This window comes from Equus asinus, unplaced genomic scaffold (genome assembly GCF_041296235.1).
Source record: "Equus asinus isolate D_3611 breed Donkey unplaced genomic scaffold, EquAss-T2T_v2 contig_176, whole genome shotgun sequence".
Classification (NCBI taxonomy): domain Eukaryota; kingdom Metazoa; phylum Chordata; class Mammalia; order Perissodactyla; family Equidae; genus Equus; species Equus asinus.
The window spans coordinates 232,897-357,016 of NW_027224823.1; the positions used below are offsets into that span (position 1 = coordinate 232,897).

Sequence of the window (124,120 nt, forward strand, 5' to 3'; positions counted from 1 at the left end):
GGCTATTGAGCACGCATTGCATATCTGCTTAGACATTTCCTGTGGCAAGAACAAAGGCCCTCGAGATAAAGGTGCAACTTCCCCCCACATTGGCATTTCCTTAGGGATAAGCATCTTTCCTTAGGCTAGGAACTGATTGCTGCACTCACCTTTGACCACCCAGCTCACCTGTGACCACTCAGCTGGAGACAACAGACTGCCACCCTGCTGCGTTCACTGAGACAGAAGACCTACCTGCTGTTTCCATCAATCGCTGTGCGGACAGAGCAGTCTCGCGACTACGGTAAAAGGGACATTTCAATCCTATGTGAAACATCCTCTCTGGGGGTATATAACCACTCTGTGCACCCCACTTCTTTGGTGCCCTTTCTTCCTTTGGGAAGAAAGGCCCTGGGTTATAATCCTCAGATTTAAGCTCAGAATAAACTCACCCAAATTTTCATTTATAGATTGATTATGGATTATTTTCCTTGACAATGTCAACCACTTAACATATTTATTGGCATTTAATGTGTTTTCAGTCATTTGCTACTGTCAACAATGCTGCAACTGATAGCCTGATATACATGTCCTTGCACAGTCATTCAAATATATGTATACATTCTTAAAAGCAGAATTGCTCGCATAAAGGGTACATGCGCCTTCCAATTTTTGATATTGCCGAATTACCTTCCAAAATAGTTTTATTAAATCAATAGTGTTTTCTACTCCTAAACAACGAACAATTATTAGCAACTGCAGGTCATGTTTTTGGTGAGAGAAAGGAGATAATTCTTGATGCTTCTTAAATCAACTAAGAAAAGGACTGAAAGGAAATGAAATTGCCTAAAGAAAATGTTAATACTTTACTGGGATACATATTTAAAACAAAGGAAAACCAAGCACTATTTCTGGGAAAGAATTCAGAATCACATTTCCACTTTCGCTAATAAAAGTTTGAGCTCATTACTAAGTGAGTTTTTCCACTCTTCAATAATTCTTTTCCTAAGTCAACCTTTTAGGAACTTACAGCCAATGGGAACAGGAGTTCAAACAAAAAGAAAGAGGAAAAACCTAAAACTCACAGTTTCTAAGGAGCACAAGATTCTTTTGTTTCTGGGCTGGGTAGTAACTTTCAACTCTTGTCGTTTTAAGGGTTTTAGATTAAAACAGGAAAAAGTATGACTGCTTAAAGGTGGTAATTCTCTTTTGATTGTGGAAAAAATTTCTCTGCCGTGTTTTCCCACCGATTGCGAAGTCTTCAAGGATGGGCGACGGACGGCGTTCGTACCGGCTGCCCGCCCTCCAGAGGCTTCCAGCAGACGGCCGTCGTCTCCGCTGCCGCCAGGACAGCCGCCCTCCGCGCCCCGTGGCCGCCTCTGCTCCAGACGCTGGAAACGCGCCTCCCCCGCGGCGAGCGTCCGGGGACGCAGGGGACGACGCGTGACGCCACGGGGCCGCCGCCCAATCAGACGCGGCGTCGCGGAAATTTTGACCTTTAAGGCTGCGCCGGCGTCGAGCCGGCCGGCGCTCGGCGGGATGGAGGAGGAGGCGGCGGTGGCCGTGTGCGTGCGCCTGCGGCCGCTCAACATCAGGTAGGCCGTCGGCAGCTCGGCCGCTCGCCCTTGGTGCGCGGTCCCGGCCCGGGCGAGAGACGGGCCGGCCGGGGCTTCTCTCGACGCTGCGCAGCCGGCTCCCTGCGCGCTGGCCGCTGGCCCGGCCGCCCGGTGTCCCGGGGCGCGAGGCCCAGGCTGCTCGCTGCGCCCAGGCTTCGCTCCGGCGGCGGCTGGCTCAGCGTTCAGGACGCTGCGAGCCTGATATTCGCCCATTTGGAATTCTTTCCTTTTGGTACAGTGTAGACACTACCGTCGTTGCCCCGTGGATCTTACATTCTAGAGGAGGAGACACAGAGGTCATGAACCCTATAGAGAGAGCAGGAAGGGCAAGAAATGATGTCTGTTTGCTTCTCTAGTCTCTGCCCCTCCCTCAGAATACTAACACATTTTTGCATTTGAGAAATATGTGTTAAATGTTACTGTGTTAAATAAAGGGGAATATCAAGACGAGGACTTCCCTCTTGTCTAGGAGCTCATTATCTAATGCGTTAGAAGACAGCTCCGGAACAAAACCATCACGACACTGTGACAGGTGCTGTGACGGGCAGGTGGGGAGTGTGCCGGAGGGGTCATTAGCCCCACAGCGAGATGACGGCGTGGGAGACGGGCAGGGCTGGTGTCAGGAAAGTCCTGACACTTTTCAGGGAGAAAGAATAGTTACGTTACTTGATGGAAACGGAAGTCGGGGTATTCCAGGCACAGAGGGATTAAATCTCTTCTCTTGGGGGAACCTTCAGATAGTTGATTTGTCTTGAGTTAGGGTGTATATAGGAAGTCAGAGGAAGCAAAGGTTGAAGAGAGAAATAAACATGATCGAAGTCTCACGTGCCGTGTGTTGAGGATTTCGGATGGTTTTGAAAGATGTTAAGCAAGAAGGATAATCGGAGTTGCGTTTGAATGTATCTTTTCAGCATACAGTGCTGGGTGGGGGAAGGGCGTGAAGACCTTCCCAGGGACGCTCCGGTGAGAGGGCAGGAGGTCAGGGAAGCCCCATTGAAGAGTGGTGACCCCTTAAAGGTGGACTTTCCACATTTCTCCCAATTATAGTATAGGTCATTACCATCCTTTAAAATATTCTTCAGAAGACGAAATCTTTTAAATTATCTTTCATATAACAGACTTCAAAACTAGTTATAAAATGCACTGTTTTTATTCTTTTAGAGAAGAAGCTCTTGGAGAAGATACGCAAGTTTACTGGAAAACTGACAATAATGCTATTTATCAAGTTGATGGAAGTAAATCCTTCAATTTTGGTAAGCTTATAATAGCATCAAAAGTAAACATATTATCCTTTTCCTTTTAAGAGTACAAAAGGCTTATCCAGAATACTGGATTTGACATTAAAGATAAGACTAAGCCGTCTGTAAACTGCTTCAGTGGAAGATTTGAAAAATTGCTCATCCATCCTTTATGATAAGTAAGATAATGAATTGATGTTTAAAACACAGTTATAGTCATAATGCCTTATGACTGAAACTAACATTTTTCCTCTTATTCATTAGTGTATTTGTGGCCTAAGACTCCGTAAGCCCAAAATATGTTGCTTAATGTCAAGTCATCTTTAAGATCTTTCAGTTAGGTATATTCTTTCCACAATTATTTTCAAGAAAACTCTTTAAAGAATAAATAGTGAAGATATTCCTTCTTGGCTAGAATACAGCGGGTACCTACTGCCCCTTTTGTGGAGCTTGTCATATGGTGGGAAGAAAGACTTTAGACTACTAATTACACTTATGATGACATGGCTTTGTGGGAGTTTCTAGCAGGGGATCTAACTAGCTTAGGTACCCGGCACCTGTAGGATGAGCGAGAGCTAGCTAGGGCAAAAGGACTTGGAGGCCCTCAAGGTTGGCCAGGCTGATTTGTGTATTGATTTAGCACATTCTGTATAGTGCTGACCATGTGCCGGACACTGTTCTAAGCACCTCATATATATTAACTCATTTAATCCTCCTAACAAGCCCATGTGATAGGTACCTTCCCATTTTAATGAGGAACTGAAACGCAAATCACACAGCCAGCAAATGGAGGAGTCAGATCTGTGTTCCAGCCACACTGCCATGCTGCCACGTAGGCACCACAAAGCACAGTAAGGTCCCCTCAACAACCTTAGGAGTGAGAGTGATTAGGTTGTTGACTTAGTGTTATGCTAGAAAGCCAATATCTAAGCCTTTAGAGTAAAGATGTATAGAATAGAAAATGATTCCTGGTAAAGGACTATTTGATAGTATCAACATAAATTTTTAAAAGGTAGAACAGTATGTTCCAGAGATGATAAAACCAAGAACAAGGGATACACAGGCATTCTGACTCAAGTGCTGCAGGTTCTCAGTAGCTGTGTATGCTCACAAGGGGTTTGGACTCACCTACCTGTCTGAAGCAGCTGGTATTAAGATTTGAATCATCCTGCCATCTCTCCTTGCCCTGAACTCCTGACCCCTGGCAGCATTCAGATGGCACTTTGGTTTCCCATAGGGTTCTACCTGCAAGTGCAGATGTTGGTCATGGTGCAAGCCGTGTGAGCACTGAATTTCTCAAGACAGTTGATACATTTCCCTCCTGACTGACAAATCCATTTCTTGGGGGCTTTCTAATGTGAGCCCATCACTGAGAGAGTGGTCCATTTTTGATGCACCAACAAAGGAGAGACCACATCCTGGACTGGTGGATTCATCATGGCAAGTGCTACCTAACCCCAGCCCTCAGCAGCCAGCCAACAAGCTGTTCTCTGTAACACTTCAGCTTGGCTCGGTGCTTTTCTTCCAATTGTCTGTGTTTCTTGGTTTAGTTTGAGCCAGGCCTTCTTGCTAGATATGTTATAAACACTAAAATTTCTCAAAGAATAGTAATAGTTTGCATTTCCTAAGTATTAACCATATGTTCACAGTAATTCTCTAAGGAAGATAATATATATTCACTTTACAGGTTAGGGAAGTGAGGCACAGAGACATCATCCACGTTGCCCGAGGTCACATAGCTTGTAAGTGACAGAACCAGGATTTGCAGGCAGTCTGATTCCAGATCCCCAGGTTCAGCCACTATGCCTCACTGCCTCTTGAAAGCACATAAGATAGCTGACTTGTGTTTTTTTGTGTGAGAACCAGCACATTTTACTTTATAGAGAAGTGTATTTTCAGAGGACCAATAAGTTGAAGAAAATATTGTGAGTTAAATATTTTATCATACCATATCCTGACAATTTTATTTCTTTGGGCAGCTACTAATTCAAAGTGAAAACACAGTTGATTTGTTTAGTTTAACTTGTGTGGTTTTTTTTTTAGATCGTGTCTTTGACAGTGATGAATCTACTAAAAATGTGTATGAGGAAATCGCAGTACCAATCATAGATTCTGCCATACAAGGCTACAATGGTTTGTATCCACTGCAGAAACGTTTTATTTAGTCTTGGGTGTGTGTTCAACAGTATTGATAGTTTTACATACTCTCGATGCTTTTTCAATCTTTGTGTGTGTGTGTTTTTGTGTCCCCAGGTACTGTATTTGCCTATGGGCAGACTGCTTCAGGAAAAACATATACCATGATGGGTTCAAAAGATTATTTGGGAGTAATACCCAGGGCAATTCATGACATTTTCCAAAAAATTAAGAAGGTAAATAGCCAAATTTCCGGTACATACGGGTAAAAGCAGTCACCTCTTGTCATGGTGGAAGGAAGCAGGTTTACAGTTCTCTTTCGATTATCCACGGGGAAGGAAGAAAGGCATAGCGTACATTTGCTTTCCCCACAGCCTTGCTTTAGAGCTTAGAGTCCTTTCATTCTTTCCCTTGAATCCTGAAGCAGTGCTGCTCCTGTCACAAAGCAGGCATTGAGGAACAAGAAATCTTAACCCTGCCTTTGAGGAGCTGTCCGTGATCGTTCAGGAGCAGGAGAGGGTAGATGTGGTGAGAAGACCAGGATAGGCAACCTAATCAGTTAAGGCGGGTTTTCAATTTGTTTTTTCCTTACTGTTTTAATGATTTTTAATGTTCTTATTTGAACATCTGTTTGTAGGGTTTTATTTTAAGCTTAGAGAGTTGGACTGGGCACCCTCTTCTTCGAATTTTATGATGCCATACTTTTCATTATTTCTGAAACAATGCTTTTATATTTCTTTTTTTTTTTTTAAAGATTTTATTTTTTCCTTTTTCTCCCCAAAGCCCCCCGGTACATAGTTGTGTATTCTTCGTTGTGGGTTCTTCTAGTTGTGGCATGTGGGATGCTGCCTCAGCGTGGTCTGATGAGCAGTGCCATGTCCGCGCCCAGGATTCGAACTAACGAAACACTGGGCCGCCTGCAGCGGAGCACGCGAACTTAACCACTCAGCCACGGGGCCAGCCCCAATGCTTTTATATTTTTGTGTTTACTTTTGTCAATATAGAACCATAGGATTTTTTTTGTTTGTTTTACAAAGATAACTTCTCAAAGAATATTTTAATGTTTATTATGAGCACATCAACATTCAGTATTAGGTTTTCATAACTGGGTGATCTCTGATGTTTTTACATATGTTTTCCCCTAGTTTCCTGATAGGGAATTTCTCTTACGTGTGTCCTACATGGAGATATACAATGAAACCATTACAGACTTACTCTGTGACACTCAAAAAATGAAGCCTTTGATAATTCGGGAAGACTTCAATGTGAGTAACAGTGGCTCAAACAATACAGTTACTTATTGGGATTATAGTTCATGAACATTAACCTTTACTTTCCATTATTTTTTAAAATGTCTCCTGTTTCTGTGATTTGTTTTTTGTTTTCTTTCTTAAATGTTTATGAGATCATCTTTTAAGTGATGTGTATCATTTTGAAATGTTGACAGTTGTAATATTTTTGTGTAAGGGCCTCAAAAGAACAAGATGGAAGTATCAGGTTAGAATTTGGTGTGCTTTGGTATAGGATATAAATTGTAAATATCATAGATTTACTTCTTATTTTTATACAGAGTAATATTCTCCATTTTCTACTTTTAACTTCTACAAATTAATTCTGTAATAGTTTGCACCTTCTCTTGAGATGCACACTTTTAAGTGACTTCTATTTCTCTACTCTTCCCATCATTAACCTTGTTTCAGAGGAATGTATATGTGGCTGATCTCACAGAAGAAGTTGTTTATACACCAGAAATGGCTTTGAAGTGGATCACAAAGGGAGAAAGTAAGACTTTATGCTGTATTTCCTCAAAACACTTGTAGAATAGTAAAAACTATTCACTTGAATGTATTTAGGCTTCAAATCACACTTTTCACTTTTAAGCTACAGTAAAAGTTAATGTTTTTCTTTGGATTTTAATATATGCCGCTGAAATATGACTCATTTTTACAGAGAACAGACACTATGGAATCACAAAGATGAATCAAAGGAGCAGTCGTTCTCATACCATTTTTAGGATGGTGGGTAATTCTCTCTCTACTTGGTCTTTCCAATTAAGAAGACACTAATTTTTCTACAAGTTGCCTTTTCTGTCTAGATTTTGGAAAGTAGAGAGAAAGGTGAACCCTCTAATTGTGAAGGATCTGTCAAGGTGTCCCATTTGGTGAGTATTGGTAAACCCTGCTAATGTACTCTATGGGCCAAAGCAAAATTTAATTCAGCTGCTGGATGTTTGGTTTCATAAGAACTGTTAACTAAATAGGGAAAAACATCTATAAATTGGTAGTTTATTCTTATCGGTAGCATGAGATAACTAGTTAAAATATAGGAAAAATTCGGGGGTCTTTCTTCCTGTTATGTTATGGCTGCCATCTCCTAAAATTTAGATGTAATGGTTGTAGGAGTTGAGGCCTTTCCTAACCAGTAACAAAAGAGGATTTGGGTTTTTTTTTCCAATCTACATTTAAAACTTAAAGTAATCTTGGAATTTGGTGATTTTTTTTTAACTTAGTCTCAGCCAGTAGAATTGAGACTTGTGAGATCAACAGAAACCTAGATGGGATGGTTAAAAAATAAATCACATATTCAAGTTCGTTCTTAAGTACAATAAAAAAATACGTTTTATATTATGAGCACAATGTTTTATGGTTTTTATTTTTTTAATGAAAAAAAATTACATTTATTTAACCGATGGAAATGTTGCCACTGTTGACGATGTATTCAAAGTATGCATTCTGTAGATGGCACTCTCTTTGGTTTACAGCACAGGCCTTCCCATGCATCCTCCAAGTTGTGTTGGATCATATGCTGATTCACCCAGAGTTTCTTTTTGTTTTCAAATGGAGTGTTTCTTCCAATAAACTTTATTTTTCCCCCAAGGTAGTTTCTTTCTTTCTTTTTCTTTTTTCTTACTGTTCTGTTGGACATGCGTGTCAGTGAAAGCAAATTAAAATGAATTGAGGGGGTTTGCGGCATTCTACAGATCTGAAGAATTTATTGCAACAGGAGAAACCATTGTGGTCTTTCTTATCATTTAATTTTAACAGTCCGTAGATACTGGGACTTTTTGTTCCCCCTTAATTGCAATTTTTCTCCCAAATGGTGGGTTGAATTTATTTATTTATTTATTTATTTTTTATTGAGTTAATGATAGGTTACAATCTTGTGAAATTTCAGTTGTACATTACTGTTTGTCATTCGTGTTGTAGGTGCACCACTTCACCCTTTGTGCCCACCCCCCACCCCACCTTTCCCCTGGTGGCCACTAATCTGGTCTCTTTGTCTACATTTTTAAATTCCTCATGTGAGTGGAGTGAATCAGAGATTATCCTTCTCTAACTGGCTTATTTCACTTAACATAATTCCCTCAAGGTCCATCCATGTTGTTGCAAATGGGATGATTTTGTTCTGTTTTGCATCTGAGTAGTATTCCATTGTATATATATATACCACATCTTCTTTATCCATTCATCTGTTGATGGGCACTTAGGTTGCTTCCATATCTTGGCTATTGTAAATAATGCTGCAGTGAACATTGGGGTGCATAGGACTTTTGGAATTGCTGACTTCAAGCTCTTTGGATAGATATCCAGTAGTGGAATGGCTGGATCGTATGGTAGTTCTATTTTTAATTTTTTGAGGAATCTCCATACTGTTTTCCATAGTGGCTGCACTAGTTTGCATTCCCACCAGCAGTGTATGAGGGTTCCATTCTCTCCACAACCTCTCCAACATTTGTTAATATTAGATTTAGATATTTTTGTCATTCTAATGGGTGTAAGGTGATATCTTAGTGTAGTTTTGATTTGCATTTCCCTGATGATCAGTGATGATGAGCATCTTTTCATGTGCCTATTGGCCATCCGTATATCTTCTTTGGAGAAATGTCTGTTCATGTCTCCAGCCCATTTTTTGATCGGGTTGTTTGATTTTTTGTTGTTGAGTTGTGAGAGTTCTTTATATATTATGGATATTAAGCCTTTGTCAGGTATATGACTTGCAAATATTTTTTCCCAGTTAGTGGGTTGTTTTTTTGTTTCAATCCTGTTTTCATTTGCCTTGAAGAAGCTCTTTAGTCTAATGAAGTCCCATTTGTTTATTCTTTCTATTGTTTCCCTTCTCTGAGTAGACATGGTGTCCGAAAAGATCCTTTTAATACTGATGTCAAAGAGCGTACTGCCTACGTTTTCTTCCAGAAGCCTTCTGGTTTCAGGTGTCACCTTTAGGTCTTTGATCCATTTTGAGTTTATTTTGGTGAATGGTGAAAAAGAATGGTCAATTTTCATTCTTTTACATATGGCTTTCCAGTTTTCCCAGCACCATTTGTTGAAAAGACTTTCTTTTCTCCATTGTATGCACTCTGCTCCTTTGTCGAAGATAAGCTGTCCATAGGTGTATGGTTTTATTTCTGGGCTTTCAATTCTGTTCCATTGATCTGTGCACCTGTTTTTGTACCAGTACCATGCTGTTTTGATTACTGTAGCTTTGTGGTAAGTTTTGAAGTCAGGGATTGTAATGCCTCCCGTTTTGTTCTTTTTTCTCAGGATTGCTTGAGCAATTTGGGGTCTTTTGTTGCCCCATATAAATTTTAGGATTCTTTGTTCTAATTCTGTAAAGAATGTCATTGGGATTCTGATTGGGATGGTGTTGAATCTGTAGATTGCTTTAGGTAGAACGGACATTCTAACGATGTTTATTCTTCCAATCCATGTACATGGAATGTCTTTCCATCTCCTTATGTCGTCATCCAATTCTCTCAAAAAGGCCTTGTAATTTTCATTATATAGGTCCTTCACTTCCTTAGTTAAATTTACCCTAAGGTATTTTATTCTTTTTGTTGCTTTTGTGAATGGTATTGTGTTCTTGAGTTCTTTTTCTGTTAGTTCGTTGTTAGAATATGGAAATGCTACTGATTTATGCAAATTGGTTTTATACCCTGCAACTTTGCTGTAGTTGTTGATTACTTCTAAGAGTTTTCCAATGGATTCTTTGGGGTTTTCTATATATAAGATCATGTCATCTGCAAACAGCGAGAGTTTCACTTCTTCCCTCCCTATTTGGATTCCTTTTATTCCTTTGTCTTGCCTGATTGCTCTGGCCAGGACTTCCAGTACTGTGTTAAATAAGTGTGTACAGTACTGTGTTAAATAAGTGATGATACATGTCTTGTCCTGTTTTCATGGGGATGGTGCTCAGTTTTTGCCCATTGAGTATGATGTTGGCTGTGGGTTTGTCATATATGGCCTTTATTATGTTGAGATAGTTCCCTTCTATGCCCATTTTGTTCAGAGTTTTTATCATAAATGGCTGTTGGATCTTGTCAAATGCCTTCTCTGCATCTATTGAGATGATCATGTGGTTTTTATTCCTCAGTTTGTTGATGTGGTGTATCACGTTGATTGATTTGCGGATGTTGAACCATCCCTGTGTCCCTGGTATGAATCCCACCTGATCATGATGTATGATCCTTTTGATGAATTGCTGAATTCGGGTTGCCAAAATTTTGTTTAGAATTTTTGCATCTATGTTCATCAGTGATATTGGCCTGCAGTTCTCTTTTTTCGTGGTGTCCTTGTCAGGCTTTGGTATCAGCGTGATATTGGCCTCATAGAATGTGTTAGGAAGTGTTCCATCCTCCCTAATTTTTTGGAATAGCTTGAAAAGGATAGGTATTAAATCCTCTCTGAAAGTTTGGTAGAATTCCCCAGGAAAGCCATCTGGTCCTGGGGTTTTATTCTTTGGGATGTTTTTGATTGCTGTTTCAATCTCTTGCTTTGTGATTGGTCTGTTCAAATTGTCTGCTTCTTCTTGAGTGAGCTTTGGGAGATTGTAGGAGTCTAAGAATTTATCCATTTCCTCTAGGTTATCCATTCTGTTAGCATAGAGTTTTTCATAGTATTCTCTTATAATCCGTTGTATTTCTGCAGAGTCTGTTGTTATTTCTCCTCTTTCATTTCTGCTTTTGTTTATTTGAGCTTTCTCCCGTTTTTTATTTGTAAGTCTGGCTAGGGGTTTGTCAATTTTATTTATCTTCTCAAAGAACCAACTCTTTGTTTCGTTGATCCTTTCTACTGCCTTTTTTGTTTCAATAGTATTTATTTCTGCTCTGATTTTTATTATTTCTCTCCTTCTGCTGACTTTGGGCTTTGTTTGTTCTTCTTTCTCTAGTTCAGTTAGGTGTAGTTTAAGATTGCTTATTTGGGATTTTTCTTGTTTGTTAAGATGTGCCTGTATTGCAGTGAATTTTCCTCTTAACACAGCTTTTGCTGTATCCCATATGAGTTTGTATGGCATGTTATCATTTTCATTTGTTTCTAGGTATTTTTTCTTCTTTAATTTCTTCAACGATCCATTGCTTGTTCAGTAGTGTATTGTTTAGGCTCCACATCTTTGTGCCTTTCTCAGCTTTTTTCTTCTAATTAATTTCTAGCCTTATAGCATTATGATCGGAGAAGATGCTTGTTATTATTTCAATTTTTTTTAAATTTGTAGAGGCTTGCCTTGTTTGGCAACATATGGTCTATCCTTGAGAATATTCCATTTGCACTTGAGAAGAATGTGTATTCTGCTGTTTTAGGATGAAGTGATCTATATATGTCTATTAAGCCCAATTGTTTTTTCATTTAGCTCCACTATTTCCTTGTTGATTTTCTGTCTGGATGATCTGTCCATTGATGTGAGTGGGGTGTTGAGGTCCCCTACTATTATTGTGTTGTTTTTAACATCTTCCTTTAGGTCTGTTAATAGTTGCTTTATGAATCTTGGTGCTCCTGTGTTGGGTGCATAGATATTTATAAGTGTTATTTCTTCTTCATGAAGTGTCCCTTTGATCATTATATATTGTCCCTCTGTGTCTCTCTTTACCTGTCTTATTTTGAAATCTGCTTTGTCTGATATAGGAATTGCAACACCTGGTTTTTTTTTGCTTGCTATTAGCTTGAAGTATTGTCCTCCACCCTTTCACTCTGAACCTGTGTTTGTCCTTGAGGCTGAGGTGTGTTTCCTGGAGGCAACAAATTGTTGGATCTTGTTCTTTAATTCATTTTGCCACTCTGTGTCTTTTTATTGGAGAGTTCAGTCCATTTACATTGAGAGTGATTATTGATTCATGTGGACTTAATGCTGTCAATCTGTTGCTCGTTATCTGGTTTTCCTGTGTTTGTCTTCCTGTGTGCTTTAGCCTACCCATTTAATACTGCACTTTCTTATGCTGGGTTTCTTAGCTTTTTCCTTATTTATGTTTTGTGGCTTTGTTGTGTTTTTTAGTTTAGTGTCTACCCTGAAGTTTGTATTTTGAATCTCGTGTATAATATAGTCTATTCTCTGGTGGTCTCTTACTTACTTGGCCTAGACTAATTTAGTCCCTTTGCTCTTCCCCTCCTAAATTATTATTTTCATTTCTTTTTTTTTTAAGATTTTATTTTTTTCCTTTTTCTCCCCAAAGCCCCCCAGTACATAGTTGTATATTCTTCGTTGTGGGTCCTTCTAGTTGTGGCATGTGGGACGCTGCCTCAGCGTGATTTGATGAGCAGTGCCATGTCTGCGCCCAGAATTTGAACCAACAAAACACTGGGCCGCCTGCAGCAGAGCGCGCGAACTTAACCACTTGGCCATAGGGCCAGCCCCGTTATTTTCATTTCTTATTCCAACTCGTGTTATGAGTTTGTAGTTAGAGTGATAAGATCCACTTTGCTTTGGTAGTTTCCTTACCTTTGTCCTAATGCTATAGGTGAATATTTGCTATCCTATTCTGGTTCTATTTATCTGTCTCCCTACTCTGTGGATTGTGTCCCCTTTCTCCCTTTTTTCTTTTTTCAGGTATGAGAGCCTTCTTGAGGATTTCTTGTAGTGGAGGACTTTTGGTTACAAATTCCCTTAACTTTTGTTTGTCTGGAAAAGATTTAATTTCTCCCTCACATCTGAAGGATATTCTTGCTGGATAGAGTATTCTTGGCTAAAGATTTTTATCTTTTAAAGTTTTGAATATGTCACTCCATTCTCTCCTAGCTTGTAAAGTTTCTGCAGAGAAATCTGCTGAAAGTCTGATAGGAGTTCCTTTGGAGGTTATTTACTTCTGTCTTGCTGCCCTGAGTATTCTTTCTTTGTCTTTCATTTTTGCCATTTGTACTACTATATGCCTTGCAGTAGGTCTTTTCACATTGACAAATCTAGGAGATCTGAAAGCTTCCTCTACACACATTTCTCCCTCAATCCCTAGATTTGGGTAGTTCTCTTCTATAATTTCATTAAGAACACTTTCTGCTCCATTTTCCTTTTCCACGTTCTTGGGAATTCCTATTATCCATAAATTCTTTCTTCTCATTGAATCCGCTATCTCTCAGAGATTTTCCTCATTTTTTTTAACTCTTAGTTCTCTTTCTTCCTCTGTCTGGAGCCATTCGGCCTGTATATCTTCAATTATGCTAATTTGCTCCTCTCTGGTGTCTACACAGGCATTCAGGGAGTCCGTATTCTGTTTTATCTGGTCCATTGTGTTTTTCATCTCTAGTTATTCTGTTTGATTCTTCTTTATAATTTCAATCTCTTTTGTGAAGTAACTCCAGAACTCGTTGGCTTGTTTCTCTATCTTTCTCTCTATCTCATTGGGTTTTTTGATTATAGCTGCTCTGAACTCATTTTCACTTAGTTTACCTATTTCTAAGTTCTCAGGACTTAATTCTGTGTTTTTATTGTTTTCCTTCTGGTCTGGAGCTTTTATAAATTGCTGGATGGTAGAGGAGCGGTTTTTTCACATGGTGGTAGAATTGAGTTGCAGTTACAGCCTGTTGCCACTATATGGGGGTTGAGAGCCACGTGTTTTGAGCTCTCCGCCTTCGGACAAGATGGCAGCACCCAGCATTGTTTGCCAGGGGGAGGGGCTGTTTTTCTGGCTCGCCGATCTGGATTTGGATCAGTTCTGTTTTCTGGTCTCCTGAGGCCCTGGGTTTATGGGGTCCCCACACACGGAAGCTTTCCCCCATCAGCGGGTTTCCACTATACCGGCGGCAGGAGTCCTGGGCAATCCCCCGGTCACGTGGCCCCTCCCCGACTCCTTCCCTCACCTGCGGCAGTGATCCCAGACTCTAGGGGAGGGAGCGAAGTTCTCTCCTACCCTGTTCCAGCTCCTCTGAGGCCAGCAGCAGGGTCTCTGTCCTCCGTCTTTTTGATACTCTAGGTCTCTGATCTCCTGGCATTAGGTTTATTAGCTGAAATTCAGTTTTTTTTCAGTCCTTTGTTGTAGTTTGGAGGGGAGAGAGTCCCAGGTCACCTCACCCCGCCATTTTGCTCTACCCACCCCGTCCATGAGCACAATGTTTTAGACTGTAAATCACTTGAAGGGAAGAGTAATGTCTAATTCATCTTTATAGCCCCAACACATCGTATGTAGTTTATATTCAATACCTGTTTGTTGAATGAGTGAACATAAGCATTATGCAAACACTCCTTACCACATAAGTAAACCTCCCATTTCCTTCTTGCTGCGCTGTATCAATTCTCTCTGTTTTTGTGCTTCCTTCCTATTCCTTACCATTATTACTTTATTCTCTGTCTTCAGGACCTAAATTCTTTAGCTTGATGTGGGATACGATTTAAGATTATTCTGTTTGGGAGCTGGCCCCGTGGCCAAGAGGTTGAGTTCTCATGCTGCTTTGGAGGCCTGGGGTTTCGCCACTTTGGATCCTGGGTGCGGACCCAGCACCGCTCATCAGGCCACGCTGAGGTGGTGTCCCACATAGCACAGCCAGAAGGACCTACTACAACTAGAATATACAACTGTGTGCTGGGGGGCTTTGGGGAAAAGAAGAAGTGGGGGGGAAGATTGGTAACAGATGTTAGCTCAGATGCCAATCTTTAAAAAATAAAGATTATTTTATTTGAAAACTTCAGGGAAAAAACGAGTAAATCTATAATATGTTTATTCACTTTGAGATTTTGAAAAATCACTCAAGTATCTAATTCTAGTTCACCCCAGTTATTTTACTACACAGTATAATGTCTATTATAATAGCCTATTCTTTCTTCAGTTTAACAATAAAAAACCCCACAAAACCTAACTTCTGTTTTGTTTTCCAAACCTGGCCTGTGATATTTCACTGCAATTTTTAACTTTTCTCTTAATAATGTAGCTTTAATACTCTTGACATATTCAGTGATCCATTTGGTGACTTTTCTTGTGTTCTTTGATGTTCTATTATCTGGCGACCTTAGATATCATCAAGTCCAGCCCTCCAGCCTCCCGCTCACTCTAAGTATCTTCTTGGAAAGAAGTCTTCCCCAGAGTCATTTTCTGGCTCTTTGGAGGGAGTCTCTGAGTGTCTCCTGGCCTTTCTGGGAGAATAATATCCAGGTTCTCTTAGCTCTGCTCCGTCTCTGTTCCCTTCTGTGGCTTCTTTTCCCTACCTTTCTAACAAAAACTCAGGCGTGTTCTGTGGCCTTTCTTACTTCCCCGTTGCCCTCTGACATTTGGTTCACATTTGTCTTTTGATGACAGCCATATATTTATTTTGTCTAGAGCTCTGAGTTCTAATTCATATCTTCCTAAAGATTGTTATAATGGTGTGTCTCACTGATATCTCAAATTTTAGTGTGTCTAAAACCAAGTTATTTCTTCCTACCATGGTGAATATTCCTTTTTTCCAGTATTATCAGTGTTATCCTGGTCACCTAGGCTGGAAACCCAAGTCAGTTTCACCTCATCTTTTTCTGCCTTCTCTTTTGTCCCGTCATCCCCGTTTTTTATTGATGCTACCCTTTAGCATTCCATGGGTGTCATACTCAAGTCCTCATCTCTTGAATTACTGTATCATTCCCCTGGACCTGGCCCCCATGACCTGGTTTTGCTTCTTCAGTCTGTTATGCAGATTTCTGATGTCACTAAGCTTGTGTCGTGTCACTTCCTTGGACAAGATCTGGCCACTCTTAACCAGTCTAACTTGACGTCCTTCTGCTCCATGTGCACTCCTCTCTTAAGGATAGGTTGGGCCACTTGGTATCTTTGAACACTAATGCTTATTCCCATCTTTATACCTAAGTTCATGCTGCCTTCACCACCACTTCACCCCTTTATTATGTATCTAGGCCATCTGTGGTAGATACTACACAGGAAAGGTGAGACTTCTTTGAATGTTTTAAAGAAAGAAGTATCTGAGACAGGACTCCAAAGCAGAAGTGTGTAATCACCTGCTCATCACTGGAGGTCTCCACAGAGACAAATAATTTAAATCTTTGACTTTCTTTTAATGCATTAAGAATATTTGCGGAGGCTTTACAGTGTTCTGAGCCCAGGACTGGGCTCTGAGATTACAAGAGTAAAGAAGACATCCCTCCATACTTACTGTCTCCATGGCAACCTCCCTAGTCCAGGCCGCCTTGTCTCCATTCACATTCCTGCCCCAGCCTCCTAACTGGGCTCCTGGCTACGGTCTTGCCCCTCTCCAATCTGTTTGCCCCCCAGGGGCCCAGGTGACCCTTGAGGAAGTTCAGTCAAGCATGTCACTCTTGTCAAAGCCGTCCAATGGCTTCCCATTGCATCCCAAAAACCCGCTTCTGTACCCTATCTTGTCCCATCTCTCCTTCACCAACTCTGCCACACTGCCCTTTCCATTTCTTGAACACACCAAGCTCATTTCTGCTTTGTGACTGGTGTGCTGGTTGTTCTTTAATCTGGAGTATGGTTCCCTTGGTCTTTGCAGGGCTGGCTCCCTCTTCTCCGTCCTTCCAGATCTTAGCTGAATTGGGGGACTTCCCCTGCCATCCTGCCCAAAGAGCCTGTCCTGTCCTTTCCTCTTCCCACTTCTAACACTCTGTTTAAATTGTCTGTATTACGCTTAACATGCTATGTTTCTTATTTGTTTGTCTTTTTCTCTCCTCTCACTAACTTCCTCCTCCCCGAGTCCCACCCTGTGCAGAACATAAGCTGAGAGCAGGGTCCTCATTTGCCTGTTGCGCTGCCATATCCCTAGCACCTAACGTGCTGCCTGCAGCACGACAGGCAGTCAGTTCTTTCCAACAATATTTGTGAAATGGAAGAGAGGCCCATGGTTTTAAAGATGCTACAGTGTGGTCAGAGACGCAAATAACTAGCTCAACACAGTAAGTGCTATAATAACCAGTCATATCTATAAAGACCTCTGGGTACACCGTTGAAAGGTCAATTCATTCACGGTATAGGGAAGGAAGGATCAAGTTGACAAAGCTACACTGGGAAGGTGGCAGTTGCCTTTGGTCGTGAAGGAAGAGTAGGGGCAGACTAGAACATCAGAATCAGCGAAACACAGGGAATGGCAAAGGGTAGCTGTGCATGGTGTGGAGGGCATAGTCCGTAGTTCAGCCAGAGTTAAGAGTAACTGATGGACAGAAATGAGGCTAGAGCAACACAAGTGCCGGATTATAAAGAATCGTATTCACCATGGTAAGATTTCGAACTTTGTGTAGGAAAGTGAACCTATTCTGGCAGCATTATGGAGGAGGTATTATAAAGAAGGAACAAGATGTTGAGCTCAGTTTGACTCAGACAAGGGAAGGCTTAAATAGTGAGGTGAGAAACAAGGAAACAGATGGGGTGTTCAGATAAACCATGGGTTAAAAATGTTCTTCCAGTACTTTGGATTTTATTATTTCAAGTTACACTTCCTAAAGGTTTATTTTCATCTCCTGCAGAATTTGGTTGATCTTGCAGGCAGTGAAAGAGCTGCTCAAACAGGTGCTGAAGGTAATGAAAACTCATGAAATATTTTGGTCTGAAAGTCCTCCTGTTCTTTAACAGAGTAAAAGTGCCACCATGCATTTTAGAGACTAATAAAGTAATGATAATTTTGTGATAAAAGTCTTTAACAGAAAAAGCAGCTTCCTTATCTGGCTTATTATCTGCTTTGTGCTGCTGTAGCGTTAGTTAAAAAGATGAAACTCTGTCGTTGACAGGATTTATAGTTGGAAAGCTCCTGAGAGTCCCATGAACACCATAATCAGTAAGGAAATTCAGAAAAGTGGCAGGATACAAAATTAATCTATAGACATGAGCACCTCCTAACACAACAGCCGGTTGGAATATTTAATGTACGAAAAGACCCCCTTTGCAATAATGACTTAAAAGGAATAATACCTAGGAAGAAACTCAACAAAAATTGTATAAGACCAAAATAAGGAAAACATTAAAACAGACCTGAAAGAGGTAACCAAACACTGAGACAAATGAAAACGCATACTTAGATGGGAAGTTTCAGAACCATAAAGATGTCAGGCCTCTCTCTGTGTTAGTTTCCTGCAGCCTGACATAGAGACACTCAGCTGAGTGTGGCCTGTACCCACCACACCAGTGGATCCTCAGACCTGTGAACAAGAAATAAATGCCTGTTGCTTTAAGCTGGCTTGTTAAACAGCAGTATTCCAGCAATAGCTGAATAACGCACCTGTGCAATAACTGCTGTTCAGAAGGATTTGTTGCAGTATTTTTTGTGTACATGGCAGATTGAACACCTGCATGTCCCTCAGCAGGGTGCTAGGTAAATAAATTCTGATACATCCATACAATGGAATTCTATGCTGTAAAAAAGAGTGAAAAAGACCAATGTTTACCAATAAGATAGATGATATATTGCCAAGTGAAAAAAGCAAAGTGCAAAATAGTGTGTATAGTATGTTACTATTTATGTAAAGAAGAAAGGGGAAAAATTAATACGTATGAACTTGTATTTCTAAAAATCTCTAGAAGAATAAACTAATAATAGTTCTTGGTTAGAGCGATAGGAACTGGTTGAAAGGAGAATAAAGTGAGAGAAACCTTTTTCAGTAGACTTCCGTTTAAGACATGTGAGCATATTAACAGTTTAAAAATAAGGACTTTTGGTTGTGAACCTCTAGGAACTAACTTGGTTGCACGTCATTAGTTGCCTGTATTGGAGGTTTGGAAAAATAGATTTGAATTGAGGAGTTCGAGGAGCTCTTTTAGGACGTGGTGCAGACATGGGCTTTCCTGCATTCTTATTCTTTTCTTAGTCGTCTTTTTCGAGCTGTTTCTCTTGGGTGAGAGCCTTTCTGCTTCACGTGATGGGTGGGAGGAAGGGAAGGGCGCCTGTCAGCAGTGGGAGGAAAGGTGGGCGCAGATCTAATTTGAAGCACAGACTGTAGCATCTGACCCTGCAATTTCTAATTTCTCCCATAAATTACTGATAAATAAGTTCATCATCTAGTACAGGGGCCAATTTGTTTTCTTATTTATTTAATAAATGCAGGTGTGCGACTCAAGGAAGGCTGTAATATAAATCGTAGCTTATTTATTTTGGGACAAGTGATCAAGAAACTTAGTGATGGACAAGTTGGGTAAGTTTGTCCCATTGTACATTTACCTATTAATGCTTACGTTTTTCATTAGGTTGAAAATTATGATATTTCAGTGACACTCAAATAAATGTACTGATACCCCTGTATGTTCAAAAGCTTCTGTGATTCTATGAGCATGCGTTGCTTCTTATATGTATGACCGTGACCTACTAAATTTACTTTATATTTTAAATATTTTCTAGTTAGTAGTTTTGCTCTGCCTCAAGTAACCAGTAAAGAATGAATTTTTTAAACTGTAGCAAATTTAAGGTTCTGCGTTAAAAATAAACCACTTTTGTTATATAAAAAGTTTTACTCTTTTTCTCCCCAAACTCATCTCTCACTAAGTGGTTTCATAAATTATCGAGATAGCAAATTAACACGAATTCTCCAGAATTCCTTGGGAGGAAATGCAAAAACACGCATTATCTGCACAATTACTCCAGTGTCTTTGGATGAAACCCTGACTACTCTCCAGGTGAGTTTGATTTTTATCTCGAATCAATATGGGGGAAATCATCTTTCAGAAGGAAAAATTAGCTACTAAAATTAGGTGTAATTTTTTGTAATTGACATAACATACCTGTTAAAATAAAATTGGTGTGTCTACTAAATAGCATTCCTTAATCTTCCCAAACTTCAATCATTCATATCCTGCCTCCCCAATTTTTGCCACATCCAACAATATTTTATTGAAATTGACTTGATTTTTTCTTAAATAACTCACTTTTTAAATTTAACTTATTATAAAAGGAAACTTTCTATCAGTCCCATAAATGAAAAACTGGTTATCACTTGGAACAAACAGAAGGTGACCCAAAAAATGGGTGTGCGTGTTTATAACAAAATAATTCTTAAGTTCCTGCTAACAAATTGTTGCCTGCCTTTGCTCTGAGCCTAAGGCCTGTATTTTCTGTTTTCAAAAGAAAAGAAGAATGAGAACTGTCAGTAGAATAGCTGTCTCAATGAAGGGTTCAGTGTTATTTAATGGGCACCCTCACGTACCCAGTTAAAGTTACTTTTGACACTCATGCTCTAAGAAACATCACTTTAAGTAGCTATTGAGCGCTGGATCAAGGTTCTGTCAGAGAAACAAAGGTAGGAGATAGCGTTCCTGGCTTCACAGAATTTATAGTCTTATAGTGAAGATAAGACCTGTCTTCCAGCGTGATTTCCTTGGATTAAAAGTTAAGTGGCTAATAAGTAGGACAGAGTTCAAAGGAAGGAGAGGTGCTTTTGACTGGAAGTGAAGCTTCAGCGCAGAGGGAGCATTTGCCCTGGACTTTGAGGAGTAGATGGATTCCAGTGAGCCAGGGTGTGTAGGCTCTCTGTTGGCATCTGTCTTCAAGATATTTCTCTGACCCTCCTGAAGACTAGTGGCAAAGGTAAGTTATGGACATTGTTACAGGGACGTAGAATGCTGTGTGTTCAGAAGCTGTAAGCCACCTGGGAAGCTTTTACTGATGTTTCTTTACAAAAGAAAATTACAAGAAACCTAAATATTAATTAAACTAATCTTTTGGTGTCAACGTTTAACACTCTTGTATTTTTTCCCAGTTTGCCAGCACTGCTAAATATATGAAGAATACTCCTTATGTCAATGAGGTGTCTAGTGATGAAGCTCTCCTGAAAAGATATAGAAAAGAAATAATGGATCTTAAAAAACAATTAGAGGAGGTATGTATGAACTGTGTATTTCAGTAAAGAATAGAGATGGATTTAGAATTGAGATCTGCCTACATGCCCAGAGACTCTTAAATCCTCAATATCTGAGTTCTACAATCTAAATTTAAAACAAATAGTTTTTAACTAAGGAGAAATCAACCCGTAAAAACTTTACTATAAACTGCAAGATTTGGTTTCTTGAAATTATTTTAGATTTTGTTTTTCATTTCCAAAGGGCAAAATTTGAGATTTTCAAATGGGCCAAGTAGAGATACGTTTTTTTAAGAGATAAAAACTGTCACAAATACAGAGAATTAGGTTAAAAAGAGAGACCATGAATAGTGTTTAAAACTACTTTGTTTCATTTTACATTATCTTGAATTCCTCTTCTAGCCCTAAGATAGCAATCTAATAAGATAGCATAATTGCTTGTCATTACCATTTGTTTGTTTAAACCATCATGGTCCCCAGTCTGTAAAAAACTTACATTTTACTGATCTTTTTAAAAATGACCTAAAATGTCAAATGGCGGTCTTAGAAGGATCTCTCTTCCTTTGCTATAGGTATTCAAGTCTCTGCTTTATGATTTCTCTGCCTATTTATATATTTTTAGTCAATTAATAGAATTGCTTTAACAGCATTGATATAATCTTATACATGGCATATAGAATAGTGACAGGAGAAATGTATATTTTACCCTATTATAAGTTTGAGAAATTATTGATTATGGTAACTGCATATTGGTGTTCTGCAGGTAGGGCATATTTTATTTCAATAAAATTAAAATTCTCAGGCCAGCCCTGTGGCCTAGTGGTTAAGTTTGTTGCACTCCACTTTGGCAGCCCGGGTTCAGTTGCCATCCGCAGACCTACACCACTTGGCGGCCATGCTGTCCTGTTGTCCCATGTACAAAATGGAGGAAGATAGGCACAGATGTTAGCTCAGGGCAAATCCCTTTCAAGCAGAAAGAGAAAGATAGGTACAGATGTTAGCTCAAGGTGAATCTTCCTCAGCAAAAAAAAAAAGAAAAGAAAAATTCTCAAAACTCACATACAAATTTATATTTTTTTAAACTATACTTTCAAGGTTTTAAAACCTACCTCATTTATTAACGTAACCCAATATTACATTCTTTAGGTTTCTTTAGAGACTCGGGCCCAGGCAATGGAAAAAGACCAATTGGCCCAACTTTTGGAAGAAAAAGATTTGCTTCAAAAAGTGCAGATTGAGAAAATTCAAAACTTAACACGAATGCTAGTGACCTCTTCTTCCCTCACATCACAACAGGAATTAAAAGTAAAATTTAAAAGACAACAGCTTCTTTTCTTCTTCTTTTTTATTATTTTTTTTTTAATTGCAGTAACTTTGGTTTATAACAGTATATAAATTTCAGGTGTATATCGTTATATTTCAATTCCTATGTAGATTATATCATGCTGACCACCAAAAGACTAATTACCATCACCACACATGTGCCTAATCATGCCTTTCAACCTCTTCTCTCCCCCTTTCCCCTCTGGTAACCACCAATCCAATCTCTGTTGCTATGGGATTGTCTTTTGTTGTTTTTATCTTCTATTTGTGAGTGAGATCATACAATGTTTGACTTTCTCCCTCTGACTTTTTACTCTCAGCAGCAATACCCTCAAGGTCCATCCTTGTTGTCACAATTAGCCAGATTTCATCCTTTTTTATGGCTGAGTAGTATTCCCTTGTGTATATATACCACATCTTCTTCATCCATTCATCCCTTGACGGGCACCTAAGTTGCTTCCAAGTCTTGGCTATTGTGAATAAGCCTACAGTGAACATAGGAGTGCATGTATCTTTACGCATTCACGTTTTGACGTTCTTTGGATAAATACCCAAGAGTGGAATAGCTGGATCATATGGTAGGTCTAGTCTTAATTTTTTGAGCCATCTCCATACTGTTTTCCATAGTGACTGCACCAGTTTGCACTCCCACCAGCAGTGTATGAGGGTTCCCTTCTCTCTACATCCTCTCCAACACTTATTGTTTCCAGTCTTGTTAATTATAGCCATTCTGACAAGAGTGAGGTGATATCTCATTATAGCTTTGATTTGCATTTCTCTGATAGTGATGTTGAACATCTTTTCATGTGCCTGTTGGCCATCCGTATATCTTCTTTGGAGAAATCTCCATTCAGATCTTTTGCACATTTTTGAACTGGGTTTTTGGTTTTTTTGTTGTTGAGATGTATGAGTTCTTTGTATATTTTGGATATTCACCCCTTTTTTGATATATGGTTTACAAACATCTTCTCCCAATTGTTAGGCTGTCTTTTCCTTTTCTTGATGGCTTCCTTTGCTGTGCAGAAGCTTTTTAGTTTGATGTAGTCCCATTTGTTTATTTTTTATATTGTTTCTCTTGCCCAGTCAGGCATGGTATTTGAAAATATGCTGCTAAGACCGATGTCAAAGAGTGTACTGCCTATGTTTTCTACTAGAAGTTTCGTGGTTTCAGGTCTTAGATTCAAGTCTTAAATCCATTTTGAGTTGATTTTTGTGCATGGTGTAAGGTAATGGTCTACTTTCATTCTTGGGCATGTGGCTGTCCAGGTTTCCCAACACCATTTATTGAAGAGACTCTACTTTCTCCATTGTATGCTCTTGGCTCCCCTGTCAAAAATTAGCTGTCCATAGATGTGTGGGTTGATTTCTGGACTCCTGGACTCTGGATTCTGTTCCATTGATCTGTGTGTCTGTTTTTATGCCATACCATGCTGTTTTGGTTACTATAGCTTTGTAGTATATTTTGAAATCAGGGAGTGTGACGCCTCCAGCTTTGTTCTTTTTTCTCAGGGTTCCTTTGGCTATTCTGCGTCTTTTGTTGTTCCATATAAATTGTAGGATTCTTTGTTCTATTTCTGTGAAAAATGTTGTTGGAAATTTGATTGGGATTGCACTGAATCTGTAGATTACTTTAGGAAGTATGGACATTTTAACTATGTTTATTCTTCCAATCCAAGAGCATGGAATAGCCTTCCATTTCTTTACATCTTCTTCAATTTCTTTCAACAATGTTTTATAGTTTTCAGTGTACAAACCTTTCACCTCCTTGGTTAAGTTTATTCCTAGATATTTTATTCTTTTTTGTTGCAACTGTAAATGGGATTATATTCTTAATTTCTCTTTCTGCCACTTCCTTGTTAGTGTATAGAAACGCAACTGATTTTTGTATGTTGATTTTGCATCCTGAAACTTTGCCGTATTTGTTTATTAGTTCGAGAAGTTTTTGGTGGGTTCTTAAGGGTCTTCTATATATAAAATCATGTCATCTGCAGCTAGTGACAGTTTCACTTCTTCCTTTCCAATCTGACCGCTGTTTATTTCGTTTTCTTTCCTGATTGCTCTGGCTAGGACTTCCAATACTATGTTAAATAAGAGTGGTGACAGTGGGCATCCTTGTCTGGTTTCTGTTCTTAGAGGGATAGCTTTCAGTTTTTCTCCATTGAGAATGATATTAGCTGTGGGTTTGTCATATATCAGCTTTATTATGTTGAGGTACTTTCCTTCTATACCCAATTTATTTAGAGTTTTTATCATAAATGGATGCTATATCTTGTCAAACGCTGTCTCTGCATCTATTGAGATGATCATGGGATTTTTATTTTTCATTTTTGTTAATGTGGTGTATCACGTTAATAGATTTGCATATGTTGAACCATCCCTGCATCCCTGGAATAAATCCCACTTGATCATGGTGTATGAAATTTTTAATGTATTGTTGTAGTTGATTTGCTAGTATTTTGTTGAGGATTTTTGCATCGATGTTCATCAGTGATATGAGCCTGTAATTTTCTTCTTTTGTGTTGTCCTTGTCTGCTTTTGGTATCAGGATGATGTTGACTTCGTAAAATGAATTTGGAAGCTTCCTCTCTTCTTCAATTTTTTGGAAGAGTTTGAGAAGGATAGGATTAAGTCTTTGAATGTTTGGTATAATTCACCAGGGAAGCCGTCTGGTCCTGGACTTTTATCTTTTGGGAGGTTTTTGATAACTGTTTCAATCTCCTTACTGGTGATCGGTCTATTCACATTCTCTACTTCTTCTTGATTCAGTTTTGGAAGGTTGTATTAGTCTAAGAATTTATCCATTTCTTCTAGATTATCCAGTTTGTTAGCGTATAGCTTTTCATAGTATTCTTTTATAATCTTTTGTATTTCTGAGGTATCTGTTGTAATTTCTCCTCTTTGATTTCTGATTTTATTTATCTGAGCCTTCTCTTTTTTTCTTGGTGAGTCTAGCTAAAGGTTCGTCGATGTTGTTTATCTTTTCAAAGAATCAGCGCTGAGTTTCATTGATTTTTTTCCTGGTTTTTTTTAGTCTCTATTTCATTTATTTCTGCTCTGATTTTTATTACTTCCTTCCTTCTACTGATTTTGGGCTTTGTTCTTCTTTTTCCAGTTCCTTTAGGTGCACTGTTAGACTGTTTATTTGGGATTTTTCTTCTTTGTTGAGGTAGGCCTGTATTGATATAAACTTCCCTCTTAAAACCGCTTTTGCTGTATCACATAGACTTTGGCCTGTCGTAGTTTCATTTTCATTTGTCTCCAGATATTCTTGATTTCTCATTTGATTTCTTCTTTGACTCAATTGTTGTTCAATAGCATTTTGTTTAAGCTCCATCCATTTGTGGCTTTTCTGATTTTCTTCCTGTAGTTGATTTCTAGTTTCATACCATTGTGGTCAGAAAAGATGCTGGGTATTTTTTCAGTCTTCTTAAATTTATTGAGACTTGTTTTGTGGTCTAATATGTGATCTGTCCTGGAGAATGTTCCATGTCCGTTTGAAAAGAATGTGTATTCTGCAGGTTTGGGATGGAATGTTCTATACATGTGTACTAAGTCCATCTGGTCTAATATGTCATTTAAGGCCAACGTTTCCTTATTGATCTTTTGTTTTGATGATCTCTCCTTTGGTGTAAGTGGATTGTTAAAGTCCTCTACTATTATTGTGTTGCTATTTCTCCTTTTATGTCTGTTAATAATTGCTTTATATGTCGAGGTGCTGTTATGTTGGGTGCATAGATATTTGTAAATGTTAAATATTCTTGTTGGATCATTCCCTTTATCATTATGTAGTGCGCTTTGTCTGTTGTTACAGTTTTTATTTTAAAGTCTATGTTTTCTGATATGAATATTGCTACCTCAGCTTTCTTTTCATTGCCATTTTCATGGAGTATCTTTTTCCATTCCTTCTCTTTCAGTTTGTGAGTGTCTTTAAGTCTGAAATGCATCTCTTGTATGCAGCACATATATGGGTCTTATTTTTTTTATGAAAGATGACAGCTTAAACTTGATATATAGGGAATAGAATTGGTATTCTTATATGCTTATTATATAGCTATGTGTTTCTTATCCTTTGATACAGTATATTTTAGGAAAGAACCTTTTGTGTATTTGCCTATACCTCAACAACACCTAGAACGTTCATTAAAAATACTTAACCCTGATTCCCATATGAAGAGATCCTAATTCAGAAAGTCTGGGATGTAGTCAAGGAATCTATTTGCACTATACTTCTTATGAAATTCTAATGAAATTGATTAGGTGATTGGAAACCACAGGTGTCTAGAGTATGTGGTAATATTTTCTATTTAATGAAACAGAAATAGTAATCTCAGGAAAATTTATCTAGACTATAAATCAACATAGTAATCAAAATTCTGGCTTCCAGTCTGTGTGCTTTTGTTTTTACCAGAGTAGGGGTTTATTTATCCAGCAGATGTTTTGGGGAGTGATAGTGTCATGGTTAAGAGAATGGCCTCTGGAGCTGGACTTTCTGGATTTGAATCCCAGTTCTGTCAATTCCTAACTCTCGACCTTGGGCCCTTTCTTAAATACTTTTTGCTGCAGTTTCCTTATCTGTGAGAAAGCTTGATCCTCACCTCATAGGACTGATGTGACAATTAAGTGAAGTGATATATAGAATGTGCTTAACACTATACTCTCCATACAGCAAATCCTCAATAAGTGTATGCTGTTAAGATTATTATTAATAGACGCTACCTTTAAGTCCACCATACCAGGTAAATGGAAGGCATCAAAACCATCTGTTGGCTCAGCCATGAGTAGGAAACAGCCCAAGGAAAGGGGTAGGGAAAAGTATGCCGGTTAGACATCTACATGTACAAAAGCTTGGAGTCGTGAGAAAACATATTTCTTGGACTTAAAATATTCTGGTGGCAGGGGCATTTAAACCACATTGTAGGATTCGAACATTGCATTATGCTAAGGATATGGGAAAGCCTTGTAGGTAACATGATTGGAATTGCTGTTTAGAAAGATGTGGCTACTGTGTACCTACAATTGATTGGGCCTCCACAAGGCTTGTGGCTCTGGAGATGGAAAAAAAATGGGTAAATTGGAGAGCTATTTGGGAGACAGACTCGACAGAACTTTGTGATTGTTTCAACATGGGGACATGGAAAGGGAGAAGGAAGCATCTAGAATGACATGCACACATTACTGGGCTTGCTGGATAGCTGGTAGCAGTATTTGTTGAGTTAAGGAACATTGAGTGAAGAGCAGTGGAGCTGTCCAGTGTTTTATTTGGGTCAGCTCTAGTTTAAGGTGTCAGGCAGTTGAAAATGCAAATATATGAAAATCAAGTGAAAGATCTGGGATGGAGATATCAATTTGGGCATTAACTACTGCAAATCCAAATTAAAGTCGTGAGAATGGATGAGCTTGCTCTGGGAGCATGTTGAGAATGAAAAGAACAGAGGGCCAAAGATAAGATCCTCCCAAACAACTTTTTAGGTAAAAGCAAAAAAGAGGAATGCCTAAAGGAGCCCAGGTTTAGCTCTAGAGTTAAGAAAGAAACCAGGTGAACGTGGTAAACTAAAAGAAGAGAATGTTGCATAGAGAGGTCACATTCTATGTCAGTGATGTCACGTTCTGCTGAGAAGTTAAATAAGACAAATATAGACTAAAACTTTTTGGATTTAGAAACAAGAAGCTCCTTTGCAAAAACAATTTGAGTTATGTATTGGGAATGAAAGCCACCTTGCAGTAGGCTGAGATGGCCCAAAGGCGTAGGATCTTGAATACAGTAGAAGGGTCTGGCCTTAGATAGAAGGAGAAACACTCCTTCATTATAACAAGGACAGAGGAAAAGGGTAGGAATCAATGCAAGTAATGCTTTTGTAAGTTTAGGCTTGTATTTTCTTTGTGAAATAGGAGGTTTAATTTTTCTTCTGTGGTGGCTGGAGATGGTAGAGACACAGTTTGTAGACCTGCTAAGGGTTTGAAATAGTCTCGCCTTTGTAGGGAATGGAAAAGAAAGCCAACGAGGGGGCAAGGAGTCTTGCCAGGCAGCCTTAAGGGCCCAGGTGATGTTGGTAGCCAGTCTTCTGGCTGTCCACACAGTGTTCAGGAGGCTAATAAAAGCTCAGATGGCAGTGTAATTCATCTGAGTGTACATTGTGATAGGATAGGTGTGGGGAACACAGAATGGGTCTAATAGTTTGAGACCATTGACCCCAAAATGTGATTGAACTGGTGATCTATAGAATCTAAGATGATGGGATGAGAGCCCAAAGGTAGCTGGCAGAAAGAAAACAGTGGATCAAGAGACTAGATGTCCCTCTTAAGCTAACTAGCTATAATGGGATTAACTGAATCACTGGGGTGGAAGGAGTTCTAGGTTTATGAGTTTCAGATGACAGGGTCCAGTGGCTTTGGGAGCGAATGGAGTTGAGCTGAAGGTCATGGGAATCAAGGATTTATATATGAATGTGCTTTTGCAGAGCAGGCTGTGGAAAGGGCTGGCCATTTCAAGCAGAAGCCATATATTCTGGGGACAACAGATAATCTTGACAGGCAACGCAGTGGAATGGGTGGTGGATAAGGTCTGAAGTTACAAGCATGGGCTCAGCCACCAATTGGCTGTATGACTGTACACAACTCATGTAAACTTTTTGGACACTCAGGCATCTATAAAGTGGATGTAGTAAGAGAGGATTGTTGAGAGGATCAAAAAAGATGAGATAATGCTTGTTCTAGTAAAGGGACAAGAGAGGAATATACCTGTAAAATATGGAAAAACACTTAGGCGGTGGTCAGAGAAAGAGAAAGCAGTAAAGCCAAGTGAGTGATGAGGACAGCTAGCTGGGTGGGACAAGAACCAGGAGACAGAGGTATCCCAGGAGGGATGAGGAAGAAGTAGAGAGACGAGGAAGAAGAGAACATAGAAACTAAAAGAAAATGTTGGCTAGAGAGAAGGAAGGAGTGAAGGGTTTGTTTTTGAAAAAATCAAAAGCAGAAAACAGAGGCTTGAGCATTCTTAAAGCCCAGTGGAAGAAGGTAGTGAAGACGACAGATGAACAGATACCTGAGGGAACAGAGTCCCAAGGGAGAACGGAAGGAACAAGATTAGGAGCGCTGGTTGGATCGTGAGCTTTATAAACTGGCAAAGAATTGGCATGGGAATGGCCCTGTGGAAGATTTACTTGCTGAGGGAAGTTCAAATGGGCTGCCTGTCTGTTCCTTCCCAGTTAAGGCTGGGTTCCCAGAAGTGCTTTTGGTCACTATGTTGGTGGCTGTGCTGTCTTCTGTAACACCAGATTACTTGAAGGATTGATACTTAACTAATTCCTTTCAGTAAATTTGCAGAAATTCTTGTAAGTAAGCCTTCAAATACAAAATGAAATTTAAATAATAGTTTCATCAAATTTATTATGAAGTTAACACTAATTTGAAAAGTTTGAATATGTTTTCTTATCTCAGGATGTCCTTAGACTGATAAGATATTAAACTAGGCTGAATAAGAATTCTACCAAGTCAATGGTTGTTAAAAATGGAAACTAGTTCCCTTGTTTTATGATGTTTGAGCCAGATGTGTGTGAGGTAATTTTGATTTCTTCTTCTTTAGGCTAAAAAAAAACGAAGAGTCACTTGGTGTGTTGGCAAAATTAACAAAATGAAGGATTCAAACTATGTAAATGAGTTTAATGTACCAGAGAATGTAACAACAAAGACACATAAGTCTGCTCTAACTTTAGGAGGAGAAATTGATGAATGTGAGTTCTTCTTCAACTACTTTTAATTATAAAAGTATCCCCATAAAGAGAGACTTTATTTATAACTCAGTTAATGTGATAAACACAGTTAAATAAAATGTATGTATTTTAGATGTGATTACGATGATAAAAATAAGTAATTTTAAGAAAGTGAACATTGATGAAGTTCTCTATTTTTTCCAGATCTCTTAAGAATGATGTGCTGTAGTTGAAACATTTGAGACAGATATTTTTATTTTTTGTTTTTGTTTTAATCACTGCTCATTAAGTTAGTACCCATATAATGTCTGGCTTAAACTTTGCTAATCTTGAAAGGGTAGCATTTACACAGGAATCTGTTGCAAAGTTTGTCTCTAACATTATAAGTATTTTTTAGGGGCATTTAAAAATCTGCTTACAATGATTAAATCTCAAATTTAGAATTTGTCCTTTTAACCTATACAGTCGCACGTTGATTAATGATGGGACGTGTTCTGAGAAGTGCATCTTTAGGCAATTTTGTTGTTGTGTGAACATCACAGAGTGCACTTACACAAACCTAGGTGGTACAGCCTGCTACACACCTGGGCTCTGTGGTACTAATCTTGTGGGACGCCTGTTGTATATGCAGTCCGTCCTTGACTGAAACGTCCTTATGCCGTGCATGAATGTGTTGTACTAAGGATCCTACATTTTATCACTAATTCTAACCAGTGATCTTAATTCGCACGAGTATATAAATGATCACATCTGTTTATATATTCTTGGCATTCATACTGTGAGCACATATTAACTAATTTGAGCTTATTACCTCAGATCAGAATTTTTTTAATCTTTAATTTGAGTTTTAGGAAACTTAATAACATGTTTATGGATAAATTTCTTTTCCCCCTAATTATAGCTCTCTATTCAGAGTCTGATATTTTCAGTAACACTCTTGATACATTAACTGAGACAGAGTGGAATCCAGCAACAAAACTACTAAGTCAGGTAACTTAAATGTATTTTACAGAACATTATCCTTTTACTCTTCTTTAAATTCATTTGTTATTGATGTTTGCTGTTGTGGCACATTTCTAGCTCTGACTGTTTCAGTAGTAGTTGAGGTTCTTATTAAGGCTTCCCCAACTTGTTACACTCCTCGTTGGTAACTGTGGCATACAGAGAGAGGCTAAACATTTCCTAAAGTATGGTAATAGGTAAACCTTTGCTTCTAGTTTTTACCAGCAGATCTTGGTATCTATGATTTTTTGGTAAGTTTCTGTTTTGCCTTGGGCCATCCCTTGAAGGTAAAAAGGGCTGATTTTAAAAGTATCAAAATTCTCAGGCATAAAGTAGAATGGTGTATCAGGGAAGGGTAATATTGCCAAATAATGCTGAAAAATGAAAGTAAATAAAATTATATAGTCTTATGAAAACTTTAAGAAATAAGGAATACTGTAGTGAATACTTTAGTATGTTTAGATTCCATGTTTGCTTTCTAGGCTGCTAATATTCAAAGAAATATAACATAGTCATATAAATGTATTTGTTAAAGAAAATTTCATTTTAATTTTGAAATAAAATTGCAGTGATTCTTGGGAATTGTTATTATCATTAGCTAACCATTATAATTAGTTGTAATGGTTCTTATAATTAATTATTATGGGGAATTATATGCTTTTGTGTCCCTAAAACACTCTGGAAGGTTTGTTGTTTTTTTCAAATCCCTAGTGTTGGTTTAGTTTCTTTTAACTCATGGCTTACTCTTCCTCATGATGGAACAGAAAGCAGAAACAGGCCTCTGCTCAGCACGGTGAGGCCTGGCAGCCGTTGGAGTTTTAGAAGTCAATAAATAATGGCTCCATGTCACTTCCTAAATTCAGAGCTGTCTGAGAAATTAAACAGGAGTCAAGCAGGTGGAGAATTACATTATTAGCTTTATTACCAAGGAGCTTAAGGATCTGTGGTCAGATGACTTCCCATTATGTGCCCTACTCCTACTCCCGACTGAATTTTAAGTCAGGCACAGGCAGAGCATTTGTTTATATGATCTTTCTTTCTTTCTTTCTTTCTTTCTTTCTTTCTTTTTTAATTCTATCTCTTTGAAAATAGTCTTCCTCTATTCTATGTTAGCTAGTTTACCAAAAGGCAGACCTTCTGTTATGCTGTGGATCAAGCTAGACCATTGGGAAGATATTGGAGAATGGCCCAAACTACCAAATGATTCAAGGTTAAATGAATTATTTGACTAATCCAGATTTTAGTTAACAAAACAAAGAACTTGAATCCTCTCTGACTTGAAAATCTGGTTTTGTTTATAATAGGAAAACTTAGAAAGTGAGTTGAATTCACTTCGTGCTAACTATGATAGTCTGGTACTAGACTATGAACAACTAAGAAGAGAAAATGAAGAAATGGAATCGAAATTAAAAGAAAAGAATGGTTTGCATGAATTTGAGGCTCTAGAAAGAAAAGCAGAAAAAGATCAAGAGGTAAAAGATGAAAAGATGTGGAAACACAAAACTAAACTAAAACTACACTTTGTGTGTGTGTGAGGAAGATTGGCCCTGAGCTAACATCTGCTGCTAATCTTCCTCTTTTTTTTGCTTGAGGAAGATTGTCCCTGAGCTAACATCTGTGCTGGTCTCCCTCTATTTTGTATGTGGGACACCATCACAGCATGGCTTGATGAGTGCTATGTAGGTCTGCACCTGGCATCCAAACCCATGGAGTGCACAAACTTAACCACTACACCACCAGGCTGGACCCTAAAACCACACTTTTAAAAGTATCATTTTCTTAAAGATGTTTATTTCTAAGGTTGATATATTGAAAACCCAACCATTTTCCATTTGTACACACAATTTAGAGAATTTAAGAAATAATCAGTTCATTTATATTGCTTTAAAAATAGTTAAATCATAATTGTTTCACTTGTGCTTGTGTGCAAGAAGAGGAAGGAATCAAAAACATCTTTGAGCAGGTTTGGTGAATCTGCCTATTGATGAATTAATCTTGAAGAAATTATTTCCTGATAATTTGTATGTTATCAATAATTTATTGAGTATACCAGAATTGCTGCCTAGAGCATAGCTGTTTCCTTCTGAGACCAATATGAATTTTAATATCTAGTGAATGTTTTATGTATGGATACTACATATTAATGGACTTCATTTTCTTTAGAAAGTATGTACCTAAGTAGTTAGAACATTATTAGAATAGCTGGGAAAGCTGATTTTGCATGTTTCTTTTTCCATAAGAGAGTTATTGTAAAAATTAGTATAACTAATATGAAGTAGTTTTAATGGAATTTTTAGAAATGAAACAGATTAGTTAAATTTTCTCAGTGTATAATGTTAGGCTACATGTTAAGAGAACCTAATCCCCAAATCATCAGACTTTGGAGACAGAAATTGTCCAAAAGATTCAAGAGATTTCTTAGTGCAGAGAGTCGTTAACTTAGAGTTTATAGACACGATGAAATTATTTTGCAGAAGTTTTGAACTCACTCATTTTTTGGGAACGAGAATCCATAGCTGTTATCATACTTGTGAAGTGATCTGTGATTCCCTCCAAAATTAAGAGCCAGTGTTTGGTGTGGTTAAAGTATGAGTTAATTTGCAGCTGCTTCTCAGATTTCTGTATGAATAGCCCAAAGGGACACAATCATTTTTCCTCTGTGTCATTGTTTAGTTTCTCACCCTCTTTTCCTTTTTAAAAGGAAAAAAAGAATCCTGTGCCAAATATGTTATTTCCATTCTACCTACAAATTAGTTAATCCTACATTTCATAGGTATTATATCCTAAGACGCAAAAGTTTGTAAGTTCTCCAGAGTTTCATTTACCTTTTTTAATATTCTCATATTGACAAAATGCAAAATGTCATGAAAAAAACAGTGGACTTCAGTCAGTAAAACTGGATTTTATTGAGAGGAGGTGGTCTGGCGTCGTGGTTAAGAACAGGTTCTCTGGGGCCAGACTCCATGGATTTAAGCCCCAGTTTTGCTGCTCCCGACCTCACTGCGGATTCAAGCCTGGCACGCATTATTGACAAGGCCTTGAGCAAGCACCGAATTTCATAGGGCTTCCTTCCTGCGTGTCTCCACCCCTGAGGTTAGATCAGGTGCTTGCCAAGGCCCCTTCGAACTCCAAAATTTCATCTAAGTTTTTGTGTATTTCTTATTATAAATAATATGATGTAAAATTAACTTCGGGCATAAGTGTAGCAGTAATTTCTCTAATTTTTTATTACGTCATTTATATGTTCAATTAGTAAAAACTGAAGCTCACTGAATTGTCACACTCAAAAAGATTACAAAATAACAGAATGTATGACTTGAATCTCACATCTGGATTTTTTTTTCTTTTTTAACCACAGTCAAAGGGGAAAATAATCCTATTCTCTTCAGTTTTTCTTGGACATAAATTGAAATTCTAGGTTCTGTAAGGTAACATAAAAGATTAAGTAATAAAAACTTATTCTTTTCAAAGACAGTTTTACAATATCCATTCCATTTTAAACTGAAAATATTGTAAGTTTATGTGTATGCAGTAAAATATGTTCCAAAACATATATTTTGGGGAAAAGTTTAACCAAAAAAGAGTAAAAGTCAAATTATGGCTTTAGGACCTATGTCATTGCTCTGGTTTGCCAAAGGGTTTCACCAAAAATCACCAAAGCTGTGGATAATTCTCAAGTGGGAATATCATAATATAGGATGTTTAAATAGTGATTTTAGAGGGAGAAATAAGGTCAGTATCATCAAGCTCAGGGAACAAGAGAAATTACAGTCCTGCTGCTTAAGAAAACAATGCAGATTTCAGCTCTAAGTTTCAGCAGGTGAAATGAAATACTTAAGTTCTTAAGACAAAAACTTGATTTATTTAATTTTATAATTTTCACAACTTGGAGATTTTTGTCTTAAGAACTTAAGTATTTCATTTCACCTGCGGAAAATTACAGCTGAAATCTACATTGTTTTCTTAAGCAGCAACAGATTAACTTTTGATCGTATTGTACACTTTATGCTCAGCATCTTAAACAATATGTTATTGGAAGGTTACACTCAGATCTTTACAAAAGTTGCTTCATCTTTTTCTGTTTATGAGAACCAATACTTCAAATGAAGTGCTATTTCAAATGAGAAGTGGGAGAATTTTTCCTTCTAAATCTTTATTTTCTAAATATTTTCCAAAATTAAGAATGATCATTTAGTTCTTTCTTTTTGGTAAATGTGCTTTTCTTGCACAAAAATTAGAAATAGGCAGCTTTCTTGCACGAAAGTTAGAAACAGAGAAGAAGAGGTAAAAGATGAAGCCAGTTTAAATTACAACCTATACAAATGTCTAAAACTTTGCCAAACAATTGGGCAGCCACTCACCACATGTGGCAGCTGGGCACTTGAATTGGGGCCAGTCTGAATTGACTTCAGTATGAAAAAAGAATGTAAAATATTTCATTTTTTTTATATTGATTACATGAAGAAATGACAATATTTTGGATATATTAGGTTAAATAAAATGTATTATTAAAATTAATTCTACCTGTTTTATTTTTTAATGTGGCTACTAGTAAATTTTAAATTACAAATTTGGCTCACATTATATTTCTGTTGGATGATACTGCCCTAAAATAAGAACGTCAACACTAGTCTGAAATCTGAAACTAGTTTAGGATGGAAACAGCCAGTCGCTTGCATTCTACTAGAATTTGCTTTTACTCTTTAAGGACTCATCTGATTATTAAGATTAAATAATTCTAAGGAAAAATATGTTTATCTTAGGAAATTGTAGTTTACTTGTTTTGAACACAAAAGTTTATGGTACTGAGATAGTTAATGCTATAGCTATTTTGATAGAAAGGAAACTTTAATAGAAATACTTATATCTTTAAGTATTCCTTATACTTTTAGACAGTTGGACAATGTAAAGCGATAACATCATCTTTCCAATATTCCCTGTGGAATAAACCAACAGGGTAGATAGTTGGTAATGCTGTGCATACCTCTGTAGCTTTGGTGAGCACCACATGGAACCAGCCTAATCCAAACCTGCATTCCAGATCACAACGCATTAACAAGCACGCCAGTGTAAAGCTAAATGGCTAATTCATGGGAAGAAAAAATCTTACGGGGTAAATACATTTATGCATTTAACTTACCCAAAACAAAAATCTATTCAGAGAATGTTTTTTAAAAGTTTGATTACAGTTCATCTCCTCCAAGTGATGCCTACTAATGTACTTTTGATGTTATTGTAACTTTATTAACAGATGATGTAACTGTTATTTGGGTTATGCTGAGGTTTTCTTCTTTGTTTTGTGGGGTTTTGGGATTTTTCGTTTGGTTAGTTGGGTTTGGTCTTTTGGGAGAGTTTTTGTATTTTTAAATAATGAGGTGCTCTGCTGCAGTAGCTTGAACAGTTATCTCTCAGCCCTTCTTACTGTGTTAGGTGATTCTGAAGCAGTGAATGAATGCTGTCTTTTTTTTTTTTTTTGCTCTGTTTAACTATTGGTTTGCTCTGTTGCCTGTTCACATGCTCTTACAGATGCAACTAATTCATGAAATTTCCAACTTAAATAAAGAATTTAGTTAAGCATGCAGAAGTGTATAATCAAGATCTTGAGGTGAGCTTTTAGGTTGATATTTCTGTTGATAAGGGACTAGAGCTATAAAATATACATCATATGTAATTGAACATGATTTCAGAAAAGAGAAGGAATTATATTTAAGTATCAACTTTTAAATTTTACTGTCTAAACTATTAAATGTAAATTCTTTTTAATCCCTTAGAATTTAGATCCAATTAAATTGTGTTTCACTCTCCTTTGATTCTTTTAGAATGAACTAAGTTCAAAAGTAGAGCTGCTTAGAGAAAAGGAAGACCAGATTAAAAAGCTACAGAAATACATAGACACTCAAAAATCAGAAAATGTGAACATGGACTTGTCATACTCATCGGTAAAAATCAGGTTTATTTTGTTGTGTAATCATGTTGGCATTTATAGTGTACCATCACCATCATCATAGCAAATGCTTACGTTGAGCCTACTGTGTGCCGAGCATTGTTGTAGTTGTTTTACATTTAGTATTTTATTTAATCCTATCACTAACCCTATGGGAAAGGGACTGTTGGTATCATTGCCATTCTACAGATAAAGAATCGCTCAGAGAGTTGAGGACATCATTCTTTGAGTGCATGTAAGTAAGTTAGGAGTGAGCTTCCATTAAAAACCAGTAATTCAAAAAACATTTTAATTTTTTTCAATTGTTTTATACAAATGCATGAAGAAGTATGTAGTTGATCTCAGCCAAGATATCAGATCTTGGCATTAAGTAACATTTGAATCTCATGGTGAAATTGTTAAATTTTTTTATTTGCTTTCAATCCACCTGATTACTTCAAGAAAGTATCTGTTTGATTCTAGTTTTTAACACCCTTTTTTAAAAGGCAACAGTTTCTAGCTAGAATTTTTTTATTTTTTTAAAGATTGGCACTTGAGCTCACATCTGTTGCCACTCGTCGTCATCATTTTTTTTTTCTTCTTCTTCTCCCCAAAGCCCCCTAGTACATAGTTGTATGTTCTAGTTGTGGGTCCTTCTGTCTGTGGCATGTGTGATGCTGCCTCAGCATGGCCTGATGAGTGATGCCATGTCCGCACCCAGGGTCCGAACCAGCAAAACCCCGGGCCACTGAAGTGGAGCTCGTGAACTTAACCACTCGGCCACAGGGCTGTCCACTAGCTAGAATTTTTTTAATCTTAGTTTCTGTTGTTCTTTTGTTTTCATTTGAACTTGTCAGAGTACTTTTTGTTACCTTCTATTAATCACAAATGATTCTTTTTAAAAGTGTTGTTACTGTTTGGAGGCCCTGGGAAGAAAGGTACTTTCATATAATCTTCGAGTGTCTACTGACAGAGTGGCAAGCAGAATTGCCCACTTTTTAAAAGTTGTTCTTTATTTCTTTCTCTTTATTCATTCATTCATTCATTCATGCATTAATGTTTTCCCAAGGACATATGGTTGAATTCATGTCAGCTAAAGTCATGTTAAAATGCTACTTCTCTTTAAAAATGACACAGTGGATCTTTTTATGTATTTATCAGTTATATTTTCTCTTCTGTGAGTTGCCTGTTCGTATCTTTTCTCTCTTTTTCTTTTGGATTGTTTGTCTTTTTTTTTTCAGTTTGTGATTTAATATTCTTAATTTTAACTATTAATTGCTCACCTGTCATGTTTTGGAGAGAATAATTTAAAAATACGTAGGAAACTTTAACAGGCTAGCTGAGCAACAATTGTGTTAATCTTTTTTAAACAATAACAGATTTCTTAAATTACAGTACTTCTATATATATAGTGCTTTTATAATTTGGAAAAAGATAACCAGAATTTTTAAAAATATTTTTATTTTCGAAAATGTCATTTCTTTTCATCTATCCTAAAAAAAATTTGGTGATTAACGTATTTTCACCATTTTTGATTTGTTAGGAATGACATCTGTGTGTGTGTTCTCTAAAGTCTTTTCCAACTCTAAGAAAGTTAGCTTTCAGGAAATCCTTTTTGTTGTGTGTATAGGAAAACATTCAAGACCTCAAACAGATGAAACAGACTCTGTTCGATGCTGAGGCTGTAGCCCTCGATGCCAAGAGAGAAGCAGCCTGTCTCAGGAGTGAAAATCTGGAGCTGAAAGAGAAAATGGTAAGTGATTTTTGTTATATTTATAATAAAGCAGTTGTAATGATCACTACATTTTTGTGAATTTGTATTGTTTCTCTCATAGAAAGAACTTGCAAGTGCATGCAAGCAAATGGAAAATGATATTCAGTTATATCAAAGGCAGTTGGAGGCAAAGAAGAAAATGCAAGTTGATCTGGAGAAAGAATTACAATCTTCTTTTAATGAAATAGCAAAACTCACCTGCCTTATAGATGGAAAAGTTCCAAAAGGTATTTTATAATTTCAGACTTACCTCTTTGCAAATCCAACTGCCTAAAGGATTTTGCACCTCCATTCCAATGATTAAAAGTCCATTGTTCTCTGATGTTTGTAAGTAGCCTAATATTAAATTTCAATATCATTTGGTGTCAGTATTTATAAGTGTTTCCATGGACTTCAAATTATAAAGGTTTAAGAATTATTTTTCAAATGAATTGGACCCGATCTTGAAAAAGGCGATTCAAGAACTTTTAACAATTGGATTACCTGTTGACCAACACTGGTTCTTTCTTTAATAAATTTTATATAATCTGATTAAGTAATCTAAGTTTGTATGTAATTTAAATTGTCCCAATAACTGCAAACTGTTTAATTTACCAAAAATATCCTAGATTTGCTCTGTAATTTGGAATCAGGAAGAAAGATTACTGATCTCCAGAAAGAACTGAATAAAGAAGTTGAAGAAAATGAAGCTTTGCATAAAGAAGTTAATTTGCTCTCAGAGTTGAAATCTTTACCCTCAGAAGTAGAAATGCTAAGGAAAGAGGTAAATATGTTTTTAAGCAAATAACTCTTACTTTGAAATAAAAACCCTTGCAATATTGCCTTAAATATTTTGCCATAGTTTGTTTTAAAGTAACAGTGAAGAGACTGTAAACATTTGACCCTGCTTGTTAGGAACATTTTCAAAGAATATGTAACAGTATACTTAGTAATGAGATCCATGTAGGGGCCATTTCTATAGTCCTCAGATGTAGTGCTTTTCAACAGAGATTGATGGCCCACCCTTAGTCTTTATCTTTTTTGGTGCTGTTGCTGTGGTCATATCACTATGTTGAATAAAGGAGAGTAAGGAGGTAAAGAGGGTGGCATTGATGAAGTTTTAGAGGTTGACGTAAATATTGCAGCCTAGTGAGCAATTCCGGAAACCTTCTGCCAGCCTTTCCTTTTTCTGCCTTTCTGAAAGAAATAAAAAGGACAAGAATTTGAGTACTTACTACATGGTGAGCATCATGCTAAACAACTTTAGCAACGTTATTTAGTCATCCTAAAAACTCTTTAAAGTACATGCTGTTTTTTAGCCCAACACATAGTTATGGATCTAAAAGCTGAGTTACACAGACCTGCCTCCTACCCTGAGCCTGTGGTTACAAGAGCTCTACTGTCTCGCTCCCTCTCCTTTGTCTCAACTTTGGCTCTCCTCTCTTTTTCCCACTTCCTTCTCCTTTATCTTTCACAATGATTAAACTATTTATAAGCTGGATATTGTTGGTTTAAATTAATTACTTAAATAATAGTTTCAATTTAAGTTATTTAAAATTTAAATTATTCATGGATTAAGTTTTTGGAAATCTGAGCTGCATTCAAAGCCTTTAGAAAGAAAATAATAAGTCAAATTCTAAGAAAAACCATAAGATGCCTGAAACACCATAAAGTTAGAAAACACTTTAGAATGATAGATAAGGAAATAAAGACATCCTAATTAAGTGTTTCTTCTCCACTCAATCCTTACTAGAACCCAAACAAAACTTTGATGGTAAAGTTAAGCAGGATAATATATTGTTATAAAGATGTGACAATAAAAATATTACCTTTCCTCAGTCAAATCTGTGCTTAATTTCAATGTCTTTTTTCTTTTTTGCAGATAAAGCTTTTCTTTTCCTGATAACTGCTGTAGTGGATCTTATATTGCTAACATAGCTAAATTTTATTTCTTTTCCGTAGATAAATGACAAATCTGAAGAGCTCTGTAAAATAACATCAGAAAAAGACAAATTGTTTTCTGAAGTAGTTCATAAAGAGAGTAGAATTCAAGATTTACTTGAAGAAGTTGGGAAAACTAAAAGTGACCTAGCAGCTAGCCAGTTGAATTATAAAAGAACTGATCAAGAATTCCAAGATTTTAAAAATCAACATGTTGAAACTGAGCAAAAGTATAAGATGGTCCTTGAGGAGAATGCAAGAATGAGTCAGAACATAGGAAATCTCTCTAAAGAAGCTCAAACACTTGGTTTAAGCTTGGATGCTTTGAACATGGAGGTTGGTACAACACACCCTCTATGGAAATGGTCTTTAGTTTTCTGGGGTTTGGCTTCTATATAGATGCCACAGAATGCTCTGCTTCTCACAGTAACTTTTTCTTATTTTAAAGCTTTCTTACAAAACCCAGGAACTTCAGCAGAAAACAGCTGAGAGTCAAGAAAGGTTAAATGAAGTGAAAGAGCTGAAGCAACAATTAGAAAGTAGAGATTCTAGGCTGCAAACTGTCGAAAGGGAGAAAGCACTGATTACTGAGAAACTTCAACAAACCTTAGCAGAAGTAAGAACCTTAACCCAAGAAAAAGATGGCCTGAAACAGCTCCAAGAGAGCCTGCAGATTGAGAGGGACCAGCTCAGAAGTGACATTCAGGACACCGTGACCATGGTGAGGCTTTGACAGAGTAAACTGAAAACTCAGAGCCTCTTCAAGACGTTCAGGAGCCATCAGTTATTATTTATGATCAAGCAGTAACTATAAAGTTATTTTCATTGTTTCACATTATTCTAATTGAAATTGTGTTCCCTTTCTCTGACAAAGAACATAGATACCCAAGAACAATTACAAAATGCTCTTGAGTCTTTAAAACAACACCAAGAAACAGTTAACACACTGAAAATGAAAATTTCTGAGGAAACTTCCAGGAATTTGCGTATAGAGGAAAACATAGGAGAAAATTCGGATGAATTTCAGGAAAAGGTAAAGGGTATTTCTGTTCGAGTTTTCATATACTATATGTGAGCTTTCTCCTTAACTTCAGACACTTAAGTACATAATGGTGACCTCAATCTTATTGATTATTCACAGTGAATAACTAACAACAGTTTACAAGATTAGCCCTAGTGTCTTTGAAATAACTTCAGATATAACTGCTTACAATCAGTTGGAAAAGGAAAAGGCAAAAATGTTAGTTCAAACTTTGAGCTGATATTTTCCGAGGCCTGGTGTATTTTAAACATCTTTAAAAGCCCCTCTGAATTCTAAGAATGTAAGAAAGATTGAGTGCTTATTATTACTTATGGGTAAAATATTTGTTTTATATCAGATTTTGTGTACTAGTTGAGAGTTCACTATCGATGTGTGTGTCGTGTTCATGTCTGTTTCTAGAGCTGTGCTGTGCTTAAATCTCAGCTTATTCTAGGCAGCATGGTTCGTTTTGTCCTGAAACCTGGGGAGAAGAGCTGCTTTGTTATTTAATTATATACAAGAAAGGCTAGGATGCTAATGATGATTTTTTAAAAGGGAGGTATATTAGTCTGCCATCACAAAATATCATAGACTAAGTAGCTTAAACAACAGAAATTTACTTTTTCCCAGTTGTAGAAGCTAGAGGTCCAAGGTTAAGGAGCTAGAAAATTCAGTTTCTTGTGAGCCCTCTTCCTATCATGCAGATGGCACCTCTCCTCACATGGCCCTTCTGTGTGTGAGCCGAGAGAGCTCTGGTTCTCTTCTGCTTCTGGAGTGGACACCAGTTCTATGGGGTTAGGGCCCCAGCCATATGATCTCATTTAACCCTAATTACTCTCCTTAAAGGCCCTCTCTCCAAATACAGTCATTTTGGGGCTTAGAGCTTCAACATGTGGATTTTGGGAGGACATAATTCAGTCCATAACGGGATTGCCTGTAATTTTATATAACTGATTTATTTACAATGCATTTCTACTTTTCAAAAATGCCTTTTATATGTCAGAATTTTTTATACTATTTTTCATTGTTATTATACTTAATACTATTTAATCCAGAATAATTACTACTGGGAATTTAAAACGTTCACCAATAGGAGAATGGTGAAATAATCTTTCATACATCCATAGCTTGGAGTAGTAGTCATTCATATATATATATATATATATATATACGTATAAATTTATTTTTGTTTGTTTTGTATCTTTAATTGTGGTAAAATATACATAGCATAAAATTTACCATCTTTATCATTTTTAAGCAAACAGTTCAGTAGTGTTAGGTACGTTCACGTTGTTGTGCCACCAATCTCCAGAATTCTTTTTATCTTGTGAAGCTGAAACTCTATACCCACTAAACAATTCCTCATTCCCTCCCTCCTCTAGCCCCTAGCAACCACTTTTCCACTTTCTATCTCTCTTAATTTGGCTACTCTAGGTACCTCACATAAGCGGAATCATGCAGTATGTTGTCTTTTTTTGACTGGCTTATTTCATTTAGCATAGCGTCCTCAAGGTTCCTCTATGTTGCAGCATACATCAGAAATTCCTTCCTTTTTAGGGCTGAATAATATTCCATTGTATGTATATACTACATTTTGTTTAACCATTCACCCATTAATGGGCAGTGAAGATTGCTTTCACCTTTTTGCTGTTGGGAATAATGCTGCTATGAACATGGTGTACAAATATCTCTCTGAGTCCCTGCTTTCAATTCTTTTGGATGTCAGATTTACTGGATCATGTTTTTTATCTTTTGAGGAACTGTCATACTGTTTTCCATCATGGCTGTACCATTTTACATTCCCACCAGCAGTGCATAAGGGTTCCAATTTCTCCAAGTTCTCACCAACACGTATTATTTTCTCCTTTTTTCACAGTAGCTATCCTAATAAGTGTGAGATGATATCTCATTGTGGTTTTTATTTGCATTTCCCTAATGACTAGTAATGTTGAGCATCTTTTCATGTGCTTGTAGGCTATTTGTATATCTTTACAGAAATGTCTGTTCAAGTCTTTACTCATTTTTAAATTGGATTGTTTGGTTTTTGTTGTTGAATTTTAGACATTCTTTATATAGTCTGGATATTAACCCTTTATCAATTGTGTGACTTGCATATATTTTCTCCCATTCCTAGGTTGCCTTTTCACTCTGTTGATTGTGTCCTTTGGTGCACAGAAATTTGTAGTTTTTATGTAGTCCAGTTTATCTCTTTTTGCTTTTGTTGTCTGTGCTTTTGGTGTCATATCCAAGAAATCATTGGCAAGATCCACTTTATGAAGTTTTTCTCCCATGTTTTCTTCTAAGCATCTTACAGTTTTAGTTCTTATGGTTAGGTCTTTGATCTACTTTGAGTTAACTTTTTTATATGATGTAAAGTAAGGGCCCAACTTCTTTCTTCTGCATGAGATATCCAGTTTTCCCAACACCATTTGTTGAAGATACCATCCTTTATGATTGAATGGTCTTGACATCCTTGTTAAAGATCATTTGACCATATGCAAAGGTTTATTTCTGGGCTCTGTTTTCTATTTCATTGGTCTATATATCTGTCTTTATGCCAGTACTGAGCTGTTTTGATTACTATAACTTTGTAGTAAGTTTTGAAATCAGGGTGTGTGAGACCCTCAGCTCTGTTCTTTTTTCAAGATTGTTTTGCCTGTTTGGAGTCCCTTGAGATTCCATATGAATTTCAGGGTGGATTTTTCTATTTCTGCAAAACACTATTAGGATTTTATAGGGATTGCATTAAATTTGTAGATCGCTTTGGGTAGCATTGACTTCTTAACAATATTAAGTCTTCCAATCTGTGAACATGAGACGTCTTTCCATTTATTTGTGTCTTTAATGTATTTCAGATACATTTTGTAGTTTTCATTGTACAAGCCTTTGCCATCTTGGTTAAGTTTATTCCTTAATATTTTATTCTTTTTGATGCTTTTGTAAATGGATTGTTTTCTCTATTTCCTTTTTTAATTGTTTATTGTTAATGTATAGAAATGTAATAGAGTTTTGTATAGTCATGGAATTTCTTTAAAGTAGACATTATCTACAATTGGAAAATTTCCAGGATACATTATTAAATAAAAACAGATACATACTAAAGAACAATTCAGTAAGATCCAACTTATGTAAAGAAACCTCTATATACCTTTATATACTATTACTCTATATAATGAGCTTCTTTTTTCCCATTTACTCTGGGGTACAATATTCCTGCCTTGGAAAAGGAGCTTTCTCTTCCTCTCTCCCTATGCTTCAGTCATTCTTTCCTAGAAAGCATTTTCACTTGCTCTGTATCTTGTATTCTCAGTTTATCTATATTTTGGGTCAACTATGGGCCAAAGGCACTTGACCTTGATTTAAAATTTATGACTTCCACTTTTATAAGGGGAAAGGTTTTTCAATAGTTTTTTGAAAATAAATGCACAGTCAGTAGCTGCTTTTAAACAAATGCAAAATGCAGTCACAGGGCCCCATGAGAAGGAGCAGTAGAGGCGGAGTGAGGGAAAAGGAGAGTTACACTCACCGGACCAGCCAGTCTGTGGTATTAAGTTCATGCTGGAATCATCTGTGTTGATAAAAGGGTCTAACTGGAAATTCTCCTGGGCCATTCTGTTCATCAGGGTTTCTGAAATCTGGGATGCAATGCTGAGGTGAGCTTGGTCTTGTGAAATCGTGTTCATGCTGGAATCACCCATGAGGATAAAGCAGTGGGTCTAGGGATTTCCAGATAAACCTGTTTATCAGAGCACCAGAGGGCAGCCTATGATAGCCTAGTAGGTCTATCATGAAGCCTCTAGGAGTGCCCGTTTTCAATCCTGCTTGATGTGTCTCTCTCTGGAAATGAGTTTCTCTAGTGTGTCTCAACAGAAATTTTAAACTTTGTGATTAGTAGGCTTATTCTCATATAAAGGACACAATTTTTTTCCTTATTTAATAATTAGACCTATTAGATTTGCTCATAACCATGGTAGCTGGAATACTTTCTAGGCTGAGTTCAGTTTTGCACTTTGTCTCAATCTGCTTTGTTTTGTGTACATTTCCATATTTAGGAGTAAAGATGCAAGATTCTGAATTATAGTAGCTGACTGACTAATCCCAAAGACTCTGTGTTCCTGCCTTAATTTCTCCTGTAGTTGTAGTTAGCTCTCTGCTCATCCTTGTAGAAGCTCATGCAGATTGCCAAAAAGAAGGGGCTAACCAAATGAAATATGGTTTGTCTGTATCCACTCTAGAGAATTGAGCAACTACTAAAAATTATAATTTGGAGATTATGTAACAGCATGGGAAAATGCATATCATCTAATCTAAGTGGGAAAGAAAAACTAAAAAGGATCTTATATGTAAAGTAGTCATAATTGCAATGTTAAAAAAATTCTTTTAATAGAAGAAACTCTGGAAGGAAATATTCCCAAATTCTAATAGTGGTTGTGTGAAGTTGGTGTCATTGGATGATTTTTTTTCTTTTTCTTTTTTTTCTAATTAAATATAGATTATTATAAAAACTTTTTAAACATCTGTGACCAATATTCAGCTGAGTGTTTTTACTGGGCTAGTATAGGATTATATGGTGATACCCTAATTTCATACTGGTAACATCAATCTTTGTCTCCTTTTACCAAGGAGTCCATGTATCAGGTTACCTTTGGTTAAGACTTATTTATGGATAAATGGATTTATATAACATGCTTTTCTTAAGCAGTATATGAAAAATATGAAAAGGTGAATTATGCTACTATAATATGAAATATGTTTCTAACAAAACTCTTTTGCCCTCTTATCTATAATAAAACTCTGAAAATAAAGATTTGTTAGTAGTAGGGCATAAGTTATGGTTTCCAGCTTTTGAAGGAAAGAAATAAAGAGGGAGAGTTTAAGCTGGCTTACTCCTTCATAAAGCCAGGTTAACCCATCGTACATGAAGATAGTTGTGAATTATCTATAGCTGTCCACATAGCTCTTACCAGTGAACAGGCACAAGAGCACGAGCTCTGGAACCAGACCACTTGGATTCAAAGTCTGATAACTTCTCTGAGTGACCTTGGGCAAGTGACCTACCCTCTCTGGGATTCAGTTTCCTTGCCTGTCAAACGGAGATAGTAATAGTGCCTACCTTGTAAGGTTATGGGGAAGATTAAATGTGTCACTGTGTGAAAATAGTGCCTGGTACATAATAAGTAATAGAAGTTTGGCTATTTTTATTATTAAAACTGTTACTAAGAAATTCTTCTCTAATGTATTAATATTTTAGATGGTTGGCATAGATAAAAAGCAGAGTTTGGAAGCCAAAAAAACCCAAGTGCTGATTGCAGATGTTGATAATGAGCTAACTGAACAACAGAGAAAGATATTTTCTTTAATACAGGAGAAAACAGCACTGCGACAAATGTTAGAGAGGGTTACTGCAGAAAAGGAGCAACTGAAGACTGACCTGAGGGACAGTATTGGAATGGTGAGATTCAGCAATGTGTTTTTGTCTTTGTATGTTTTAGATTTTTACAACTTTATTGAGGTATAATTTACATGCAATAAATGTATCTGATGTGAGTGTCCAGTGTGATGACTTTTGACAAATGTCTCTACTTGTGTTCTCTCCACCCCAGCAAGTTCCCTCCCACCTCCACCCAGGCAATCCTGATCTCATCCTCTGCCCCACATAGTCACTGTCCTGATGTTTTCCACCTCAGCTCACTGTCTCTTCTAGAACTTCACACAAATAGAATCACACTGCATGTGCTCTTTTGTCTCACTTCTTTCTACACTCCTTTTTACTGCTTGGTAGTCTTCCGGTGTATGAATAGGCCACAATTTGTTTAGCCTTTATCCTATATTGATGGAAATTTGAGTTATCTCTACTATTTGGGTATTTTGAATAAAGCTGCTATAAACATTCTCATACAAATGTTTTTATGAACATATATTTTTTATTTCTCTAGAGTATGGATCTAAGTGAAATAGCTGGGTCATAGGGAGATGTATGTTTAGCTTGGTAAGAATTTACTAGGCTGATTTCCAAAGTATAGTTGCACCGTTTTACATTCTCATCAGCACATTAAGAGAATTCTGATGGCTCCACATCCCCACCAACACTTCATATTATTGGTGTTTTTAATTTTAGCCATTTCTATTGGGTGTAACCTTGTTTTGATTTGCCTTTCCCTAATGACTAAAGATGTTGAGCATCTTTTTATGTGCTTATTGTGTATCTTTCTATAAACTGTTCTCTCAGTGATGTGTTGTATAGATTTCAATGTACAGATCTTGGACATATTTTGTTAATTGGTTCCTAAGTGTTTCTATTTTATTTATGCTGTTGTAATTTTTCTTAAATTTCATGTTTAATTGTTGTTAATGTTTGCCAATATTTTCAAACCTACTTTAGTTTTTGTTTCTATATGTGGGGGCAATCTAATGTGTAATAGATTGAAATTAATATTTTCAGAAGTTTGCTATGGATCACAGTAGACCCTGACCTTTTGTGTAATTTTCCATGTTTCTTAGGATTGTCTGTTTGGTCAAAGAGCTGAATGTAAATAAGAGTACAGACAAAAGTTGTATTTTCTTCTCGGTATCTGTCTTGTAATGTTTTTTGGTCTTGATACTTGAGAATGTCACTCTTTAAGCATAATAACTAAGATTAGTCCAATTCATGCTAGCAAAGGACGGCTGCTGTTTTGAGCTTGCTCAAAATCAAAGCCATCCCAGCATATGAAAAGCCTATAACCTGCAGTCTCATCGTCTATCGATGAAAGCTTAGAAACAGTCTCTTTTGGCTTCAGGGTAGAAAACAAGCAAACCTCTTATGATGGAATACTAAATCCAGTTCTAATTCTCGTGGTAGGAATGTAAGTTGAGCAATAAAGAAACAGCATAAGAAAGCAGATTCTTGGCATTTACATGATCAAAATAGACTCACTTTCTTTTTAAGTTAGTCTTTTCCAATATAGTTTGCCATGATTTCTCCATTTTCAGGCTGAGGTAAATGCTGATTTTTACCTGATTTCCTAAATGTAAGCTAGTGTCATTTAATCTCAACTTTTTAAAAATTCTAGACCATTGAAAACCAGGAAGAATTAAGAATTCTTAGAGGTGAACTTAAAAAGCAACAAGAGATAGTTGCACAAGAAAAGAACTGTACCATAAAGAAAGAGAAAGAGCTTTCTAGGACCTGTGAGAAACTGGCAGAAGTTGAAGAAAAGCTAAAGGAAAAGGTGAATTTTTAAAGTTATCTTCCTGGCCATATTTCCTGACTAAACTTTTTTTTTTTGGTGATAAATTTTGGTTCTAATAGACCTAAATTCCAGAAATAGAATGTACCTCCCAAATGAACAGCTCTCAATGCTAATATTTTGGACAGTTTGAACTCACACTAGGATCTTAGCTAACCTCTTTTGTGTGTATTATATTATCCTAGAGTCTTTCAATGAGAGGGGGCCTTGGTTCATCTAAACTACTCATGATGTATTCATTCATTCATCAAATATTTATTGAGCATTACCGTGGGCCAGGCACTGTTCTGGGCACTTGATATACATTAGTCAGTAAAACAAAGCTCCTGCCCTTATATAGAGCTATATTAGTCATTCTCTAAACTCTAAGATTTGTCACTATTACCATCTCTTAGATGTTTGCAAGTTCCTGAATTATTTCTTTTTTAGAAGTAAGGTGCTGTTGTAATATAATTGTGTAAGAGCTAAGACTGTTAGAACAATTGTACTGCTCTAGTAATTCTAAAATGGACCCACTGATATCTTTCTGTTTATCCTAAGAACAGTGCTACATGCATTATAAATAGCGTAGTGTTTCCATTGTGCTTCTGTGGAATGTTTTTTTCCTAATATATGTTCTCTTAATTCTCATCCCTTTCACTATAACCTAATTGAATTTACTAAAACCTCCTGTCTATTTCATACTCCTCCCAAAGAGGTGATATCAATAGGCTTATGTAAAAGTTAATGCCTCAGTGTTTGTGTGGGCCATCCCCTAAAGACCTTATTGGAACTAAAAATAAATTATCCAAAAAGGTTTTAAGAGATGAGGAATTACAGTTTATTTGCCAGGTACATCTATATATTTAGTCAGTCTCTTTTCTTTTTAAATTTTTCGCATTTTTACTTTGCCTCCTTGATTAACCAAGTGACACTATGTTAGTTTCTTAGGACTTCTGTGTCAAATTATCATAAACTTGCTGGCATAAAAACAATGGAAATTTATTCTGTCACATTTCTAGATTCTCGAATTCCAAAATCATGGTGTCGGAGGACCATGCTTCTTCTGAAGGCTCTAGAGAAGAGTCCTTCCTTGCCTTGTGCTATCCGTGGCTCCCGCTGTCCTCGATAGTCCTTGTTCTGTAGCTGCATCACTTCAATCTCTGTCTCCATCTTCACAGGATCTTCTCTGTGTCTCTGTGCGTCCTTTCCCGTCTCTTATGAGGACATTCTCATTGGATTTAGGGCCCAACCCTAGTCCAGTAGGGTATCTTCTCAATCCTTAACTAATTACATCTGCAAAAACCCTCTTTCCAAATCGGATCACATTGAGGTTCTGGGTAGACTTGAATTTTGGGTGGGACCCTCTTCAGCCCAGTACAGACACTATGCCTAGAAGCTGCTTTACTTTCAGTGCTGCTTGTCTGTTTCCACTAGGGTAGTGTGCAGGGCTGTGATAATGATTCTCTCAGTTTGGCAAAGTACATTTTACATAAGAATTTTAAGATAATATGGCAAAATGGTAATAATAAAAACTTTATTTCTTAAGAGCCAACAACTCCAAGAAAAACAGCAACAACTTCTTAGTGTACAAGAAGAGATGAGTAAGATGCAGGAAAAGATGAATGACGTGGAGAATATAAAGAATGAATTAAGGAACCGAGAATTAACGTTGGAACGTATGAAAATGGAGAGGCTAGAGTTGGCTCAGAAACTCCGTGAAAATTATGAGGACATAAAATCCATAACCAAAGAAAGAAATGATCTACAGAAATTACAAGAGTCCTTTGAAGTAGAGAGAGAGAAACTTAAAGAATACATAAGAAGAATTGAAGTTAAGGTCAGTTAGACCCTTTTCTTCATCTGTTGTGTTTCCTTAAAACTGAGCCAATTGGGAAGGGGGGCAGTGTTGAGATGATGTTGTTAAAATATTCTTTAAACTTCACATGCTAATAAAGGGTCTGGAAACAAAAGAAGAACTCAAAATTGCGCACATGCATCTGAAAGAACACCAAGAAACTATTGATAAACTCAGAGAAGTTGTTTCAGAGAAGACAGATGAAATATTAAATATGCAAATACATTTAGAAAACACAAATACTGCCTTAAAAGCACAGGTATTTTTTTAAAGTTGTTATCTGAGTAGCTGAGAGTTTGAATCAGGTCTTTTGTGTAAAGAAACAAGATATGAGTTAGCCTAAAATTGGAGACAAGTAAAGATTTGCCTATTAATTTAGAAACTATTATTTAGCTTTTTATCAAATCTATCTATATCATAATTTATTGTATGCTTATCTCAAGATCCAAGAACTTCAGGAGAAAGAACATCAACTTCTTAAGGCAAAAAATGATCTCAAGGAAAATATGCATCAAACAGAGCAATTGAAGAAGCAATTAGAGGCCCAGAATTCAACTCTGGAAACTATAGAAACAGAGAAGTTCAAATTGACTCAGAAACATCTTGAGAACCTTGAAGAAATAAAACTTGTTGCTAAGGAAAGAGATGGCCTCAGAAGAGTGGAGGAAACCCTCAGAACGGAGCGAGAGCAGCTCAGGGAAAGCCTGCGAGAGACGGAAGCTACAGTAAGCGATACTCCTTCCCTCCCTCGTGAGGAAGCGTGGGCTTTGCTGACAGCAGTGAGCCCTGCTTTCACATGATGGTGCTGCTGGTGTGAGTGAACTGATAGAAACTTTTAGGCACGTAACTTGGTATTGTTCTTGAAAATTGTAAATTCTGTAAGCAATATTTTCTTCATAGACTTTATCCTACATGTATACTTAATCAATTGTTAAGATAAAGAAATATATATATATACATACACATATATACACCACAGTGTTGTTCATTGTAGCAATTTGTAATAAAAAATGGGATACAATCTGAATGTCCATCAGAAGGAAACTGGGTAAACAAGAGCAATATGTCAGAATACTATGCAACACCTAATAAAAAAATGGAATAGATTTGACCGTCCTAATATGGAAAGCCCAGAATGACTCTTAGGAGGAAAAGCAAGCTGTAGAATAGTGCACATATAACATGTTTGCCTCTGGAAAGTGGGAGCAGGCTGTGGGAGGTGGGGACGGGGAGGAAAAGCTTATCACTTTCTAACAACAAAAATACAGAGTAAGAAGTAATAGTTTTATTATTTTTACTAAGAAAATATGTTATTTTCATTAAAAAAATACTAACATTTTAACATTAAGATATGTCACTGTTCTCAAAATTTCTCTAATGATGAAGAATCTGGAAAAACAAGAGGAACTAAGAATTGCTCACATGCATCTGAAGGAGCACCAGGAAATTATTGATAAACTCAGAGGGATTGTTTCTGAGAAGACAGATGAAATATCAAATATGCAGATGGATTTAGAAAATTCAAACACTAAATTACAAGAAAAGGTATGGGGGGAGGGGAGGGTTATTTGATTGGCTGTCTGACTTATTTGTGCCTATAATCCTCTGGGGATATGAAATAGTTTAGCCACATTGGAAGACACGTTGGCAGTGTTTACTGACACTGAACATGTACATGCCTGTGGCCCAGCGATTATAGGTATGTACCTGAGAGAAAAGAACGCATACTTCCACATAAAGATATGTACAAGAATGTTCATAGCAGCTCTAATCATAATAGTGAAAAACTGAAAACAACTCAGATGCCTTTCACTGGGAGAATGGATTTACACCTTGTGGTTTATAAGTTCAAAAACAGGCAAAGTCACCTAAGATGACCAAGGTCATGATAGTGGTTGGCTGTAGTAAGGGGGCACACAGGAACTTTTTGGGGTGCTAGAAATGTTCTATATTTTAATCTGGGTTGTTATTACATAGATGTAAACATATGTCAAGAATAATTGAACTATACACTTAAGATTAGTGCACTTATGTGTATATGTACATGAGTGCATCTATATACATGTGTATATATGCACAAGTATATATATGTATATATATGTACACTTGTGTGTATATGTACATATGTACACACTTGTGTGTATATATATATACACTTACGTATATAATCTCAAAAGAAAATAACTTCTGTGTGGAATTATGCAGAATATTAATGAGTGACATTAGAAGCCTATTGTCTTAATCAATTTAGAAACTATTCTTTATACTTGTCTTAAAAACCATCTGTATCCTGACATGTTATTTTATGATTATCTTGATAAGATCCAAGAACTTAAGGCAAATGAACATCAGCTTTTTAAGTTAAAAGAAGATGTCAGTGAGACACAGAAAAAAATGTCCGAGATAGAGCGATTGAAGAAACAATTCAAGGCCCAAAGTTTAACTCTGGATAAAATAGAAACGGAAAACTTAAACTTGGCTCAGAAACTTCATGAAAATCTTGAAGAAATGAAATCTGTAATGAAAGAAAGAGATAATCTAAGAAAAGTGGAAGAGGCACTCAAACTGGAGAGAGACCAACTGAAGGCAAACCTACAAGAAACCATAGCTAGAGTGAGTTATACTCTTTCTTCCTGTCCAGCACACATATTTTTAATACAAGAAGCTTCCTTCTCTTTTAAATAAATGATACTGTTGGTGAAAAAGTAAATGTTAGAGCCTTTTAGGGAGACAGTTTGACAATATCTTATTAAAAATTTATCAGCATATACGTTTGTTACAGCAATTCCATTCCTAGGAATTTATCCAACCAATACATTCACACATTTGGGCAGAAATACAACAGCATTCACTGCAGCATTGTTTGTGGTAAACAAAAGCTAAAAGCAATCCAAGTGTCCGCCATAAGGCACTGGCTAAGTGGGGTTTGTCTGTATAAGGGAACACTAAGCATAAGAATGGGACACTTTTTCTGTGACGTTGATCTAGAAGGGTGTCCAAGGGGTCTGAAAGGAGAAGAGCAAGCAGCCAGTTCAACAAGGAGCAGGACTAGGATGGGCGAGGTGAGGGACAGGGTCTGTACTCTCTATCCTTCCATACTGTTCTGATTTGGGGGTGGTGTGTTGGTGGTTTTTAACTGTGAGAATGCATTTTTTTACTTTAACTAGTTCATCATTAAGAAAAGATAATGTGCCTTTATATTATCATATTTCTCAATTTCTTCTAATAATAAAGGATCTGGAAACACAACAAGAACTGAAAATTGCTCGTATGCATTTGAAAGAACACCAGGAAACTATTGATAAATTCAGAGAGAGAGTTTCAGAAAAGACAACCCAGATTTCAAATATTCAAAAGGATTTAAATAAGGCAAAAGATGAATTACAGGAAAAGGTATTGTTGTTTTATTCTTTTGGGAGTAGTTGTGTCCAAAATTATTTGTAGACTCAGCAAGGAGATAGAAATAGATATATAGACATAGATATGTGCTTGTATGTAACAAATAGACTATTTTCCGTCCTTGAAGGAGTTCTGTTTGCATTCTAACTTGTTTTATAATTATCTCAAGATCCGAGAACTTCAGAAAAAAGAGCTTCAACTTCTTAAAGTGAAAGAAGATGTCAGTAAAACTCATTAAAAAATGAATGAAACGGAAGGATTGAAGAAGCAGTTTGAGGCCCAAAATTTATCTATGCAAAATGTGGAAATGGATAACTTACACTTGACTAAGAAACTTTATGAAAGCCTTGAAGAAATAAGAATTGTAGCTGAGGAGAGAGATGAGCTAAGGAGCATAAAAGTCTCTCAAAAATGGAAAGAGACCAATTCAGAGAAACCTTAAGAGAAATGATAGCTAGAGCGAGTTCAGAATCTACCCCTATCTAGTAACTATTTATAAGAAACAAGCTTTTTTGAAAAGGGTAGCAATGTTTTTACTTTTTTTTTCTGGGAAATTTCTACAAACGGAGGATAATGGGAAAACTATTACTATAACTTTTCACACAAACAGGCAAGTACAGTTTTAAAAGAAGCTAAAATCTATTTCAGAAAATACCATTTTAATTCTTTATTTTTAAGAAAAAATTTGTTAAATAAGCAGACTATTTTCTTTAATGAAATTTTAAAAGAGTTTTTAAACCAAGAAATAGCATTATTCTCAATGGAGAAATAGTTGAAGGATTCGATTTACAAAAGATTAAATAGCCCATCTCTCTATCTCTACCTGATAGGGTTAGACGTGGGCTCTTGTTAGTGACATTAGAAGGGAAGAAGGCAAGATGAATACAAAAAAAGAAATTGAACTGAATCCTCTAAAAAGTAATGTAAACTTCAGATCAATAAGAAAGTTTATGAAATCTATAAAAATCTTTTTCATTCTCATATTTCAATAGTGAAGAAAGAATAAAGTGGAAAACAGTATCATTTGCAATCTCAATAGAAACATCAGACACTTGGGAATCATATTTATGTGGACCCTAACTAAATTTATAAAGAGATTTAATTCATTCAACAAATATTCATTGAACAATTAGTCTTCTGGGTACTGCAGTAAATAAGATAAACAAATGGGAGAAAATGTTTTGTTTTGTACTTGTAGTCAGAAATACAAAATGTAGGCAGGGTATGAATTTTCTGGTCCAAGGTGCTGGGAAGAATATATGAATGGAGCTTGGAGCACCATGGACAGTACAGACAGTCGTGCTAGCATGTTTAGTTGGCAATAATTATTCTACTGCAGAGATCTGGAAGAGTAGGAACCAGAGATAAATCTAAAACCTAATTTGCAGCTATGAACGTTACAGGAACAGATTCTGTCTCCAAAAAATATGTGGTTCTCCCACTTTTTTCCCCAATGAGTTGAGGTTACTCACTAAAAGACTTCATGATACTATTATTCATTTTCTGACCATTTTTTACATTTTTTTGTGTTACAAGTATAATATTTGATTCCATTATTGAAATAATGTACAATGTGTAATTGAAAAAGTAAATGATTAGACATTATATATGAATGGAGTTATAGCTGAAGCCTTGTTTATTTCTTTCCATCCAAGCAGGACCAACAGAACATCAAAGAGGTATTAAAATATGAAAAAATGTTGCTATGTGATGGAAAACAGCACCTTACAGAAAGCCTGAGAGAAAAGTGCTTTAGGATAAAAGTAAGTGCCCCTGTTCAAATTACAAATAAATATTGGGGCCCTTCCAAAGGCCTGAGGAGTCACAGGCACCTCTATGGAATGAATAGATAATGCTCAGTATTCTTCTAAACTTCATAATCTAGTACAGATATGTGTGTGCATACATGCATACATACACAAACAAAACAGTGGGGTTTGGGGCCGGCCCTGGGGCCAAGTGGTTAAGTTTCTGCTCCCGCTTCGGCAGCCCAGGGTTTCCCCAGTTCAGATCCTGGGCACAGACATGGCACCGCTTGTCAGGCCACGCTGAGGCAGCATCCCACATAGCAAAACCAGAGGCACTCACAACTAGAATATACAATTATGTACTGGGGAGGCTTTGGGGAGAAGAAGAAAAAAGATTGGCAACAGATGTTAGCTCAGGTGCCAATCTTTGAAAAAAAACAGTAGGGTTTATGATTTTGAGGCTTCACTGGAAAGGTGGTATTTCAGCAGATACCTGAAAGGAGTCAATGGTTGAGACATACAGGTATCTGGTGGAGAGCAGAACAGGCAGGGAGAACAGCAAGGACAGAGCTCCTGAAGCAGAAGCTGCCTAGTGGGCTCCAGCAACATCAACAAGGGGGAAAGCTAATGAGAAACGAGGTCAGAGTTAACAGGAGGAAGCAGGCTGTGGGGCTTTTAAAAGACTTTGGGTTTTACTCTGAACGAGATGTGGATCCACTGGAGAGTTTTGACCACAAGAGAGACATGGTCTGACTTACATTTTAAAGGGATAGCTCTGATTGTTGTGTTGAAAATTAAGTGATAGCAGGAAGACTATTTGAAAGACTAATTTCAGTAATCATGCGAAGATGGTGATGGCTTGGCCCAGAGAGGTAGTAGTGGAAGCAGTGAGAAGTGTGTGGATTCTGAACATGTAGTGAGGGTAAAGCCAACAGGATTTACTGTCACCCCTATTAGAACACAAGATCCCTAAAGACTTCTGTGTGTTGTTTATGGCTGCATCACTTAGCACAGTCCTGACAGAAGTCAGCCTTCAATATGTATTTATTAAAAGTACAAATGAATGACTAGACAGTGCTGCTCCAACCATAAGGTGATTCCTCCTAAGACCAAAGGCAAGAATCCCCTCTCCAACATCCCAGATTAATGAACATCTATCTAGGTTTTCCTTAAATTATTAAAAGGAGAGCTCATTATTGTCAGAAGCCCCTTACTCTATTGTTTAGCACCCTGAACTAAATATGTTAATACCCGATTGAATGTAAAGTGTTCTTCCACCTGTGCCCTGACCAGCTTGTCACCTGTCTGGTCTCTAGAAAGTTGAGCTGCTGGGCCTAGGCCTAATGGGTGTCTGCCATACACAAGGCACTAGACTGGGTGCTTTACCTCATGAGACAGAGTTTATTGTTCCATTTATAAACAAAGAAATTGAGGCCCAGGAGGAAGTTTAGTCATTGCCCAAGGTCACACAGCTGGTAAATTGGTAAAATTAGGATTTGAAACCAAGTCTAAGTTTAAAACTTGGGTATAGAAGCATTTCTACAAATGTAATTTTATTTCCTTTAATTTATAGTGTCTGTATGTATTTTATAGGTTATATTTAGATATTATCTAACATTTTACTTAATTCCCTAGAAAACTTTGTGGAAATTATTGTACTCTTCATTTTGTAGTTGGGAGAATGGCTCAAGGATTTCCCCAGTCAGGAAGTGACAGGGCTAGAACCTGAACTCTAACTCTGATAAAAGGTGAGAAATCTCAGATTCTAGGCAGATAATAGAACGTAGGTCATGTGATTTGTTGTCACTCGTTTTGATGCTGGCTCAGTGAGCTGAGGAGTCGAAAGAAACATTTCTTGGACTCTCAAGGTCTGGCAGTAGTGCTCTTTTATTCAGGAAGTAGCATGGAGTAGCATGGGGACAGGACCTATGGGCAGTGAAGAGCTGCAAACATGGGTTGAGGGTAGGGCTAAATTTATAAGGCATAAGTATGTGAGTTGCTTCTTTACAAGACAAAGGAAAAATTAGGTAAAAAAAGTATCAGTGCAGGTGGAGTCTGGTTATCAGGTGGTCTTATAACTTTGGGTAAGAATCAGATTGAATGAGGTCAGGATGTCCCATGCTTCTGTGAGGATGATATAGATTGGTATGTAGGCCAGGAAGCCTTGGGCTTTTCTCCCTGAGGCATCCTTGATCCTCATCAGTTTTATCTGCTCACTCACACCACCTATTGTCAACAGAAGCTAGCATTCAGCCTTGAGCTACAATACATACTAGATTGAATTCATGCAAATTTCTCTTCCAACTTTGTAAATGTTCATTCAAATCATGGATGTTTAGAAGACTAAAAGAAAATGTATCAAAATGATAACAATGGTTGTTTCTGGTTTTCTTTGTTATAGCTGTTTTATAGAGGATTAGAATTGGCCACCCCAAGATATATCTCTTTGGCATGAAGATTATTTTGGGCTGGTTACTTTCAAAAACTGCAGACATGAGAGAAACTCTGAAAAGTAGAAGTTACCCTTTGTAAGAGACATTTCCATTTGTAAGGGAAATCTCCATCTGTAAAGATGTCTCCCTCTCTGTACCAGGAAGAAGGGGGATGACCTTACCTCTAGAAACTCTTATCAATGCGGAAGGCAAGGACTTAAATCTGCATAATAACCTTACTCTTGTTTACTGTACTTGTCTGGTAACCTCCCATACTGACTCCCCCTACCCACAACATCCTCCTTTGTCTTTAGCTGAAGATGATATTTAAGGTGAGAGCTTCCGCCATTTTGGTGAGTTGCTCAGTTTTCCTGGGTCTCTCCCATGTATACATGTTATAAAGCTTTGTTTAATTTTCTCCTGTTATTCTGTCTCATGTGAATTTAATTTGCTGTCCAGCCAGAAGGACCTAGAGCGTGTAGAGGAAATATCTTCCTCCCCTACAGTTTAAACTTCTTAAATTTCCACAATGATTATAATTATTTCTATAATCCAAAATCGACAATAACATTTTCTTTTTGTTTTTTATACACAAAAGTCTCAATTTATTTCTGCCCTATAGAAAGTGTTAAAGCATAAATTTTGTTACAATTCCAGAGCTAGGACTACTTATTGTTAAAGTAGAATGAATTATTAAATTGAATGAATTCTCACTGCCTTTAGGAGCTTCTGAAGAGATACACAGAGATGGATAGTCATTATGAGTGCTTAAATGGACTCTGTCTTGACTTGGAGAGGGAAATTGAAACCCAAAGAGAGCTTTCAATTAGAGTAAAAGCAAACCTCTCACTTCCACATCCACAAACCAGACAGATTCAGAAACTTCTCACTGCCAACCAGAGATGTTCCATGGAGTTCCACAGAGTCATGAAGAAACTCAAGGTACCACCTGTTTTAGTAATATCTTTGTAAATATTGCCATTAATTTCAGTTACAAACCAGTATATTTAAGTCCTGCTTTGGGAGTTGGTGTATTTGCTAATTAGTACATTTGCTACTGAATTAAAGATGGCATGGGTCTGAGAATAGCATGTGCAGGATCCTCAGTGCATCTAGGACCTGCTCATTCAACAAAACCTGAGCTCTGCCTTTGGCCTTAACAATGTGTCAGGGTGCTGGGGAGACAGAGATGAGCAAGCGCTAAATCTCTCCTAGTCCAGTGGGTGAGGCAGACATTTGAACAGGTGAGAAGTGCAGTAGTGGACAATGTCCTGGAGAACAAGTTGGACAAGACTGGACTGGAAGCTGGGCTCAAGCAGTAAAGCTTAGAGTTCATTTTAGAGATGAGGAGGGGTCACTGGACAGTTATTTTAAGTGGTGGCAGTAATGTGATCGGGTTGCCATTGTAGAGACTTCACTACAGACAAAGAAGAAATGAGTCTGCAGGGGATGATAAGCCTGGTGGCAGAGAGAAGAGACAAGAGGCAGTTACAATTGTCCTGATGAGATGTGATGGGTGACAGTACTATGGGGGAAGGATTCATAGGGATGGAAAGGATGAAAGAAGTTAAAGAAATATTTGGCAGTTTACAATAGTAGGTCCATGTGCTTGACAGTGGAGGGAGGGGAGGGAAGTTCAGACTGAGCCCCAGGATTTGGGCTTAGCCGGGTTTGTGGATAGTGGTGCCATTAACTGATAGAAAGAAAAAACGAAAGGGAGAAGGCAGGTGAGGCAGGAGGAGAGATCTGGTGTTTAATTTGAGATGTTTTGAGATAGAAATACCTATAATGGAACATCCAGGAAGAGAAACCAAGTAGGCTTTTAGTTGTGAATCTGAGGTTTGTCAGGAGAAAAATCAGGACCACAGATAAAGATGTGGGATCCATCAGCATTTGGTGATAGATAGTACAACAGGTGTGAATGAGGCCACCCAGAAGTATAATAGAGTGAAGATAAAAGAGAACTCTGGAAAAGATCAGTTCTCAAGAGGCAGTAGCAGAAAAGAGAGCAACACATGAGTTTGAGGTTGGAAAAGTCAGAGAGATAAGAGAGAACTGAGCAAAAGTGCCATTGGTCAAGTCAGTGGTGGAGAGTGTGTCAAAGATGAAGTGGTCAAGAGTGTCAGATGCTTCAGACAGCCAGAACATGAATGAAGAGATCCCCTCAATTGTTGACAATAGAGCTTACTGGTGACCTTTGTCAGAGCAGTTTTAGTTGAGTGGTTAGGAAAGAGGCCAGATTGTAAATTGTTAAGGAATTGTGGAAGTTGAGGAAGTAGGAAGCGGTATCTTCCCTACCTAGGTAGATTGCCCCTCAGGCTCTAATAGTCTTCAAAAGCCTAACAATCAGATATCCAGAACTTATTCATGAGGTCCATAGAACCAGGGCATTCAAATTCTTGTCCCCTTTAAGCCACACTTGACAGGTAAGTCCTGAGGCAGGGCACACTCACGTTGGCCACCCAGCTGACATAGGCAGGAGAGGATGTTGAAATGAATCTCACTGGGAAAACTGCGTGATATAATTAACCAAAAGGAGGCAATAGAAAAAGGTGGGTTTATAGGGAAAGGCATCATGTTACATTGTAAACATATTGAATCTGAGGTAACTGTAGGACATCCCTGAGGTAGCTCCAGAAGGAAGTCAGAAATAAGAAACTAGAGGTCTGGAAGTCACTCTCTGAAGACGCTGAGAGTAGAAACTTGGGAATAGAGAGAGGTTCTTCCCTTCTTCCTCACTCCTCAGAGGATAGAGACAAACAAGACAAGCCGCCCCACCTCTTAGTCTTGAGAGTTTAGAACTTCCTCTAAACGTGATAAAAGTTTCATTTCCCAATTTGTTTCATGTTTTCCTGCAAGTATGTGTTAAGCCATGTTACAAAGATAAAGGAAGAACAACATGAATCCATCAGTAAACTTGAAATGGTTTTTATTGATGAAGTGGAAAAGCAAAATGAACTGCTAAGTAAAATGCAGCATCTTCAACAAGATGATGATGTACCATCCAGAGAATTAGGGGACCTCCAGTTGAGCCAGAAAATGGATCTACATATTGAGGTATGATTTATTTAAAATGGATTTAATTAGATTTTAAGTCTTTTTATCAAATAGAAAGGTACCTCTTCATGTGCTTAGAGTCATTTTCATTTATGAAATTAAAAACAGCTTGCAGAGGGGCCAGCCTGGTGGCGTAGCAAGTGGGTTCCTGTGCTCTGCTTTGGCAGCATGGGGTTCGCTGATTCAGATCCTAGGTGTGGACCTGGCACTGCTCATCAGGCCATGCTGTGGCAGTGTCCCACAGAGAAGAACCAGAAGGACCTAGAACTAGGATATACAACTATGTACTACTGGGGCTTTGGGGAGAAAAAAAATAGGTTGCAGAATGACAGCTGGCCAGATGTAAAGAGTGCCAAGTCATAGACTAGCCTCCTTTCAGAACTACACAGATATAGAAAAGTAGACTTAATATCAGCAAGTAGGATTTCTTGGAAGGCCAGAATAAGTTTCCAAATGCCTTCTAAAACTTCCTAGATCTGTGACTGGGAGTCACAGACATTTGTATTGTAGCAACCCCACATGGAGTGTCCTGCTCTCACCCAGCAGTGTGAGGCCCCTGCAGTTCCCAGTATGCATGCAAGGCCTGCTGTATGCACAGAAAAGCTGCATCCAGAAGCACTTCAGACACTGTCACAGATTCATTGTTTCGAACAGGTTTTAAAAATGCCAAAAGGCAGAATTTGTAGATGTGCCTCTGTTACATAGCCTATACTGCCAAAATTTTATTATTTAAATTAGAATTATATTTCTAATATAATGAGGATAAATTAGAATTATGTTTACTTCAAAATATTAGAAGTGAAAGTTCAGTAAGGTTATTTTCCCCTTTTTATGATATTTGTCTGATATTTAGATAAAAACTTTCCTAAGATTCAGGAGATTCAATGCTTATTTTTCACACAGGAAATTCTCAAAGATTTTTCGGAATGTGACTTCCACAGCGTAAAGATGGAATTTCAACAAGTACTGAGTAATAGGAAAGAAATGACCCAGTTTTTGGAAGAGTGGTTGAATACTCATTTTGATATAGAAAAGCTTAAAAATGGCATCCAGAAAGAAAATGATAGGATTTGTGAAGTGAATATCTTTTATAATAAAAAGATAATTGTAAGTAGTACTTTTTTTGTGCTCATTCTTTTTTTTTGTTTGCTTTAATTTTTCTGCCTCATTCTTAAAAAGACTTAGAGCAACTTAATTTTAAGTATATTTTCTTTCATTTATTTGTATATGCTTCTTTATTTTTTTATTTGAAAAAGAGTGACTGTAAATGTGTTCTTCCTCTAACACATTTTGCTTCCTTAAGGTAATTAAATATATCAACTTGTAAAGAAGATAATAAAATGTTGCAGTATAACAATCCATTTCCACTGGTGAAACCTCAAATCTTGCCATTTTCCTCTGTCCTTTCTCGCTTCCGTAAGACCTGAGCCTTTTCCCCCAAGTATCCTCAAACAAGGTGAGATGCTAGCCTGTTTCAGGGCTGTGGGCAGCACCTGTGGTCAAGCCAAAGACAGCTCTAGTCCACTAATTAGTGAGGCCTTGTGCTTCTCACCTCGGTGCTGTTGCTATCATACGTGCTGATCCTTCAACTGTGAGGTTCAAACATGTGGTTTGTATCATTGTTCCCAAGGTGACCAGCCCTTGTGGACAGATTCATATGAACCAATATTGCTTGAGATCAGTTTTATTAATTTGTTTTACTTTCCACTGATGAGAAGATTCATTCGGCTTTCTGAAGTAATCTCTACCTCATACACCTGGTAAAATTGTCATTAATCAGAAAGTTGCTTGTTATATAGGCAGTTGGAGCAAAGGGAGCTAGATTAATATTATAGCTCCTAAGACTGGTTTTATATTTCATTTGTTTGGGTAGTTCTTTCCTGACACTTTAATTTCATCTGGAAACTATACTTAAATCACATTGAAATGTAGATAACATTTTTAAAAAAAGGTTTTCCTGTGGATAGTGAATCCCATTTGTCGAATACCCCAAGCTAGCAAAACAGTAAATGAGCTTTTAAAATAAAAAAAAATGGTCCACAATCAATGAAGAAAAGCATAAAACCAGTGTTTGGGATAAGATAATTTCCATATAATTCAGTGTTTTTCTCATAATATTGAGGGCTCACTTGTGGTTAGAAAGTAGAGATTTCTGCTCTGTGGATCAGCATGGATATGTGGCTTCTTCCACCATCTGAGCATAGCAATTGATAACTTGGTGTGGTGTGGGGTCAGTAGTCCAGAACCAAGGAGAGTCCAGGGTGCCAGCAAGAACAACTAATTTAGGATCCGCATCTCACAGAACTACCATAAAGCCACAAAGAAAGATACAGGTAAGGCCAAGAAGGCATTCATGATGAGAGCAAAAAGTACATCCCATAGGAATAGGAAGTAAAAAGATGATAGAAGCAATTTCAGAGTGAGTCAGCCTTTGATGTAATGAGGGTATGGATTGGCTGTTACTCCCTGCACGGAAATAGAAGATTTTCAGATTACGAAAAGTCAGTAAATTTTTTTCCTTATAAACACTGAGGTTTGAAATGAAAGAGGAAAATAGATTGTTATTAAGTTTACTGGGTATGCTCTGCTATTAGATGTCAGTTAATGTTTATATATGACATTATATATGTCATAACATACATAATGATTTTAACCTGACCAGTTCTTCAGATTCCTCTTCATATGTCAGTGCTGATCTAATAGAATGAGATTATCATCTTGCAGATCAATATGAATCCTCTCTAGTCCTTTTTCTTCTTTTATTCTCATAATCAATATCCAGCGTCTTCTGAAATGTCAGGAACTGGTGCAAGCCACAAAGAATGTTCACATTCTTTTAAAGTACTATTCTAGAATGTTCTGAATAATGAATTTCAACATATGCCTTGTCCTAGAACTCTAGTATTTTCCATAGTGGTTTTTTTAATACGTAATTCATTTTAGAAGCTATAGTGTTGTCTTTACTACTCAATAGGCTATAATGAATGAATCAACAGAGTTTGAGGAAAGAAATGTGACCATCACCAAAGAATGGGAACATGACCTGAAATCAGTGAAAGAGAAAAATGAAAAACTGTTGAAAAACTATCAAACTTTGAAGATCTCTCGAACATCTGGTGCCCTTGTTAATCCTACTACACAAGGCGATAAGAATCTTCATGTCACATCAAGAGCTACACAACTAACCACAGAGGTATGAGATTTCTTATAAGATGTTTTTCAATTTGCAGCTTCATTGTAGAGTTAAAGATGTATCATATGTAACATTTCAGAGCAAAATCACAGTATTGAAGGTATTAGGGAACATGCATGATGGACTTGTTTTTTAAATATAGTTCTATTGGGGCGCTCACTCAACTAATTATAAAGCTACATGTTACATAAGATCTTACCTTTGAATTATAAAATAGAAGTAACTCATGCCTTAATTTGATTAATAGGTATGTATACCACTTAAGGTGTTATTACCATACATTATAAGTTTTCTAAATCATGTGACTTTCTATTAAATTATAATCTATGTCTATAGTACCAAACTAGTTTAGAGAGAAAGAGCAATTTAGCTTTTCTCTAATTATCATCAGTGTCTTTAATATTGGTTAATGTGATCAAAACAAAAATGGAAGAGGCTAAAAGTATAATAAATTTCTTATACAGATTAACCTGTGCCCAAGAATCAGTACATTATTTGAATAATCCAATAACTGTATTAACTGCCCTTACTTGGGAATCTGTACAGCAAACATGCTGTTTTATTTTGTTAGCACACACGTCTTAGTGGGGAACCCGAGTGAATTACAACTTAGCATTTTTACCAAAATAAATATTTATAATAAAACATCAACTGCCAGTTTAATAATTATTACTAGTGGAAACTAGAAGATCACTAATATAGAGTTTATTGATTTGCTGATCACTACAGACCTCAGTCAGCTGTAGAGGTAAAAATAGTGGAAATATGAAACCCATCTTCCAAAGCAATAAGATAAACAAGCACAAGGAAATCCCATTTTCAATGACCCCAGGAAATACCCCATCAGATAATAAATCGTATGTTATTAGTTTGATAATTAGGCCAAATCAGAGTAGCACAGAGCAGGTCAGTGATGTGGAGGTAGAGCAGTGGGGCAGGCAGAGAGTTGGGCAGTCCACCCAAACAAGTAGGAGAATTCAGTGCATGACAGTAGGAGCAGTCAACTCGGGGGAAAGATAGTCTGCTTAATGTTTGAATCAGAACAACCAACTAGCCATCTTAGAAGAATAAGTCTGGACTCCTACCTCATTCATTAAACAAAAGTAAATTCCAGGTGGACCAAAAAGAAACATTTTCCAGGAAAACCTGCATGTGTGTATATGTGAACAGTCTTATATTATGAACAAATTAAGATATTTTTGTATTTATAAAAAACTGGAAATAACCTAAATGTTCATTAGTAGGTGACAGGTTAACTAGTTTATAGTACCTCCATGAAATAGGATATATTTACCCATGAAAACAAAAATGCGAGAGATCTATGTGTTGATAATGAAAAGATCTGGAAAATATATTATCAAGTGAAAATAAAATTTTTAATTTTTTAAAAAGCAGGAGGCTAGCCCCATGGCATAGTGGTTAAGTTTGCATGCTCTACTTTGGCGGCCCAGTTCATGGTTCAGATCCCAGGCACGGACCTACACCACTCATTGGCAGCCATGATGTGGCAGCAATCCACATATAAAATGGAGGAAGATTGACATAGATATTAGCTCAGGGCTCATCTTCCTCAGCAATAAAAACCCACAAAAAACCAGAAGTATATATTTATTGTTGTTATGTGCTGTAGAGTCAGCTCTGATTCCTGGCAACTCTATGAATGAGTGATGTCCAATATCCTGTCCTCAAGAGCCCTACTCAGCTCCTGTAGACTCACGCCTATGGCTTCCTTTCTGGAATTACTCCATCTCGTATTTCGTCTTCCTCTTTTCCTGCTGCCTTTTACTTTTCATCATGTCCCCAAGGTAGGATAGTCTCAGTTTTACAGTTTTTGCCTCCAGAGATAGGTCAGGCTTAATTTGCTCTTGGACCCACTTGTTCATTTTTCTGGCAGTCCAGGGTATCTGTAGAGCTCTCCTCCAACACCATATCTCAAATGAGTCCATTTTTTCCTGTCAGCCTTCTTCACTGTCCAGCTTTCGCACCCACACATAGTAATTGGGAATGCGAGGATGTTGATAATCTTGGCCTTGGTCTCTAATGATACTCCCTTACTGTTGATGATCTTTCCTGATTCTTCCATCGCTGCCCTTCTGAGTCACAGTCTTCTCTTGATTTCTTGGCTGCGGTCTCCATTTAAACTGATGACTGAACCAAGGGAAACAAAACCTTTAACAATTTCAGTGTCTTCATGGTCTACATTAAAGTTGTATAGTTCTTCTGTAGTCATATCTGTCTTCTTCATGTTTGAATGCAGTCCTGCTTTGGCTCTTTCTTCTTTCACGCTATTCTGTGTGAACTTTCTTCTTACACACTATTGTGTGTGTGACTTACTGTTTTTGTAAACTGTATATTCACATGCGTAGATACATATAGAAAATTTCTAGAAGGATACACTTGAAAGAGTTTAGTAGTCATCGCTTTAGAGTCAGTGGGGGTTCTGAGATGGGGGAACTTAATCTTAATTATATGCCTTTGGATTTTTCCACATACTTGTATTTTTCAGCATAAAAACTAGGTAATAAAAATAAAGGGAAAGATATGTTACATGTATTCCTCTAAAGTGTCAATTAACAAATATACTTTCTGTAATTAGTGTTAATTTAAAATGTAAGTGCCTATTTAATATGCTTAGCACCATGCTAACTAGTAAATAAAATAAGTACTAACCTTATATAAAATCTGGGCCTCTTTTAGTCCTAAATGATCAGCTTCTAAATGAAAAAAATAATACATGTATAAATTGAGTGACATTTGGAGTCTCCATCTATCCTATGTTGATGCAATCTGAAAGATTAATGCCTATATATGATCTTTGTTTCATATAAACTGTGATTCTGTCTTCAAGGCACACCTTATATATGTGTGTTTTTTTTAATAGAAGATTCAAGAGCTGGAAACTTCACTACGTGAAGCTAAAGAAACTGCCATGCAAAAGGAAGACAAGATTATAAAGATACAGAAAGAGCTTGAGATGACTAATGATATAATAGCAAAACTTCAATCACAAGTTAATGAATCAAATAAATGCCTTGAAAAAACAAAAGAAATGATCCAAGTACTTCAGGTAACTTAAAACTCATTTTATAAATAAAGGCATAATTTTATAAATTATGCATAATAAATATAAATAAATGCATACGTTTATTTTCATGCCAAATAATGATTGTTTTCATCTTCCTGTAAAAATTATTTTTAAAAAACATAAATATTCTTGACAGTTTAAAATATATCTTATTTTTTTAATTTTTTTTAATTTTTTTACTTTTCAAAGTAAGGAAATTTTTTATTTTCACTTTAATTTCTGAATGCCAAAAATGTAGAGGATGTATGTTTGTATATCTCTAGTAGTATATTGCAACATTTTTTCATAAATATGTTTTTTTTTAATTTTTTATTATTGCAGTAACATTGGATTATAACATTATATAACTTTCAGGTGTACATCATAATATATTTCGAATTCTGTGTAGATTACATCATGTTCACCCCACAAAGACCAATTATCCATCACCACACGTGTGTCTAATCACCCCTTTTGCCCTTCCCCCTCCTCCCTTCCCTTCTGGTAACCACCAATCCAGTCTCTCTTGCTCTGTGTTTGTTTGTCATTTTTATCTTCTACTTATGAGTGAGATCATATGGTATTTGACTTTCTCCCTCTGACTTATTTCACTTAGCATAATACACTCAAGGTCCATCTATGTTGTCACAAATGGCCAGATTTCATCATTTCTTATGGCTGAGTAGTATTCCATTGTGTATATATACCACATCTTCCATTCGTCCCTTGATGGGCACCTAGGTTGTTTACAAGCCTTGGCTATTGTGAATAATGATGTGATGAACATAGGGGTGCATATATCTTTTATGCCTTTGTGTTTTCAAGTTCTTTGGATAAATACCCAGCAGTGGGATAGCTGGATCATATGGTAGATCTATTCTTAATTTTCTGAGGCATCTCCATACTGTTTTCCATAGTGGCTTCACCACTTTGCACTCCCACCAGCAATGTTTGAGGGTTCCTTTCTCTCCACATCCTCTCCAACACTTGTTGTTTCCTGTCTTGTTAATTATAGCCATTCTGACCAGAGGGAGGTGATATCTCATTGTAGTTTTGATTTGCATTTCCCTGATAGCTAATGATGTTGAACATCTTTTCATGAGCCTGTTGGCCATCCATATATCTTCTTTGCAGAAATCTCTGTTCAGATCCTTTGCCCACTTTTTAATTGAGTTGTTGGTTTTTTTCTTGTTGAGACTTTCTTTTTATTTTTCAAAAAAATATGCTTCTTATCTAAATATTTAATACTCTGTTAGATAAGTACATTTTAAAATTATATTTTTTTCTACTTAATCCCCTGTTATTGAGTCCCACCTGGTAGCCTATGGGCTTAATCTAACCTGTTTTCTCTAGAAAGAGCAGAGTTGAAATGTTTTTGAGCTTGAATGCCGTTACACAAGTCGCACCCTCCTTCATCACAGCCTTCCTTCCTCGTCTGAGCCACAGCTACTTCTCACTCTTCTGCTACTTGGGTCGGATCCTAATAGGCATTTTGTTCACTGTTCCTGCTCCAGTGTCTCTTCTCTTCATTCCAAAATTAGAAACAAGCCAAGAATGCCTACTCTTTTCATTATTTAACATTGTTCTAAAAATTCTGGTTCTTTCAATGAGACATGAAACAGAGAGGCAAGAGAAAATAATCTTAATTTTGTTTTTAGAAATTGTTAGTATAGCTAAAAACCAAGAAAATCAACTGTAAAGCTTTAAAATCCTTGAGAGTAATTTTTTAATACTTTAAATAACTAAATGATCACATTTTTATTCATTCAGCAAGTATTTGTTGAATACCTACTATGTGTTGGTCATTGTTCTAGATGCCATGTGTACTGCAATGGAAAAAAAATAAAGCCTCCTTGAAGAGGCTTACATTCTGCTTCATGAAGTCAGAAAATAAACAAGTATATATGTTTGTTAAACGGTGAGAAGTGCAATGGAAAAATATTAAGCCAGACAGAGGTATATAGGTGCAGGGTGAGAGTGGGTGTGAGTAGGAGTGTGATTTTGTAAGGGGAGTTGAGGAGAGCCGCACAATTAAGATGACGAAGTGATGGTGTGAGCTGTCTGGTAGGGAAGGGCCTTCTAGGCAAAAGAAGTAGCAAATGCGAAGGCCACAACACAGAAGTAGTTGAGATGTATTCAAGGAAACAGCAAGAAAGCCAGCGTCTCCTGAGCAGCGTGGGCAAGGATAGAAGGGGAAATAGGTGAGAAGTAGCAGAGAGCCAAATCATAAAGCATCTTGAAAGCTATTTGTAAGCACTTTGGGTTTTATTCTGGATGAGATGGGAAGTCATCAGAGGATTTTGGCAAAATGATATAGTCTGACTTAAATTTTTAAAGGCTGCCCTTTGAAAATAGAATCCAGGAAGGCGTGTTTGTTAGTGACGTGCCAGCTCCTACAACAAAGGGAACCACAAAATGCAATGGCTCAAACAAAACAGAAGCTTATTTCACACGTAAAAGTGTGGGTTCCAGCTTGGCAAGTGGCTCCTTTCCACATGGTCATTCAGAGGCCCCCGTTTCTCCCATCTTGTTTCTCCAGCACTTCCTTGGTGCTGTTTTCATCTGCATGGTTAAAGCCCAGTTGTAAGCTGTCCGTGCTCAGGCTCACAGAAAAGGGACAAGATGGAGAAGCTAAAAATTGTCTTAAAATCTGTACTCATAAAGGCTCTGGCCCAGAAGTGGCACATGTCTCTTCCTCTCATATTTCTTTTTTTTTGCAAAATATTTAGATTCAATTTATCAAAGAGAAAGCCAAACACGTACCTCTCGTATTTCTTGGAGTCAGAGATGATTCCAAAGTTTTTGGCCTGAGCAGCCAAGAAGATAGAGTTGCTACATACGGAAATGGGAAAGACTGCCAGAAGAGGAAGTTTGAAACCAGGAAAGTTCAGTTTTGGACATGCTGAATTGGAAATGCCCACTGGGGACACCCAAGTTGAGATATGACTTAGGCAATTGAATATCTGAGTCTGAGCAAGATATAGGCGAGAGGTTTAAGTTTGGGGAATCATCAGCGTATAAAAATCATGAGACTGGACGAGGGCATAAGCATAATGGAGAGGAGATGTGGAGTAACCAAATGATACTGAGATGGAGCAGCCAGTGAGTGAAAAAGAAAAGGGGGTCTGGGCAACAGAGTGGTTCCAGTTTCTTCATATAAGTGAAGCTAGTGTTTCAAGAAAAAGGGAGTAAGCGACAAATTTCTCCACACTCAGTATAGATTGGTACAGGTGTCTATGGAGAGAGGAATATCTTTCCTGCATACTAAAAGTAACCATTTAGATAATATAATAGAGTATGCCATTGTACAGCATCCATGAGGAAAGAAAGCAAAGTATAGGGTATCCATAAAATCTTTATACAGTTTGAATTTTTAAGAATCTGTTTCTGTATTTTATATAAATATTCTATAAAATGCAACAGTATATTTAACTCGAGATTTGGCATAGTAAAATGCAAAGATATTAACTTTTAACCTATTCACCACTATTTTAATTCACCTGGATATAGCTGTCCAATATAATGTAGGGTTTATTAAGTGAATATAGAAGAAAGTAATTTGAACAAATGACTCATTAACAGTTTTGTTTAAATCTTGATACATTTCCTCTGTTGTATCTTTACAAATTATTTATATCAAGTAGCAGTAAATTTGTTAAAAATTCAAACTGTGCTAGTACTTTAGGGACATCCTGCACAGTGGGAAAAAAAGATCTTATTTATAACTGGCACAAAATATAAAATGCTCAAGTGACTAACCTTAACAAAAAATGAGGCAACATATATGAAAAGAACAACAAAACTCTAAAAGGAAATATAGGAGAGCATGTGGTTTAAAATAAGAAATATGCTATTTCCTAGGTTGTAACCTAAATACTGTACAACCATCAGTTTTTCCCAAATTAATTTCTAAAGTTAATGTAATTCAAATCAGAATCTCAAAGGAATTCTTTTTCTGGTAGAGCAAAGAAAGTTTCTCAGCAGACTCCATCTAAAATAGGATGAGCAGGTGCTGTTCACTGAGAACACAGGCGCTCAGACTCCTCAGGCGGCTAGAGGATGTTTAAGGCTGTCAGCGCTTCTGAGTGCAGCTTGGGCACACGTCATGTGTTTGAAATAAGGAATTCTCACTGTCTTTCATTTCTAAGAGAGTATTTCCAATTTCAATTTCTTTTACTCAAGAATTGTTTTAAAACTGTTATATATGACTAATTTATTTCATTATATTGTGGCAAAAAAATTACTGCAATTTCTCCATTTTTAGAATATATTGAAATTTTCTTTTAGGTGTCATAAATGAATAAATATTTTTAGAGTTCTTTGAACTTTTAAATCAAAATGTATACAAATAGATCAATGGAACAAAATAGAGAGCCCAGAAATATATACACACAAATATAGTCAGTTCATCTTTGACAAAAGAGCAAAGGCAATTCAATGGAAAAGGGTAGTCTTATCAACTAGCGGTGCTGAACAACTGGGCACCTTTCACAAAAATTAACTCAATTGATTGTAACCTAAATCTAAAACACAAAACTAGAAAATGCCTAGAAGATAACGTAGGAGAAAATCGAGGTGACCTTGGGTTTGGCATTGACATTTTTTTACATACAACACCAAAAGCATAATCTATGAAGGAAAAAAATTGATAAACTGGACTTCATTTAAATTAAAAATGTTTGCCCTATGAAAGACAAGCCACAGACTGGAAGAAAATCTTTGCAAAACACATATCTTTCAAGAACTGTTATCCAAAATATACAAAGAACTCTTAAAACTCAATAATTAGAAAGCAAACAGCCTGATTTAAAAATAGGCAATGGATCTGAACAGACACTTCACCAGAGAAGATACACACATGGCAAATAAGCATATGAAAAGATGCTCCACATCATATGTCATTAGAAAATTGCAAATTAAAAAACAATGAGATACCACTGTACATCCACTGTATCTCAAAATATAATGGCCAAAATCCGGAACACTGACTACACTAAATGCTGGCAAGGAGTGGGGCCAGGAGCTCTTGCTCACTGCTGGTGGGAATGCAAGTGGTACAGTAGCCACTTTAGAAGAGAGTTTGGCAGTTTCTTACAAAACTGACACCACTCCAGCCAGTCATATGCTCAAGGAGTCCCTGATATCAGCATCTGGTCCAGAAAGCCAGGGTATTTTACTGGTGCCATGACTGAGCAAATACTGGGCTCCTCCCAGAATGGGCTTATCTGACCTAGTCAGCAACCTCCTTAAGCTGAGCATCTCAGCTATGGAAGCTTGCATCTTTTTAGTCTTTGCTAACTACGTGTGTGTGCAAATGTTTTTATAGGCACTGGGGGTAACGCCTAGAGGAATGAAGAGCTCTCTGGGTCCCTATTTAGATGGGTTTATTTTTGTATTCAATATATAATAGTAATCCATAGTATGGCTGTGGTAACAGCAATAAAAGAAATGAATGATTTATTCAGCAATAATAAGAAATGAGCCATCAAGCCACAAAAGACATGGAGGAACCTTAAATGCACATTGCTAATTTTAAAAAGCCCATCTAAAAACACTGCATACTGTATGACATTCTGGAAGAGGCAAAACTAGGCGAACAGGAAAAGATCAATGATTACTAAGGGTTCTGGGGGAGGGTGGAGGGATGGATAAGTGGAGCACAGGAGATTTTTAGGGCAGTGAAACTATTCTGCATGATACAGTGATGATGAACACGTGTCATACATTTGTCAAAACCCATGGACTATACAATGCAAACAATAGACTCTAATGTAAACTGTGAACGTCAGTTAATAATGTATCGATATTGGCTCATCATTTGTAACAATCATACCACACTAAGATGTTAATAATAGGAGAAACTAGGGGAGGACACGGGTATTACCGGGACTCTATGTACTCTGCTCAATTTGTCTATAAACCTAAAATTGCTCTAAAAAGTTAAACCTATTTATTAAAAAAGATTTTTGTATATGTTTGTATGTATATATGACTGATTTTTTTTCTGAGTCGAAGTAGATGTATGGCTAGATTGAACCAACCTTGAGTACAGAATATCCCCAATAATGTTATATAATATTTTGTGCCTTGAATTCAGTTCTACTTTGATATTTATATTACTGTTCATCTCTTGTCTTATTTTCCTGATTTACCTTTATCTACCCATTTCATTCGTTTCAACCTTTCTGTTTCATTTTGTTTAAGTATATTGTTTTTTAATTGGGAAAAATATTTGTTTTAAGAAATAGAAGTCATAGGTTTTCTAATTACACATTAGCTTCCAATAGCTTCACATGTACTTCACATCAAATATCTATTTGTTACTCATTTTAGGGTTAAAATTTGTGCCTTTCCTCCTTTTCATATGTTTGGAGTTTGCTGTTTTAAAATGTTCCTACTATATTAGGTAGTTAACAAGTCTTTGAAACTGCTCTAAAATTACTTTATTTCTCTTTTCTCTAAAACCTTTAGGACAAAGTTGCTTTAGGAGCTAAGCCCTATAAAGAAGAAATTGAAGAGCTCAAAACAAAGCTGGTGAAAATAGACCTAGAGAAGATGAGAAATGCCAAGGAGTTTGAAAAGGAGTATGTCTTTGTCTTAATTGAATATGACTTTAGTAGCTTAAACTTCCTTTCTAAACTGTATAAATTTAAAATATATTAAGATATTGTTATTGCTTTTTATAAAATAAATACAAACATCTACAGATTTTAAAGTTATTAAATTCTCATTATGTATGCAAAGGTTTTGAAAACAAGCACAATTCTGATCAATTACTGACATACTATGTCTTTGGATACTTCTTGTTCAATCATATAGGAACAGCTTAAAAATGGCCTTTTTTGTTTGAAAGTGAATATTAAGAACGTGTGTGTGTTTTTAGCAGTTTGTCTAAGGTTTCTGTTGGTTCTCTTAATTTCATTTGTTCTTCCTATTGTATTTTTGTGTAAGGTTTTATTTCCTTTTAAATTGTAGTACTTAGTGCCCAAGAGCATATTCCCTTTTTATTGATTTATTTATGTATAGTACCATATACAATAGCATGCCTAAAGTTCTTTGTGGTATAGCATAATGAAAAGAACATTAAACAGAGAGTCAAGGAAACTGAATTAGAAATATAATGTTGCCACTTATTAATATGTCACCTCTGACTCCTCACACTTTTTATTCTTCCTGTAAATGTTTAATAAATGTTTAATGATGATATCTAATTTTGCCCAAAAAGTCGCACTCTGAATCTTCATGCATTCTAACCAGCCTTCTATTGATAGGACTGTTGGTTTTAGTGGAGCATCATTAAAAAGGCAATTTTAGTGGCCAGCCCAGTGGCACGGTGGTTAAGTTTGCACATTCCGCTTCGGTGGCCCAGGGTTCACCATCCTAGGTGTGGACCTACACATCACCTGTCAAGCCATGCTGTGGTAGGCATCCCACATATAAAGTAGAGGAAGATGGGCACCGATGTTAGCTCAGGGCCAGTCCTCCTCAGCAAAAAGAGGATTGGTGGCAGATGTTAGCTCAGGGCTAGCTAATCTTCCTCAAAAGAAAAAAAATTTTTTAAATAAATGCAAAGCAATTTTATATAGAATAGAATCAGCAGATACTTTCAGTCTCTAAGAAAGGCAGAAAGTCTCATAATTTAGCATTGCCAATTAACACTCAAGCAAATAATTAACAGAATGTCTTTTTCTCCTGGGTGCAATGAGCAGACTGTGACCTCTGACTGTGTCACCTCAGATCAGAGCTGCAGTCGAGTGTGCTTTCCTTACAGTATATACAGGAAGGTGCTTTTGGTTTTACGCTTTGGTAATTGTTGTACCTTCAAGAGGTTTCTAGGACCTCATGATAACAACCCAATTATTTGTTTTATGGTGCCCCTGAATGTAATTTTGCTCAATATCCAGTTAATGATACCTATTGGGCTTTCAGAAATTTTAAAAGAATTGGTTTCTCAATGTTAAAAAAAAATTGCCCCTGCAGCCAAACAGAACACTTCCAATTTGATGGTGTTATTTATGGCTATAAAGTGCATGATACCAGGGGGTATCGTGAGGGCTTACCTACTGCTGCTTATGCATATCATATCAATGTGATGTATCTTATCAGAAAATTCTTGACAGCAGTTCTGTTTATTCTTCCATTAAAAATTAGTTGCTGGCCTTTTACATATTTCTGTTGTTATTCTTAATAGAATTACTTGTACAAAAGCCACTGTAGAACATCAAAAAGAAGTTATAAGGCTATTGAGAGAAAATCTTAGACGAAATCAGCAGGCCCAAGATACTTCAAGTAAGTAGAAAATGCTGATATTTCCAGATCTTTTTCCATCTTACTTCTCAGTATACTTACACATTTTGAAGACTGCTACTATATATATGACAGTCAAGAATAAACCTGTTAATCACTAATTTATAAAGAACTATTTTTAAAATGAATTCATTGAGATCATATTTATCCTGTGATACCTCCTTAAGTTTCCTGTAATCTCAACTATTTATCCATTATAGATTCTTAAAAACTATGAATGTAACCTGTGCACTATCAGATCTTTACATATTAGTGAAGATACCTTCAGTAGTATACAAGAATGACTTACCTGTCAAGGTAGACATACCCTTCCCAATAAAACACAAGCATATCTTAATAGATTTTAACCATGTGCACTGTAAAAACATAGTCAGTATACAGTAAATATTATCCTACTTGTTGTTGGTACTGAAAATACAGACTTGATGCTTACTGGCAAACTCTTTGAAACTTATCTTAGATACAGTTTTCAAATCTAATCATCAAATTTCTGCATATACATTCCTCAAACTGTATCTTTTCCCATATTTCTGTCTCTTATGTTTCATTTGAAAAGAGAGAATGCTGAACAGTACTTGGGGCAGCTTTGTGTAGTGGGTCCAGCATCGAAATAACGTCACGAACAGTTCTCTAAGCTGACTGCCCTCACTTAACAGCCTGTGAAATCATGAGGAGAACGCCTGACCTTCTAGATTGGATATAGACTTGTAAGGATCAGGCTAAAAGTTGTGTGTGAAAGCACACTGAAAATTCTAAATGTCAGGCAAATGCAAGATGATGTTTGTGTGTATTATTGTCCACGCATTGTCTGGTGCTTGTTTAGTTTGAACTGCCCTAGTGTCCATTGCAGGATAATTGCAGCTCCTACCTGGAAAACTTCAAGGGGTAAAAATAGAACTTTTGTTGTTAGAGAAGGGTCAGGATGATTCCTTCTAATTTGTGACTTTCAGGTACGTGTTGTACCTGAATTCAGAATAATTCAAAAGGAAATGGACATTGAGTGTCTTCCCCACACTCATCTTGCCCCTCCCTTGTAAACAGTCAGTGACCCAGTGGATCATTCCACTTTCTAAGCACCTCACACTTTTATGCAATTTTACCTAAAATTTACAAAACAGTTCTTTACATTACTTGTACACATATGGTGTAAAATACTGGATAGTATATTCTTTAATAGCAGTCTAAGGTTTATTTAGTTAACAAATACGTGTTGAGTATTGGGAGCACATTGACTGCCTTGGGGTGGACCCCACACACGCTGTGTGGTGGAAGCAGCCCTCCAGGGGACCCCACTGGCGTCGAGAGTAGACAGTGAAGGGCAGCTCCGACTGCTGCCGTCACCGTGAGTGATCCTAGCAGGGGGTGGTGGTGGAGATAGTGGGTGGAGAGAAGCAGGGGTTCCGCAGATACTTAGAATCCATGATGGAATTGGCATAGGAGGTGAGGGAAGAGGAGGAAGTCAAGGGTGACGTTCAGGGAGATGGTGCTGAGATGTTTTGTTTTTTATAGTGATTTATTGAACTTACTAATGTTTCCTTTATTGTGAACTTTGGAGATAATTAAAATTATCACCTGTCTGTGTGTTTGCCTCCCACAGTGATATCAGAACATACTGATTCTCAGCCTTCAAGGAAACCCTTAACCTGTGGGGGTGGCAGCGGCATTGTACAAAGCACAAAAGCTCTTATTTTGAAAAGTGAATATATACGGCTAGAAAAGGAAATTTCTAAGTTAAAGCAGCAAAATGAACAGTTAACAAAGCAAAGGAATGAAATGTTAAGGTAAGATCTGCTTACCTGATACAGGAATTATGCTTATGGTGGTATGTGTGGGAGAGGATGATGCCTACACATGCATATATATTTTTTGCAGTGGGCAACCCCTCACACATATAGGGGAAGTAAATTTTAGAGCTCATGTAATGTGTCTTTTTGAAAAGGAATGAGAATATGGTAGCACCATTCCAGAGGTTTGCTATCCATCAACTGACCTTTTTTTTTTCCTGAGGAAGATTCGCCCTGAGCTAACATGCCAATCTTCCTCTATTTTTAGTATGTGGGCTGCCAGCACAGCATGGCCACTAACAGAGTGATGTGGGTCCACACTCGAGAACCAAACCCAGGCTGCCAAAGTGGAGTGCCCGGAACTTAACCACTAGGCCACAGGGCTGGCCCATCAACTGATTTTAGCTAAGCCTGTTTTTAACTAAGCCAAGAACCAAAAAGTAAACCAAGATCTTTGAGGGGAGCTTAAATATGCCACAAATATGCCCAAGTCAGTGAGGCTTTACTCAAAGGAGAATCCCTCAGGTCCATTATTGTAGCCCATTAACCTTTATAAACAGTTGTAAAAAATTTAATTAATTGGCTTCTACCAAAGATTAGAATCTTGTGCTAATCTTTACTAATGATGCAATAGAAGAAAAATAGGCATTAAATAAATATGCAAATAGCTACTGTTCTGTGTGAGGCTATTAAACAACAAAAAAAGCAAACAGGACATTATGAAAGGGTCCAACAGAGGGATCAGACCTTATCTAGATGTGGGGAGGGGCGGTGATCAAGAAACTAATATGTAAGAGTAGATCTGAAAATGAGTAGCAGTTAGGCTTGATGACAGTAGAGATGGCTAAGCCTTCTAGGCTGAGGGAACAGCATGTGCACAGGCTTTGAGTCAAAGAGGAAAGTGGAACAGAAAGACATGCAGTGTGGCCAGAGCATACAGAATGAGGCAGAGTAAGTGCAAGATGCGATGCCAGAGGCCACTGGTCCAGATTACACATTGCAGGTCATTCTGAGGCAGCTGGGGTGGTCTCCTAAATGTAACGGGAGGATTACCACCACTGGAGGATTTTAAGCTGGGGCCTAATGAGCTCATACGGCGTCTCTAGCTGCTAGAGCAGAATGGGGGGGAACCCAAAAGTGTGAGGTTGTATCAACACACTTGGCTGACTGATCAAAGAAAGGAGAGCAGGGCCTAGGATTGCTTCCCAGGCTTCTCTGAAGGAGTGAATAAATGCAGGCAGCATTTCCTGTGGGAAGCAACACTATAAGTAATCCAGAAAAGCACAGTGTAATATATCTTTTAAAATAACAAAGGTACATTAAAGATTCATCCATCCAGAAGACTAACTTATCAAATTATTGCCACAGAGTATCAGTAGATAAACCATGCTGGACGACATCACTGATTCATTTGAAACCTAATATCATACTTTTCAAGATTCTGTGATCACGGAGATTTAGTACAATTTTTCAATTTATATTGACCTCATTTCATTTTCTGAACTGTGGAAATAATCCAAACTTAGGAAGCATTAGGTTGAAATTAAAATGTAAATATGATAAAATGGTAAATTATATGTCACATATATTTTACCACAATTAAGAAAAAAAATTTTATGTAAATATGAATATATTTCTGGAATTGAGCAGTCTTACAGTCTCTTTTATTTTTCCCCACATTTAAGCAATAATCATCATCTTTCCAATGAGGTCAAAATGTGGAAGGAGAGAACTCTTAAAAGAGAAGCTCACAAAGAAGTGACTTGTGAGAATTCTCCAAAGTCTCCTAAAGCGACCGGACCAGCTTCTCAAGAGAGACAGCATACGCCTTCTCAATGCAAGGAACGGAATTTACAAGATCCTGTGCCAAAGGACTCACCGAAATCTTGGTTTTTTGATGGCCGATCAAAGTCTTTCCCAGCACCTCACCCAGTTCGCTATTTTGATAACTCAAGTCTAGGCCTCCGCCCAGGTGGGTAAATATACTGGTTACTTGGGGATCGGGGATAACGGTTGGAACTCATTTGTCCCCTGTGGCCCCAAAGGGCAAGTTTAGACAAGAGAAGATGTCATGGAGAAGCTGCACTGCAGAGATGTCATTTGCTGTCTCTGTGAGAAGTTTCTCCAAAGCACAGCACTGAAGTGAAATCACTTTTTACCCCGAGGGAAGTCTTATTCTGCCTCCTGAACCTTCAACTTTTCCCTCAGATAGACAAGCAGCTCTCGAGGACACAGAGAGACACCATCCTACAAACATAACTACTTTTACTGCAAAAGACCTTCTTATCAATTCAATGGGCCAGTATTTCCAGTAGCATTATATTCATTTTACACAAGCCAGATCATAGACTTATATCATTTACATATTCATTCAATGAACAGAAATTTTTGGTCTCCACCTATGTGTCACATATTGCACCCTGATGGTACATTGATAACCAAACCAGATATGGCCCCTGCCTTCCTGGAGTTCACAGTCTAGTGGGTATAGACGGTGATCAAGTAGTCAAAAAAGGTACAGTTCTAGAGTTCAAAAGCCTATGAGTTTTTAATAGGTTGTTTTAGGAACATAAGGAAGTCTTCCTTGAAGAAGGGGACTGAGATCTAACAGGTTAAGGTGAGTTAGCTTAACAAAGAGGGGAGGGGAAGGCGATTCAGGCAGAGGGAACAGGGTCGGCCCAGCTGGGAGAGACCGTAACCAGGGGAAGGGTTGGAAAACCACGTGTGGCCAGAGCGCAGTGCACACAGGTTCCTCTGGGTGAAGTCGGTGAAGCCAGAGAGAGAAGAGCCAGATGCGCAGGACTTTGTGGGTTGTGGAGAGGAATTTTTACTTCATCCTGGGAGCATGCTAGAGGAAGCCGTTGAAAGATGTTAAAGAACAGCAGGAGAACATAATGGGTTATCAATTTGAAAACATTACCTCAGCTGTAAGGTAAACTGTATATAAGCTGTATGTTGTGTTGCAACCAAACGTGTTTTTTAATAAGATGACTTTTGCTTTCTATTTTTTTCTCAGAAGAACAAACTGCTGGAGCAGAGAGTGTGGATCCTCAGCCAGGCCCTTGGCACGCCTCCTCAGGACAAGCTGTGCCCGAGTGCAAGACTCAGTAAACTCTGCTGTCACTTTTCTAGGGGCCTAGTGTTCCTTATTTAGAAATGACTGTATTTGTTACTTTATTTTTCTATCCCTGGCAATGATGTCACAGTCCAACTTAATTTCAATTCAGTTTGCACTTTGCCATTAGAAATTGAGGCATTCCAGTCATTTAGAATGGTGATAGACTGCCTTCTTCCTGAATGTGATAATACTTTAGAAGTTGAATTGTTTTATTTATTTATATATTTTGTGAAGAATAAAGTTATTGAAGGAAATTTCCAGTCTTTCCGTGTATACATAAAATGTATACATTTTCATTAATCTCGTTATCCACATGTGACTTAGATAATACATAAATTAAAGCATCATTTAATTAACAAAATTCCTAAACCTGGGCTCCCCGCAACACATAAAGCATCTATGGATGGGCTTCACACAATCTGTAAAACCTCTGAAATTTTATCTTTTGTGTGTGGATTCAGTTTTCTAGGATACTAGGGTCCCTACTTTCTTATAACATACTCTCTGAGAGGTCTGTTACTCTATAAGAGGTTAAGAACTGTGGTTTTAGAGAGTATCTGATAGTACTTTTATATCATATGACTTTGAAAAACCATATAAAACAGCAAGTTGCATAAGGTTTAGAACAGAGTTAGTGATTTCAAGGCATTCTTGGCTCTTTGGTAAGAAGACTTATTCAAAGGGAGAGATTATTAATTATATCATAGCCATCACTGTTAAAGTCTATGAATTGGTTATTTCCCTTACCTTAACACACTGTCACAGGTTCACTAGGGTGAAGTGAAACTGTGCCTTCCTATAACGCTGTCCCTCAGGCCTGTCCCTTGGGAGTTTGGTTTCTCCTCTGCACCCAAACCAGACATGATTACAGAGCTGCAGGTTGATTCTCTACGATGTTCACTCCTCCACTGAATAAGAGTATTGCAAAGTAGTAGGTATGTTCACCTGGGTAATAAAACGACTTTAAGGCCATTAAAAATATAATCAGTCTTAAAAATAGATGATGACATAAAGAGATGGAAAGAGATTCCACGCACATGGATTGGAAGAATAAACACGGTTAAAATGTCCATACTACCCAAAGCAATCTACAGATGTAATGCAATCCCAATCAGAATCCCAATGACATTCTTCATGGAAACAGAACAGAGAATCCTAAAATTCATATGGGGCAACCAAAGACCCCAAATTGCTAAAGCAATCCTGAGAAAAAAGAACAAAGCTGGAGGTACCACCATCCCTGACTTCAAAGTGTACTACAAAGCCATAGTGATCAAAATGACATGGTACTGGTACAAAAACAGACACACAGATCAGTGGAACAGAACTGAAAGCCCAGAAGGAAAACCACACATCTATGGACAGCTAATCTTTGACAAAGGAGCTGGGAACATACAATGGAGAAAGGAAAGTATTTTCAACAAATGGTGTTGGGAAAACTGGACAGCCACATGCAAAAGAATGAAAGTAGACCATTATCTCATGCCATACACAAAAATAAAATGGATCAATGACTTGAAGATAAGTCCTGAAACCATAAAACTCCTAGAAGAAAATATAGGTAGTAGACTCACTGACATCAAACTTAAAAGGATCTTTTTGAATACCAGGTCTTCTCAGACAAGGGAAACAGAAGAAAAAAAGTGGGACTTCATCAGACTAAAGAGCTTCTGCAAGGCAAAAGAAACTAGGATCAAAACAAAAAGACAGCCCACCAAGTGGGAGAAAATATTTGCAAATCATATATCTGACAAGGAGTTAATCTCCATAATATATAAGGAATTCACACAACTGAACAACAAAAAGACAGCACAATCAAAAAATGAGCAGGGGATATGAACATTTTTCCAAAGAAGATATACAGATGGCCAAGAAACACATGAAAAGATGTTCAACATCACTAATCATCAGGGAAATGCAAATCAAAACTACACTAAGATACCACCTTACACCTGTTTAAATGGCTATAATCACTAAGACTAAAAATAACAAAAGTTGGAGAGGGTGTGGAGAAAAGGGAACCCTCATACACTGCTGGTGGGACTGCAAACTGGTATAGCCACTATGGAAAACAAGATGGAGGTTCCTCAGAAAACTAAAAATAGAAATACCATATCCAGTTATTCCATTACTGGGTATCTACCTAAACAACTTGCAATCAATAATCCAAAGAACATATGCACCCCTGTGTTGATAGCAGCACTATCCACAATAGCCAAGACCTGGAAGCAACCCAAGTGCCCATTGACCAATGATTGGATAAAGATGATGTGGTATATATACAATGGAATACTACTCAGCCATTAAAAGAAGACGGATCCATCCCATTTGCAACAACATGGAAGGACCTGGAGGGAATTATGCTTAGGGAAGTAAGACTGAAAAAGACAAACACCAGATGATTTCACTCACATGTGGAATATAAACAAACACATGGACAAAGAAAACAGTTCAGTGGTTACCAGGGGAAGGGGGGTGAGGGGTGGGCATAGGGGGTGAAGGAGAACACTTACGTGGTGACAGACAAGAAACAATGTACAACTGAAATTTCACAATGATGTCAACTCTTATGAACTCAATAGAAATTATATATATATATAAGATCAGTCTTCAGATATCCAGTCTAGTAGAATGTTGCTTAACTCTTGAATTTGGATATCTTTCATTCCTCAGATTTGGGAAGTTTTTGGCCATTATTTCCTCAAATAAATCTTTTGTCCCTTTCTCTTTCCTTCTGGAAGTTCCATGATGCATATATTGGTCCACTTGCTGATGTCCCATAAGTACCTTAGGCTCTCTTCACTTTTCTTTATTCTTTTTTCTTTTTTCTTCTCTAACTGAGTAATTTCATATGACCTGGTTTCAACTTATTGATTCTTCTGCTTGATCAAGTCTGCTATTGAACCCCTCTGTGAATTTTTCATTTTAGTTATTTGTATTCTTCAGCTCCAGAATTTCTGTTTGGTCCTTTTTTATAGTTTCCATCTCTTTAATATTCTCATTTTGTTTGTGCATCATTTTCCTGATTTCATTTAGCTGTCTATTGGTGTTCTCTTGTAGATCATTGAGCTTCCTTAAAACTATTATTTTCAAGTGTTTGTCAGGTATTCATAGGTCACCATTTCTTTGGAGTTGGTTTCTGGAGATTTAGTTTGTTTCTTTGATTGCATCGTGTTTCTCTGTTTCTTTGTGTGCCTTTTGATTTTTTTGCTGACTTTTATGCATTTGAAAAATAGCCACCTCTTCCAGTCTTTATGGGCTGCTTCATACAGGGGAAGACCTTCATCAGTCAGCCCAGTTATAGATTGTGGGCCCTCTGAAAGCTTTTGGGCAGATGTGACTCTCTAGGCTTGTGTGTGTGATTTGCCAATTAGAGAGGTTTGCCAGTTTCTTTTTCAGGAGCTCATAATCTCTTGCTCCCTCTAATATCTGTCTGTAGTACTGCAGCTTCTTTGGTGCTGCAGCAGGAAGCCACCCCACTCTCCTTTGTTCTCATTGGCCCCCAGGCATCCAAATTACGTCAGCTCCCATCAGCACCCCAAATCAGGTGAGATAGAAACCAGTCCCAATGGCAGCCCTCCAAAACGCTGGCACATAAGACACACGCTCTGTTCTCCTCCCTCCCTCCCTCCCGAGGATGAAGCTTCGAGTTGGGCACCTACTCCTGATGGTGCTGAGCCACGCTAGTCTCTGTCTGGTGCCAGACCATGCCAGTTCCATCAGCAGTTCGGGTCAAGTGAGACAGAAACCAGTCCTTCAGGCAGCTCTCCAAAAAGACGGAACTGTGAATGAATTTTCCTCTCTTTTCTTTCCCCTGCTCCTCACGATGGAGGAGCTGTAAGCAGGGGTGAGCTGTGCTGGCTTGGGGGAGAGGTGGTCGCAGGGAAAATGAAAGGGCTCTTCTGCCTAGTTTCAGGGTGGAAGTTGTTAGCTTTGCCCTTACCCAGGGGACTGCAACTTCTTACCTGGCTTCTGAAGTTCTCACAAAGATACTTTGGTCCATGTATTGCTGTTAAGACAGTGTCTCTGTCAGGGAAGAAGAGCTGGGACTTTGTATTCCTCCATCTTGCTGATGTCTCCCTCAGAATGTTGCTTAACTCTTATGACCTGAGTTTCAGTGTCATGATGAAAGATTGTGAAGGAACAATGATGAAAGTTAGCAATGGAAACTTGCGAGAATGTTAAAAAGCAGTAAGATGGTCAGACGACGCTAAAATCTGAAAAGTCAAGTCAGGACCAGAGAAGACAAAATACAGTATTGTTCATAGGAAACATTTTCTTGAGAGCCTAGCAGAATCATGTTCAGGAAACTTATTGAGAGCCTGCCATTCATACTCAAATATTTAACTACCTTCTACTGTGTGCTGATCACTGGTCTAGGCACCGAAAGGCACTGACTTTGTGGGACTCATGTAGCTGGAAAACAAATAACTCATACTTTTAATATGAGCTGATCACAATGTAAGGGTGAAAAAGATATGGTCCCTAACCTTAAACAAATTTAGTCCACTGACTATACAGAGGGGTAAGCAAATATCTGCAATACCATGTGACTTAGGCGGTCGTAGAGTAAGCATAATTGTTGAAGATCTGTGAATAAAGGGAGGCTGAAGACAGCTGCATCGAGAAAGAGGTACCTGAGTTGGCCTTGATTAGGGAACTCTCATATTCATAAAAAGTCTATTCCAAAATCCTCAAAAGTCAAAGGAAAGGTATTGGCGCTGGCCCCATGGCCAAGTGGTTAAGTTCGCATGTTCTGCTTTGGTGGCGTGGGGTTCACTGGTTCAGATCCTGAGTGTGGACCTACCACCGCTCATCAAGCCATGCTGTAGCAGTGTCTCACATAGAAGAGCTAAAATGACCTACAACTAGGATATACACCTATGTACTGGAGCTTTGGGGAGGAAAAAAAAAAAAGGAAGATTGGTAACATGTTAACTCAGGGCCAGTCTTCCTCACCAAAAAAAAAGCATAAAAAAAAAAGAAAGGAAAGATGTTGTTAGGAACACAAGGAGCACAGCTGCGTGTGATTACAGTCATTAGACCCAGTGTTAGAAGCTACAGTGGGGCAATGAGAGACAGTTTTACCAAAGACCTTATGTGAACACAAGCAGAAACTAGGGCAGGGTTTTAAAAAATCTTTAAGGGTAATTTTTACCATCCATTATAATTGAATTTCTAATAATCATTCACATTTTTAAGTACAAATGTAACAACTATTGTACATGCCAAGTCCTTCCTCCTCACAACATCCCTGAGGTAGGTGCTATGCCTACCTTCATTTTACAGATGTGAAACAGGTTTGGTCAGCTGGGTAACTTACTCACTTAGCTGGTGAGGGAAAGATGTGGGACTTACCTGCATCTTTCTGACTCCACAGTCTGTTCTTAACCACTGTGACTGTTACGGATACACTTAGCTCCAGGAACAAAAAACCTGAAAAGTGACTAAAGTTTATTTTTCTCACATAAGAAGTCCAGAGGAGTTACTTTAGGGATTTTGTCTTAAGCCTGTCTTCAAGGAACTAGGTTCCTTTTCTTCCCTATTGTCCTTAGTGTGTGCCTCTGACCTCAGACCAAGTCACAAAATGGCTGCTAGGTCCCAAGGCATCATATCCACGTTCCAGGACTGCCCCCCCCCAAAAAAGGAAGGAGCAAAAGCCAAAGGCCTTTCTATCCAAGAAGAAAGGCCTCCTCAGAAACTCCAGCCCACATTTCATTGGCCAACCCTAGCAGCAAAGGAAGCTGGCAATTTGAGAGTTTTGTTTTCAGCCCCTTGACACAAATAATCCACATCAATCTACAAATCAAAATTGGGGTGAATTTATTATGAGTCAGGTCTGAGGACTAGCCTGGGGCCTTCCTCCCCCAAGGAAGGAAGGGCACCAAAGAAGTGGGGTGTACCGAGTGGTTATACACAGTCTTGGAACAAAGAGCATCCATCATATATGGCAGGAATATCCCTTTTACAATTATCGTGAGATGCTTTGCTGGCCCAGCAGGTCAGAGGTCAGTAGGTCAGTGGTCACAAGGTGGGTGGTCACACAGTGAGCACAGCAGGTCCATAATTAATCCTTAGTTTAGGGAGAGATGCATATTAAAGGAAATGCCGATGTGGGGGGAAGCTACCTCCTTATCTTTAAGGGCATTGTTCTTGTCTTTGGGACATTGTAAGCGTTTAAAGCAGATGTACAATGCATGCTCAACAGACCTTTCTGGAAAAACAAGGTCAGGTCAAATTAGTTTCAAACCAAATGGCTTCCTCATATCCTCCAATATAGCCTACTGCTTGTCACTTATTTATCACCCTTACAGTGTAGGAGGCAGGGGAAAGTGAGTTGGGTGGGTGCTGAGTGAACCCACTTAAACAGCACGTGCACAAACAACCTACACACTCACTCTGCTCAGTTACCTGCCTGAGAAAGTTGGAGTTACGAAGCCTAGTGTAGAGGGCTCACGTGACCCAGTCCTTTCTTTTCCTTCTTGTGTCTCTGTTCTCTTCAGCCAGACTTGGCTTTTTGCTCTTACCCAGCATGTTCTTTCCTTGAAGCCTCCACACTCCCACTGAGGCTCAACCTGCTCCCTGACGCCACCGCCAGTGCAGTCAGGACGCCTGCATTCCGCCACTAAGCGTGTATTAGTGTTAGAAGAGACGGCGCGTCACAAGAGAACCACAACCATACCTTCAACGCGAGAGAACGTGTGCTGCCCTCTCAGCAATCATGTCAAGGGCCAGGAGAGAAGGCTCTAGTATCTTCAGTGACCTGGGCTCCTTCTGTTTCGCGGCTCTGCCGTCTTCCACATGCGACTTCTGCCTCATTCCATCTTGAACACCGCAGAACGGCACGTAGTAGACACAAACGACAGGGACTGAGAGGGGTCAAAGCCAAGGGAGTGGTTTCCAGTCCTGAGCATGCTGCGGGGGCTTTTTCCGCTTTTCACCGTTTACTCGGAGTTAGCAGTTCGACCTGAGCTCCACTAGACGGCAGCACGTACACACATTGAGTATACCAATGTGCGAATCCTTAAAAACTCAAGGAAACAGAACCAGCAAACTCGGAAGAAACCTGAACTACACATCCCAGCATTCATCATTAAGCGCCTGACTTGTCTGCACGAAGGTCGGTCTCCGTTTGCCGCTCGCGCAGTGACCTGGAGGACGCCATCCACCTGCTGCTACTCTAAAGTAAGATTTCCTGGTATTTTTTCAATGAAACTTTAAATGGACTGGGAAAAGGAAATGTTTAATTTTTATGTGTTGCTTTGCTCTGCACGTTACTTATTTCAGGAAATCTTAGCAGTTAGATCAGGATTAGGGTGCATTTGGAAGTCTGGTATCTTAAGTTTTTCAAAATAACCAAAGAAGAGAGGATTTTTCAGTGAACATTTTTCTTCCGGGTTCATGAAGACAGAATTCCCGAAAATGCTCTGCCTCTGATAACGAAAAATTAACACTTTGATTCCAGTGTTTACAGTAAGAAAGCCATCACGTTTGCTTTTCATGTTGGAATTTACCATTTCAGGCCATGTTTGCAACTCATTTTCCCAAAAACTCTGTTTTAGCGTGGCAGTGCAGTTGACCTAACAGTAAACCTTCGGCTCCAAACTCCGGGCCCAGAAAGGCGGGGAGGCCGCCCGGAGCCCGGCGCCCAGAGCCGCAGGGCGCACGGGCTCAAGTCACAGCGTTTGATCCGCACGCTCAGGACTGGGGGTGGGTAAAGGTTCCTGGAGTCTCTCATTCCTAAAGTACATATTGAAAATATCTCAACTCTCCCCAAGTTTAAAGTGAGTATGAACCTCTCGTGTAAGAAGGGGGAAAACCAGTGAAAATTTCGTTGCCTCAGAGTGGCTGGGCTTCTTGGTGGCTGGCGAGGTCGGCCGCGGTCGGAGCGCCTCGGGCAGCGGCGAGCTGGTCCCGGAGTCGGGCGCCGGCAGCTCGGGGCAGCGCTGGGAGCAGAGGGAGCGAGCGCCCGGGCAGGGGCGGGGACGGCGGGGCACCCCCTGGAACGCCCGCCTCCTGTCCGCGCGTGGACGCCGCGGGCCCCGGGCGGCCGAGGGCTGGACGGCAGGGGTCCGGGCGACACGAGGCCCGCTGGACCGGCTGGTGGGAGGCCCGGGTGCGACGCCGGCTGGGACGCGGGAAGGAGCGCGCGAGACCGGGCCACACCTCGGGCCTTCGCCCCGCGCCCCGCCTCCCCCGGCGCGCCCGCCCCCGCCTGCCTGACGCCCCCCGGCGCGCCCGCCCCCGCCTGCCCGACGCCCCCCCACCCCGCCCCGCCCCCCCCCGGGCGCGCCCGCCCCCGCCTGCCTGACGCCCCCCCGCCCCGCCCCCCTGGTGCGCCCGCCCCCGCCTGCCTGACACCCCCCGCCCCCGCTTGCCTGACGCCTGCCCGCGTGAGCGCCCCCGGCGGGCGGAGCCGCGCGTGGCTGAGGAGCACGGAGTGGGGCTCAGGAGGAAAGGGCTTAGGGGCCCAGGCCGGAGAAGCCGCCTGCGCCTTCTCGGGCGCGGTGTGTGTGCGCGCGTGCTGCTTGAGTGCGTTCGCTCAACGCCCTCCCAGCTCGTTTCCCTGCCTTTCCCATCCTGAGGGGGGAAGACGGCGCCCCCACATGCCGGCCCCCGCGGCTGCTAGGGCTGGCGGGTGAAACGTGGGCCGGGGTTCTGAGCAGGCCTTCCTTCTTGGGTAGAAAGACCTTTGGCTTTTGCTCCTTCCCTTGGTGTTTTTTGGGGCGGATGCAGATATGGTGCCTTGGGACATAGCAGCCATGTTGTGACTTGGCGCGAGGTCAGAGGCACACGTTGAGAACAGCAGGATGGGGGAGAGAGCCTGGCTCCTTGAAGACCACCTCATTTGATCATCGTTTGACTCCTCGCCACCCCGACCTCAGCGCTAGCCGTTCCGCGCGCCCTGCAGTCGGCACTGGTCAGACCTGATGCACGCCACCTTTCCCCCGGTCACAGTGTCTCAGTCCTGCCTGTCAGAAGTGACTGACTGTGGCTGTTAAAGCGTTAACTCCCGCCGGCTTAAGCTTGAGAAGAGGATCGGCAGCGTTATGGGGAGGCCTGCGTTTCGTCTGTCTCTCTCACCTGGACCAGGCCACATCAGTTTCCTCATCTGTAAAATGGGGGTATTGGACATGATTTGATTTTCCGGTTCTTTTGTTCAGTGACTTTCTGAGGCCGATGGTGAAATCTTTCCAAGGGACAAGGAAAAACCACAGATGAGAGCCAGCCCTGATGGCTTAGTGGTTAAAGTTTGGTGCACTCCACTTCAGCCTCCTGGTTCAATGTTAGCTTAGGGCGAATCTTCCCCTGCAAAAATAAGAATATAAATAAACAAACTAGAAATGATTGATGGTGCAAACCCAACGGAAGTTTACAGGACAGAAAGCAGGAAGGACATGCCCAGTGGCATAGCAGTGCGTGCGGGCACAGCGGGGAGGATGGGGAGGGGAGGACTCCACCCCTTCTGGATCAGCATTGGGTTCTCAAAAAACCGAAAGGTGGGTCAAGTCCAATGTCTGTCTCTTACTGAGTATCAGTTGAGTGGGCTGTGCCAAATGGTTTTGATGTACAAAGCTAGGTATCTAGAGTGGGCGCTCTTGGAGAATTCTCATGGTGGGAATATTTGTGCTGAGGTGCCATCTTCAGGTTCTTAAAGGAGTACATTGAACCATTCATTCTAGATGTTACTGCATAGGACCATGTCTACAGTGCATGCCATTAAATACACGTGTCTGTAGATTAAACCGCAGGTTCCGTTATGGGTCGACTTGATGGGAAGGTCATCGTCCTGACAGCTGCTGCTCAGGGGATCGGCCGGGCCACTGCCATAGTAAGTTACTATCTCTGTTTGCTTCCTGCCTTTGGAGGTGTTGAATCACGTGGACAGATCCCATGGCTGTTTAATTCTGCTCTACTTCTTTTTTTTATTGGCTTTTGTGCTTCTGTTGTCTTAAGTTACAAAAATAAAAGTTGCTACTCTTGATCCCAGGCAGATGAAGCAAGGCTTACCTCACATATTTATTATGTGACGTCTCATAACTTTTGACGCTGAGAATTTATTTCTTTGCCTCAGTTTCTCTGCACTGTAATAAATTTGTTACAGCGGGCCTAAAGGAGTACATAGCCCTCTGAAATCACCTCAGTTCAGACATAGGACTCCAGAGTTCTAAGACTATCAGGTTACCTTTACCTTGTAATTTATAGCAGCTTCTTGCACATTATAGTCCTCACTTGAGCTAATAATGCAGCTTAACTGTAACGGTAGGATTAGTTTGATATTTGTAAATACACTAGTATACTCTTAGGAGGAAAAGTGTTGAAATAACCCATTTTTCTCATTATTTTGGGTTTAGTCACCTGCTCAGAAATGGAATAAAGGCTGTCAAATCACAGAATAGTAGTATTTTGAGAGGTGTTAATAACAGAATCCTAGTTTTTTAAAAACACGATTGTATTTGATGTTACTAAAAGGGATAAAGTCAGATGACAAGCACAATGTATGTCATGTTGTACTAATTAATGATAAAAATAACAATGGGAAGGGCTAAGTGAGACTAGATAGTTTGAAATTCCACCCATGTATAAGGAAAACAATGAAAATAAGATAAAGGGAGAAAAGGCTAAAGGATTTTCTATTCATGAGAGCAGCTTAACCAAGTAAACAAAGGATTCATTTGTGTGTTGTCTTCCAGGCTTTTGCAAGAGAAGGTGCCCAAGTCATAGCCACAGATATCAATGAGTCCAAACTTCAAGAACTGGAAAAGTACCCGGGTAAGCAACTCAGCAGCTTGAACTTGGGATTCAGAGTCCATAAGGTATTATAAAAAACAGTACTCGTCTGCTGAAAGAAAATTACTTGGCTGGTCAGCTCCACCGGCCTTCTTCTTAGAGCCTGATTCTTTGATATCAAATCTATATTCTGTGAACCTACAGACAAAAATCTGTAAACTTAAATATATAAAAGTTGTATACTTAAAATTTTTTTTATCCAGCATGTTGAAGGATTTTGTACCTAATTACAAAGTTGTATGTGAAATTTAACAGTTGTTGCGTTAACTTTTAATGACAACTTTCACTTCTGTGCCCTACTCAGCACAGTGCTGTCCAGTAGGAAAATGATGTGAACCACGTGTGTGATTTAAATTTCCTGTGGCTACATTTAAAAAGTAAAAAGAAACAGATGAAAATTAATTTTAGTAATGTATTTTATTTAACTAAATATATCTAAAATACCATTTTAACATACTCAATATAAAAAAAATTTATGGAATATTTTACATTCTTTTTTCATACTAAATCTTTTAAATTCACGTGTGTTGTACACTTACAGCGCATTTCAGTTCTGACTAGCTGCATTTCAAGTGCTTAGTAGCCACATGTGCCTGGTGGCTACCATATTGGAGACAGCTCAGCCCTAAAGTCACATATGATCAGAAACCCTAAGAGAGTATGCAAATTATTTCGCTGTGTATCACCCCTTACTGCACCACACTGAACTCAACTCCAGCATCAAAGGACTTCAACTAGAGTTCCTCTGAAAGAAATCAGAACAGACAGCTCATTTGAAAGTTAATTCTTCCAGCAAAATAGAACAGGTTATATAATCAAATGCAAATTAGCACATTGAATTCATGAACGGAATTAGACTATGCTATTTTAATTATTGGATTGTTTATTTATTATTGGAAAATTATTTAATTTTAATAATAGGGAATTTTAACTCCAAGTCAGAAAAACGCTGTTGTACTGAAAAAGTATTGAAAAAGTACTAAGGGAAGAAAGTCCTCCCAAAACTTTCTCCCCTTTCTCTCCTTTTCTATGTTTATAATCTTTTCTTTCTATATCTATAAAAGAATAATAAACCATATTTTTTTTAAAAACATTAAAATAGTGACTTTCTTTTATTAGAGAATGTTTGGGGTTTTTTAGTAACTATTACAGTGTGTCTCTGAGATCCAATGCTGGATCTCTCATGTCTAGCTTTCAAGTGTTTCATCCCTTCTCCTGGCCCCTCATTTCTTCTCCTCGCAATTTAGTGCAGAAATAAGTGATTATACCCTTGACTGACAAAGTTGTTTCCAATAAATAATGGAATTGACATGAAGGTAAAGTGCACAAATGGAAGCAGTCTCCTGTCTCACTGCCCTGCCCTTCCCTACCCCTCACTCAGATAGGATTCAGTGTTCCTGGGGCAGTGACTCGCCTCTGGGGAAAGAGCAAGCCTGCGCTCTGTTATTACTGCTGGCTCACTGAGAAGCATCTAATATAGATCATTCATACTTCACTGTAAAGTCTTTTCTCAGAAAAGGCCTTTAGTATTCAATTTAGAGAGTGAAGAGAAAGGGAGGGAAAGAGAGGTGTGTTATTGGGAGTTCAGGATGGGGAGGATTTTAAGATTTTTATTAATGAGATTCTTAAGATTCTTAAGACCCTACCAATGGTCAACAATCCTATGAAGGCAAAATGGACAGATACTGTAATCTTTGTACTTCAAAGCAGCTACATCTACAAGACTAAACATTTTTTATGGGTATAAGTAAATAGTTTCCCTTGTTTTATGTTTCAGGTATTCAGACTCGAGTCCTGGATGTCACAAAAAAAAAAACAAATTGATGAGTTTGCCAATGAAATTGAGAGAGTTGACATTCTCTTTAATGTTGCTGGGTAATTCATAACTTTTTAATTTCATTCTCCTCACAGAAAGTTTTCTATGTCTTTTATTAAAAGAAATTTGATAATATGGCCAAATTATTCTTTGTGAACCCTAATATATTCCTTAGGAAATAAAGCTGGATTTTGGACAGAATTTTTGTTACAAGTAAGATTCAGCAAGTAAAACAGCCATAGAAGTTGACATGTGCTTGGGGCCTAAAGGCACTTAAGGATACTCAAGACAACTGCTACCAATCCAACGCTGTTGATCTACCTAAGGCTGGGGACAGGCTCACACCAGTGGACTTGTCACTGATGTTCCACTAAGACTTATAAAATAAAATTAAAAACTGTTTTCCAGGAGTGTCTTTAAGGCAAAGTATATCTGCCAAAAACTGAGTACTCAGTTTATTGAAATGCGAATGTTCCCCATTTGTTGGCACAACATTCTGGCAAGTTCTTTCTACCTCCCAAGCGCAGCATTTCTTATTAGGGCAATTAATCCCAGCAAAAGAAGTTTCACTCTGTTGCTTTATATACAGCACAAAGAGAATGGCTTAATTGAACTTGATAGAGTAGTACCAAACTTGCTGAACCATGCTTGAAGGATGAGAGACTGGAGCTGGAGCAGCCCCATGTGGAGCAGCTAGTGCTTGTGCTCACTCTCCCTTTTCAGGCATGACAGTAGAGATGAGGACAGTTGAGGCTTACGCAGGACTAAGTAGATAGAGTCTGATGTTCCACTTTTCTTGTGTGGTGTTAACGTTTATACTGTGGCATTGATAGAAAAATCCTAGAGCCTTCTTATGTATTTTTATGATTCTTCCTAATCATGTTTCAGTATGAAAAAAGTCTGTCTATTCATAGTTTATCATGTGTTACAATGTATGGAAATTAAAGCAACAATTTATGATTATCTATTTTATAAATAATCTGCTCATCTTTCATAGAAGAATATATTCAGAACCATGAAAAAATCAACTAGCAAAATTATTTTTTGAGCATCTATTAAATTTTCAGCAAAGTAAGGGATATAGAAATATAGCATGTGGTTCTTGCTGTCATTTGATTGAACTGGAAGTACAGTGGTACATGGGAATCACAACTGACAATATTTTATAAGTAATTACATAATTTTGGTCCAGGGGACAGTGAAATCAATTAGGACCCCATTGTTATAAAGCTTCCTTGAGGAAATGTGACTTGGAAAATAGCAAAGGCTATTTTGAGGGTTTTCTTTTGTTCTGCTTTGTTTACTCAGTATGTCAGAACTGTACAGTAGCGATATTACTTTGCTGCCCTGAGATGGTGAGATACTTGTTTTCCCTGCAACTTTGATTTCCCTTGAGAATGATAAGTTCTTGCCACCTGAGGGCACTGCTGCTCTTGAAATCAGAGTCCACTGGGGCAAGTGTCCTCAGTTGTTTGTAATGGCGTTGATATTTCCTGTGCATTTGGTATAGAGCTTCTTATGTTTGGGGGCTCCAGACACTTGCCGCCTTCTTTTAAAAGAAGGATCTTGTTTTCAAATAACAAATTTTTTACCTTAAGTTGTTGAGACACTTACTTACCTAATGTACCAAGTGATACTATGTTTGAATTGTTAAAAGTCTTGGTTAGGGAAGGGACAATGGTCTAAGTCAATAAATGAAAATAAAAATGAAAAGGAAGTGGAATAGAAATCGTTTTTAATGATAATTTTTCCCCATTGTTTAATTACTCTTCCAGTTTTGTTCATCATGGAACCATCCTGGACTGTGAGGAGAAAGACTGGGACTTCTCAATGAATCTTAACGTCCGCAGCATGTACCTGATGATCAAGGCCTTTCTTCCTAAAGTAAGGTGACCACCACCAGGATGACCACCACGTTAGTCTCCAGGTCTCCATCCTGGGCATCCAGAAAGAATCCTCACATGTGCTGAAGAGTAATGGTAGTTAACGTAATGACTAACATGTAGTGAACATAAATACCAAGGCATTTAGTATAAATTAATTCGTCTGACCTTCCAGTTCATCCATTCAAAGAATATTTATTAAGCACTTTCTACATGCCAGGCTCCATTCTAGGTGCAGAAGACAAATCAGAGAACTAAACAAAGTCCCTTCTGTCAGGGAACTTCCATTTTGGAGAGGTGAGACAGGATAATATGTAATCAAATAAACATATAACATGTGAGGTAGTTATAAGTACTATGAAGAGAAAAAAAGCTCAGTTATTAGAGAGGTCCCAGAGGGCCTCACTGATAAGGTGAGATTTTCATAGAGGCTGAATGGAGCAACGGAGCTAACCATTCAGGTGTTTGGGGAGAAGCTTCCAGGGAGAGGGACAGCAGGAGGCCTGTGGGACCAGAACAATCCGATGAGGTAGGTACTACTTTGTCCCATTCACTGTACAGAGAAAGAAACTAGGAGGTTAAGTAACTTGCCCAAATCACATAACTAGCAAGTGGTTAGAGCTAAGACTAGGCACACGCTCTCAGGATGGATGTACCCCACTGCTTTTCTGTACCTTGAGTACCCTCCTTACTCTCCTGTCTTTAGCTGAGCCACTGAAGTTCCAGAGAGGTGAGAGACAGCATGTGCTGAAGAGAGAGTATTCCTCCTGAGTCTGCCACCCTTGAATTCTCCAGCCTTCACACAGCTCATCAATGTTTTTCATTTTGTTATACAAATAAGCTTTAAGTACCTTTTGATACAAAGCACCACACCAGGTGCTCTAGGGGAGACAGGTGTAAATATGAAAAATGTTGACTTCAAATGAGCTTGTAAGCCAGCAGTGGCAGACAGCACGGGCTCAGACAATGGACGGGTTGACTGAGTACAGAACCAGCTCAGTTCAAGGTTGTAAATTAAATCCTAGTGAAATGCAGAAGAGCCATTCTTTCCATCCATCCCTGCTGGATGAGATGACTGGAGTACTGAATGCTGCCCTGTGCGGGGCAGGAGAAGAGCTTTTTAATGGCGCAGCAGGACTGATACTTTGCTCTGAACATTCAACCTAATGTCAAGAAGGATGCAGATGAATGCTAAAAGGAAAGTTAGAGAAATTGACTTAGTAACAAAGGAATTTGTTTTTAATCTATTTGTTTAGTGCCTAGAAGGGATCTTTGGGTGGGCCCACAGATTGTTGAACTAGCAAATTTTTTAAAAATATAAATTGCCTTTTTTACCTATCTGGAGGTGATGAAAATCTGTTATTTGGAACTTGGATGCATTTTTTGAAGGCTGGTCCTTAACACAGGATTTGGGGAGAAGCAAAGGCTGTGGTAAAAGGGGAGAGCGTCCGTCACAGCTGGTGAGACGTGTGAGACTCATTTGTAAAATGAGCTTGTTCGTGTCTGCAGTGCTTCACGAGTATCAGTGAGGAACGTAGGTGTGAGGCACAGTGGAGCTGAAATTTACACTTGTAAGTGTTAACTTTTAAAATATCGAACAATAACTTGCAAATTAGTGAGTTTGCCTGTGATTTAAAGCACCTTAACAATAATCCATATGAAACAATGACACTCGTTTGTAAAAAACGAAAAGAAAAAAATCCCCCAAAATATTAACCAGTGGGATGGGGAATCAAAAGGAGTCAGTGCCACTTGTTAAGGTGACCCTAACCAACCTGACCCCAAGGTCAGACTCTGGTGTCAAAAAACCTTCGGCACAGCCTGAGCTCTGCCCCTAATTCGCCAGGTGCCCTAGGAGATGGTACTTAGGCTCTCTCAGCATGTGTTTCTTCTATTTATTTATTTACTTTTTTTTTTTTCTAAGATTTTATTTTTACTTTTTCTCCTCAAAGCCCCCCGGTACATAGTTGTGTACTTTTAGTTGTGGGTCCTTCTAGTTGTGGCATGTGGGATGCCACCTCAGCGTGACTTGATGAGCAGTGCCATGTCCACACCCAGGATTCAAACCAGCAAAAGCCTGGGCCACCGAAGCGGAATGCGCAAACTTAACCACTCAACCGCAGGGCCAGCCCCATGTTTCTTCTGTTTAAAATGAGGGTGATAGATTACACAATCCCTTCCAGCAGTAATTGTCTAGGATCCTCTTGTGTTCGTTAACCATGACACACATATACCCAGTTAGAACTTTCCAGAGGAAGCCAGGATTTGGAGTCCAAGCAGATCTGCAAGGTCAGGTGGTCAAAATATAGGAACACTTGTAGGAAATTTCTGTTCATGGATAGACATTCCAAGACTGAAAGATCGGTCAAAAGGCAGAGGACAAATTGAAGATTCTGTAAGAGGTCAGTGCAGAATCCAAGGTCCACTAGAAAAGAAGATCCATTACGACAAGGATCTGGGGAGGGCTTGGATGTTTGGGGATTTTTCCTCCTTTGCTGTATTGTAGAAGAGTCCCTAGCACACGGAAGTGCTTAGCAAATGTTGGTTGAATGAGTAAGTGAATCTAGGTTATCAGTCCAGGTTGGGGTCAGGCATGGAATCACTGAAGACCCAAGGAGCCAAGGTCTGCCAAGTTTAGGAGCTGAGTTCTGGTTGATGGGGACAGAAGAGCTGAGTCAGAGTGGGACTGACTAGATACAGCTAGAGGAGATCTTTAGAGACCTTTGTAGCCCTGCCTGAGCTTCTGGAAGATCAGTCCTATGTGGCCTTACTATGTACAGACACTCCACTTTATGGGCCACAGAGGGCTGCTGCTTGGCAGGCAGAGGGAGCATCACACGGGACAGCAGGTTCTGAGCTGGGGGTAGGAAGGCAGCATGGAGGGAGGCAAGGACTTTGGGCTGGAGAATCAGCAGACAGGCCCAGCCGAATGTATGGTACCAGTGTTGGGGCAGCAGTAGCATCTCTAGGCGCGAAATTCTAGTTTGCCTGAGAGATTATTGCATTTCAGAAGATTGGAGACTGAACTCACTTAATAGCCCATTTTTATATATTAAGTTGGGCTGTATGTATTAAAAATGGATTATGTATGTTAATTATATTTCAATAAAACTGGAACAATAAAGTAAAATGGGTTATTTGCTAAAATGGATAAGAAAGAATAATTTTAAGGCTTAGTTTTCAACACCATTCTACTCTACTAATTTTCCTAGTGTTTTTTATGAGGACCCCATTTCATTATGATTCTCTTTATTTTATAGACACACAAGTTGAGTTAAATATATTCTCCCCTCCATCTTCCTTGACTTGGTGGGTCACCTCAGCCTCTCCCGGTGTCCTTCGCTGTCTCCAGCACCATGCCATAGGCTGGTTTCAGACTCTCTGCTTTTAGTATGATTGGTAGCTAAGTATCAAAACGGAAAGTAGGAAGATGACCATAAAGAGATGTATAATCTTGGCAGCCTCATCCCTGATCCATTCGATCATTCACCGTCTCCATTCCTGCCTCTGTCTGAAAGCTACTGGAGAAACTCACCCCAACGGAAGTGACTTTTTTCTCTAGACCCTTTACACTGCCTCTCAAGACTCTGCTCTTTTAGAAACTTCACTTGATTTTCATGATAGAGTATATCCTGGTTTTCCTTCCTCTGTTCTCTAGTTGATATTCTCCCTTTTCCTCCCGGCAGTTATTTGAACTCTTCCCCACTCTCTCGTGGCCACCATCTCCCCTTGTTCTCTATAGTCATCCTCCCAGCCTCTGACTTCCATGAAAAGTTAGTGCCCATTAGGCCCATTCTCTCAACCTCTTGCTTCTTCCTCCAAAACGTTTATGAGTACCCATGCCCTTGCATGTACATAATATTATCTTGAAAACATACGTATATGTTATAATTAATAAAGTGTAAGTTCATTGAAAACAAAACATTTTTTAAGTCATAGCAGCCTGTTTCATTATATATTCTTTTAGGTCTGGGGCAGGGCCCAGTAATCTGCACTTTAAACTAGCACCTCAGGAGATCTTAATTCATCAAAACGTATTGACCGCCTACTGTGCCCCTTGTCTAGGAGGACAACACAGCCCCAGACCCTCCTCTCTCAAAGTTCACAATTGAGTGGGGAAATCCTGCAGGACGTATTTTTAGGAAACACTGCCCTTGACAGGAGGCTGCCATCAGTGCATGTGGCCATGGACTGAGCTCTGCCTGCTGTGTCTGCTTTTACCACTCCTTTCCCGAACCACTACTGCAGCTTCCAGTCGTCTCCAGCATAGGCTGCCAGAGGAACCTGTAATCCCCGGATCTAGACATACCGCTCCTCCTCTGCACTAAGGCCTGCCTTATCTTCAGGGGAAATCCCAAATTCCTAAATTTAGTCCCTGTTGGCCTCTAAGGCCTCTTTCCTCCCAGGGCCTGCCTTCCAGCCAGACCCATCCCTTCCCCCCAGTTCCATAATAGAACCTTTATACCTATGGTTCTCATTCCTTAAAACACGCTTCTCTTTTGTTTTTCTGACTGTTACTCCACAAAAATGGGGTTCTCCTACCCAATGCACGTGGAAAAAAAAACAATTAATTACAGCATCAGATTTGGGGAAAGAAAAAAGCTTTATTGCTAGCTTGATCTGCAAAGAGACAGGAGGCGTATTCTCTCAGATCTGTCTCCCTGATCAAGGACTTGGGGCAAAATTTATGGGATGAAGGGCAGGGTGGTCTGAAGGGTGGAGACGGATACTTGGAGGTGAGAAATGAGGTGAGTGATGATCTGTGCAAGTGCAGTCAGCTCCATGGCTCTTCATAGGACGCATATTCACAGAATGGTGATGTTGGCATGATCTGAGGGTGGAGTTTTCAGCCCTTTGATGTCAAAAAGATTACTTAACAGGCATTTGCGCAGGCCCACTTGATGGAATGGTGGTCTTACCTGGCCTGAACTGGACAAGGGGGGACTCTCAGTTCCTGAAAACCCACTCTTATTACTCTGTTGGTAAGACGGGGTCAGTTGAACTGGTCCTGGAGGGCCCACGGTTACACTAATACTCTAGTTTTCAAAAATCGACCCACATATTTCCTCCTAGGAGCCCTCCTCTGAGTGTCCAACAGTGGATTGGCCCCTTCCTACCACCCACCACCTGTTCTCTGTGAAGGCCCATGCTGTCTCTGGATGCTGATTATGTCAGCCACCCAGTCAGACTGGCAGCTCTCCATAGGCAGGGACTGTGTCACTTATCTTTGAATCTCCTGGACCTACACAATACCCAGCCACTGTAGGTATTCATCAAATAATGTGTTCACTGGAGTAAGAGTTTTCTAACATCAGGAACACAGTAAATATGAACATTCATTTGCACTGGCTTAGAGTTCATCCTCGGTCTTGCTGATACTCTTGTGACAGGGAAGGTGGTAGTCCCCCTGGGAGATGTTCTTGCCAGTGAGAGTGTACTCTGCCATCAGTTCCCAGCAGTGATGAGGAGGTTGTTAAGACTGCTTAATAGTACTTCATGTTAACAGCTAATAAGATGGTTCTGCAAACCCAGAGTAAATGCAGATCTTTTAAAGAGGTAGTATTTTTAGCCTGCAGAGTGGCATTTTTTTTTTTATTATTTGTTTTATTTTGGCAGATGCTTGCTCACAAATCTGGCAATATTATCAACATGTCCTCTGTGGCTTCCAGCATCAAAGGTAAGTCTGTTTTCCTCTGGGGGTTGTGATGAACATACTCATAATCTTCACAAGCTAAGGGTTTTGGAAACAAGCATAGCAGATATGATAAAACTTACCCATAACTTCAAAACTGCTCTTTTAAAATTAGTATTAAGTTCCTTGTCTACCAGTCCTTTCACCTTACATGTGATCCAGTGACATTAAATGAAAGTTTGTTTTTTGTGCTCTCCCGTTTAGTTCTTCTAATGGATATGGCAGTGGAGATCAAAGTGGGAGAAGGAAACATTTATTCATTTGATTAATCAAAAATGTATTGAACACCTACTGTGTGCCCCTGCCCCCAGAGAGTTCACAGTCCAAAACGGGGAGCGGGGAGAGGCTCAGGCAAACACACGTCTTCCACCATGTGATAGTTCCACTAAAGCGGAACACGCGCACTTAACCACTGAGCCACCAGGCTGGCCCCAGCTATTTCATTTTAAACTTGAAAATCCATGTGTGCCAGACTGTGCCCTTATCTCCATCTTGCACTGCAATCCTGGCCCTTCAACTTGACTTCTCGTTTAGGGCCCAGATCAACTGTCTTTGTGAAGCACCCCCCCAAGCCCACAGGCAGAGTTACTTCCCGTATTGTCACAGCACTTCATACAAAGCTCTGTTACAAAAAAAAAACAAAAAAAGAAATAGCCACTGCTGAGAGAACATTCCTTCTCTTTGCGAGGATACACACATTAAGCCTGCATGAGAGAGAAATGCAAAGAAATGCCTAAGCTTCTTGGTCTTTTGTTTTGCTTTGCTTTACCCTAATTTTCTTTTCTTTTCTTTCTTTTTTTTTTTTTGAGGAAGATTAGCCCTCAGCTAACATCTGCCGCCAATCCTCCTCTTTTTGCTGAGGAAAGCTGGCCCTGAGCTAACATCCATGTCCATCTTCCTCTACTTTATATGTGGGACACCTGCCACAGCATGGCTTGATAAGCGGTGCTGTGTCCGCACCCGGGATCCAAACCGGCGAACCCCAGGCTGCCAAAGCAGAACGTGCAAACTTAACCACTGCGCCAGTTTTCTTTTTTTATCTTTTTTATTTTATTGAGGTCATAATAGTTTATAACACTGTGAAGTTTCAGTTGTGCATTATTATTTTTCAGTCACCATATGTTGCCCGCAGCCGCAAAGGGCAAGGAATGACAGGCACCGCCAAGGCTATTTGGTTGTTTCAGCAATCAAAGGTTTTGGATAAAGGGAAACAGAACAAGGAGTGGGCATAAGGGAGAACAACAAATCGGTACTTACAACATCCACACCACAATCAGCTGGGGAAGTCCCAATAGTTTGTACGGCGGGTGGGAGTGCCGATTGTCCGGGTCTGAGGCAAGGTGTCCTTTCCTCAGTGAGACTCCCAATTGTTCTATGCCTGTGACTCCCTTTTACCCTAAGGTTTCTCTGGGTTCTGACTCAGGGTTTTAGACATTTGGATATTTTGAGTTATTTCTTCTTGTTCCCACAGATGGGGTGCTTCTATCTTTTTCGTTCCCATGGATAGGATGTTTCTAAAGTCCTGTCAGGTGCCCGTCAGGGTGGCCAGCCCAGACAAGGAACATGACACAGGACTCATTCTTTGTAACTTGTGCCTTAGAGTCAGGGCCGAAGTGGCCCTGAGCCCAGACACATTCCTTTGTGTAGGGCCCAGGCCCAGTATCCTTGGAAGGTGGGGAGGTCAATGAACTCTGTGCACCTTATAAATGGTGCCTCTTCACCCCTTGTGCCCACACCCTAACCCCCTTCCCCCTGGTAACCACTAAACTGTTTTCTTTGTCCATGTGTTAGTTTTTCTTCCACATATGAGTGAAATCATATGGTGTTTGTCTTTCTCTATCTGGCCTATTTTGCTTAGCATATTACCCTCCAGGTCCATCCATGTTGTGGTGAATGGGACAATTTTGTCTTTTTTATGGCTGAGTAGTATTCCGTTGTATATATACCACATCTTTATCCATTCATCAGTCGGTGGACTCTTGGGTTGCTTCCACATCTTGGCTATTGTGAATAATGCTGCAGTGAACATAGGGGTGCATATATCTTTACACATTCATGTTTTCATGATCTTTGGATAAATACTCAGTAGTGGAATAGGTGGGTGGTATGGTTATTTCTATTTTTAACTTTCTGAGGAATCTCCATACTGTTTTCCATGGTGGCTACACCAGTTTGCATTCCCACCAGCAGTGGATGAGGCTTCCCTTTTCTCCACATCCTCTGCAACATTTTTTGGTTTTTCTCTTGGTAATTATAGCCATTTTAACAGGTAAAAGGTGATATCTCATTGTATTTTTGATTTGCATTTCCCTAATAATTAGTGATGTTGAACATCTTTTCATGTGCCTGTTGGCCATCTATATATCTTCTTTGGAAAAATGTCTGTTCGTGTCCTCTGCCCATTTTTGGATCAGCTTGTTTGTTGTTGAGATGTATGAGTTCTTTGTCTATTTTGGAAATTAACACCTTGTTGGATTTATGATTTGCAAATATTTTCTCTCAGTTGGTGGGTTGTCTTTTTGTTTTGTTCCTGGTTTCCTTTGCCTTGCAGAAGCTCTTTAGTCCAATGAAGTCCCATTTGTTTATTTTTTTCTTTTGTTTCCCTTGTCCAAGTAAAAATGGTATTCGAAAAGATACTGCTAAGACTGATATCCAAGAGTGTACTGCTTATATTTTCTTCTGGGAGTTTTATGGTTTCACATCTTAGCTTCAAGTCTTTAATCTGTTTTGAGTTAATTTTTGTGTGTGGCAAAAGATAATGGTCTAACTTCATTCTTTTGCATATTTCTGTCCAGTTTTCCCAGCACCATTTATTGAAGAGACTTTCCGTTCTCCATTGTATGTTCTTGCCTCCTTTGTCGAAGATTAACTGTCCGTAGATGTGTGGGTTTATTTCTGGGCTTTCAGTGCTGTTCCATTGATCTGTGTGCTTGTTCTTGTACCAGTACCATGTTGTTTTGATTACTACAGCTTTGTAGTATATTTTGAAGTCAGGGATTGTGATGTGTCCAGCTTCATTCTTTTTTCTCAAGATTGTTTTGGCTATTCGGGGCCTTTTGTTGCCCCATGTAAATTTTAGGATTCTTTGTTCTATTTCCACATCATTGGGATTCTGATTGGGATTGCATTGAATCTGTAGGTTGCTTTAGGTAGTATGCAAGTTTTAACTATGTTTATTCTTCCAGTCCATGAGCCTGGAATATCTTTCCATTTCTTTATGTCATCATCAATTTCTTTCATTTAACGTCTTAAGGTTTTCATTGTGTAAGTCTTTCACCTCCTTGGTTAAATTTATTCCTAGATATTTTATTCTTTTTGTTGGGATTGTATATGGGATTGTATTCTTAAGTTCTCTTTCTGTTAGTTTGTTATTAGAGTATAGAAATGCAACTGACTTTTGTAAGCTGACTTTGTACCCTGCAACTTTGCTGTAGTTGTTGCTTGTTTCTAATAGTTTTCCTATGGATTCTTTAGGGTTTTATATATATAAAATCATATCATCTGAAAACAGCAAGAGTTTGACTTCTTCCTTGCCAATTTGGATTCCTTTTCTTTCTTTCTCTTGCCTAATTGCTCTGGCCAAAACCTCCAGGACTACGTGGAATAAGAGTGGTGAGAGTGGGCACCATTGTCTCGTTCCTGTTCTCAGAGGAATGTCTTTCAGTTTTTCCCCATTGAGTATGATGTTGGCTGTGGGTTTGTCATATATGGCCTTTATTATGTTGAGGTACTTTCCTTCACTACCCATTTTATTGAGAGTTTTTATCATAAATGGATGTTGGCTCTAGTTAAATGCTTTCTCTGCATCTCTTGAGATGATCATGTGGTTTTTATTCCTCATTTTGTTAATGTGTATCATATTGATTGATTTGCAGGTGTTGAACCATCCCTGCATCCCTGGAATAAATCCCACTTGATCATGTTGTATTATCCTTTTAATGTGATGCTGTATTTGGTTTACCAATGTTTTGTTGAGGATTCTTCGTCTATGTTCATCAGCAATATTGGCCTGTAATTTTCCTTCTTTGTGTTGTCTTTGTCTGGCTTTGGGATCAGGGTGATATTGGCCTCATAAAATGTGTTAGGAAGTATTTCATCATCTTCAATTTTTTGGAATAGTTTGAGAAGGATAGGTATTAAATCTTCTTTGAGTGTTTGGTAGAATTCTCCAGAGAAGCCATCTGGTCCTGGACTTTTATTTTTTGGAAGACTTTTGATTACTGTTTCAATCTCTTTACTTGTGATTGGTATATTCAGATTCTCTGTTTCTTCTTGGTTCAGTTTGGGAGGTTGTATGAGTCTAAGAATTTATCCATTTCTTCCAGATTGTCCAATTTGTTGGCATATGGTTTTTCATAGTATTCTCTTATAATTCTTTGTATTTCTGTGGTATCCATTGTAATTTCTCCTCTTTCACTTCTAATTTTATTTGAGCCTTCTCTCTTTTTTTTAAATTAGTGAGTCTGGCCAAGGGTTTGTCAATTTTGTTTTTCTTCTCAAAGAACTAGGTCTTAGTTTCATTGATCCTGTCTACTGTTTTTTTGGTTTCAATTCATTTATTTCTGCTCTAATTTTTATTATTTCCCTCCTTTTGCTGACTTTGGGCCTTTTTTGTTCTTCTTTTTCTAATTCTGTTAGGCGTAATTTGATTGCTTATTTGAGATTTTTCTTATTGGTTAAGGTGGGCCTATATTGCCATGAATTTCCCTCTCAGGACCACTTTTGCTGCATTCCATGTGAGTTGGTATCGTGTATTTTCATTTTTATTTGTCTCCAGTTGTTTTTTGATTTCTCCTTTAATTTCTTCAATGATCCATTGGTTGCTCAGTAGGTTGTTGTTTAGTCTCTGCATGTTTATCTCTTTCCCAGCTTTTTTCTTGTAGTTGATTTCTAGTTTTATAGTATTATGGTTGGAAAAGATGCTTGATATGATTTCGATCTTCTTAAATTTATTGAGGCTTGCCTTATTTCCCAACATGTGGTCCTTCTTTGAGAATGTTCCACGTGCACCTGAGAAGAATGTGTATTCTGCTGGCTTTTGGGTGGAGTGTTCTATATATATCTATTAAGTCTGTCTGGTCTGTAATTCATTTAGTTCCACTATTTCCTTGTTGAGCTTCTCTCTGGATGGTCTATCCATTGATGAAAGTGGGGTGTTAACATCACCTGCTATTACTGTGTTGCTGTTAATGTCTCCTTTTAGGTCAGTTAATAGGTGCTTTATGTACTTTGGTGCTCCTGGGTTACATACACATATGTGTTAAATCCTTTTGGTGGAGTGTCCCTTTTGTTGTTATATACTGCCCTTCTTTGTCTCCCATTGCCTTTTTTTTTTTTTTGGGTGAGGAAGATTGGCCCTGAGCTAATGTCCATGCCAGTCTTCCTCTTTTGTATATGGGATGCCACCATATCATGGCTTGATGGGCAATGTGTAGGTCCACGCCCAAGATCTGAACCCATGAACCCTAGGCCTCCAAATCAGAGCACGTGAACTTAACCACTACATTACCAGGCTGGCCCCATCTCATTGTCTTTTTTATCTTGAAGTCTACTTTGTCTGCTGTAAATATGGCAACACCTGCTTTCTTTTGTTTGCCATTGGTTTGGAGTATTGTCTTCCATCCTTTTACTCTAAGCTTGTTTGTCTTTAGAACTGAGACGTGTTTCCTGGAGGCAGCATATTGTTGGGTCTTGTTTTCTAATTCATCCAGCTATTCTATGTCTTTTGATTGGGGAATTTAATCCATTTGCATTTAGAGTGATTACTGATATATGAGGGCTTAATGCTGCCATTTTATCACTTGTTTCCCAGTTGTTCTGTATTTCCCTTTTTCTTATCCCGTGTATTTCAGACGGATGATTCAGTTTGGTGGCTCTCTATGATGGTTTTCTCAGTTTTCTGCTTATTTATCATTTGTGTCTCAGTTGTGATTTTTTTAGTGGTTAACCTGCACTTTGTGTACAAGATCTCATAGATGAGATAGTCCATTTCTGATAGACTCTTATCTCTTTTGACTAAGCAGTTTCCATCCCTTTCCCCTTCGCCTTCTGCATTATTGTTGTCACAACTTGTTCCATTTTGTGTTGTGAGTTTGTGGTTAAAATGATGAGACTATATTTATTCTTGATATTTTCCTTCCCTTCATCTTTAATGTTATGCTAATCTGTTCTGATAAAGAGTTGCAATTTTCTGATTTTGTCTGCCTGTTTATCTCCTTGCTGAAGGCTGTGTAAACCCTTTCTTCTTCTTTTCAGGTATGAAGGCCTTCTTGATCAAATCTTGTAGGGGGCCTTGTGGCAATGAACTCCCTGAGCTTTTGTTTATCTGGGAAAGATTTTATTGCTCCATGATATCTGAAGGATATGTTTGCTGGATAGAGTATTCTTGGCTTAGAGTTTTTGTCTTTCAGAATTTTTAATATATCATTCCAGTCTCTCCTAGCCTGTAAGGTTTCTGCTGAGAAATCCAATTAAAGCCTGGTGGGGTTTCCTTTGTAGGTGATTTTCTTCTGCTTTACTGTCCTTAGTATTTTTTCCGTGCCATTAAGTTTTGCCAGTTTTACTAATCCATGCCTTGGAGAAAGTCTTTTTACATTGATGCAATTAGGAGTTCTCTTAGCTTCTTTTACTTCTAATTCCAGCTCTTTCCCCAGGGTTGGGAAGTTTTCAGCTATTATTTCTTTGAACAAGTTTTGTGCTCCATTCTCCTTCTCTTCTCCCTCTGGAATACCTGTATTTCTGTTCACTAAATTGCTAATTTTATCCTCCGTAATATCAGCTCTGTCATTCAAGGTCTCCAAATTTTTCTTTATCTCATTTATTGTGTTTTCATCTCCAACATTTCTGATCGTTTTTTTCTTTATAGTTTCAATCTCTTTTGTGAAGAATTCTCTCCGTTCATTAATTTTGTTCCTGATTTCATTGAACGGTCTTTCTGAGTTCTCATAACTTATTGAGTATTTTATGATGGCCATTTTGAATTCTCTGTCATTTAGATTGTAGACTTCTGTGCCTTCAGGATTGCTTTCTGAGTATTTGTCTTTTTCCTTCTGGTCAGGAGTATTAATATACTTCATACCATTCAATGGGGTGGATTTGTGCATTTGCATACTGATAGTATCTGGTCATACATTCCACCTGCCACCACTGGAGAGGGGGCAGCACCTGTGTAATCTGAGCCCACCGTGATCCCTGTCAGCCCTGCTTGTCCGAGCCTGGGCCACTTGTTGGGACTGCAGAGGCCCTGTGGGCTCTCCCACCAGACAAGAAAGCGATTATGCAGGAGCTCAGGGCTGCTGCCTGCTCCCACAGTCCCACTGAGTTGCAGTCCACCCCTTGGGGCTGCAGTGGTACTATGGGCATTCAAGGCAGCTGGGAATTTGTTTGCCTGGGTGCACAGCTCCACTGCCATCTGCTCCTAGGTCACACCAGCCATTAGTGCTTTGTGGGCAGGGCCTCCCCACTGGGTCTGAGCCTAGCCATTCCCTGGGACTGCAGTGGCTCTGGGCTCTCCCACCAGACGAGAAAGCGATCGTGCGGGGGCTCAGGGCTGCCATCACCTGTTCCTGTGGTCACGCCGAGGCACGCTCCCACCCTTGGGGCTGCAGCAGTACTATGGGCCTCCAGCTGGGAGAGCAGCTGCATGCGTGTACAGGTCTGCTGGGGGACCAGAAGAGTACTCACCTATCTCCACCACCTCTCCAGGGGTAGTCCATCCCCCTTCAAATGTATAGCTGCGCAGGTCTCTCAGGCATCCTGAGGTGCTGTGTGGGTATCTTCTGCTGATCAATGAATGACCATTTAGTTGTAGTTCGAAGAGGGAGAGACAAAGGGAACAGCTCACTCCACCATGATGCCGATGTCACTCCTAATTTTCTTTTGGAATCTGCCTAAGGTTTCTCCCAGCTGATGATGAAAAACTAAAACCACTTGTCATTTAAGTGCAGCATCTCAACACCTGAGTCTCAGTTGAGTTGTGCCGATAATGATACTATTTTCCTAAATTCAGAAACTCACCCTATTAAGGGAGAAAACCTGATATCAATTTTTAAAAAACAGTGGGGTGAGAGGAAGCATGACACTGGTTACTGGGGACACTAATTTGTGTTCCCTTTCTAGAGGAGACTGTGTTTTTCATTCCTTCACTTGTCGAACCTTCTCTTCATCCTCAGGAGTTGTGAACAGATGTGTCTACAGCACAACCAAGGCAGCCGTGATTGGCCTCACAAAGTCCGTGGCTGCAGACTTCATCCAGCAGGGGATCAGGTGCAACTGTGTGTGTCCAGGTGAGTTAGGCTCCACAGGGCTATGAAATTGTCCTTTGTGACATCCCACTTGCCACTGTGAGAGAGATCTCCATAAGCTTGTTTACTACCTGTTACTGTGGCCTGTCATTGGGACAAGTTCAAAAGGGAAAGAGTCCCATCCTGTTAAGGTAACAGTCTAACAGTCAGTTGGGAGAGAGATCCTAAGTCATCAGGAATAAGCCACTGAGGCAAACAGTTTACATGCTGCTCATGCACGTGGCGGCAATTCTAAACCACTGGGTTAAGAGACATGAGTCACCAGGGCTTACTGTTTTGGAAGCAGACCAGGGATGACTGTGTCGGGGGGAAGATGAAAAGTAGCCCATGCTCACAGGACAGCGGAAGAAAGTAAGAGGAGCCTCCCAGAACACAGGGGCTCTGCCGTGGAAATCACCTGGGTTGGCCCAGGGATAAAAAGGAGGGATTAATACCTTCCTTGATGCTATACAAAGTGAGTCAGCAAACTATGGCCTGCAGGCCAAATCCAGCCCACCGCCTATTTTGTAAATATAGTTTTATTGGAACACATCCACACCCAGTTTGCTTCTTGTATTGGCAATGACTGCTTTCATCCTACAACAGCAGAGTTGAAAACAAATGGTTCTTAACACCAAGAATATTTACTGTTTGGCTCTTCACCCAAATGTGCTGACCGCTCATAAAAGAAAGGAGAAAAGCAGAACTTATTAGTAGCAAGGACATTCAATGTGTCCAAACTAAAGCATTCAATAACCTATTTCTTAGGAATGACTTCTCATTTTCTTAATATCTGTAGGTGTGTCTATTAATTAGATATGCCCTTTCACCTGGTTCCACTGACCAACATGAATATAGGCTACCTAAGAAGAATTACTAACTTCCTCTCTGGAAAGAAATGAAATGAACATCCAGGATCCAGGTTTTTCTCAGTAGTTCACAGCTGGTGTGGGGATTGAGGAGGGGAAGCATTGCAGTTCCCTGTGGGACCTTTCACGACCTGGAGGGTATGCTAGGATCTGGGGGGGAGTTGACGGGGAATAGGCTGGACAGCCCCACAGGAGATTCTGATGTAATCCAGCCTGGTCTCCCCTCAGGTTGAAAACCACTGATTTATTAAAGAGGGAAGACGACTATATACCTTTTGTTGACACAGAATAACCAATAACCATTTTATAGATAAGAAAGATAAGGTGCGTTTTACTTGAATCAGGCAGTCTCTACAAAGGAAGAAAGCGTTCCAGAGAGGCATGGTTTTCAGTACAGTTTTATACCTTTTTAGAACACAGAACATCCATAAAACACACCCAGGATACATATTCATCAAAGTTTCAGAGAGATACTCAGTTGCAAATTAGCAAGCAGGTCAACATGACCCTGATGTCAGGAAGGGGAACTTATCTTTAAAGAGTTCTGATACTGGTGGGCACAGGAGGGGAAGTGTGCATCCTTATCTTCAAAGAGTGCCTTCTTTTACTTTGAGATAATGCATAATGCCCTCTTTAATGGTTAAGGCAGATGTTTGATAGGCTATAAGTCAGGTGTCTTTAGTTCAAGCCAAATCAGTTTTAAACCAAAATAGCTACCCCATATACCTCAATATGTGAAAATTTCTTGTCACTTTCAAGCTACAGCATTCCCCTTATGGAGGTGTTGTGTATAATTTTTCTTGGACTAAAAAGGTAAACATCGGTAACACTAAGAAACAGGAGGATACAGAAGAGACAGTTTCACTTGGTTTTAACATACAAACTGGTGATACCTGAGCCTAGCTGTTCTTGGTACCATTTACCCGGTGGAATAAATGGCAAAATGATTTGGAAAATGTGATTGTTTTAGCAGCTAGCCTTTTCAGAAGATTGGAAAATATGTTATCAAATTCTCTGGGACAAGGAACTAGCTGTGACTCACTGACCCAGTCCCAGAAGGAAACATGATGGGGAATGAGTGTGTGTGGGATGGTGCTGATGGCTGTAGAGTCACAGCTGGTCAGCACGACTTGGGTAGACAGTAGCATGGTGTGTCAGCCTGTGCCATGGACACAGCAGAGTCAGGTGACAGTGGAATGAAGCAGAAGGCATAGGCTTGATCCACAGCTCTCATTTAATGGCCATTCATACTGGCCACATGTAAGATGTGACGCTCATTTTCCTCAGTGGGAGGAAGCTGTAGAAGCTGTAAGGATTTTGAGGAGAGTGTTAGAGAAGCTCAAGGCATCTTGAGCACACTGCTGGTGAAATTTTGGACTTTAAGGAGGCTGTTGATGAGAGAAGTAAGCAAAATGTTGTCTGAGGGGCTGGCCCCGTGGCCGAGTGGTTAAGTTCGCGAGCTCCGCTGCAGGCGGCCCAGTGTTTCGTTGGTTCGAATCCTGGGCACGGACATGGCACTGCTCATCAGACCACGCTGAGGCAGCGTCCCACATACCACAACTAGAAGGACCCACAACGAAGAATATACAACTATGTACCGGGGGGCTTTGGGGAGAAAAAGGAAAAAAATAAAATCTTTAAAAAAAAAAATGTTGTCTGAAACTGGATACAAGGGGGTCTTTGTTATGTGGTTTCAGAAATTTTATCAGCACTATTGGCTGCAGTGACATGGAAGGTATAAAATGTTTCTAATGAACCAGGCAATGTAGCGAAGGCAATTTCCTCCCAGAGTGGGGAGAGTGCCGCCCCTCCGAGTAAAATGTGAGAGGAGAAAGAAGCTAAAGAAAGGGTTCTTAGACAGAAAAGTGTCAGAAAGTGCAAATTTTGAAGCTTCCCAGCCTCTCCAGAGAAATGGCAAATGGTCATAAAATTAAGGAATTATTTCTGAGCAGACCTCAAATCTGCAGTGCTGTGAGGAGCCCGCTCTAAAGATGGACCTGAAGGATGACTGCAGATCATTTTCCGTGACCGTAGGAAGACCGTGTGGCCTCCTGGAGTACTGTCAGTCAGAAAGAGGCTTCCTGAGAATTTACAGGTTACATACGTTAACAAAAAAAGTCTGGGGAACTTGCTCTGTAGGAAGGTGAACTAAGTGGGGTTGTAAAAATTTTAGTGTCATTCTTATTTTTCTTTTTTTAAGTAAAATATTGTAAATTATATTTTTCAATGAAAAACATGAAACAATGTTAAAATAGGAATTTGAAGCCAATGAAAACTGGCAAGATAATGAGGAAAATTTAGAACCAAGGACTGTGACAAGCATGGAGCTGTCCCTGAGGATTCAGAGTGAACGTGACAGCAAAGAATGGTTTTGAGATCATTGAGACAATGTGGGTCCTTGTACTGGTAAAGAATTGTGTGATATTACCTAGCCCTCAGGGTTGTTGTGAGGATTACTGAGATAATACCTGTAAAACTGCATACAGTCCATAAAGTATCATGTCAGTGTAATGCGACTAAAATGCTGGTGTTTCACTCAGAGTCCCTGCCTAGTGTCATAGTGAATTGTAGTCTGTGCTTTTAAAAATCATGGAAATGCTGTTAAAGAAGTTATAAGCCTATGAAATAAAAGGGCAGGCAGAAGAGGTGAAATTGCTGTTCCAAGTTATGGACAGGATTTCTCTGGTACCTGTATCCTACGGAAAGGAAGTTTAAAGTTGAGTTGCCAATTTCTTTTTCAGTCTAAGTAAGTAACCAAGCTGAATGTCACCCTTTGATTTAGGAACCGTTGATACCCCATCTCTGCAAGAAAGAATACAAGCCAGACCAAACCCTGAAGAGGTATGTCTCCTATTTTAAATGTGTTTAAATCTTTTAGTTAAAAAAAATGCCCTCTTCCTTACGCAGAGTAGACAAATGCATAGAGACAGAAAGTAGAAGGGTAGTAGCCGGGCCTGGGGGAGGGGCCTGGGGAGTTAGTGTTTAGTAGGCATAGAGTTTCAGCTTTGCAAGATGAAGAGACTTCTGGAGATTGGTTGCACAACAGTGTGAATGCACTTCATGCTACTGAACTGTACACTTAAAAATGGTTAAGATGATAAATTTTATATTATGTATATTTCACCACATTTTCAGAAAAATTTAAAAACCCTCTACTTTAAGATTAACTTCCTGATCTGTCACAGTGTCTGTAGGTTTTAGTATAACACAAATAGTTTGAGCAGCGTAGGAGTCACCATAGTCCTGCGTGGCCCACAGTTAATAATATTAATGATACTCTCATGTATCATGCGTGAATAATCGAGGCAGCAGGCCAGTGGCCTCTGTAGATCTCTCTTGCTTTGCCTCCTGAAGGAGCTGCCAGTGAGTTCATACTTTAGCTCACACCACTGATGTCTGGTGTGGTGTCTGGTCACAGGCACGGAGCGACTTCCTGAAGAGACAGAGGACGGGAAGATTTGCAACCGCAGAAGAAATAGCCCTGCTCTGCGTGTACCTGGCTTCTGATGAAGTAAGCGCTATTCTTCCCAGGGAGGTCATTATTCTCAATCACATTGGCCCGCTATTTTTGCTCATCAAGTAATGTCATTTTACAGAGTTACAGCATATGATCGTTAAGTTGCTGCATTTACGAGGTAGGGATAAGTTCTGATTTAATTTGCTCAAAGAAAGACCACTTTGATCTGAGCCACTAACTCTTCCTCATTCAAGTTTATATGTCACCAAATCTTGTAGCAAATAAAATGGAGGATGGAAAAAAATTAAATCACTCAATTTTATGAGAAACAGTTACTTTCAAAAATTACAGTTGGGGAAGCCTTGATTAAGTGTAAATCAAACGAACCTCCAAAATCATGAGAGCTTCAGGTGAAATGGGGAGAGAGTTAACCAGATATAATTGTGTCCAGGAGACACAGAATTGGCATCTGGTGTTCTTAGTTTTACTGGAAACTTATTTAGAAGAATCCCACTGACTCTTTTCCTATGAATTTTTACTGTTTGTCATCATATATGGAAATTCCTAATTCTGTCTCTTTCCACTTTGCATCTATTTAGTAACCAGTTTCTTCCTTTTTTTTTTTTTTTGAGGAAGATTAGCCCTGAGCTAACTACTGCCAGTCCTTCTGTTTTTTGCTGAGGAAGCCTGGCCCTGAGCTAACATCCGTGCCCATCTTCCTCTACTTTATATATGTGGGACACCTGCCACAGCATGGCATGCCAAGCGGTACCATGTCCACACCCAGGATTCAAACCAGCGAATCCCGGGCCACTGAGAAGCGGAATGTGCGAACTTAACCACTGCGCCACTGGGCCAGCCCCCCAGTTTCTTCCTTAATGGCTATTGTATATTTTTAAATGGCTTACAACTGTGAAGGCAGAAACTACATTTATAAGGAATAGAGCACAAGAATATCCCCCTATGTTATGTCTTGAAATGTTACATGCCCTGGAAACTAACGTGTGAGCAGAAAGAAGGAAAAGGGAGCAGGCAGGAGAGAGGTGTGTCACTGGCCACTTAGCTCCTCTTTACAGTGATTTGGTGCACATGAGGTGGTTGATGAATGTGGCAGATAGAAGGGTTGAAATGTTTTAGTGACAGAGCAGTTACTACTTGTCAGAACTATTACAACAGCTGTTAATTAATAGCTGGGGAAATTGCTAGGCATTTGATTAATGGAGCATACATTGGCTTTTGTGATTTCTCTGAATCTATATCTTCAGAAGAGCTCACTTGATTTTGAGGTACTGCTGATAAGCTAAATTGTCCTTGTTTAGCCAGAACTTAAGTTACCAAATATTTAGAAATGTTCTGGCTTGAAATGTGCAACAAAAGGACCATTGGCCTTTTAGAGGAGACCAGAGGAGTCCATATATAAAACAGAGAACTTGCCTTTTTAAAAAAACTTGAGGGAATTGGGGTTGTTTCTTGATAAACTGATTTATCTGCTTTATATGATCCGTTTTCATATATTGAACTTGGGGCCAGCCTGGTGGCGCAGCAGTTAAGTTTGCAGTCTGCACTTTGGTGGCTAGGGGTTCACTGGTTTGGATCCCAGGTGTGGACCTATGCACCGCTTGTCAAGCCATGCTATGGCAGGCATCCCATATATAAAGTAGAAGAAGATGGGCATGGATGTTAGCTCAGGGCCAGTCTTCCTCAGCAAAAAAAAAAAAAAAAAAAAGAGGACGATTGGCAGTAGATCTTAGCACAGGGCTACTCTTCCTAAAAAAAAAAAATTTCTGTTCTTCTATTATGATGTCTTTCCTTCTTGCCTCTTCCATTGTCTCAGGCTTTAGATGAGTTTAAAACTAAGAACACAAATTAGAGTCTTTATTATCCATGTTTAAGTTAAAAGACTGTTAAACCTCTACCACAAGGATCACTTCACCTTGAATTATTTAGAAAATGAAAAATTCTGTGGGGAAAAAACAGTAATATTTTTAACTCCTTTAGTTTTACACAGATTTAGATGTCTGAAGTTAGTATAGAATATTTTTTTGTAGTTCAATAGATAATTATTAGTATTCACATAAATTTTAAAAACACATTTAGCATGCTCCAGTTCGTGGAATTACCTGTGTATGTTGACCAACTAAATATACACCATCTTTTAAAACAATTCTATTTGTAAATTGACACCACCACTTTATGACTGACACACTTGATTATGTTCAAAAGTTTATTAGTGGCATAAAACTCAGCTAGTTTAGAATAGTTCTGAGTCTCAAAATTAAAGTGTACTATTTTAGCCTCGACTTTATCCTAATTTGGAGAATGGGTATATATCACCAAACTGCTTAATTTTCTGATTCTGAGACCAAATACCTAATAGCCCCTGCGTAGAATGTGATACATGCTCAAACACCAGCTAGAGGCCACTTAGCTCTGGATCACAAGAACACTCAGAAGTTTTAAATCACCCGAAACTTAATTCTAATTTTCCTAAATTCTGTTTGTTAAGTGAAGTTTCCTGTTACCAGGAGAGTAAATTGTTTAGTTATCTCAGTCATACAAAAATTGAAGAAACACAACCTGTGTTAAACCTGGCTAATTGTTGGGTCTCCTTGTGTTTATCACTACAGTCTGCCTACATCACAGGTAATCCTGTCATCATTGATGGAGGCTGGAGCTTGTGATTCAGGATCTCCTTGCTGGGAAGGCAGGCCCTTCCTATACACTGTAAACCCGGCTATGAAGAAAACTCACTCATCATCTCTTTCGTATTAATGGAATATTAATGAAAACAAGCCCTTTTTAAGGATGTCATTGTTCACAAGAATTTGATTCTTTAAATATATTAATCTCTTTTGAAATCATTGTAGCTTAATAACATCACAGCAAAAGAATAGTTTTTAAAATAAGCCTCAATTTGTAAGCATATAAAATTAAAATATGAAGGAAAAAAGTAAGTTTTTTAAAAGAAAAGTGTATTCATTTCTATTTCCCAATATTCAGATGTTTTTGTTCAGGTCTGCATTGGTCTGTATGTGGATACTAATTTAAAATTTTTACACCGTTATAAATGAACAGCAAAGGTAGGAAGGAGTTTGGCTTCACTAACTTATGTTAAAAGAACTATAGACTATTCAGAACTATATGTTGGTCTGTTATATAAAATAAAAATAATCATCAGGTGTTTATACTTAATGGATGTTATCACTTGTAATTAAGTACTATTTTCTTAGTCTAACTAAAAGATCTTTATTAAAATAAACAATGACATTTGACATGAGCCTAAGAAACATAATAGTTAACTAACGCAGTGATGCAGTCTTGGCGAGCCGAGGAGTCAAAAGAAAGATTTCTTGGACTCTCGAGGTCTGGCAGTAGTGCTCTTTTATTAAGAGAATAGCATGGAGTAGCATGGGGACAGGACCCATGGACAGTGAAGAGCTGCAGGCATGGGGACAGGACCCAGGGGCGGTGAAGAGCTGCAGCATGGGGACAGGACCCAGGGGAGGTGAAGGGCTGCAATGGGTTGACGGTAGGGCTAAATTTATAAGGCATAGGTATGTGAGTTATTTCTTTACAAGACAAAGGAAAGATCATGAAAAAAATGTTAAAATGGTGTCTTTGCAGGTGGCTCTGGTTATTGGGTGGTCCTAGAACTTTGGGTAAGAATCAGATCAATGAGGTCAGGATGTCCTGTGCTTCCCGGAGGATGATGTAGATGGGTATGTAGGCCAGGACGCCTTGGGCTTCTCTCCAGCGGGCAGCCTTGATCTGCATCAGCAGTATCATCAGTTTGAGGGATATTTTTTAGATTAAGTATAGATTTCTTCACCAAATTCCAGGATAACAGACAGGAGGATATAAAACTTAGAAATAGTCTCTGGATAAATAAATATAAATGAATCATATAACAGGAAACAAAACTAAAGAAAATAAAAGTTCCAAGAAAAAGTTCAAGTAAATTCATGTATGAGAGAGTACTAGGAAGTTTTTTCTTGTTCTTTTAGTTTTAGCGTTTTGTGTTTGTTTTTTATTTGTAGCTACCTCAAAAGACCAAATGGTATGATGCACATATAGATAATAAATGAGCAGTCTTTTCTCTTAGAATGTTAATTAATATTAACAAGGAAATTTTTAATGGACAATGAAAGGATAACATTTTGTTATAATAATTGCAGTGGATTCTAACATTAACACATGACCCTCAGGGTCAGTTCTCTCAGAGCTAACTGTGAACTATAAAACAGTGTCAACAATAAAAGTAAACTGGAGCCCAAAAGTTCATGTTCTCTAAAGTAAGGTTAATTAATCAGGTTGATGGATCAATGAGGAGCATATGACTGAAAGAAAAGGAAAAATACATTTCACTCCTGTGGTAAGAGGAAGCTGGATGTCACCAGAAGCCTTTCAAGCTTTAGGGAGGAAGAGTCAGTGTAGGAAAATAACCATTGTAGACGGCCTGAGCCAGGTCATGGGACGGGACTTGGGTTCCTCCATCCTGTCCACAAAGGAGCACCTGAGAGACGAGGAGGAGCGGCTCCTGTCTGCTGGGGACGGTCCTGGACACTGTCTGTCTCGCCTGAACAGCGGTGATTAAAACTGGCAGTTGCTTAAAGGAGTAAAAAACAGGTAAGAAATTCTTTATTTCTGAAGGACATGGAAATGCCCCGGAAGGGGCGCGCGCCCAGGCTCACACTCGGGTGGCGGGGTCGATCAGGGAAGGCAGACCCGAAGCAGAAGGGAGGGGAGGGGAGGGGAGGGACGCGGGCTGCCGCCGGCACCGCAGCATCCACGCGGGCCAGCGGGAGGCTCGAGCCAACACGCGGCCGAGGGGACGAGCCGCCCGCCACGCCGCTCGCTGCAAGGGTCCTGTTCTCGCGGCGCCTCGGAGAAGACGCGCCGCGGTGCGCCCGGAGCGCGCGACGGCCCGGCCCGGGAACCGGGCTCCCCGCCGCGGGCTGCCGGCCCGCCCTCCCCGCGCGGCCTCGCCCGACCCTTCCCGCCGGCTCCCCGCCCGCACAGCGCCTAAGGCCGCCAGCGCCGCGCCGCCGAGCCCCGGACCCGTGGAGGCCGCGGGCCCGCCCGGGTCTCCCGCGCCGAGAGGGCGGGGCGCCGCCTGGGGCGATGCGTGCGGGCGCCCGCCCGGCCGTCCCTGGGCCGCGGCGCAGCCGGGTCCCCCGCGGGCCCGCCCGTCCCTGAGCCGCGGCGCAGCCGGGCCCCCCGCGGGCCGCGAGCTGGGCCCCCGAGACGCCAGGGTAAGCGGAACCGGCGGGGCCTCAGGGCTTGCGGGCCGGGGGCGCGGAGGCGGGCGCGGCCCTGGGGTGCGTGGCTGTGTGCGCGCTCACTTGTTAGTTGTTGCTGCCGTGGGTTTCTCTCGTTTATTTTAGTTCTTAAAACAACCGGAGGGTGTGGCTCCTGTGGGCCGAGGTGCCGCTGCGCCCAGACGCCGCCGCTGGAGCCGGCACCACTGTCGAGTTGGGGGCGGCCGTGCTGCCCGGGCCTCCCGCGGGGGCGTCAGCGGCCCTGCAGCCGGCGGTGCGGGCTCTGCCGCCGGGGCTGCGTGCGCGCTGCGGGGCGCGGAGAGATGCTCCTCTGCCTTCCGGCTCTTCTGGCCGCTCTATGATCAGATCGCCACGAGAGACTCTAACGGGAGAAGGAAAGCCTAATAGCGTGTGTACACGAGAGAAACCCAGGAAAACAAGTAACTTGCCAAAATGGCCGAGGCCCTCGCCTTAAATGCCATCCTCAGCTGAAGACAAAAGATGTTGGGGGTGGGGAGAGCCAGGGGCTTCAGAGGGTAGGAAGGCAGTTCACAGGTAGGAGAAAAGGAGCAAACATTTGGAAAACAAGTGTTTGGCCACGCAGAAACAGAAGACAGAGGGGAGCCCAGCAAACAGGCTTTTCTAGGCTCCTCCCGCTCTACTGCCTCGTTCTTGTCACACCAAGGTGACATAGCTCGCTTCCTGAGACAGGTTTTTGTATCACTTTTAGGCGCTTAAAGTGAAGGTAACAAGAAAAACCTCTGAGTCTTTTTTTTCTTACAAATAATCCTAAAATAATGTTCATGTTGAAAGAACACATTTTGGGGTCACACATTTTGTTCCGCTTCAGTACACTCTGATGCTTGCACAACAAAATTGCCCGAGAACGCATTTCTCAGAACTATCAACATGTCAAGTGACTGTACTTCCCAGGCAGCAGCCTGTTATCTCACCCTAGAAGCTGGTGTACTTGTTGCCCTAGAAGATTAACAGCAGGAAGCCACATTTCCTTTAGCCTCCGGTCAAGAAATGGATAACATGAGTGGATAGAGAGAGGCAGATACCCTACTGAGACAAGTCAACCTCTGTTTCCACTGAAAGACTAAAAGCCCTTTTCAACCCCACTCCATCTCTCTAATGGGGCCTCCGCCTGAAGTTATTGCTGCTACAAAGTGCTCTCGTGAAATTCTAGTTTACTGTTTCTCTCCAAGTCAAGAATGTAACGTTTCAATTCAGCAAGTACCCGTGTGTCTTCTCTGGGCCACGCAGGCATGGGGACAGGAGATACAAATATGAATTAAATAAAGTTTCTGCCATTCAGTAACTCAAAATCCAATGGATCAGAATATACCTAACAAAAAATTAGGTAGTGGATTCATGGTATGCTAATGATGTGAGCAAAGTGACTGAATCGCATAATATATTTTCCAGCATATTTTGCCTGTATTTTTATTTTTTAATTTTTTCCTTTTTTTAGGATTTCCCTAGAAGGCATTGTAGAATAAGTGGGAAAAGGTCGATGATGTAGGTCTGAGCCCTGGGGCCTACACCAAAAGTTGCTATCCTGGATGTGGAAGTTTGGCCCTCACATCCATTCCTGCTTGCTTCTTGTATGCCTCTTTGTACAGGCGAAACTGGAAAGCTAAAGTATTTCCTAGACTCCCTCGCAGGTAGAGTTCTGGATGTAAAATTAGCGTCTGGCAAGTAGATGACTTGCCTGAGATTTCGAAGGCAGGGATGAGGCAGAGGCATCTCCCTGCTATTTTTGGCGAATTTCTGTTGACAAGGACGGTGCAGGAGATGCGAGTGTCCAGTCTCCAGAACTGTGGGTGTTGGGAGGGCCTTACAGCAGCAGGGACAGCCAGGTCAGCGTTGTCGTGTTGAAGCACCAGCTCTCTGGCTGTCCGGAGGTGGTTGAGGGAGGTGGGAAACATCTTCTGTGTTCTCTGTCCAGGCAGCTTCCAGATCCCAGCCTCTCTGGGTCTCAGCTACAGTGTTGTTCTTGAACGCTGTAGTCCCTGTGGGGTCTCCTGATTGAGGCAAAAATAGTACATTCCCCAGTGGTTCAGTTACTAGTGTTCTAGAAGTCCTTCCTGGAGGCCCAGCGTAGACCCTGCTCTCTAGCCCTTTCAACAGTTCACTCAATTCCCTGTAGAATCTCTTTCTGCTTAAAATACCTGGAGTGGTTTCTATTTTCTGCGCTGACTCATTAATATGTTTGCTCTGTAGCCTCCAAGAGTCATCTAAACCTAATCTCTTCAGTTTCTTTTGATGGGAAGTGAAGACATGAGATGAGGCCCAGGGGTCTGCAGTGATCTGATGCCTTCAGCTGGGCTGTGCCCTCACCGGGTGCTGCAGACCCCACATTGAGTTTATCCCTGAAGGTATTTGAGTTTGTTACGCATAGACTAGATTATCTCTGACATCTCTTGCTGTACAAATATAATGTAAACGCCTTCTTCATTTAAAACATTTACAGAATGTATTCTGTAACAAGAAATTGTTGAGTATCTGGTTCATGCCCAACTGTTTCCTAGTCCTATTGATAATTGATAGGCTGCTCACAGACCCCAATGATAGAACAGATGTTTCCTCTAGGGGAAAGGATTTACATCTTTTGCACACAAAGCCTAGGAACACAGTATGTGGGGAATGGAGCTGCCTGTATATACACTTGTGTGAGGCGGTGGTGTTCTCAGTGTTTTTAGAGTCATGTATCCTGCATGTTAAAGAAAGCACAATTATGATAAGTTCTAAAGAGTTTTTAACAGCTTTCTAAAGTTATTAAAGATATCTTGTTGATATCATAAAAGCTCTTTGCCTTTTTCGAAATCCATTCCTTTATTTTTCTGTGCTTTACATGAAGGACTGAAAGGTTTGAATTTACCAGTGTCCCTTCAGCACATGTATGCTTTCTTCTCAGGGAAAATCCTATAAAAGGAGGAGAAAGCATTGAGGGGACTATTTTGGGACTGCATGATGTACTTAGTACTTTTTTAAGATTTTCTGTGACATAGGCATTTTCACCATTTTACTGATGAAGAAACTTATCTGTACTGGTTAAGTAACTTGCCCCAAATGGCCCAACTAGGAGGCAGTGACACAGGATTTACAGTAAGGATTAATCCCATTGTCCTCTAACCACTCCGCATCTTGCCGTTTATGGTGTAGTTGATGCAGATATACACAGAGTTCCCTACAGACACATTCTCTTTCACCTCTCATCCTTTAATCCTGTGGTTTCTCTGCCTGTACTGGTCTTTATTTTCTTCACAAGAGTGGGTCCTCTTTCAAGGCTTGACCCCAGCCAAGTAGGCAATACCTCCTTTCTCCGTTTAACTATGTGACTGTACTTCTCACATCACAATTAAATTACCTTGAGGTAACACTAGCTGCTATAACAGATAAACTCAAGATCTCAGTAACAACACAGAGGCAGCTTATTTCTCCCTCATGGAAAGTTCAATCAGGTGTTCAGCTAGTGGCCTTCTACTCAGTGATTCAGGAACCCACACTCTTTTTATATTATGGCTGTGCCATCCCCTAAGACCGTCGAGTCCTTAGTTTCCAGGCAATGGACAGGAAAAGAGAGGGTATGTGGAAGACTGCATGAGAGGTTTCTTACAAGTGAAGAGTAGAAGTAGCAGACATTGTTCATGCCCACGTCCTGTGGCCAGAGCTCAGTAACATGCCACACTGACTTGCAAGAGAGGCTAGGAAATGTCAAATACCTGTGTGCGCAGGCAGCAGGGGAAACTGGTTTGATGAACACATATCAGTCTCTGTGCCTCCCTTAAAGAATAGAGACTGCATCTCAGTCATCTTGGTATCTTATCCAGTGAAAGTCTGATGAACGTCACTGATTTTGAAGTGATGGGGTTGCTGTCTTATGTGCCCCAAATTGAAACTTACTACATTCTATTATGGTTGCTTAAGGAATGATCTGTCATTCTCTGATTAGGTTTTAACCTCTGAGTAGAGGAACTATGTCAGACTGTTTACTTTTGAATCCCCAGCACAAGGACTAGAACATAGCAAGAGCTTAATAGATGTTTGTCAAATAAGTGAGTGAGTCCTCAGAGAGAAGAAAGAGGGACAGAGCTAGTCTATGTGGAGTTAGGAAATACTAATTGACAAGGTGACTTGTAAGTTAAATGTTGAATGACTGATAGAATTTTACCAAGTAGAGAGAGCAAAAAGGAAGTGCAGGCAGGGATGGTAGTGGTGTTGTGTTACTGTTTTGTTTGTTTCATGGGTAGAAATTTAGAAAACAATCACATGTTTATAAGCCCAATTTTTTTTAATTCGATATTCAAATATTACAAATGAACTTCAGGGATGGGGAGGGAAAATATACAACTTTACAATGTATATGATCTCTATTGACTAAAAGGGTGGTCCTAAAAACCTTGGTATTGGTCTTTAGCTACTAAAATTGTTATTTTCGGTTTATTTGTTGAGATATATCAATACAAAGGCAGTGTTCTGGTTGTGTGTCCTCTGAAGATTTTGCACCATGTCAAGAAGCTAGGGAGATAGATATGTGTGAGCCAAAGGTCCCTCATCACTGCTCCTCATCAGAACTTCTCAGAGCTGGCTCTGCGTCAGAATCACCTGTTGGATTGGTTAGGGTGCTTTTGGCTGCAAGTAACAGGATATTTGGCCAAAATTACTTTCAAAAATACAGGTTTAATTTTTCCCACACAACAAGATGTCTGAAGGTAAGCGCGTCCAGGGTTTGTTCAGTCCCCAGTGATATCAGGCTCTAGGTCACTTTCTATGAGCCAATCTTGCCTTTTTCTTCATGGGTGAATGATGGCTGCTAGAGTTCCAAGAAACATAGTGCCCCTCCACAGCTCCATTTCCACACACACACACACACACACACAATTTAAAGGCACAAAGAGGAGAGGGTTCTCTTGCTTCCCTGTCTTTTTATTAGGAGTCTTACCCAGTGGCCTCCAATAGCCTTGCTCACAAACTTCATTGGACAGAGTGAATTACGCTCAGCTCTGAACCACCAGCCGGCAGAGAGGAATGGTGTTAGAGAGATTGATTTAGCCCAGTTGTGATTTACCCCTTGGGGTGGAGGAGGGCCCCACCGGCATGCCTGAGCAGTGGTTTTAGGTAGTTAGTAAGTCCTGTCTGCCACACTTGGGGGGTTCAGTCTCTGGAGATTCTGATTGTAGTAGGCCTAGAAATAATATTTTAAACTTTCAATTAAATGCTTTTTTCCTAGGTGAGGAGAGAGATTACAAAGGAGAAAAGCAAGTACTGGGTCCTTTCTTACC

The 124,120-nt window shown here is 39.2% G+C and overlaps 1 protein-coding gene, 1 long non-coding RNA gene and 1 pseudogene across 4 annotated transcripts; 2 read left to right on the forward strand and 1 right to left on the reverse strand.

Moving 5' to 3' along the window:
* The first annotated feature begins 1,433 nt into the window (after positions 1-1,433).
* On the forward strand, positions 1,434-81,221 carry LOC139043137 (centromere-associated protein E-like). Its single transcript, XM_070503444.1, has 42 exons — positions 1,434-1,574; positions 2,757-2,848; positions 4,877-4,966; positions 5,087-5,205; positions 6,115-6,234; positions 6,670-6,751; positions 6,920-6,987; positions 7,065-7,130; positions 17,627-17,678; positions 19,198-19,285; positions 19,634-19,763; positions 20,843-20,962; positions 22,088-22,246; positions 29,847-29,994; positions 30,875-30,963; positions 32,280-32,447; positions 36,795-36,914; positions 38,529-38,651; positions 38,734-38,899; positions 39,281-39,435; positions 40,614-40,928; positions 41,041-41,313; positions 41,467-41,625; positions 46,865-47,065; positions 48,666-48,824; positions 50,371-50,661; positions 50,780-50,938; positions 51,123-51,404; positions 52,066-52,224; positions 53,002-53,292; positions 53,914-54,072; positions 55,737-55,841; positions 58,982-59,200; positions 61,118-61,315; positions 62,219-62,422; positions 64,290-64,508; positions 67,390-67,575; positions 74,044-74,156; positions 75,764-75,861; positions 77,477-77,660; positions 79,349-79,635; positions 80,680-81,221. The coding sequence occupies exons 1-42, from the start codon at positions 1,519-1,521 to the stop codon at positions 80,772-80,774; spliced, it is 6,567 nt and encodes a 2,188-aa protein (XP_070359545.1). The 5' UTR covers positions 1,434-1,518; the 3' UTR covers positions 80,775-81,221.
* Positions 37,891-88,970, reverse strand: LOC139043140 (uncharacterized). 3 transcript variants are annotated; one of them, XR_011500221.1, is made up of 6 exons: positions 87,193-88,970; positions 86,140-86,217; positions 67,179-67,222; positions 40,481-40,636; positions 39,675-39,848; positions 37,891-38,636 (listed from the first exon to the last, which is right to left on the reverse strand). It is a non-coding gene; the product is annotated as an uncharacterized lncRNA (long non-coding RNA). The 3 variants fall into 3 exon arrangements; XR_011500222.1 differs by lacking the exons at positions 67,179-67,222; positions 86,140-86,217 and having other exon boundaries at positions 87,464-87,719; XR_011500220.1 differs by lacking the exons at positions 67,179-67,222; positions 86,140-86,217 and having other exon boundaries at positions 38,057-38,636; positions 87,197-88,928.
* Positions 87,369-117,519, forward strand: LOC123284016 (dehydrogenase/reductase SDR family member 6-like; annotated as a pseudogene).
* Positions 117,520-124,120: the final 6,601 nt, after the last annotated feature.

Excerpts from the sequence above, each read along its gene's own strand:
- LOC139043137 (XM_070503444.1), top strand. The coding sequence starts at position 1,519 with ATGGAGGAGGAGGCGGCGGTGGCCGTGTGCGTGCGCCTGCGGCCGCTC. Across the intron at positions 54,073-55,736 it reads AAGATGAATTACAGGAAAAG|GACCAACAGAACATCAAAGA; the intron begins GTATTGTTGTTT and ends CCATCCAAGCAG. Across the intron at positions 55,842-58,981 it reads AAAAGTGCTTTAGGATAAAA|GAGCTTCTGAAGAGATACAC; the intron begins GTAAGTGCCCCT and ends CACTGCCTTTAG.